Here is a 122,928-nt window from a genome sequence, read left to right on the forward strand (position 1 = left end):
GTCCCTTTCTCTCCAGATAAGCGACCACTGTAGAGTTGTCCGTAGCAATTCAAACTGCATTGGAATGCAGAATCTTCTAAAATGTCTGCAGAGAAAACAGAAGAGCCATCATCTTCTGCATGTTCCCCAGACCACTCCATCGACTGGCAATGGATGTCGAGGTAAGCCCCTAACACTTCCATGAACGCATCCGTGAACATGTGAACATGGGATCTGGCATGGACGACAACGAAACCCCCTGAAATACATTTGTAATTGCCTTTCAGAGTACACCACCGAGCAAACCCCATGAGTTGAGATAACACAGAATATTTAGATACCAACGAGGGGCCAGCCGATGAAGGTCACAGGAATATCTCTGGCCTTCTCGAATTTTTTCAAAGTTGGAATGACAATACCATGAACCGTGTGGAAACGGTTTCCCAAGAAGACAATGTTTTAAGAAGGGGAACCTCATACTCTTTAAGGAACTAAGCCAACTCTAAGCAAAAGTTTCATGACCAGACGGGTGTTCCGATCCAAAGATTCCCGAACTAGATGGATCATTAGGAATTCGTCGACATAGTTGTGAACATGTCTTCCCTAGAGTGCAGAAATCACACTACAACCAGCAGCAGTTGATGGGACACCAAGCTCCAAACCTCTTGCGGTCCAGAATTATTCTGGAATAGAAGCCGAGTGTGTAGTCCATAATAGGCGCCTACTAGACCGCGCCCTTTAAAAGCATGGTCCTTAGTTCCTCCCGGATGGAAACTGCCATCTCCGGATCCCCCGAAGGAGGGAACAAATACATACTTTGACACAAAGTGCGGATGCCGCAAGTATGGAATGCCAAACCGATCCTTCACTACAGAAAAGGCTCAAATGTTCTGGGTGATATCCTTCCATTGACTCTAGAAAGAAGGTGGACTGACGATCTCCTACAGGAAGATGAAAACGAGGAATATCGAGACCTTCACAGATGGAGAATTGTTGCCTTACTCAAACCCTAATTTACGAGAGGAGGACTTGAATCTGAGACTGGCTGAATTCTCAAGAACAGACCTTTCGTATGGAACGATCAAGGACGGAGAGACGAATCAGGAACTTTTCGTCTTGTCCCAATGATTTGTACTCTTCCTACCCTTCCCAATGTTACTATTGAAATAAGGCTTTGACTTCGGTCGCATATAACAGTGGGAGCAGAATTTCTAGCTTTCTTTTTTGGTGGTGCTGACCTCTGTGAGGTAATGGCCTTCAACGTCTGAATTCTCTTCAAAAAAGGCAGAAGGGACCACGTCTGACATTGACGAGTAATGACACCTTCAAAGAAGCCAATCCTCTCAATGTCCTGTTCAGGGCAGAAGTTTTCAAGTTTATATATGAATTTCTGGATGGAGAGACGCAACAGCCTCTCCATAGTGTGGTGCTCCTTGGAGCCGAACACTACCTGGGTTATTGACCAAGTTTCCAGAGTTCAACACTCAAGCTTAGCAGGCAAAGAGGACGGCAGTCTATCGTGTATTGCATAACCAGGGGCTTGAACCTTTGACCAAAACTGAGGTGCAACAGGGCTAACTTAAGCGTGCGAGATGAGGAAAAATTCTTCTTCATAACTCGAGTCAAGATATGAATGCCGTTGACCACTTTTCCTTGTTAGATAAACACCCGTCATATTGTCCAATGAAAATGTCCAGTTAAACATCTTATTACACGTGGGAATCATAATAAACGAACTCATTGGTCAGTAAAAGCACGTGAACTGAATATGGAATTTGACTGCGTTGGGTTAAAAGGAACTCGGGTCTAATTCCTAGATTCGTATGATCTTAAACGGAACTCGGGCATGGTTTTTCGACTCCGTTTCTACGCTATATTGAGTTTCTCTGTGATTATATGTTCCTAAAGGTTCCGAAGACGATTACTGTTAAATACTAGACACTGACACGTCAAAATAGGCCCCGCTCAAGATGCTTTGCGATTAGGAAAAGTAATATCTTGACAATGAAATGTACAATTGAAGCTCTGATTTCGAAATGATTGATGACAGTATATATTACAAGATATCTTAGAGGATTCTTGGCGCGTACCAAAGAATGATGTATGTCTGACGAAAGAGGAATATTTTCTCTGCTTTTTTAAACAATAAATATTAAAATCCAAGATGACTGCCTCTTGGCCATCTTGTTGATTTTGTTTGATTGAGTTGTATGGCCCATTTGGGGCTATCTTGTTGATAGATCGGTTCAAAAATGCCTTATACGCAACTAGGAACCTAGGGGAAACCAAAATCTGAAATTTCAGACAGATCCCTTTGGTGCTTAATAGAGATAAATATCTTCAACTACCAAAATCAAAGGTGTTTCTCTGTCGGCCATCATATTAACCATTTGGCCCAAAAATGTAATATGCAGAACAAGGGCACTAAGGTAACCTACATCTGCAATTTAAGACTTCTTGGTAACAAAAAAAGAACTAAAAAAGGACAGGCGGACGGACGGACGGACGGACGTACAGACGGACGGACAGATAGACCGACAATCTGATTACTATAAGGCACCCGTATTGCAATACGGGGCACTATTAAGCATCAGGATATTCATTAAAGTCTTTAAAGGCAATGTATAGGCCAACATCGGCTTAAACAGAACTAGGAACTGGTTCCTAGATCCGCATTATATTAAACAGAACAGAACAGGTCTCGTTGTCGACTTCGTGTAAAGAAATATACACTGAAATGATTTTTACTTTGATTACATGGTCCTGAAATTTCAAAGACAATTCCTGTAAAAAATATCTAAAAAAAGTCACATCTATGCAAGCGTCGGCTCTAAACTGACCTCGAGTCTGGTTCCTAGTTCCGATCAAGTAAACGGAACTCGAATATGGTTCCTAGTTCTGTTTGAGCTTAAACAGAACCCGGGTCTATTTCCTAGTTCCGTTTAAGTTAAACGGAACCAGGGTCTAGGTGTCAAACCCGTTGAAGAAATTCTGTGTTGTATTATTCATGGAAGCTTTAAGTTCGATTCCTGTATTACAATGGTAATTAAACATCTTATTATAGGTAGAAATTCTAATAAACGGAACCCGGCTGGTTGACCCGTATTTGTGTTAAACGGAACTCGGGTCTGGTTCCTAGTTCCGTTTAAGCAAAACGGAACTAGGGTCTAGGTGTCAGATCCGTTTAATAAAATCTGTGTTATAGAGATTAATTCTCTGTTGTATCATTCCTGAAAGCTCAGAGCTAGATTCCTTTATATCATTTGAATTTAATATCTTATACGATGCAGAAATCCTAATAAACGGAACTCGACTCATTGACCAGTATATTTGTGTTAAACGGAACTCAGGTCTGGTTTCTAGTTCCGTTTAAGTTAAACGGAACTAGGACCTGGTTCCATGTTCCGTTTAAGTTAAACGGAACTCGGGTCTGGTTCCTAGTTCCGTTTAAGCAAAACGGAACCAGGATGTAGGTGTCAGATCCGTTTAAGAAAATCTGTGTTATAGAGATAATTTATATAAGTTGTATCGTTCCTGAAAGCTCAGAGCTAGATTCCTGTATAACATATGTAATTTAATATCTTATAAGATGTAAGAATCCTAATAAACGGAACTCCGCTCGTTGGCCAGTATGTTTGTTAAACGGAACTCGGGTCTGGTTCCTAGTTCCGTATAAGCTTAAACGGAACTCGGGTCTGGTTCCTAGTTCCGTATAAGCTTAAACGGAACTCGGGTCTGGTTCCTAGTTCCGTTTAAGCTTATACGGAACTAGGAACCAGTATGTATGTTAAACGGGTGGCTTTTATTAACACTGTAAATTGTTTCGTTACCTCAAAATATTTGTTATTTTTTTGGATATAGATCTGTTGAATTATAATAAAATTAAACGGAACTGGAGTCTAGGTGTCAGATCCGTTTAAGGAAACTTGTGATAAGGAGATTAATTCTGTGCTGTAGTATTCATGGAAGCTCTAAGTTCCATTCCTGTATATAATAGGTAATTGAACATGCAGTTAGAGATAGGAATCCTAATAAACGGAACTCCGCTCGTTGGCCAGTATGTATGTTAAACGGAACTCGGGTCTGGTTCCTAGTTCCGTATAAGCTTAAACGGAACTCGGGTCTGGTTCCTAGTTCCGTTTAAGTTAAACGGAACTGGAGTCTAGGTGTCAGATCCGTTTAAGGAAACTTGTGTTAAGGAGATTAATTCTGTGCTGTAGTATTCATGGAAGCTCTAAGTTCGATTCCTGTATATAATAGGTAATTGAACATGCAGTTAGAGATAGGAATCCTAATAAACGGAACTCCGCTCGTTGGCCAGTATGTATGTTAAACGGAACTCGGGTCTGGTTCCTAGTTCCGTTTAAGTTAAACGGAACTCGGGTCTGGTTCCTAGTTCCGTTTATTAAACGGAACTAGGAACTAGGAACTCGCAACCAACTTCAGCCCTCCGATACAGATTACGGTAAAACTAGTCTGTGATGCTTACTTATTGCCAGGTAAAACACTTTTAATAGCAAATTCATTGTGCGCATAACGCTCCACTGACCGCCAGTTTGCACAAACTTTAGTTAAAGCATGGACACTTGTGTTCCCACCTTCGACTAGCAAGCGATACCTACATAGCCAAATAAGGGGTCCGAGTGTAATGTATTATCTTGCCTTGATATGTGAAGATGTTGTGTTCCTTGATACGCCCAGATATGTCAAATATTGAAACTTCTTCCCATACAAACAATCGATATAAACGTAAATTTGAAACCTCTCCGAATCCCCCTGACCACCCTCGGCATTCTGATAGAACCTGTCATGCACGGTCTTTCTCTAACCCACCGATGACCAATAGAAACGATGTAGGGAAAGGAAAAATAGTGGATGCTATTATTCAATCAGCACTCTCAGATCCTAATCTGATAGAGACAATAGCACCTGTATGGGCACAAGTATATGTACCTTACATGTAAGAAATATTAGAAACTATAATACAAACCACCATGGACGAGATCGTCAAGCCCTTGAAAGATAAATTAGATTCCCAAGACAAGGTCATCGTAAAACGTATATCATGCAATAACTCACTCACAAAAAAATGTGTAGCCCTTGAGAATGACGTAAAGAAACTCAACAATGATTGAACCAAGGTCACCACCCTTTTAAAGGACAAGATCGAGGAACTCGAACAATATGACCGACGAAACAGTTTGCGATTCCATAATGTCCCACTTACCGCTGAAGAAAAGAAATTCTCAGATATCAAAAGTATTGAAATATACACGTCAAAACTTGGTGTTAACGTTGGAATAGATGATATATATCGCTCCAATATTATTGGAAGGGAAAATAGGAATGGAAAGTACCAGATAATATGTCGCTTCAGAAGCTGGAATGTGAAAAATGAAGTCTTCAAATATAAGCACAGACTGAAAAACGATAGAGATAAAGTTTACTTAACAGAAGATCTAAGTCGATTGTACAGCTACTGGGTAAAGCGAAACGGAAAAAAGAAATCGATTCCTTCTGGACAACTGATGGGAGAGTATTCGCTAAGTTATCCCAATCTAGTGACAAAATACTCATTTAAAACATCCCCCAGCTACTCCAGTTAGTCCCAGCACATGGAACTCAGGAGGTATAGAAACGTGTCTAGGAACTAAATGATCACATTTCAAAAATAAAAACTCGATAGTGTGAAGTATTACAATTCCATGCATGTACTAAATTGTATTATACCTACATCCTTACTTAGTGTTAGCTAAATCATTGTGTCAATTAACATGATTACATATGTGCTTAGTGTTTGGTATCATACTGATACCTTAATGGGTATGCTACACATATCCCATACCCCAACGGTACCCTAATTATTAGCTGGTATCATAACATACCTAACTAACTAGTGTCTGGTATCATAACATACCTAGCTAGTGTCTGGTATCATAACATACCTAACTAACTAGTTTCTGGTATCATAACATACCTAGCTAGTGTCTGGTATCATAACATACCTAGCTAGTGTCTGGTATCATAACATACCTAGCTAGTGTCTGGTATCATAACATACCTAACTAACTAGTGTCTGGTATCATAACATACCTAACTAGTGTCTGGTATCATAACATACCTAATTAGTGTCTGGTATCATAACATACCTAATTAGTGTCTGGTATCATAACATACCTAGCTAGTGTCTGGTATCATAACATACCTAACTAGTGTCTGGTATCATAACATACCTAACTAGTGTCTGGTATCATAACATACCTAGCTAGTGTCTGGTATCATAACATACCTAACTAGTGTCTGGTATCATAACATACCTAGTTAGTGTCTTGTATCATAACATACCGAACTAGTGTCTGGTATCATAACATGCCCAGGTAGTGTCTGGTATCATAACATACCTAACTAGTGTCTGGTATCATAATATACCTAGCTAGTGTCTGGTATCATAACATACCTTATTAGTGTCTGGGATCATAACATACCTAGCTAGTGTCTGGTATCATAACATACCTAACTAGTGTCTGGTATCATAACATACCTAACTAGTGTCTGGTATCATAACATACCTAGCTAGTGTCTGGTATCATAACATACTTAGCTAGTGTCTGGTATCATAACATACCTAACTAGTGTCTGGTATCATAACATACCTAGCTAGTGTCTGGTATCATAACATACTTAGCTAGTGTCTGGTATCATATCATACTTAGCTAGTGTCTGGTATCATAACATACCTAGCTAGTGTCTGGTATCATAACATACCTAGCTAGTGTCTGGTATCATAACATACCTAGCTAGTGTCTGGTATCATAACATACCTAGCTAGTGTCTGGTATCATAACATACCTAATTAGTGTCTGGTATCATAACATACCTAACTAGTGTCTGGTATCATAACATACCTAGCTAGTGTCTGGTATCATAACATACCTAATTAGTGTCTGGTATCATAACATACCTAACTAGTGTCTGGTATCATAACATACCCTAACTAGTGTCTGGTATCATAACATACCTAACTAGTGTCTGGTATCATAACATACCTAATTAGTGTCTGGTATCATAACATACCTAACTAGTGTCTGGTATCATAACATACCTAACTAGTGTCTGGTATCATAACATACCTAACTAGTGTCTGGTATCATAACATACCTAGCTAGTGTCTGGTATCATAACATACCTAGCTAGTGTCTGGTATCATAACATACTTAGCTAGCGTCTGGTATCATAACATACCTATCTAGTGTCTGGTATCATAACATACCTAATTAGTGTCTGGTATCATAACATACCTAGCTAGTGTCTGGTATCATAACATACCTAATTAGTGTCTGGTATCATAACATACCTAGCTAGTGTCTGGTATCATAACATACCTAGCTAGTGTCTGGTATCATAACATACCTAACTAGTGTCTGGTATCATAACATACCTAACTAGTGTCTGGTATCATAACATACCTAGCTAGTGTCTGGTATCATAACAAACCTAATTAGTGTCTGGTTTCACAACATACCAAACTAATGTATGGTATCATACATGTAACATACCTAACTAATTTCTGGTATCTTAATTGCATACTTTATTAGTTTGTGGTACCTGCATACCTGATAATTGGCTGGTATCATAACATACCTAAGTAGTGACTGGTATCATAAATGTATACCTAATTAATGACTGGTATAATAATTATATACCTAATTAGGCAATGTTATTATAATTAAATAAATATTAGTGTCTGGTCATTCGTAATCGTATATTCGAACATGTAGTTTTAAAAAACAATTGTTTCGCCACCATCTAACTTCTAATTAACTGTATGTTTGCTTGTGATCATTGGTACTCTGAAAATAAGATTTTCCCCCTTTTGAATATCTTATCTATACAATTTATGAACATCTTCTGTTCTTAATCTTTACTATAACTCTTCCCTTTCCTTTCATGACCCATTTCTTTCTTCTAAAGTATGAGTGCCCTGATTATAATATATAAATATGTATGCTAAATTCAGCCGGTTGCCGCTCCATCTGTAGCGTGTTTTTGATGATCATGGGTAATGATTTAGTACAATATCGGGCGGCAATCGGTTACTTCTACCAACGTACTCATTTTTATTGATATTACAAAAAAAAACATTTACTAATGAAATTGACAGATATTTATTGTGACTGCAGATCTAAAGCAATGTTCATGTTTAAAAAAAACTTTAATATCCGTAGTTTTAGAAATAAAATGTCCCAGTTAGAAAATTTAACTTCTGATAATGATGTTATCTGCGTCACTGAGACTCACCTAGATAATTTTGTAGCTGACACTGATTTACTCCTTGGTGGTTATGAATTACACGGTAAGGATAGGGGAAGTGCGGGAGGTGGGTTAGCTGTGCAATTACTTGATAATTCACTCATATATAAATATCAGTCAGGTTTTCAACCTGGACATTCTTCATCTCACCAACTTATTTTGAAATCTACTATTCCCTATGTAAAACTATTGGAAAAATCAACATGTTTAGTTTTCTGCGATATTTCGAAAGCATTCGATCGTGTGTGGCACAAGGGACTGAATGTTAAACTAGCAAATTATGGTATTGGCGGAAAATTGCTAAATTGGTTTAAAAAAAACCACCAGTAATCGGAAACAGGAAGTTTTTTGTAGAAAATTGTAAATCTTCAAATCTACAAATTCTGGAGTCCTCCAAGGCTCAGTATTAGGCCCGTTCCTTTTTATATTGTATATTAATGATATTTCTGACAACCTCGAAAGTCTGGCTAAATTATTTGCTGATGATACTTTTTTGCTATGCTTTGGGCCATCAATTTTAGTAATAGAAACTAAAATTAACGACGACCTTATGAAAATTCCAAATTGAGCAAATAAATGGTTAGTAACTTTTAACCCCCAAAAGACGGAAGCTTTATTTATTTCTAATACGGAACATGATCACCTAATCGATATCAAATTCAATAATGTAAGTGTAGATTTTGTAGGTAACCATAAGCACTAAGGAGTAACTTTGGAATCCAATTGTAAATGGAATATCCACATTGATAATATATGTAAACAGGTATCAAAACGGGTAGGAACTTAAATATAACTTTAATAAACAAATTTTAATAAAAAATGTACAAGTCATATATTCAGCCACTGTTTGAATACTGTTGTGAGGTTTGGAATGGGTGCTCTCTTAGTGACGCAGAAAAACTAGAAAATCTTTAGCTTGAATCTGCTAGAATAGTTACTGGTCTATCGCGCGTCTTATGCTAGCAGAAATACACTTTATTTCGAAAGCGGTCTAAAATCACTTACTTCCCGTCTTACTGCCTGAATTATGGATAAAACATGTGAACTAGCCTTTGGATGTTCACTGGATCCGGGAATGGTTATTTTTTTAATTATTGGGGAGGGGGTTGGAGGTCATCTCGCTTCTTCTGCTAAAAACCATAAATCTATCTTTTTATAATGCGCATATGTTTAGACAAGAGTCAGTTCAATTCAGAATAACTGTTTCAATGTGTGTTGACGGAATATTTGGAGTTTTAACTTTATTGATTTTGTTTTTCAATTTTTTTCTTCTGCATTTTCTTTTCGGTGTGTGTGTGGGGGGGGGGGTCCCTCTCTTTTTCCCACCTCATTCATGCGATATATCTTTTTATAGTACACATGTGTTTACACAAGGGTAAGTGCAATTCGAAATGGCTGTTACAAGGTGATTTGTCCATTGAGTTCTCTACTTGTGATAAACATTAAGACATTTATCGATTTTTTAGGGGAAAAAAAAGCTGAAATTTCATTGTTTTCCCGTCATTTCACAGAAATGAGAAGACGTAACATCATTATTATGATTTAATCGTATTCAGCATGTTTCAACCATATCAAGAAATGTGTTTTTTTGCCTCTGAATGTTGTCTGGTTCTCTATCTATGAGCATATATACGAATGTGTCATTTTTGCCATTTTTTGATAATTTTTTATGGGTGTGGGGGAGGGGGTCCCTCTCTTTTTCCCACCTCACTCATGCGATCTATCTTTTTGTATTACACGTATGTTTACACAAGGGTAAGTGCAATTCAAAATGGCTGTTACAAGGTGATTTGTCCATTGAGTTCTCTACTTGTGATAAACATTATGACATTTATCGATTTTTTAGGGAAAAAAAACTGAAAATTTCATTGTTTTCCCGTCATTTCACAGAAATGAGAAAACGTAACATTATTATTATGATTAAATCGTATTCAGCATTTTTCAATCATATAAAAAATGTGTTTATTTGCCTCTGAATGTTGTCTGGTTCTGTATGTATGCGCATATATGCGAATGTGTTATTTTGGCCATATTTGATACCTGAAATCCAAGATGGCCGCCATATGACCCCCATGGGACATTAGTTGTCAATGGCAACAATCATAAAATGAAACTAGACATCATACCGGTCCTAAAAAAACATGTTTCGAAAAACTGCCAGAGGGATACATGGGAACCTATTTCTCCTCCCCCAGTACTTACACTAGTTTATAACAATTTCTCTTTCAACTACCAGATGAAGCTGGAGTATCCAAAGAAAACCATAGACCTGTGGAAATTGAAGAAATTATCAAAACTTACAAATATTATGGACACCTACCTTGATGGTATAATCGATACAGTTACGGTGACTGGGTTACCCTATGCAGTTACTGTTGCTGGGTTACTCGATGCAATTACGGTGGCTGGGTTATTCGATGCAGTAACGGTGGCTGGGTTACTCAATGAAGTTACGGTGACTGCGTTACACGATGCAGTTACTGTTGCTGGGTTACTCGATGCAGTTAAAGTGGCTGGGTAACTCGATGCAGTTACTGTTGCTGGGTAACTCGATGCAGTTACGGTGGCTGGGTTACTCGATGCAGTTACGGTGGCTGGGTTACTCGGTGCAGTTACGGTGGCTGGGTTACTCGATGAAGATATGGTGGCTGGGTCACTCGATGCAATTACGGTGGCTGGGTTACTCGATGCAGTTATTGTGGCTGGGTCACTCGATGCGGTTATGGTAATTGGATTACTTGAGGCAGTTACGGTGGATGAAAAATCAAAGAGGAGAAAAAATTATAACCATATGATCCAAAATTGCTGACAAACTTAAAACAAATTTCTTATATTTTACGAGCCAGTATGCTCTTAGAAACAGCAAATGATCCCCCTGTTCTGTGCCAGACAAAAAATCGGTACAACCGTAAGCATATTATACAGACTACGTACATGGGACTTTGTACCAAAGGAACAGGATGGTTCATATACACACAAGCATTTTGTTCCAAATGACCACGTACACATGTCACCGAGCAATGTCATCGGGAACAATGGACGGTGTTGCATTGGTCCGATCCCCCACCATCTGCCTGTCTAGCTTGGACAACCCTACCAGGAACATCAGCGTCAGCGTCCATTCCAGCTAGCATAACCATCGGGATCACTGAGATACGTACCCCCCCCCCCCCCGTCCCCCCAACCATGGAGAAGTAGCAGCAATGAGGGGCATGACAATAACCAGAAAAATTACGATCTATCTAAAATAGAGCCTAATGAATTACTGTATGTAATGAGATTACATTATTTTAATGTGTTGTTTACTTTGTCTGATTTGATTGTTACATAGGATTGGTAGCAGCTGCTATGACAGAGAGATGAAATATTAGTCTAACCTCATAAGTATATAAATTTAACATGGTTGTCTTGGAAGTCCTGGTACAGGCTGTCCACTTCATATGGTTGGTCGTCCTCATCATACAGAATCTCATATTCAGCATCTAGTTTAGGACTACGCACGCCTGGGACACAGGGACCCGACAATATACAAAGCAATATTAATACTTTTTATTTGGGAGCCCACTACACCAGAATCTCCAATTATAGTAGAACCCGTATAGTTTACACGGAGTGATGAAAACATGTCCATAGAAATGTATGACAATAGTTGCAGTGAGGCTGACTCAAACAATTGTAACGAAGGTGTTGACTTACCTGTATTTACAGAATCAGCTTCCATTGTAAATAATCCTATAGAACATGTTGTAATCACACACACTATAACTCCAAATAGCATCACAGACAGCGGAGTACAAATTTCCCCACACATAGAGCCTGTGATCAAGGTAACAGACCGTCCACAGATCTGTCATGCTAGCCGCCAATTCAAGACACACATGGCCTTGGAACTCTGCTTACTGTGACCCGAATAAGATATTCGGAAACCACACGTACTTGTTCAAGTGAGGATTAGAGGAGATTATCGAAAACGGGACTCTATGATGACATACACAATATTAGTCACGAATAATTTTAGAATAAAGGTGTATCATTTTCTGGGTTAGCTGACAGTGGAGATAGCCAGAGATTTACCAACACACCTAAAAAACATGCAAAAAAACTTTACCACCTTAGCATAGGTCCACTTCTAGTACTCATAGACATGCAAGTTAAAGTTCAGATTTCCCTCAGTATGGGTATAGACATCATGCGGATAGACAGTTAAGTTCAAACCCCCCACTGTTGCATGATGGTTAGGGTACATGTAATCCGTCCTTCAGAAATATTGACCATAGATCTACAAATGTAAAAAGTCAGGGTGTTAAGGAACCTTGTACAAATAACTCTTCCACAGGTAATAATGCCTTATGGGCAGGCTATTCTCATTATGGTAATGGGACTCTTATCAAGGGGAGGTAAATTATCATGATACCAGAGATCCACCTCAAGTAAAAGCCAGGCAATACAATCATAGACCTCCACCACCAAGGGAAGTAAATCAATATGATGAGGGAGATGAATCAGTTTGACCCTATACTACCATTCACCCCAAGGGGGACAACTCAGGGTGACTTTCCACAATTCCCTAGGGAAATAAATCAACCAAAGTCAGTTCATGGAAATAAAGAGAAAGAGCCACAAACATTTGATGGCTTAGGTGCACATTTGGATGATTTCCTGATTCATTTTGAATAAGTCTCTGCTTGGAATGGATGGGATAGTTATGAGCGAACACAGCAACTAGCTATGTGTCTCAGGGGTCCAGCCCTTAAGGTCCTCTCAGAATTAACTGCCTCCCAGCGCAGCAATTTCAGTGAGTTAAGGGACATTTGAAACATAGATATTCAACCCGGGTAGGGAATATGTACACAAGTGTGAATTCAGAGGTCATAGGAGATATGGGAATGAAACATTAGTTCAACATGGAGAAGTCCTTATGTCCTTAGCTAAGCTAGCTTTCCCAAATGTTAGTGTCAAAGAGAGGGAACAACAGGCTATTGAGCAGTTTATAGATGGACTAAATAGTTTTGAAACCAGGAAATATGTACAGTTTAGCCACTCAAACACTTTATAAACTTTAAAGCTTTAAGTCGGGGGATTGAATTTGAATCCTTCAGTGCTAAGCAGGTGGGCTTCTGTAGGAAACCTCAGAGTTGGGAGTTAGAAATTGAACCTGACTTACAAGTTCATGTTGTAGCTGAGCAGGCTCAGACACAAAGTGCATCAGGTGATCAAGGGGATGAGTACTGAACAAACTAGAAAGTTTAAATGAAAAAAATCTCTTAGAAGTCCTCAGGCAGGTTTCAATTTAGGGGACGTAGACCATTAGCAGAATTGACGTGTTTTGTGTGTGGGGAATTAGGCCATCTATCTTTTGACTGTAAATCAAGGGCAGATATTCCTTAGAACCAGAACCAGGGAAACCAGAAAGGGCTTGGTGTGGGCCCAGAAGTTCAGCCCAGGCGGAGGACAGTGTAAATGAAATGAAGGAGAAAGGCCCAATTATAATGCATATAATGGTACAACCTAGTCTGTATATCAATACAAATGTTGGGGCAGGAACACTAACTGTTTGTTAGATTCAGGGTCATCTGTCACCATAATTTCAGAAGGGGCATGTCAGAGTTTGGTAGAAAAACTACCATTGCGAAGGTGCAACATGGTATTTACTATAGGACAACGCAATTTTGAGCAGGAAACTGTTGTAGCCGGAAGTGATGGTCATGAAAGTATCATAGGGATAGATTTTCCTACCCAGCATAATGGTGAGCTAAATCTTCGACAAAAAACACTAAAGTTGGGTGGCCATAAAGTAGAGGTAGTATCAAGAGTTCATACCCAGTGTACGCGAATTAGATGTAGTGAGACAATGACAATACCTTAGAACTCTGGAATGCATTTTCAGGATATCTATGGGGAGATCTCGAAGGTAAAACAGGGATTGTTGAACCCCTATAAGTTGTAACAAATGAAGACTTATTTCTGTCTAAAGCATTGATTACTCCTACAAATAGTGGTTCTGTGACACTCTCAGTACTGAATTTAACATCCCTACCTATCAAAATTTTAGAGAGTACTTTTGTAGGGAGTGCGGGATCAATAGGCAATATCATAGGGGTAGAGAAGGATAAAGTAGAGACCGGTACATTGCTCTCACCCCATTTAGAAGATATCCGAGCCCGGACGTCAGATAAGCTGTCTTCAGAGGAAAAGGGTGAGACGTTGCTTAGAGAATATAAAGACATTTTTGCAGGTCCAGGTGACAACTTAGGACAGACTAAGGTAGCAAAGCATTGCATAGATACTGGTGACTCTAGACCAATAAAACTCCCCCTAGAAGGTTTTCCCCTACCCAGAAAGAGGTTATAGAGGTAGATTAAACAAAATGCTAGATAATGATATCATAGAGCCTAGTACTAGTCCTTTGGCTGCTCCAGTAGTGCTAGTGAAGAAGAAAGATGGCACAATTAGATATAGACTAGGATATAGGATATAGACTATCGCAGACTCAACACTATCACTAAAAGGAATGCCTACCCCCTACCCTTAATAGAGGATGCTCTCGATACACTGAATGGGGCCAAATGGTTTAGCACATTAGACTTAGCTAGCGGTTATTGGCAATGTAGTATGGGTGAGTCAGATAAACCTAAAACAGCATTTGCACCCCACAAGGGTTTGTATCAGTTTAGAGTGATGGCGTTTGGGCTATTTAATGCCCCTGCGACATTTTCTCAAATGATGCAATAAGTGCTGAGTGGGCTTCAATGGATCAAATGTCTGTGCTATCTTCATGACGTTATTGTCTTTGGTGAATCGTTCCATGCTGCATTGACAAATCTAAGGGAGGTGTTTGACTGTTTAAGGGACGAAGGGCTCTTGCTAAAACCTACAAAATGTTCTCTATTTCAAAATAGTGTCGACTGTTTCGGCCATGTGGTGTCAGAAGCTGGCGTAAGCTGCAACCCTGAAAAAGTCAAAGCTATAGCAGAATGACCGCAGCCCACCAATGTTTCCGAGTTTCGAAGCTTCCTATGTCTAGCTGGTTACTACCGCCTCTTTATCCCTGACTTCTCTACAGTTATATCCCCTTTGACTGCATTAACAAATAAAACTAAGAAATTTCAGTGGGACAGTTTATGTGATCAGGCTTTTACACACTTAAAAAATTGTTGACTACTGCACCTGTACTCGCTAACCCCAATAACATCTTAGATACAGATGCTAGCAACACAGGGTTGGAGCGGTGTTATCACAGTTACAGGATGGTGAAGAGACTGTGATTGCCTATGCCAGTAAAACACTGAATCATGCGCAAAGGAACTACTGTACCACACATAAAGAGTTGTTGGCTGTTGTTACATTCTTAAAACACTTTAAACACTTTCTGCTGAGTGAAGTTGACATGTATGACTGTAAAATTAAGCATAGACCAGAGAATCAGCATCAGAACTTTGATAGTTTGTCAAGAAAACCGTCCAGGCCTTGTAAAAGGGATGGGTGCCACGATTGTTCAGACATCAAAACTAAATGCGAAGATGGAATCGGGGTCCAGCAGCTTCATGAAGATGGCGCTCTGAAGTAAACATCCTGGGCGACGGAAAGGGTCAGGAGATAGAAAGTAAATGGTTAGAAACTTGGGGCCCAGAACAGATTAAACAGTGGCAAGATGAGGACAGTTACAAAAGTCAGGTTAAGAATCTTAAGGCTTACCAAGCATTTCCACCTTGTAGGAGCGCTAGCGCGTTCTTACCCTTATAGTGTATTGTCAGCTTTGGGACTGACAAGTCGTACATAAAGGGGTTTTGTATGTAACTGATACCAGTGTAACCCAACAGGAAATTCATAGAATAGTAGCTCGAGAGGAGATAGAAAGGGAGATATTAGTACACTTGTATGACTCAAAACATCTGGCCATCTAGGGCATGATAGAACTACAAAGGTAGTCAGGAAAAGATTCCATTGGCCTGGTTTCACAGAGGATGTAAGAAGGTGGTGTAGAACCTGTATCTAATATGTAAGGCACAAATCTGGTCCTGGGTTAGGGCGGTCCCCGTTAAACTCTACAATAGAACAGGTGTCACAACCTTTAGATAGGTTAGCAGACGACATACTGGGAGGCTGCATGGAACTGAAAACGAAAACTTGAACATCATTGTGATCAGTAACTACTTCTTATGATTTATAAAAAAATACAACTTATATTCACTATTCACATCATATTTAAAATGGATATTTCTTCTCCAAGAAAGAAATAGTTATGGCATCACACCGTTCATTCTTCTTGTGAAAACAAATAAAACTTTGTGGTTCTGTCAGTCATGTTAAAAATGGCAAAATTTATTCTTATATATCATTCTCAATGTCCTCAATCTGATTAAAATACAAATCCTTATTATCACTACGTTGGATAAGAGGATCTGAGAACATCCCTTTAGGGGTCACGTCAAGATGACCTTTTGAAATGGCCAATCAAATTGGCACTGCCAGAACCTTGACTGGGGACGAAATAGTTTGAAAAAGCTGTCCAAATTATTTTCGTGTATGTAGTCATCTCGCCGGAAGTGCACAACAAAGCTAAATGTATATGTATGTTTAAGTATACTGGCGAAAAGACGTTTTCAATTGATGTTCAAGGTGTAGAAACTGCATTTGCTCTGAAATACACGTGGTATAAGGTATAAAGATCATCTGCACGTGACCCCTTATGGGATATTGTCAGATCCTCCATTGAACGGAGTAGTTATAAGGATATGTGTTTTTATCAGATTGCAATGTCCTCTATTTGTATCTGAAAAACAATATAAATTTTGAAAAAAAATAATTAACTATATACTAATACTATTTTGGAAAAATAAAAAATGTTTGTTGCTATGTTTGCATTAATTTGGATGCAAAGTTTTACTTTTTCTAGATTTCTAAAGTTTCAACACTAACCTATTATTTTTTTCAAATATTTGTTCGTCTAGGTCTCTTTTATCATATGAAAAAATGGAGCAGATGTATTTACAACAATTTGGATAAATTTTAGTTTAAAATAATATATTTAAATCATGCGATACATAATCAATCATATCCGGATGAAAATAAGAAACAAATGGCAACACATGCATTTTCATTTACAATTTTTTGCTCAAACTTTGTCAATGACATAGTCATGAATTAATTTGAATAAGAAGGAAATTAACCTGATACTTATGTTTTGTGTATTTTAATAATTGTTGTTCATAATTGAATTTTTAATGGAAAATTGATGAAAAAAATTTAAATAAAAAGGCATTTTCAAGAAGCTATAGAGAAAAAAACCAACAAAAAATGTATTTACAAGAAAATTTTGACCTCTCAGCAGATTACATCCTTAAGATATATATAATTTGTCACCAAGGGTTTTCGTATGGATGCAATTATCCATATATTTATTCTATAACGTAACCCTTTGTACATCTTTTACCAAATATAATATTTTTGTTCTGTCTTTAGTTTGGATATAACCAACACCGTAACTCGTATCGGCACCTATACAAGTTTGTTTGTATTGAATATGTGCCCCAGACAAGGCGCCCTATGTCAAACACAGGTGAAATATGTTTTATACTAAAGATATATTACTGCTATAATATATACGTAATATTCTGATAGTGTATGAACTCTGCATTATTTTTTATGTATGTAAATCTATAAACAACTTGATATATCAGCCTGTTCGTTAAGATATTCATATAATTGTTTCTATATAATATGTACGTACCTATCATATATAACGTAATAAGTAATGTCAGTAATGTCTGTCAAATGTTATCATTTAATTAGTCATATTATGTATAAATACTTCATTCTCTAACTTAAGCTAGTGTTTTCATACTGTTGCAGTATGCGCGAGATATCTGTGAAAACCTTTAACTTGTTTCTGATTATGACGTTCTATTAGGAATTAATAACTTGCAAGGTTAATCAGTGTTCTTGTGTTAACCAAACCCCTGCAACATAAACATATTTATTTCGCCGATAGGTCGACTTTCTACCTACCTAAGTCGTCTTAACTATCTCGCTATGTTATTGCAAATACATACCATCACATCTTTATATGTTTGACATATCATTTTTAACTTGAAAACATTTTGAGAGAGTATGTATGTTATACGTGAATCAGGAGAAAAATGGCGAACTTGTGATAAGCTTTCTTACGCGATAACTCAAAACAATTCAAAATTATTTACGGAAAACAATGAAAGGATTAAATCGGACCGGCATTGTATCGTGTATTTTCAAATATGTGACATGCTCTGAATGTCCACTTTTATGATAGGCTTATATATTATTGCCCCGAGAAGGTCGATATATAGCATATCAACTCTATACCACCCTATAGAGATTTAAAATAACGCAACAACCAAGTTGATATGGCGATTTTGAACTCCACTACCCCCAGAAGTGCGTTCATTAGGATGATGTTCAATGGCCATCGTTTTCTACTAAGAAACACATTAAATATTCCTTTTCAAATTATAACAGGCAAAATAACCTTAAATATAATATAAAAATAATGACCGTTCGTACGTTCTATATGGTGTAAACCGCACGATAGAATTCTAACTAATGAACAGAGTGGACGTTCTCGGTCCGACATATACATCACAACATTGACCTCAACAAATCTTAATAAGTAATTAATATTATATACTTATGATTTAAAGGTGATATGATTAAAATATGAAGTTACATATAACAATAATTCTAATCATAATTATTTCATATCATATGAATCTAAAACGTAAAAGGCATTTGTAAAAATGTCATCTCTATTAGTAGATGAGTCTAAACTAAACACAGTATTCAAGAAATGAGAGTTGTTTCATACATAACAACTTTTTTTCAAAGTACCTGGATATGTATCATATTAACGCAAAATGAAAATTATAATACTTAATAATTAACTTTTATAATTCAAAGTGCGTTGAACTTGCACCATATTTAACGCACTTTGAAATAATTTTTCAAGGTGCGTTAATTTTTCAAAGTAGGTCTGACAATGGCGGCCATTAAGGCGCCAAAACAATTTATCTTTCTAACGGATGGGATTCATATCAACTGTATGTCCAATCTCGTAACAGTTTCTTATTTTTTCAATTGCGATCATTCAAATTCAAAACTATACACGTGTATCTTTCGAATTTCCCGCTTGCGCTAGTGTTGACGTCACTAAGTTCAATAAAGGGTACAGCCATAGAATCAGCTCCAGAATATAGATCAACACAAAACGTATTGAAACAAGCAAATAAATAAAAACTTTGGAATGCCATTTTGCTGTAAATATCTGTAGCAAGTTGTCAGTTGCAACTTTTGTCAAAAAATTACGTTTCTGAGATAAACAGATTTTTTATATGGGGATTTCAAGAAATGACCAATTTGGCGATTATTTTTAAAATGTGTCCTTTTTTCGCTTTGAGTATAGTCTTTTTACTTGAATCATCATTGCGCCAGCATTTTCAGTTGTATCGAGCTAATTTTTGCTGTAAATCTTTATTAGGTCATGCTAATTAAAATATTAAGCATTTATGTTTGAATTGATGTACTTTAGTCAATTTATTTTTACATCTAAGGATGTACCGAACAGTTATCAAATGCGCCTTTCGCTCGAACCTCCTCGGGTCAATAAGTTCGTTCGAAACTGCACATGAAAATACTTTTTTGAATATGAGTATGACGCATAGCGATATATATGCTATTCGCCTAACAATAGCTTATCTTTTAAGATTAAAACCAGGATAGAATAGTCGATCAACGGCGTATTTGTCGAGATTGTACTTAGTTTGGTTTGCCGACAGCATGATAACGGATGAGCGTTTGCACGTTAGGTGTAGCTTCGAAAATGTCAGATCTTTGATTCGATCAGACAAATATAATATCAAGCTACATGTTCATGTATCTTTTGTGAAGCAACTTACAATGAACATCAATCATACAAACGGACTGGTCAATACATTCTGATATCGAATAAAATGAGAATTCAATCAAATGACTTTATTGTTAACATTTTCTGTAAGTCTCCGCTAAACTGTGAATATTAAACACATGTGAATTAATATACATGTATGTGTGTTAAGGAAGATTCGTAATTAAATCAAGATATTTCAGTTTTGCCGAGCAATACTATAGTTATAACCAGCTACAGATACAGATTTTGTTTTCATCTCTCCATCACTACTTTTCTTTCAATTTGTACAAGTATATTTCATAAATATTGCCGAATGCGTATGTATATTGTCTACATGTTTATGGATCATGTTAAGCAATTATGATCTTCAATAAGCAACAACACTGGAACACTCATTGTAACACATACAACTGTCTAATTATTGGGACAGAAAATCAAGAAAATTAAACAACACATAATATATTTGAAATTATGTCATTTAGTTGAAACTCAAATGGAAAATTTGGCTTTTTTTGGCCTCATTTATACGCATTCGAGTAACCATTTCAAAATCAATGTATTTTTAAGAGTGGAAACGACAGTAAGGTCATTGATAGCCATATAAACTTATATATTAAAGATACAAAGTATTGTTGTTTGTAATGTTCAACCAGTCATTTACCGTGCTTAGAAAATATGCGTGTAAAATTGTATTTCAAGGAAAAAAGAACGTAGTTTTTGGTTATTGAGAATACAAAATTTCAAAACTGCATTGTGAAATTCTAAACAAGAGGCCAATGGGCATTTAAGGTCATCTGATATTCAATAGAAATTAGTTATGTCATTTACTAGCCAGTTGATGTCTTTTGTTCATGAAATAGGAACATATATCTAATGGGTCTATAAACAAAGTTTCATTAAGCTTGGTGCATTTTACTATAACTCAAATTATCGTGTTCACAAGAATCAATAATTATTATCGCAATATATTATATTTTTCGAACTCGTACAAAATCTTTCCAACTGTTAGTCTACATACAAAGTTTAAATTTAGCTGGGTGCATATTTTCTCAATTAATCGTATTCACAAGGGCCAATCATTATCATTAGTATAAAGGGCAATAACTCCGTAAATTACTGTTGAATCAAGCTCATTCCGAGATATTTCCAATGTTTGTCTACATACAAAGTTTCATTAGCTCGTTCCATTTTACTCGAGTTATCGTGTTCATGGGTTTAATTATTATTATTAAAAAGGCAATAACTCTGTATGTTTCAATCGAATGAAGTTGATTTTCGAAGTTGTCTGATATCTTTCCAATGTTAGACTACATACAAAGTTTAATTAAGCTCGGTTTATATTTACTAAAGTTATCGTATTCACAAAGTCCAGTCATAATTATTAGCGCAAAGGGCAATAACTCCTTAAATTGCTGTCGAATCGTACTGTTTTCCAAACTCATATAATATCTTTAAAACGTCAGTCTACATATAAAGTTTCATTAAGCTCGGTTTAAATTTACCCAAGTTATCGCGATCAAGGGTCTAATAATGATTATTAGTGGAAAGGGCAATAACTCCATAAATAACTTTTGAATAATGCTGGTTTTCAAAATCGTCCCAGATCTTTCCAATGTTAGTCTACATACAAAGTCTCATTTGGCTCGGATTAAATTTACTCAAGTTATCGCGTTCACAAGGAAATGTTAACGGACGTCGCACGACGGACCACGCACGACGACGGACAAAAGATTATCGCAATAGGTCACCATGATCCATGATCAGGTGACTTACAAAAAAATTAGTTTATCAACCAATCATTCATTGGGTAAATTTTAAAGAAAATTTCACGAGGGGAAACCTTTAGGCCTATCTCTATCGAACAACTTTTTATGTAACTAATTGAGCACTTTTATTCTTTACTCAAAAATATTGAAAAATAAAAAAAAATACTTAAATGGGGAAAAAAACCCACACCAACCCCCATTTCTCTGCTTGATTTAGAAAGAGAAATGTTTTCCCTATTGATATACAAAATATTTACAAAAGTTTAATACCTGAACTTTTCCAATAAAGAGGTTAAAGCTGACAATGCAAGTTAAAAACATGCATTTGAAAAAAAAAAAAATTAATAACGAAATATTTTTTTCAAAAATTGTTTCTGAGACATCCCCTAGTTATGACAGTGTGGTATCTAAGGAAGTGGCAGCCATTTTTCTTTTGCTCTGCTTAGTAACCTTCACTGGCCAACCCCCTATATAAAGCACGGGACACTTGACACACGTGTGTCATTCTAAACATGTCTTGTCTCAGATACACATGCCCCGATATTGCAAATAACAATGTCAAATTGAAAATAAACATTGCACTAACCTGCCAATATTTCATTGAAGTAATAGATGAATGTGTTGTCAGCTATATCCCAACATATGTCCAATACGAGCTAATAAAACACTTCAATATACACGATGTTTTACACGTACATCGACACGTGTGTGTGATAGTTGTCGCTCGTTCGGGTCAGGTACGTAGTCACGTGTATACGGTCAGTTGAGTGCATCGGGTACGATGACATACGTGGAGATATGTGGACGGATTATTGTTTGGATTTCTATTCACTTGCGTTGAAATTTTATTTTGAGAAACATCTAAATGACAACTTAGAGGAGTTGACATGTTAAATGCTAAAAAAAGGTCCCATATAGTTTTACAGGTGAGGGTTTTGTTTACCTATTTGTAGGTGATATATACTGTGGAATGCTAGGTGTATAGGTACATGAATGAGCGCACGTGTGTCGATTCACGCGCTTTATATAGGGGTCGGCGAGTCGTCGGAATGTAAAACAAAAATGGCTGTCCTCAACCGGGGAATGTCTCATAAACGATTCTTGAACAACGAGTATACTTATTTTAAAAAAGATCATTTTAATAATTTTAACTTGCATTGTCAGCTTTAAATATGTTTACTACAAAAACATTTTGACTCCACAGAAGGGAACATCTTTAAGGTAAACAATTTAAATATTGCTTGAAGCTTAGAACGCATGTACTAGTGTTCCCTTTGATATGAATGACGCTGACAAGACTGAATTGCAGATCGGTAGACCGTGGCTAATTGCGGTTATGTAACAAACGTTAACACAAAAAACGTATTCACACAATGTACTCTTAACAACTCGCCACCGCTGCCCCTGATCAAGATATGTCAATATAAAAATTGAAAATATCAATTTTGGGGAGATAAACTTTCGCTAAAGTGCTTATATCGCTGCGAAAATCAATCACATGCGAACAGAATTTGTTTACAATAATCCATTGAATCGTATCGTTGATGTACATGTATATATGGGTTCTAACAACCCGGTCTGTTTCTAGGACGCACCCTTCCCATTTGAAATCCTAACCCCTTTAAATCAAGAAGAAGTACGCGAATTGACTTTGATTGATTACCAGCACTACCCGTGAACACCTTGATGACAATACAGGTTGTTTAATACATCCAGTGTATTCTATATGCAGTGTTCATGTACTGTCGGATACACTGGGACTTACAAAGTTTTCAAAATCTGAGGATGAAACACGAAAATGTTTTATCAGGCAATTGGTGATACTCATTTTATTTTAATTACTATGGCTGTACATATATCGAGGGGATAACTACCAAGGTAAGACATTTTTTTTTGTTTCTTGGTATATTTTGTTTTAACACGAAGTTTACAGATTGATAAAATGTTTTATCAACTTCTATTATCACAATTCTAAACGAAACAATCGTTTCCTATTATGTTGCCATAACCAGTTTTGATTTGTTTTGATTTTTAATGAAATTGCATGCCGTAAACCAGATTCAAGGGAATATTTATTTGTTGTACAGAAGACTAAAATACTTTTGATTATAATAATTACTACATTAAAGAATTAATATTTACATTTTTATAATAATCATGCACGTGGTTAAAACTGCGACAACTGCCAAATTAACCATCACAGGGCTATAATATATAACGGGTATAGAGGATTTTACATGAGTGGCTATGGGATATGTAATTTATCAAACGAGTTCAATAATTTGATATGCAACGAGCTTTTAGGCGAGTGGCATATCAAATTATTTAATGAGTGCAATACATTTTATATCACATAGTCAGGAATGTAAAATTATATTTATAACATAACTTTTATTAATAGAAATATAAATAAAACTTTAAATTTCGTCTCAACAGCAAACAGTAGAAATCAGGCTCGGACGTGACGTTTCCGTCTACTGAACACTCATTCGACGTCATGTATATATAATGACGTCAAAACTACACGTGACGTCATAATAGTTTTTTTTTTTGTAAAAAACAACCAACTAAATAATGTTACATAGACAACAGTGTAACAGAAGGAATATTAGTTAGCTATTGTGTTCTATAATTAAACAATCAATAAATTAATTGATTCTCATATACTAGGTAGAAAAAACATTGGATCCTTCAGCTCAAATTCAACCAGGGTAGCCATGTTGAAATTAGGTGCAATATGCACCGCAAAATAATGAAAGTAATGTTTATACCTATTGATTATCAAAATCGATATTTTGAACCTAAATCTCAATTTGATTTTTAATTTCATATCATAGTTACAGTATCTAGGAATAATAACCTGCACAAAAATATTTTTACTTTTGAAATTCACAATGAGCCAGCCAATCAGCGGCAGGGTTCAAATTCTATCCTGGGCTCAATCTTGTATATGCAGGGGCAATTCCGAAGATTTTTTTTCCATTTAGTTGGTTGTTCCTTGTTTACACGAAAACATCACACAAATAATCATAAAGCATACGATCTTCTCAAATGATTTATGAATGAAAATGTAAAATATTTATCAGGATGAAATATTTTCATATATTCGTGAAGGTAGTTTTATTGGGGCCTTTTTGAAATCACAAAAGGAAAAAGAGATCTTATTTTAAAGGGATAACTAGTTGTACTTTCGATATGCAATGTTTAACGAAAATGGGGCTGTGGGCAGTTTCTATGTGTTTTTTAAAAATAACTTGAACACCACCTTACCGAGAAATTTGAAAGCGAAAGAAGGCAACATTTTAAACGGTAAAGGTAATAACCAAAAGTATCGCATGAAGCACGGTGATAGCATTACATTGTAAATACAAATAAACAAGTTAAATATTGTACACGTTTTTCCTCTGTTATGCATGACGCAGACAAGGCCGTTGTAGTAAATTATTTATTATTGTCAGTCTTATTTTCCGCATCATAAATGTCAGGAAGGAATTCAATAAAACATGCATCGATTATGTTTCTAAAGGGAGTGTCAGATTGCTTTCGTATATTTAAACAATGGCCACACACAGGCATTATTGAAGATATATTCTTAAGTACTCTTAAGTCATCAAACTTGGCTGTTGGTGCCATATACAATATAAGCAACAAAAAATGGTGTTTTGAAAGCGCTTTTTTTAAAGGAAACGATAGTGAAATCACTAGATAAGTTTACAATATAATGTGAATATATACATGTACATATTTTAGCGTTTGTAATTTTTCGCCAAAATATAATTGAGCTTGGCATTGCGTTAACCCCTTCATTTCATGTTATGTTATGCTATAAAGTGGTCAAATTACTTCGGTCTACAAAAACATGCACGACTTCACATACTGCATACACGGTAGGCCGTTCATAAGTCCCCTGGTTATTAATATAGCATTAATCAAATAACAAATAGTTATAATCATATCTCCATCCAGTCGAGTAAAATATACTCTGTCTACAGGCATTTGAGTCTATAAATATTTTCATAAACAATTTCAGAAAATGTATGATAATTAACAAACGGTATAAAATGTGACAATATGAATACTCTCAATTAAGAGACAGATAATATTTATTTAATTTGGTATATGCAATATACAATATATACCATGAAATATAAATGCCAGTAGGTACCGTGAAACATCGGAAAGCAGCCAAATCTAAAGACCTTGGACACCATAACGTCCAAATGTCCATACTTCTGCTGAAAAAGAATGGAAGCTAGGTAGAAAATAACCTTACCGATATGTTTTTATCTATATATTATTCATTTGCTCAACACAGCCCTTTGAAACTTCTAATTGAAGAGTTTCTGTCTGAAGCCGCAATGTCAGTATAAGTGTAGTACAGTTGCATTAATTGGCTCTCGAAAATTAAGTGCCCAATCAACGCCAAGAAACCAAATGTGCTACACATACACTAGCACGGCGGCATCAAACACATTTTTTTTTAAAATCGGAAATTTCAAAGGGCTGAGTTGATCAAATGGATATTAAACTAAATGGAGATTAAAATGAAATTCAGACGTCTTTTTTATCTTAGTCTTATCCGGAACAGAGGCTGTTATTCGATTGCTGCTATTTACTTACTACAATGAAAGACATAATCATATTTCAATCGTTGAAATACTCATTTAATAATGACGTTATTATCGAATTATTAATTGTCATATCAGTATTGAAATTCCTTTAAATTTATATTCAGCATTATAAATAAGAAGAAGCAGATAGGATACAAATCTTGCCATTTTGCTGATGCAAAAATTTAGATTTAATAACTTGTTGTATTTATGTCCAGGGTTAAAATGCAGAGACAATTATATAACATACTAAAAACTCTAGAAAACAGTAATCATAAAAGTTGTCACACAAAAAATATACATAGATCTACCCACTCTCTAAGGTAACACTAATAAACATATTATATCTATATAGTAAATTGTATCCAAATAATGCGTACATTGTCGGATATATCTTACATAAACATATTTATTTCTTATAATGAATTAAATAATGCATAAAACCTTTTAACCACCTTTACTTTATGTTTTTTTAACTTAAGATCAGATATCAATTTAATGATATAGAGATCTTTTACACTGAATTTTTTCGTGTAAAGACCTTTCATTTTTGACACTCACAATGCAAAAAGCATTACATCATCACATGATATTTTATCATACGTCGACCCCTTGTTCAGTCCATTTCTCTGTAGCCTACTTAGTCAGGCTCTCTATGTGAACGAGTTACTACAAAAATCTTATTCTTATTCATTGTTATATCTGACACTGACAATGCCATGGTTTCGAATTGCAGCGAGATCAGTGAACCATGCCGAATAACCTAGCTTATATAACAGACGTAATACATATATCTAATATTGTTAGACATGACATTCTACTGACACGAGGAAACAAAACATTGAAAAATAAAACTATTTACAATTCCCTACCTCAATCGTTTTCACCATGCTATCATTATTAGAAATAAAATTGTAGTTAAACAAAAAAAATATGTAATTTTCGTAAAGAAGGTGTCAGTTTATAAATTTGAGATACCTGCTAAATACCCCCCAAAAATATGTGAACATAAAATAAGATATAAATTGAAAAACGGACTCCCTCTCCCAATCCAAACTTAATTATACGTTTGCAACTCAAACGTGATTCCCTCGATTACGTTCTGTTCTCTTGTTTGATGTGTTTTAAATGCATTGTGACACATAACATTACAATGCTTCAGTCAATGCACTGAATTTGTTTCTATGCAGGTACACCTAGGTAAATTTGATACTTTTAAACTGGGCTGGTGACGTAACCGAAATATTGTCGTACAGACTTAATTATACGTTTGCAACTCAAACGTGATTCCCTCGATTACGTTCTGTTCTCATGTTTGATGTGTTTTAAATGCATTGTGACACATAACATTACCATGCTTCAGTCAATGCACTGAATTTGTTTCTATGCAGGTACACCTAGGTAAACTTGATACTTTTAAACTGGACTGGTGACGTAACCGAAATATTGTCGTACAGAGGCTCTGGGTATGGGTTCATTTCAAACAACCTGTGTTTTACAAGGACATACCCGACGATCCGACGTTTAAAGCCAAAATTTTCTAGTGTATATAGCTTGACCATTGTATTAAAATTTGAGGATGAAAACACGAAAATGTTTTTTATTTGATTAGCAATAGACATTTTATCATTATTAATATTGCTCAACATATATTGAAGGAACAGCTATCAAGGTAAGACCAAAATTAATTTAATTATTTGTTGATGGAGAACAACCGGAGTACCGGAGAAAACCCACCAACCAGCAGTCAGTAACAGCCAACTGTCCCACATGGGATTCGAACTCGCGAGCCAGTTGTGGAGGGTTTGTGGTAATGTGTCGAGACATCTTTTTTAAAGGATACAAATAATTTTGTTTTTTGAGACATCTTAACCAGTCGCCACCGCGGCCCCAATTCAAAACAAATTGGTCGTTTTCTATTTTGTTGCAACAGCAACTTTTATTTGTTCCTTTGATATTTCTGTTTTGTTTTCAGATCTTAGAAAATAGTTGTTTTGATATTTTATTTGTCAAATGTTATTACAACGATTCAGAACAAATCAGTCGTTTCCTATTTTGTTGCCACAACTGTTCGAATTTTAATTTGTTGTTGTTTTTAGATTTTTAATATTTTATACCATGAACCATACACAACGGAACACAATAAATAGTTCATTGCCATGCAATTAATATGTCGTTCTTATGCGACGATATTTATAATGACCTCAATAAATCTTAATTAGTAATCAATATTATATACTTATGATTTTAAGGTGATATGATTAAAATATGAAGTTACATATAACAATAATTTTAATCAAATTTAGTTCATGTCATATGAATCTAAAGCGTAAAAGGCATTTGTAAAAAGTTCATCTATATTAGTAGATGTTTCTAAACTTAACACAGTATTCAAGTAATGAGAGTTGTTTCATACATAACAACTTTTTTCCAAAGTACCTGGATATGTATATTATTGACGCAAAATGAAAAATACAATACTTAATAATTAACTTTATAATTCAAAGTGCGTTGAACTTGCACCATATTTAACGCACTTTGAAATAATTTTTTTCAAGGTACGTTAATTTATTCAAAGTTGGTATGAAAATGGCGCCATGAAAATTTATCTTTCTAACGGATGGGATTCATATCAACTGTATGTCAATTCTCGTAACAGTTTATTATTTTTATTTCTATTGCGATCATTCAAATTCAAAACTATACACGTGTATCTTTCGAATTTCCCGCTTGCGCTAGTGTTGACGTCACTAAGTTCAATAAAGGGTACAGCCATAGAATCAGCTCCAGAATATAGATCAACACAAAACGTATTGAAACAAGCAAATAAATAAAAAGTCATTTTTTCTGTAAATATCTGTAGCAAGTTGTCTGCTGCAAATTTTGTCAAAAAATTACGTTTCTGAGATAAACAGATTTTTTATATGGGGATTTCAAGAATAATCAATTTGGCGACTATTTTTAAGATGTGTCCTTTTTTCGCTTTGAGTATACCCTTTTTACTTGAATCATCATTGCGCTAGCATTTTTAGTTGTATCGAGCTAATTTTTGCTGTAAATCTTTATTAGGTCATGCTAATTAAAATATTAAGCATTAATGTGTGAATTGATGTCATTTAGTCAATTTATTTTTACATATAATGATGTACCGAACAGTTATCAAATGCCCCTTTCGCTCGAACCTCCTCGGGTCAATAAGTTCGTTCGAAACTGCCCATGAAAATACTTTTTTGACTAAGAGTATGAAGTATAGCGATATATATGCTATTCGCCTAACAATAGCTTACCTTTTAAGATTACAATCAGGATATAATAGTCGATAAACGGCGTATTTGTCGCGATTGTACTTAGTTTGGTTTGCCGACAGCATGATAACGGGTGAGCGTTTGCACGGTAGGTGAAGCTTCGAAAATGTCAGATCTTTGATTTGATCAGACAAATATAATATTAAGCTACATGTGCATGTATCTTTTGTGAAGCAAATTACAATGTACATCACTCATACAAACGGACTGGTATATGTCAATACATTCTGATATCGAATAAAATGAGAATTCAATCAAATGACTTTATTGTTAACATTTTCTGTAAGTCTCCGCTAAACTGTGAATATTAAACACATGTGAATTAATATACATGTATGTGTTTTAAGGAAGATACGTAATTAAATCAAGATATTTCATTTTTGCCGAGCAATACTATAGTTATAACCAGCTACAGATACATATTTTTTTCATCTCTCCATCTCTCCATCAATACTTTTCGTTCAATTTGTACAAGTGTATTTCATGAATATTGCCGAAGGCGTATGTATATTGTCTTTATATTTATGAATCATGTTAAACGATTATGATCTTCACTAAGCAACAACACTGGAAACAGGACTTTGTTAATTTATACATGTTTGATAAGACATAACTACTGTATTTAATGTTAGATCTAGATGATATTTCCTGTTTAGAGTGTTAAAATCTTATTCAGTTGCTCAAATACTATCTTACTAAAGACCATACGTAAGCTAGTGTTCACAATAGTATTATATCTGTGATAGAGAAACTAGACAACTATATGTAGGCATGGACTATTACTCCCTTATTTAATCAGCTGAACGTAGATCGAGGATTCAGAAAAAAAATCTTAGACGTATACAGTATATACCGATGCTTACTTAAAACAGGTCAGCGGGTAGGGGTATAGTAAGGCTAATTTCTCAAAAACTCCGTTTTATATGCTTTCATCGGAACCCATACAACTGTCTAATTATTTGAACAAAAAATTCAAGAAAATTAAACGACACATAATATTTTTATTAATTATGTCATTAACTTGAAACTCAAATGGAAAGTTTGGTCTTTTTAGGCCTTATTTTTATACGCATTCGAGTAACCATTTCAAAATCAATGTACTTTTTAAGATTAAAAACGACAGTGAGGTCATTGATAGCCATATAAACTTACATATGCAATATACAAAATATTGTTATTTGAAATATTCCAGTCATTTACCATGCTTAGAAAATATGTGTGTAAAATTGTATTTCAAGGAAAAAAGAACGTAGTTTTGAGTTATTGAGAACACAAAATTTCAAAACTGCTCTGTGAAATTCTAAACAAGAGGCCAATGGACCTTAAAGGTCATCTGATATTCAGTAAAAGTTAGTGATGTCATTTACAAGCCGACTGATGTCTTTTGTTCATGAAATAGGAACATAGATCTAATGGGACTACAAACAAAGTTTCATTAAGATTGATGCATATTAATGTAACTCCCATTATCGTGTTCACAAGGTTCAATAATTATCATCAAAAGCGTAATTAATATCCGTAACTAATATCTGTTATTAAGTTAAGAGTGGAATCAAGCTGATTTTCGAACTCGTACAAAATCTTTCCAATTGTTTGTCTACATACAAAGTTCACAAGGGGCAATCATTATTATTAGTGAAAAGGGCAATAACTCCGTAAATTACTGTTGAATCAAGCTCATTTTTAAAAATTTTCCGAGATATTTCCAATGTTATTCTACATACAAAGTTTCATTCGCTCGGTTCATTTTACTCTTGTTCATGGGTTTAATTATTATTATAAAAAGGGAAATAACTCTGTATGTTTCATTCGAATCAAGCTGATTTCCCAAGTTGTCTTATATCTTTCCAATGTTAGTCTACAAACAAAGTTTTATTAAGCTCGGCTTATATTTACTAAAGTTATCGTATTCACAAAGTCCTATCATAATCATTAGTGCAAAGGGCAATATCTACGTAAATAGCTGTCGATTCACACTGATTTCAAAACTCATTTGAGATCTTTCCAACGTTAGTCTTAATATAAGTTACGCTCGCTTTATATTTTAACCAAGTTATAGCATTCAAGGGTCTAATAATAATTATAAATGCAAAGGTTAATAACTCCATAAAAACTCGGTTATCATGCTGATTTTCGAGCTCGTCCAAGACATTTCCAATGGTAGTCTACATATAAATTTTCATTAGGCTCGGGTTTAATTTACTCAATTTATCGCGTGCACAAGGAATTGACGACGGAAAAAGATAATCGCAATAGATCACCATGATCCATGGTCAGGTGGCTAATAAAAAAAATTAAAATAAAAAAAAAAGTTTATCAACCAATCTTTCATTGGATAAATTTTAATGAAAATTTCATGAGGGGAAACTTTTAGGCCTCAATACGGAGCCCGCGAAGGGAAATATATTTATTAATCCGTGCATACGGTTTGTGAATCCGTTCGCACGGTTTACCAATCCGTGCACACGGTTTGCCAATCCGTTCGCACGGATTACGAATCCGTTTGCACGGTTTGTGAATCCGTCCGCACGGTTTATTAATCCGTGCACACGGTTTGTCAATCCGTTCGCACGGTTTGTGAATCCGTTTGCACGGTTTACCAATCCGTGCACACGGTTTGTCAATCCGTTCGCACGGTTTGTGAATCCGTTTGCACGGTTTATCAATCCGTGCACATGGTTTGTGAATCTGTCCGCACGGTTTGTCAATCCGTCCGCACTGTTTACTAATCCGTGCACACGGTTTGTGAATCCGTGCACACGGTTTACTAATCCATGCACACGGTTTGCCAATCCGTCCGCACGGTTTACAAATCCGTCTATAATTAGACTAGATCTATGCATTAGGATTACTAACTTCACTGGACATGTGTTCAATTCAATTCTAAGGGTTAACTCGGCGCTAGTATTAAGGATTACACGGTCATATAAGGTAAGGACATGCTAATTAATGAACTCAGGGGTTAACATGACTGTTTTTATATCGACCGTGGATATAACGTCAATGATAGCAACCCATGGAGTATCGAGGATGATCGCCCCTCATTGAGCATCCTTTTCTTGCGCTGAACCATGCAAGTAAATTGAGGTTCTTGGAATTCTCAAAATCTTACATTTTCTCCCTTTAAATGTTTTTGCATATACAGCAATAATGACCATATAATAATGTAGAAAGCAATGTCATTTACAACGGCTAACTAACCAAAACCTAATCTGACGCCGACGCCAAGGTGATTCCACAAAACAAGGAATGTGTACCTAAATACTCTATGGTGTTTTACCAAAGTCTGTAAAACATTGCTGCACACAACGATGTGTATGGTACATGTATATATTAAAAAACATATATCTGTGCTTTTCTGTGCTAAGTCATATGTACCTGTATATAAAGAATAACACAGTGCTTGGGATTTTGAGCACAGGTATTCGTCACATCTCCTCTGTATTCGCCAATGTTATCCACTCCTACTTGAAAGTACTCGCACCTCATGTTTCGAAATTTGATACAACGCTCAGCCGAATTAGTTCAAAGAATATTATAAAAATAACCTTGAAGCTATTCCGAACTGTCTTTATATCAAACTTGATATCGTCTTTAGACGTCACAGTGTCAGATTGGTTTCCATTCGTCAGTAAGCCCAACACAGGGATCTGATAATTAGTTACAGTTTATAGAAATACAGGTTACATGAGTTGTTGTTGTTGAATACAGAATATATTCCACATGGTGAGTTACTTGTTGAAAGTTACGAGCTTGAACTCGTGTATGGAAAACATTGTATGACCTGTGTCTACCCAGGGGCGTAGGAAGCGGGGGGGGGGGGCAATTGCGCTACATGTCTTTTTGCCCCCCCCCCCCCCACACCCATTTTCGCCGAGTGAAATGTTCTAAAAATGCACATTTGAAAGAAAAAAGGGTCCTCATGCACATTTTTGTACTTAATTTTAGAAAATTTTCCGCTGCGCGGCGCGTTTCCTAAAACGTTCAAGCACGTAATGTTCAAACCTTTAAAAATGAAAAATTCAATACACACGAACTAGACTAAAAATGTCCATCAAGGGATTACACTATTCATAAAAATGCTTCTTAAAAGATTAATTTGTTTATACGTCTTCAATTCCTTATTACTTTGAGTTACACAACAATGTGCCGATGGTGTGAATCCGGTATGTTCAGAGCGAGCAGGGTTGCATAATTATATGACGAACTCACAATTATCATTTCTAAATGCAGGTAACTTTAAATCGAAAAAATTACCGTGTTAAGAACGCTTTGAAATAAGCAAAATACATTGTAAAACTCATCTCAGCCATTCCAAATCGTAATATTTTTTCTCGGGGGAGACGCCCCCCCCCCCCCCCCCCCCCCAAATCAACAAAATCGCTTCGCGCCTTCGTGCTCGCAATTCATCAAAATACATCGTAAAACTCATCTCAGTATTCTAAATCTTAATTTCTTAATTTTTTGTCCCGGGGGGGGGGGGGGGGGGGGGGGAGAGAGAACCCAGGACCCCTAAAACAACAAAATCTCACGCCTTCGGTACACACAAATTCATCAAATACATCATAAAACTCATCTCAGTCATTCTAAATCTTACTAATTAATTTGCAGATGCCTTTGAGCTCCAACGTTCGGACGAGGACAACTGTACAATTTTAAAATTTAAGAAACAAACAATATATCGTGTCTATTTAATACTAGATTATTATACATGTATTTCCCCACTATATGAAGACGGACCATGTTACAACTCATTTAGATATTACTAATGTAAGTATTTTCATATGTACAGATCAGCATCCATACACTGATTATACATGTAAAAAATGTGAAAAGGTAACCAAAAAAAATCGATTTATTGTGATAATCAATCAACTATCATTTGTAAAATAATGAGAAACACTTGTGTATCATTAGTCAGCGTATATACATGTTTTTTTTTTTTTTTTTTTTTTTTTTTTTTTTTTTTTTTTTATTTAAGTCAACAATAAATCCATGGAAAATTTTAAATAAATAAAATGTTCACCTTCATAACGCGGGTCGCCTTGTGCTTTCCGCCTCGTCCTAATCATCGTGCGTTAGTTGACTATCACTGCGTCAGACGACAAAACAGCTCAATGAATCTTTTCTTCACATGTAGTTTTAAAGAAACATATTTTTGGAATGGCAGTGTTTATTGGTCTTTGGTCCGATTAGTGACAGTCGCGCGATGTCTTTCACCTTTGAGTTCGAAACCTATGTGGAGTGGGGTAGTTGTCAGGATTTGGAAACATATCGATGGTTTTCTCCCAATACTCTGGCTTTATTTTTTCTCTCGATAAGACTCGTCCTTTTAAAGCCCTGTCTGATCTTATCCTTGATCACCAGACGAGCGTGACATTATTTTAAGGACAATTAATGATATGGTTCACTAATCAATGTCAGATTTTAGATAGAGCCATTTTAGCATCACATTGAAACACAGTCAACCGGTATTCTTCTTAAAAACTTTGGTATCGTTTTACCACCAGTATGTCGTCTCTCCGTTGAGTTACACAATAATATTTGACTACTTTTTCCCGTAATGGAAGCACATGTCTTTGTTTTTGAATTGCCGTCAACTGGAATATAAAGAAGAAATTGTCTATTAGATGAAGTAAATATACACATGCATTGTGTATATTTTTTAATATTACTCTTTACTCTGTGATCTAATTATTTAAAATGTTAACATCGACTTCTAAGCAAACTTATAACATGTCGTTTACTTCATACTTACAAATTGAAAATAATCAATAAAAAAACACATTAAACGTTTTGTAAGATACATGTTTATATGTCTCCATTTTATTATCCATTAATTAAAACTAGATTTCCTTACCTCATGTTGCCGCCGTGCCCTCTATAATCAATTGACTCTAAGGTAGTCGATGGTTCAATGTTCAATGTACACGTCTCTGTTTGATAATATATCAAATAGACAAACCGTGTGCACGGATTAGTAAACCGTGCGGACGGATTGACAAACCGTGCGAACGGATTGACAATCCGTGCGAACGGATTGGCAAACCGTGTGCACGGATTCACAAACCGTGTGCACGGATTAGTAAACCGTGTGTACAGATTGACAAACCGTGTGCACGGATTAGTAATCCGTGCGAACGGATTGACAAACCGTGTGCACGGATAGACAAACCGTCCGCACGGATTGGCAAACCGTGTGCACGGATTAGTAATCCGTGCGAACGGATTGACAAATCGTGTGCACGGATTGGTAAACCGTGTGCACGGATTCACAAACCGTGTGCACGGATTAGTAAACCGTGTGCACGGATTCACAAACCGTGTGCACGGATTAGTAAACCGTGTGCACGGATTCACAAACCGTCTGCACGGATTAGTAATCCGTGCGAACGGATTGACAAACCGTGTGCACGGATTAATAAATATATTTCCATGTCCCTTCGCGGGCTCCGTAGTTTTCCCTATTGATATACAAAATATTTACAAAAGTTTAATACCTGAAATTATCCAATAAAGAGGATAAATAATTTTAATACAATAAAATTTTGACTCCACAGAAGAGTACATTCCTAAGGTAACCAATTTAAATATTGTTTTAAGCTTATAACGCATGTACTAGTGTTCCCTTCGTTATGTATGAGGCTGACAAGGCCGAATTACAGATCGGTAGACCGTGGTTTATTACTCAGCTTGCGTTTATATTAGAACGTAACAAACGTAAACACAGAAAACGCATTTCCCCTTCCCATTTGAAATCCTAACCTTTAAACCAGGAAGAAGTACGCGAGTTGAATCTGATTGGTTACCAGCACTACTTGTGTACTCCTTGATGACAATACAGATTGTTTAAAGTACCTATGGTATTTTATATGCAGTATTCATGTACAGGCATGATTCATTCCATTCACAATATTGCCGCCAGGAATATCTGCGTCGTCGGATAAATTGGGACTTACAAAGTTTTCTAGTGTATATAGCCTGACCATTTCATCAAAATCTGAGGATGAAAACACGAAAATGTTTTATCAGGCAATTAGTGCTACTCATTTTATCATTATTACTATGGCTTTACATATATCGAGGGGATAACTACCAAGGTAAGACCAAATTTATTTTGTTTCTTTTTATATTTTTATTTTTAAACTTAGATAAAAGATTTATAAAATATTTTATCAACTTTTATTGTCACAATTCTAAACGAAACAATCGTTTCCTATTATGTTGCCACAACCAGTTTTGATTTGTTTTGATTTTTAATGAAATTGCATGCCGTGAACCAGATTCAAGGGAACTTATATTTGTTGTTCTGAAGACTAAAATACCTTTAATTATAATAATTACTACATTAAAGAATTAATATTTACATTTTTATAATAATCATGCACGTGGTTAAAACTGCGACAACTGCCAAATTAACCATCACAGGGCACAGGGCATGCACGTGGTTAAAATATGCCAAATAACCATCACAGGCATAATATATAACGGGTATAGAGGATTTTACATGAGTGGCTATGGAATATGCAATTTATCAAACGAGTTCAATAATTTGATATGCAACGAGCTTTTAGGCAGTTCAATAATTTGATATGCAACGAGCTTTTAGGCGAGTGCAGTAAATTTTATATCACATAGTCAGGGGTGTAAAATTATATTTATAACATAACTTTTATTAATTGAAATATAAATAAAATTTTAAATTTCGTCTCAACAGTAAAACAGTAGAAATCAGGCTCGGACGTGACGTTTCCGTCTACGTCAAAACTACACGTATAACAAACGGTATAAAATGTGACAATATGAATACTCTCAATTAAGAGACAGATACTATTTATTTAATTTGGTATATGCAATATACAATATATACCATGAAATATAAATGCCACTAGGTACCGTGAAACATCGGAAACCAAAGGTGCTAGACATATACATGACGTTATTATCTATCAGAATTATTGATTGCCATATCAGTATTGTATTTTCTTTGAATTTATATTCAGCATTATAAAAAAAAAAGAAGCAGATAGGATACAGATCTTGCCATTTTGCTGATGCAAAAATTTAGATTTGATAACTTGTTGTATTTATGTCCAGGGTTAAAATGCAGAGATAATTATATAACATACTAAAAACTCTGGAAAACAATATTGTAATCATAAAAGTTACCACACAAAAAATATACATAGATCTAGACTCATCACTCACTTTGTACCCCACTCTCTAAGGTAACACTAATAAACATATTATATCTATATAGTAAATTGTATCTATATAATGCGTACATTGTCGGATATATCTTACATAAACATATTTATTTCTTATAATGAATTAAATAATGCATAAAACCTTCTAACCACCTTTACCTTATGTTTTTTTAACTTTAGATCAGATATCAATTTAATGAAAAGGCAGTAGCTTATCCTTGTTTAGGTTAAGCTATTGCATCACAATGATATATCATGTAGTGTATGCATTTCTTTTACACTGAACTATTTCGTGTAAAGATCTAGACCTTTCATTTTTGACACTCACCATGCAAAAAGCATTACATCATCACGTGATATTTTATCATACGTCGACCCCTTGTTCAATCCATTTCTCTGTAGCCTACTTAGTCAGGCTCTATGTGAACGAGTTACTACAAAAATCGTATTCTTATTCATTGTTATATCTGACACTGACAATGCCATGGTTTCGAATTGCAACGAGATCACTGAACCATGCCGAATTACCTAACTTATATAACAGACGTAACACACATATCTTATATTGTTAGACATATACTGACACGAGGAAACAAAACATTGAAAAATAAAACTATTTACAATTCCCTACCTCAATCGTTTTCACCATGCTATCATTATTAGAAATAAAATTGTAGTTAAATAAAAACAATGTAATTTTCCATAAGAAGGTGTCAGTTTATAAATTTTAGATACGGACTACCCCTCATTCGTCGAATTAATCGCAAGGTCCCAACGTGTCGCTTATATAATTTCTCTAAGAAACCCCCGGATAGCTCGAACATCTATTCGTGAAATACCCCTCGAACAGATAAATATGTATATATCCCCGTTTCATCAAATACATAGTATTAAACCATGTATTCGTCGAACAGGTGTTCTGCCATTGAGAGATTTTCAAACATTGTTTATGCAAAACTTGTTTTTAAAAGTTCATATTACTATCAAAAACCACTTTCATAAAAATTCAAAATGCTGAAAATCACTGTAATCAAAATATCATTGACACGCATTGTTTGTCAAAATTTGAGTTTAGAGATTTTGACTGTCAATGATCGATCTTGACCAACCTCTGATGAGTTGAATATCCTGTATTCATCGTACTATTGATAAAGTATCCTGCTGTTCGATTTATAGGGGTTTTACTGTATAAAGAAATGCTTGCAGTATAAATAGAGTGCGCGATAGTGGTCATATATTATGTAGCCTTTCATCGAATATTAGATCTAGATATATCTGTTATCGACATCTATACTTCTATGAACATATTTAACGAACATGTGTAGAACATAAAAGCAACCAGTATGCACTGCTATTCCGGGGCCGTTATCTGTGATCTTGGTCACCTCAGCCTAAGCACATAGGCACGCTAAATATAAGTATTCATTGTGTAAAATAGTTTTTAAGAACGTCATGTCAACATTATCGCTAGATTTTACTGTTATTAAACACGCACACAGATTCATCCCTCTGAAATTACATTTAATGATTGTATGACTTCTTGAATTTGCCGTGTCAATTGTTATAAACATGTATTTGTGTGTGCATTATGCACACTGCTAGTTTTTTTCTGTAAAAATAAAATAGATTCATCCCTCTGAAATAATAAATACATTTAATGATTGTATGACTTCTTGGATTTGCCGTGCCAATTGTTATAAACGTGTATTTGTGTGTGTATTATGCACACTGCAAGTTTTTTCTGTAAAAATTAATAATATATCATGAAATATCGGTTAGCTTATAATAATAATAATAAACTTTATTTACTGAGGATTAGCATGCTCAGCCAATCTACCGCATGGTCCTCTTGTTAATAAAATATAAAATAATGGGTTAATTAAAAGTAGATGTATATGGATTATAATGAATATAAAGAATGTCTAATTTATGTCAATGACAATTATTTCTCGTTTCCATAGTAAAAAGGAAAGTGTGATAATATTTAGGAGAAAAACAACAATATACTGTGTATTTATACATTTTTCAACGTTGATAAATCTGTATTTCAGTCAAATTGCAAAGAATATGAATGTGTGAATACCTTACTCTTCTGACAGGTTAAGACCTACAGCTGTATCTCAATACTAAAATAGACTACAATAACATTTTTCTGTTGTTGGTAGTGTATACAATTATTTCATTAAGATGGTAAGCACTAGAAATCTCTTTATTTTTGCAAGATACATATTTTATGTTTTCACGAGTTGGAGTTAGAATTCAAATGTTCAACTTTGGAAACTTCCGGAACAATATACAATGCAAATCAGGTTTATATAGTCAATAAAAGAATGTAGAAATCGGATAACTTTTAGTATCGACCACATATTTAATTTATTTCACATTACCCTAGGTCCTGGGTGTACGTTGCACTATCGCTTACTAAACACTGTGAACACTGCTGCAGTTGTAATAAATATTTATAAAATTACACAGCCGTGCGTAAGAGAAACAGAATAAAAACATTATAAAGTATCAGTTTCAGCTCTAGATCTAATGTAACCCAGAAAAACGTTCAAGCATGGCACAGGTAAGTCACCACGTGTATAAAGGTATAATTGTCGTTGCAATTTAAATGGCGGAAATTTTTTTCGCTTCAAGGTAGGAAATGGTATGCTGTGTCACCAATAACGAAATCTTAATAAGACAAGGAGTGCACCGTACCCCGAAATGTCCATGTAACTGTAGCAAATGTTATTTGTGTTATAAATATCTCCTTTTCTTCAAACACTCAAACACAATATCAAAATAGTGCCTGATATCGTTAACTCAATCAAGCGTGGTTTTGTAAACAATCCAGTTTCTGCATATTTCCGATGTCGCATGTTTAACACTTTGTTATATTATCTTGCATATTGTGATTAATCACTGTATAATTTTGAATAACCTATATAACCCTGATAATACATAATATCTACGTTTTATCAAAATGATGTCGTTAACGCTTAAATTTGGAAATGATGTCGTCAACACTATTATCCAATTTCAATGTTTAGCGGCTAGCATATTATTTAAAAATAATATTACTTTTTCAATAGCCATGTTTGTACTCATGGGACAATAACGTATTTCTATATCAATTAACTTGCTATGGAGTATCTATATATTTGGCACCACAGAACCACGAAAAACAGACACTTACGCTGGATACAACTTCCTTTCCATTCAGTAAAGTTTCGTAAGGCATAATACATGTACATGTACAGTAATTATATGTCACGTGTAATCGTTTCTTTTTATCAAGAAGATAGTTTAAAATGGGTTTAACGTTTTAATTACTTTCCTGATTTATAAACAAAAGTCCAAAAAGGCAATTTAGGAAAAACACGTACACATTTACATATAATATATCGAAAAAAGTCGAAAAAAATGTCATGGAAATAACTAAACAGAACTGATTGAGTAAAAACAGTTCAGAATCGCAATGCAAAATGCGTCAATGCGACAAGACGAGGTCTGACCATGTATGTGACGCAGTTTCTTCCCCGAGTATCGTATCACTATCAATATGATAATAAACACACTTATATGTAACAAAGAACACATTTAACAAAGTTCAAAGTAACTTCGTATTTAAAGTTCTAATGAAGTAAAGGAAATTATTTATAAGAGCGTTAACTATCTTCTCGCAATAGTCCCAAGGAAAATGAACGAAAGTGCTACATAAACCTGTCAGGAACATACTGTCTAACAGACATATTTCTAAAAATAATTCCGCTTTTTACGTATATAAGCTCTTATGTTTTCATTTAAGGAATGATTTTTATTGTGTGTTGTTTACTGGTGTGTAAACTGCATTTTTGTACAGATATTTTAAATGTTGAAATATTAAAATGCAGTTAACACACCAGTAAACAACAAACAATAAAAAATATTTCTTATATTTAAATTTCGATTGACCATTTCATTCAAATCAAGTGTTTAAATAAAATAAAACTCTGTTTTTCCAATGTTATACGATCTTTGGAACAGCCAGTCAATTGATGGAATCCCAGAACAGCTGGCTTCAATTTGGCGGGAAATGTTTTCAAATTTAGAGAGTACACAAAATATAGTTCCACATTGACTTTATCTTTTTTCATCCCATTTACACAATATTTGTTAATTTTTTATTTGCTGACATATAATTTTAAGATTTACATAACATTCATACATGCAATCTATTGAAGATGTTTCATACAGAAACAAAAGGCCTAACCGGATGCGCATTCACACTACTTGCGGAAGTCAGTGTTCCGGTGTGTGTATTCTTGCGCGGCAACCACTGCGTTTACGCAAGTGTAAACGATTTCGCAGTTGGTAAGGTTATATAGCAAAGAGAAAATGTATATGTAAATATTCTAGTTTGCATTCTAATTTCCTCTGTATTTGTATTCATAAAAATGTGATTTCAATCACAATATATGTTATCACTTCATTTTTGAAACAAAATAAATCAGGGATAAACTGATAAAATAACTGTTCCCTGTGGATCGTTTTTCGCAATTAATATTTCACTCTTGTATTGTATTTTTCACAGTAAAATATAAGGTTTTATGGTGAAAATATAAGAAATATTTTCACCAGAGTGAAAATTTCACTTGATATTCTCACTCACAAATGGGAATGCAACATTTAAAGTGAAAATATGATTTGATTGTTGCCTCATTTAGTTTGCGAACAAAAATGACGTCATATTTTTGTGTAGAAATATGACCATATGCTCACAAAAATACGACGTAATAATTGAAAGGGGAAATAACTTGTAAAATAAAATTGCAGAATAACCTTTGAAAGAACTAGTCATGAAGGTCTTCGGTAAATGGAAGCGAGAAAACGAATGTACTGAAGGTAATATTCTTTGTTTCGTGGTGAATACCAGTAATATCTCATCTCGTGAGGTGGAAACTTGGATATTTTTCACTAGTTTTTCGTACTCGTGGAAAATATCCAAATTTCCAAATCACGAGATTAAATTTAACAGGTATTCAACAAAAATAAGGATATCCTCTATATACTCATCTCCCCTCAAAATAAATGTTGTTAAAGCACAAGCAAAATTTGCTTTGACTGTCAATGAATTATAGGAATATTATACTTGTATATTTTTTTTCCTTTGCTGATTGGTACATATTCATATTACATAATATGGTAAAGGTGGGTGTGTTTACAGGAACAAAGTGCGCGCGTTTTTTTTTATCGTTCGACAGCGATACCCGTAATTATATATGACACTACAAGTTTAAAACGCCCTGTGTATTTTTTACACATTAAATAGACAGACGTATGACCCTTAAAACCTCTAAAACCCGGACAAAGAACGTCCATTGATACCTTTAATGTTTGCACTACTCTTGGCACGCTATTTGACAACGCAGGTTGCTTAAAGTGCCCTTGTATTTTTTTAGGTAATATCCATGTACATGCATGATCCATTGTAGTCAAAATCTTGGCGCCAAGAGAATTGTGACGTCTTAAACACTGTGACGGACAAAGTTTCGTAGTATATAAAGCCTGATCATTGTGTTTAAATCATAGGATCAAAAACACGAAAATGTTTTATCAGGCGATTAGCGATAGTCACTATATAATTATTACTATGGATATACATATATGGAAGAGCTAACTGCCAATAAAAGACCAAAATATCTGTTGTATATGTGGGTTTTTTCATTTCCTTTATTTCTATTTTACAATTCGTTTCTTATTTTTTTGCGCTAATTACAAGCAGATCTACTAGCAAGTTTTGTTAATTCCTTTATCCTTGCAATTCGAAACAAGTTAGATATTCCCTTTTTGAGTTTGAATTTTTTAAATAAAATAATATTTGATTTTACCAACCAACTCAGGGGCGTTACAATAGATTTATTTAACATTGAAGAACTTGTGTTAGATATACAATGGACCATTCGTAAACAAAACAGGAGTCACTCGTATATGAAAGAAGTTAAAGAGTATACAGGTGTTTGGTTTGAAATAGAAATTTCCCTTTATAAAAATCTTATATAATTTTTTGGACACAGGAGTTTATAGCATAAACAAAAAAAGACGGGAAAAAAATTGGCCGTGAACCCGTTTTTGGACTATTGCCACTACAAGAATCAATTCTAAAGTTTTAAATTGAGTTGGATAATTTATTTTGTTGTTTAAGATTGTTTTTTAAGAAGAAATAGATTATTATTTGATTTACCAATTTTAAAAAAGAAAAGAGTTTGTTGTAAGAATTCTATAATTAATTCTGTATTGAAGCCATTGCAGTATTGAATTATTAGTAGGGTTGAAAGAAGAGATGTTTACCTAGTTCTTCATCAAAGTTGTAGGATAAGTTCCATATTCTTTGCGCGTTGTTTTCTTTTTGAGTAACCCACATTAATATTTTGTAAATATCTTAATTATTTGCTGTTTTTCTGGACAAGTTTCACATTTAGGGGTATGTTCGGTTATTTTTTTGAACATGAAAAGGTTGTGTATGTTTTTTTAAATATCTACTTTCATAATTTTGTAAATAAATTTCCACTACAATACTCTAGTTTCATAGTTTGCTATATATTCGTTATATATGTTGTTATGTGAGACTGCTGGGGGATTATTTTGAGTCTTTTTTTTTCTATATACTTTAACAATTTGTATATATCCCTTTTTAATCTGGTCTGGTTTCATCAGATATTTGTATGATAACTTATTTTTGACATATGTGTCGTTATGATTAGGAAAAGAAAGAAACAAATAATTTAATTGGGAAATTATCAAAGTTTTGCATAAAGTTGTTTTACCACCAATTGAAATGATTAAAATGATATACTAGACATTTTGACGAAATAGCGTTATCAGTTGATATACAATGAGTAGAAAATGTATTTGCTCTGAAGTACACGTGGTAAAAGGTCATCGAAACATGACTCCCTATGGGATGTTGTCAGTCCTCTATTGAACGGAGTGGTTATAAAAATCTAAATTTTAATCAGATTGTTCACATTATAAATCACTTTATTTGTTTTTTATTCATAAATAATAGAGATCACTTTTCCTTATTACGATTTCTGACAGATGGTCGTAGTCAGAGCTACGATTCCGTCCTATTGACTAAAATGTTGCAAAACATCCAGCGGTAAAATGTTAAAATTCACGAACAAGTATTTATTTAATAAATTCATCAATATCAAACATTTTAAACATAAATCTATTTTCTATTTACCAACCTACTTGTCTAAATTGTGTTTGTAAGCACGTTTGAATAACTCATATCTCTGACACGGCTCACTTAGCCGCAATGATGCGTCTCGTTAGAGAGTCTTGCGCTCCAAATATTGCAACTTTACCATATATGGAATGGCCTACACATTTTTAGGTCATCTGACCCGAAGGGTCAGGATGACCTATAGTCATCATGTTTCGTCCTTCGCCGTCCGCCGTGCGCCGTCCGCCGTGCGCCGTCCGCCATGCGCTGTGCGCCGTGCGTTAACTTTTCACATTTTGAACTTCTTCTCAAGTTCTACCATTGGGATTTGGCTGAAACTTGCATGAAATGATCCTTACATGGTCCCAGCAAAGTGTTGTTATTTTTCGGGTCGATCCGAAATCCAAGATGGCCGCCACAGCCGCCATCTTGAAAACACATTTTGAACTTCTTCTCAAGTTCTACCAGTGAGATTTGGCTGAAACTTACATGAAATGATCTTGACATGGTCCCGACAAAGTGTTGTTATTTTTCGGGTCGATCCGAAATCCAAGATGGCCGCCACAGCCGCCATCTTGAAAACACATTTTGAACTTCTTCTCAAGTTCTTACAATGAGATTTAGCTGAAACTTGCATGAAATGATCCGAAATCCAAGATGGCCGCCACAGCAGCCATCTTGAAAACACATTATGAACTTCTTCTCAAGTTCTACCGGTGCGACTTGGCTGAAACTTGCATGAAATGATCCTGACATGGTCCCGACAAAGTGTTGTTATTTTTCGGGTCGATCCGAAATCCAAGATGGCCGCCACAGCCGCCATCTTGAAAACACATTTTGAACTTCTTCTCAAGTTCTACCGGTGGGATTTGGCTGAAACTTACATGAAATGATCTTGACATGGTCCCGACAAAGTGTTGTTATTTTTCGGGTCGATCCAAAATCGAAGATGGCCGCCACAGCCGCCATCTTGAAAACACATTTTGAACCTTACATGGTATCGACAAAGTGGTGTTATTTTTCGGGTCGATCTGAAATCCAAGATTGAAATCTTGAAAACACATTTTGGACTTCTTCTCAAGTTCTACCAGAGCGACTTGGCTTAAACTTGCATGAAATGATCCTGACATGGTCCCGACAAAGTATTGTTAATTACATCTCTGGTTGATCCCAAATCAAAGATGACTACCATGACACTATATCTAATTAATTTCCTATATGTTAAGGCCCTTTGGCCTCTTGTTTGAAATAAAATTTGTTGGAAAAAAATGAAAATGATCCTGACATGATCATGACAAAGTGACACCATATATAATTAATTTTACTATTGTCAAGGTAGTCAGATGACCGTTAAGGCCATTTGGGCCTCTTGTTGTTAATATGACAGAAATAAAATGCAACCGAGTTTTTAACATGAATTTTAAAAGATCTTTTTTAGTAAATTCTAAATTATACTTAAATTTGTACAATTTCACAATGTTAATCCCTTAGTTTGTTTACTTTTTTCACTTCAACACGTTTTACCTGTTGAGTGTTTCATTTTGTCAGGATTTGCGGTAAATTAAACATGGCGGCGTATTTGAACACAGTTATAAGTATGTTGCCTTTGCTTTGGATTGTACCACTAGTAGTAAAGAAAAGATTAAACTCGACAGGTTTCTGATTACGATAGCAATTATAGTTGTGAAATTTATACAGTTACATATCGGTATAATCCGAAAAATGTTATATCATCCTCAAAGTGTCTGATGTGAATAACATCGGGGCTTGTAACACTATCAGCGATAGGGTGGAATTCATACTTTGCCGGGAACGGAGGTATAGTTATTTATTCTGAACTTTTCACTGCGGATCGTTTTCTCTTGAATATCACACTGTCATACTCCATCGCCTCTTCTTGTGGTAAAAATGCAAGTGAGATCGGAAGACAGAGACGATTCTGTTATTTACTCACGCATCATCGCCTGAACTAGTGAACCGCCTTACATCCTTTTGTTGACAAAAAGCAGGGCCACGAGACGCATTCATCTAAGAACAACTTCCATCAGGTGAATGTGACTGTAGCGGTCAGTGTCTTGCTACCTACCGATACAAGTGAATAGCATCATTCAAGGTATTTGTGACCGATACAGGTGAAAGCCATCATACATATCCAATGAGACGGGTATACACATGTTATTCGGTAGTGTCATTACTGACGCCTCAGGTGTAGTTGTATGAAAGCATCAACACCCTATCTTCCGCAGTGTGACTGGTGAACTAAGCACACCTGTATAGTGTCAAAGCCCCTTCGTGAAAACGTTCTAGGATGAGACTTCGGAAGTGTTATAAAATCAGCATCCTAGCTATAGTCTCACTGCCGTTCTGGATATATATTTATAGATACATTTATTGCCAAGGTAAGATGTGTGTTTATTGTTTCTACATGTATGTTTACATAATTATTATTTTTAATTCTTACTCACGAACCATCGTATCGTTGTGTCTGGTAAACATCGAGGTAGCACAGTTACTTTAGTGAGAATAATAATAAGGACTGAATTTTATCCCTCGATATACAGATTCAGCATTAGGGTACGCAAACTACTATACACTATACAGCCTGTGTCTAAAACAACACTACCTCACTTATTTGTTAACGTTTAAATTAATAGATTAAGGAACAAATTGTCTTATCTCAATTTCGTAAAATACGTTATTTAAATGTCGAATCGACTAGTAATTTGACGTTAATGAACATACAAATATGTGTAAGAAAATCTGTCAATCTTTTGTCTTTCTAAATATAGATACCGGAAGCTATAAATCGCTATAAAACGCAAGGCTGACAGAGTTATTCAGACTAGAAATAATCTACCTTAAGATGTTACGAATTGAGTAATAACAAATCAGTCAGTTTCCTTTTCTAACGCCGCGATGTACTTGGGATATTCGCAGCGATCCAGCTACCAGTAGCTGTTTAATTGATTAGCGAGATGCTAACGGTTTATGATTAAATCGATTTATGGTGATGGTTGCTAGGCATGTCGTTAGGGAAACGGATGCGACAGGGAACATCGATCACACACGCATGTGGTGATAAACAGATCAAAGTACAGGAAACCCGGAGTCAGTCCACTCTACGTTTTCTGCAATGACCGATGTCCGAAATATGTGGCATTGACATATCTATGTTTATATACAGTGTACACAAGAAGGACCGTGTTTGGGTTCCTTTCGGATAAATCCAAATGGATCTATAAGGTATTGGCAAATCCTTCCAGACAATGGTTACACAATTCATTGTAACCTTATCTCTGAAGTCTGAATTTAAGACAGGTTTTGAATCCAAAGGCTTCGCGAGATGAATGCGTAGACATGTGTTATGTTATTTTGTTTTTCTCAATTGACAATCACAGACTCTCACAGTTCAAATAAGTTCCTCGATGTTTTGTGTTTTTTGTAAAATTTATTATTTATATATGTCATAAAAAGGAATGAAACGCAATCACCTTAACCGAAACTGTTTTTAAAGTTAAAAATAGGAATGTAAAGTAGACTGATACTTTTTTTATAGAAACAAAATATAAGTTCACCTTTAATATTATAACTATCATCACTTTCTGAACAGTTTATATAAAGGGCACTTAAACAAATGCAATTCTGTACATATTGCGGAGTTCGTTAAAATATTTTTGACACGAACATGCCCCTAATAAGGTAAACACAATACTGTAAGAGGTATTTGAGTAGTTCTTGACAAAAATTACTTTACTTCATTGGCAAAGGCCATGATTCGGCATACAACACATCTGATCACAAACCCTAATGGCGGCATTAGAACATTTCACACACATTTTATTACAGTGGGCTGTCCTGGCATATCACAGTAAAACCAACTAATCTTGTTTTTTAAGAACTGGTTTATTTTCGATATATATGCAAATTTTGATGTACTCTAAATACACTAAATTGGCATTTTAAAACAAATTAAATGTTCATTTTCATAACTCGTTTCCCGCCGTCGACCTAACTAACGCGTCAGTTGACGCTCTCCGAGTCAGACGGCAAAAGTGGCCTCCATTGTTCACATAACTTTACACAGATCCATCCATTTTTGGGTTTTTATAACCTCAGCTTATGGCATTTTATTACGTTATTATTGATTTTTTTATTATTGAAGAAACCAATATCCAGTGACATCGATCGACTAGAGAAATGAAGCCGAAAATCAACAGAAAAAGGAGAGGGGTGTAACTGTAAAAGGAGCAGCTATTGAAGTGACACATATGGGTTCTGCATAAAACTAAAGCGGAACGTGATAGATTAAATTTATTTAAACTCAATTAAAATCAATTGTGTATATTTTCATAAATACTAGTAAATGAATATGTCGTAAATAGCATTTTACACTCGTGGCTACGTCATATGAAATTTTATCAAACCTGTTAAATAATTTGATATGCCAATGCTTAGCATTTCAAATTATTCAACTCGAAACCTGATTCATCCCATAGCTTCAAACTCCTAGGAAACCCTTTATCCCGTCGTCCTCGAAACCAAATGTATCCTGAAGTGACAATCGTTTCTGCCATTTTGTCACAATGGATTTCCTTTTCGGTAGAGACGATGAAAATTACTCTTGGTTATATAACACTAGTGACATATGCAAAATACTACACTGGAACGGTAACTGGCTGTTAGGCGTGTTAAAATGTACACGATAAATTATTACGTTAATGGCATGTAAGATAATTATTGAATCTCACTTGAAATTAACATCACTTTACAATATTATACGGCGGTAAATTATCAAGAACAATCATATAAAGCTTATGATAGTAGATGTGACAAAACACTGCAGGGATCATACATTTTACACATTTACTAGTTAATCATATACTTAAAGATGCTCCACCGTTGACAAATGGTATTTTTTTCTCGATCAAAAACAGAAGCAAATGATTTAGTATTTCTTCTGGTTCAAAAGTTACTTACTTTACAGCATTACCACCATTGAAAAGTTTGCGCTTCTTATTTTACTTCAAGATAAAAATATCAAAAATTGATTAATTGCAACCCGAAAGAAATCCTTGGCACTTTATCTTATATGGAAATGAAGTACTGCTTGTGTATGCACCGAAAATTACTCTACACTATTGTTTGTGTTAATTAGATATATATGGATTAGATTACTCACGAAATATTGATCAAATGATGAGTATCGTTTATGCTCTGTCGGAGGTGGTGCGTCTTTAATTTAAAAGATCGCATAACTATTCCTGCTCCAAATCAATCCGGGTTGATCAGTTGTCTCTGTATGCTTCGGCAACTGCCTAATAAAATAAAATAAATAATGCACAGTTCTTTGTTACGGTTTTATGGCATATCTCTCAAAGGGTTAGCATAACGGTTATACTATGTTAATAACAACAATACGTGCATTCACGATTTAATATGCACTAGTTAATAGTTTAACATTCGAATGAAACTTTCACTTTATGTCCTCTGTACACTTAACCTTAGCTTATCAAATCCAGAGAAATCCTCATTCGCGCTTTTTAAAACTTTTTAGACGTGCGTGTATATACAGATGAATTGATGCATTCCACAGCCTAGCGTCATTAGTTGAAATCAATAAGTTGTAAATATGCCTCACTCCTGGTTGATTTAATAAACCGCATTCAGTGTGTACTATAGCTGAAAAGATACCAATTTCTGTCTGGCTTTCCCGCTACTTCACGATCCCTTTATAAATGTATAAAGGTGTTGGAAACCTAGACGGGTACGATCGACACACGATTAAGTCTTGTCATAAATGAACGCAATCAACCATAGCTGAACACATGCCTGGATGTTAGTAGGGGGTATTATTCTAACTGTAGACATCGGATATTTTTATATTTATTACAGTATTCTATAAGTTAGATAAATTTATATTTGATATTGCCAAATTCACGGGAACACAGGATCGACATAACACATGCTTGGATATATAACAGTTTAAATGTATACAGAAATTAAGACAGAACAAATGGAAATAGCACATGTTGTTTTGGTTAGTTAATATATTGAATATAATTAAAATGAAAAGGCCATTACTGATATTATTTGTTAAGAACGCTCGCAACATGTATTTTATGCAATTTGAAATTTGGAACACCTGATTTAATGATAGTGGATGTTTTCATTAATTACATATTATGTTTACCTTTTATATATTTAGTTAATTTATGATAAATATAATAATACAAAACTGTTTTTCTATATCACCATGTTACAGGTATAGGCCACTATTATGACATATATACATAACATTTTTTTTTCAAAGGAAATTATCCTGTAAAAATAAAATTGAAACCTGAATCTTTGTCCTATTCTTGCTGTAAAGCTGAATATCTTTACATTGTGCATAATGTGAAGATATTCAGTACAATTTGCAGTAAGATTTGGACCAAAATGCGCAAACTTACTCAGTAATTTTATTGGACAGTATAATTTACTATGAAAAAAATAATTTGTTATTTTGTATAATCAATATAGTCAGAGAAATATATTATATCATCCATATTTTATAATAAGTTTGAACGCATATACCTATATATAATTATAAATTACGGGAGCATTAATATCTCTTCGGTATTCCCATATGTAACAATATGCTATATAAAATTATTCTCTTGTTTCGTATTTGTATTTTAAAATGTATGTATTACCTTGTATTATTTTTTGAGGAAATATATAGTAGATAAGGTATCGATGAAATAAATATGTATTCTATGCATATATCAAATTCTTGATCTTGATTATAGTTACAACGTATGAATAATAAAAAAAATATATCATGAAGTATTCTGTGACTCGGTTAAAGTTTCTGATGATGTTTTAGAAGATCTACATTCTAAAATGATATTTAAGGAAATTTCAATCAAAGTGCTGCTAATAAAATTTATGTACATGTATTTGTAAACAACATTTCAAAAATGATTAAAATATGTTCACGGCAAAAACAAGAGAATGAGACTTAAAGAAATATATTGAAAATAAAAAGAAAAATCTTATAGAAAATAATTTTGTCTATATAAGTTTTATTTTTTAATTTCATCTGGGTATGAAAGAAATTTTGTTTGCAAAATGTGTGAATCCGTGTAGCGGATTCCCACAAAAATTTGCAAACACAATTTATTTCATAACCCAATGGTTATAATTAATTTCCCAGGCTACTAAAAAAATACGTTTATACGTACGATTCCATTAATTTTTCCAACGGATTATTTTTTCCAATTTGATACACAACGACAATGTTTCTATTGTGACGTCACGATAATGTCGGGTGTTTACGCCATTCTCGGATTTTTTTCCAACGTGGAATGAAAAAAAATGAATAGACCAATCAGAAAGTCAGAAACAAAGAGCAATTAATTATAGAAAAATAAAAAATACGAAAAAGAAAATGAACAGCAAAAAAGTTCAAGCCATGTATATAGTTACATGTATTCTTAAAGGGACAATTCAGAGAACATTTGAAACTGTATCGGAAATAAAGTAGTTCTAATTGAAATTAGATAAGTTGGCTTTACTGTGATATGCCAAAAAGTACATGGTGCTGAAACGGGTGTGAAGTGTTCAAACTCGCTCGCTGTCCGCCATTACACAATGTGGACGTACATCATGTATGCCGAACCCTGCTCATGGAATACTACAACTTTTGTCCAGAACTACTCAAATCGCTCTTATAGTTGCGTGTTTACCTTGTAAGGTGCATGTTCCCGTCTAAAAACTTTTGTGACTTTAGCTGATTCGTATATGAAATTTCAGCGGTATCAATTAAAATACTTAACAATGACGCGGAATTTGTCAATAATTTATGTTACATGTTTCATAAGGAATGTAGAACAATACATTCATGATATATTTGTCTCGTGGTAATATAACATAATTAGCCTCACATAATTGCACTTTAAATATGGCCGTTCTTTATAATTATCATTGTCTTTTCCTATTTCTGTAGATGCATATTTTAACTTGTCCAGTCATGTATACAAAAACTGACTGAACTTCACTCTGTAACATGCAAACTCCTGATTAGTTACTGAATTCCTGTTGTTCACTCACAAATTTATTTAGTTAAAAAAACTTCCACTGACAAAGGTTCCCAATGGCGGACATATATGACATTTATATTGTCGGAAGGATTTCTAATTTCACACGTTGTAATCGATTGTAATACTCACTAGTATAAACCTATATTGCAAAATGATACTGCTTCACTGAGTATTGCACAGAGAATATCGTTATTTCCAATTAACAGGTATAAGTGTAATAACAATAATTAAATAATATTTCATTTCATAAGAGTGCATATTAATGGAATAAAAGGCTTCTATTTCATAGAGGTATTATAATATTACACTAAAACAAAACTGTTTATTGTTTCCTTTTAAGGATTGATTGTCAATTTCGTTGCCTGCATTGACTGATGAAGAAAGTTAATCTCGTGCAAATAAAGTGAACTGGGACGCAGTTCATGTAACATTTGCACGAGGCTAACTTTCTTCATCTGTCAATGCAAGCAACAAAATTGATAATCAATCCTTATATTTACGTTAACTGATTTTAAAATCAAACTCTATGTATTTTGCATATAGGGATTGGATTTCGCTTTTATGTTAACCATCCTTGTATGGAGCAATTCCTTTAAGAATATATTCTATGGGGCGCGTTAGCGCCCCATAGCGTCCCATATTGAATATATTCTTAGAGGAATTGCTCCATACAAGCATGGTTAACATAAAAGCGAAATCCAATCCCTATATTTACACTCCCATGATTTTTTTATTTATATTTTATGCAATGAATCGTCATTTGAATGTGACGTAATTATTCAACAAAAGTTGGTCAAAAGTGGGAGGAGCTTACTCAATTGAACAGCGAATGATGACCCTTCACGTAAGGTAGAATTATTCATCCGCGACGACAGAAAAAGTGCAATATTTTAGTGTAAAATAAACATGACAAACAAAGTTAATTTCAGAGATAATTTAATCATATTAGAACTTTAAATATATATTCAATTTTGCTTAAAGTTAATATATAGCGTAATAACATAAAGAATTTGTACACGGCCACATGTGTGAACTCGGTGACCGTTATTGTGCAGCGAGGCGAAGCTGACGCACGCTTACACACCTGAGTTTGCCGAAGTTGTCAAAACATCGATTTTCAAGTAGCTCACTGTGTTTGAGATGTCGTCTGACTTGACGATATTACATCCTTGGGAGCCATGTGATTATATAATCTACGCTTAGATCCATTGCCATCGATAGATGAAACAAATTCACTTGTGTTCGATGGATACAATGTATTTCTATTTGTGGTGACGCGTAACTGTCAATACGTGGATTACTAGCGGTGCATGTTTTATAATATACATGATTAAATTCTCAAAGAACAAAGACAAAAGGATATGTTTATAATTGACCACTATCAGAGGGTCTCACACCTGTCCACCCCAAAGACTCGGTCGTAGGAAGAACACAGACACAGAGGTAATGTTTACATTTGACATCCATCATTTTTAACAAAAATGAAAGCACGTTGCCCCGGTCGGGACATTTTTCCGTTTCTTTATACAATTGTTAATTTAAAAATTAATATGTTTGAATCATATATTAATATAAAACATGTATCTATTGTTTATATTTTTCCAAATTTCTATGAAAAACAACAATATACACGTAATGTTGCGTCAAAATGTAAACAAAGCCATGTGTTTCTTTAAAAAAAGTAGTCCTTTTACGTTGCATAGAACATTGTCATACGCAAGTTCAAAGTTCAATGTTACCATGCAGTTATGGTAAACAAAATCGGCTAGTATTAGCGTATAGTGACCAAGCCCAGCAAGTGTAAATATAGGATTATAATACAAATTTCTAACATTATACCAGTTATCGAACATGTATGTACATCTACGGAACAGCCGCCAGTCAGTTCTTCTCGTCACCAAGGCAACATAAAGTGTAGTTCCGAAAATAACTTTATTCTTTGTGTGTTGTTGCGACTAAAAACGGCGATTTTGAAATATATTTTTCATGTACAAGAATTAATGGCTTCAATTTTATCATAAAACTATTATTATACATATGCATGTAGCTTCAAATAAAAAAAAATGCTGCGCAGTACTAGCAGTGCAGTCAACGTGTAATCCAGTAGCTCGGTTTAGCAGTGGTCCGGTTTTGAAGGGGAAAAAAAACTATTGTCGAGAAATGATGAATAGTTGGTATCCTGCCATAATCAAACCGTTTAAAACTGAATTGCAATTGTTGTGGAATTAAACTGAATGTTGTATTTCCGTCTGTGTCTATGGTATGCGATGCAGTCAAATAACCATTTGCATGCTCAATAGAACATGTTAAAATGTTGGATTCAGTCGCAGATCATTGAAAGATTTCCGCGGTATTCTTGAAATGCGATAACTTCGCTGTCAACTGGAGTTTTGGGATTAAAACTCTGTATAAAGTAAGAAGAGAAACATAGATTTGAAATTTTGGCGGTTTCCAACTACCCTTCAATGCTGTGGGTTTTGACACTCACAGAAACGTTTCCTTAGGCTTTATGTCAAAAAAATAAGCCTGTTTAGTATTTGGGCGTACTTTCATGGAATCTATCGTTTCGAAACTTACATGTATGTCACCGTTTTACATATATAGTACACATTCTCGCAACTATTTACGTTCGATTACAACTACTTGCGACGTGGCGAACCTCACTGCGTTCGGTAGCCTATGTTCAGCGTTTTTATTTGGGGCTTGGGTCTAACTCAGCGTTTCATCAATATACATGTAAAATATCTATATAATGTTATATTACTGACAATTTCTCCGCAAATTGATAACACTGTTACTGTGAAGTGGTGCGTGGCGTGGCGAGCTGGATTTGTCGGTTGGAAAAGTTAATTGGCATCGCCGTGGAAATATAATTAGACATAACGGACAAGGAATACATGTTGTTTTCCAGGGGCCATTTTGACGGTAATATTCATCCGCCTACCTAAGCTTGTCGTTGCTATGTTACCTGACCCGACTTACAGTGATATGAATACAGACTCGTTTTTCTATCCAAAATAAGAGCAATATTAAAATATATAAGGGTTGAAAAGCGTTTTTATGGTGTTTACGGTAGTATGAATGCAATGTGGATACAATCATATTTAATGTAGCGCTACATTAAGTATGACTGTATCCACATTACATTCATATCACCGTACACACAATAAAAACGCTTTTCAGTCGTTATACATATTTTTCTCAGACATTGTTTCAGTAGCCATGCTAAATAAAAATATAATTATCACTACATTATAATAATACCACACGCGACGATACTGTGTTGTTATGGACAAAATCACTTAACGAGTGTTCAATTTTCATTATAAGTGGGCTAACATTTTCAAATGTTTTTTCTCTTTGGTAATCTATTGCAAACCATTAGGCTTGATGAACTAACTTGTTTAAGTTGTATATTCCTCCAAGATGAGATTTACTGTACAAAAGAAATTTCAAAATATGTTACAATGTTTGTATCTTATATTAATTTTTTCATCGGGTAGTTTGCTACAGGCAAACTCTAATAAAACTTCGTTCTAGAGAATCATTTTTTGCTGTTGTAAATTCTGCGCAGTCAGTTAAGAATATTTAGTATTCTTCCTGTGATTGTACATGTAGCTTATTCTTGAATTCTTCACAATCCATTTAAGTGTGCGACTATTTAATCAAATGTTTTTGAAGATCACAATCTTTTAAATTTTTAATAATTAGGGTAAAAATCTAGTTTTGTTGCCGTGGAATTATCAAGTTACTGGTATAAACTTGTTTTAAAAAAATATATGATACGAGTTTTTGGCGGCAAGGCGATAAGCGTATAGAGTTTATTTTTTCGTAATATTCCGAGCATTGGATCTGCAATGTCTGAAAGAGTGCGTTGCTGAAAAAAATTGAATTCTTTTTACAGTTTCATGTTTGAAAAATTGTGTTTTTGACTATCTTTATGAATTGGGTTGTTCCAAAATACACTAAGCAAAATTACCTTCTTACATAGCCCGGTAATTACCGTTGGGTTTGTAGTTTTACAGTGTTGACCAAACCTTGTTATTAGATTGAATGATTTCCGTCGTTTTTGACATCCATTTGTTATTACGTTATCGACCTTAATATCACTAGTTATCAGCATTCAAACATGTTTGTACGATATTTGTATAGTTACGCTTGCCTTATCCAATGTCCAAATGAAGTTTGGGATGGAATTTGATTTTACAAAAATTAGAATTGCGCTTATTTGCATTGTATTTGAACTTAAATGTTTTCGCACTTGTTTCAATTAAAGCTGACACAGGAAGTAGAAGTTACTTAAAATATCTGCCAACATGCTACGAATGATGACCAATATATAGGGGTCGCCTGCAAATAATTTAAAGTAAGAAAATATTTAAAAAAAACACGAATGCTAACTTGCATTAAATTTTAATTATTGTATTTTTCTTCATTTCAGAAGAAGCCATAACACTGCAGGATAAACATGAGCTCATTCAGAACCAACATTCAGGTAAATTTGTTCATCAATTAAAAACAAGTTGTCTTATCGTCGGAAACTGTATTTTCGTTTGCGCATACTCTCTGTTCGGGTGGTAAGATATTGGAAGTAAAGACACGATGTCCATGCAACATTCTGACTTTTGATAAATGACAAATTATTTCAAATATACTTAATTATATATATATAATTATATAATATATATAAGTATATTTCTTCATAGATATGGTTTAACATTGAATGTAGGACAGTAACATATGTTAGTACCGTTAGTGTTGTTACACATGTAAATAAATGATTTTTTTATAAAAAAATAACCAAAAATTCCGTCATTTCCACTGCACCACCTATATATATAGACCACAACATTAATAAAACATCTTTCTATGTGATCGAATGGACTATTTGCCCAAAATTTGACAGGCGTATCAAGGCCATAAATTATCCTTGTTTCCTTGTAACCTTTATTTTTGTTGTTTTAGAAATACATATTTTAATTTATTTTCAGATCTTAATAAATTTTACAGACGACCTACACTTACTATGGACCTAATAGGTGAGCGGTTGTTACAGACTTCTTTAGGACATCATTCACCAGTCAACCTCAACATGACAGAAAAAGCCCGCTACGTCAACCGTATGTGTCGACATATTAACTGGCAAAAAAGGACAGTAAAGAGCAGACACCCGGTCTTCTTTTTCTCTGAACAGGCGGGACTTCTTGCATGCAAAGCACCCAAAACCGGAAGTACACTCATTGGGGCTTTATTTAGAGCTATTAACATGTCTGGTGAGAAAAATGTCTCCAAAGTTTTTCAGTTAGGGAGGAATAAAATTCACAAAGGCTTGGACGAGATACGTGATCAACTGATCACTGAAGATATTATCGAATCCACATCACATGTTATGGTCACACGTGATCCTTATTCTCGACTATACTCGGCTTTTATCGATAAATATTTTCTTCTGGGACGACTAGGAAGAGATCTTGCCATACATCTGAAACGTGGATTCAAAGAAGGAAATGGAACGTATTGTGGCTATGACTACACCTTTCAGGATTTCTTGGATTATGTGATACATCTAGCTACGAACATGGTAGAAATGAACGAGCATATGGTTCCCGTTTCACAGCTCTGTGATGTGTGTAACGTACGATACGATCTTATCAGTAGTCAGGAAAAACTAACTAAAGACACCGACCAGATACTGAAACTAATCAAGACTGTTTCTATAGATAGATTAGAGGTTATCCGAAAGTCTATAAAATCCCAACAGTCCACGCTTCTCTCCCTTGTGTCCTCGTATATCTTTGATTACAACAATAACAAAAATGACTGTCCAGATAAAATGGCTTTTTCAGCGAAATTGTGGAAAACGTTTCAAGTGCAAGGAATTGTTCATTCTGAATTAGTTTTTCCTGAAAATGAATTTTCACAGTTTTCCTTTCACGAGCGGGAAGCTGCTAATATGACATCTGCTATACTTACACAAATAAAGTACAAACCACTATCAAGTCCCGAACGTGACTTACAGAGACGACGATATCTGGTCAAGGCATATAGTGGTATTACGTGGCCGACAATTGCTAAGTTACAAAACATATACCGATTAGATATCGCATTGTTTGGATATCCTAGTTACCCTCCAACCATCATATAACCCAGACAGGAAAATGATAGTGATATTTCAATATGAATTAAAGTCTTATAAGGCCAAACAAAAATATGTCTGTTTAGGGTTACCCGACCGACCCAAATTTTTTTATCCCCGACCCTTATTTTTTTTCCACTTTTCTACGAAAAAAATAAAAGTCACGATTTCGATCTCAGATTCCGATTCCGTCCATTATTTTTGAGTGAAAAACACTAAACAAAACCCCAATATCATGCCGACCTACCGAACCTATTTTTTTCAATGTTATAACCGTAAACAGACATGTTATTTTTTGGCCTAAGAGCGCAGCTATATATACATTACAGAACTGTTTCTTTAATTAGAGGGATATATGCCCTACACTACATTGTTGTCAGAGTCAAGTGTCTTCATGCTTAGTGCTAAGTCTTTGAGAGGGCAAATTATATTCTCCATTTATCATATGTATTACATAATCTAAATCCGCGCCAAACTACTAGTCATTCAAAACGTTATATAGATTTTGGACCCAGAATCAGTATTTCATGATTGTTCAAATGTGCCATTACAACATGTTCGTATTAGCACGAGTAAAGACAAAAACTTGAATAAAACATTGAAAGACAAAGGAAAGCCAGGTGTTTTTAAAGTTGAATTCCAGTGCTACATATGTAGAGTTCACTTACAACATAATTATTCTTATCTTATTGATATCAAGATATACATATATTGTATACGCTACTAATTTGACAGATTCTATTAATTGATGAATTTTCAGATACTCTTGACCAACAAGAATCTAAGTTATTTTGAAATATGCACAGTCATAGAGATGCTTACTAATATTTATGATAATCAGGTAAACAAGTTTTTACCGGGTACGCATCAACTAAAATATGTGAAGGTAAGTGGAATTCCGACTGCGGTGATCATTAGGTAAAAGTTCATCACGCAAGTGAAGCAATAGCTCAAGATCGAATGTGATATTGATTGCCCAATTGGAGTGCATAGGTTATTTTTTTGCATATGACGTTTTACAACTTTCAGTTTATCATGCGAATGCGTTTTACGCATGAAGGCTGTCTTGGCCTGGGCAAGACAAAGAAATTTTGCTCTCACCGGAAGTGCATATATCTCTGTCCGATGAAATAATACTAGAATCTTACATGGGCCTGTTAGGTGGACAGAGGTACCTCAGCCCATGTGAAAGATTTTGGCTTATTAACCCGAGGCTTGCCGAGGGTTTATGGCCATAATTTTTCACGAGGTTTGATATATCCCTGTTCACCTGACAGGCCCATGTTTGATAATTTTTTTCTCACATAGCTGGCCATGTAAGATAACTCTTTCATATGTAAATTATGTAGGATAGAACTATTCCAGCCTCGGATACAGAATTTGGGTCAGAAACCTCGGCAAGCCTCGGTTCTAACCCAAAATTCTGTACCCTCGGGTGGAATAGCTCTATCCTACATATGTACATATGACAGAGTCATATATTCTCTCATACTTTGACGAGAAATGGTGAAAATTGAGTTGATATGAACATTGTTGGCGTAAAAATGGTCGCCGCATGTATTGATGACGTCACTGTCTAGCGCGTGTGAGCTGCATTTTCCCTACCTCGGTAAAAGACAGAGTTATCTTTTCCCTAGCAACCGCTGTAAAGTAAGGAAGACAACTCAATCCTACACAGGGGAATGTAACACAGCTCACACGTGTTAGACAATACGTGAAGTCATTAATACAAGAGGCGTAACCGCAGCAGAAATTTCACATTTATATCTTTTTTTCACTAAGGGTTGAAATGTCAAAATCTTTCACTCGGGTTAATATATCTCTGTCCACTTTACAGTACCATGATATTTTCTTAATCTTTCCCTAGTTATCACGGGATGTCCCTGTAAAGTACGGGAGAAAACACTATTGACTTTATCGATAACATATACTTCGATGTTCTTCAGTCTTATTTCTATTAAAGGCGGAGAGATAATACACTGTGACTCAACAGTTTGAAAATATGTGGAGTCATTGTTTGGATCGTGTTTCTGACCAAGGCTCTTTATAGTGTCATTTATGAGTAGTTATCTACAAATACAGTAATTTCATATGACATGTCTCGCTTATACAAAAGATTTTTCTAATCTCATCATGTTGATAACGAGAATGAAAACATGTATATGAATGAGATTTTTACGGAGTGCCATCCAAACAAAGTACTTTTATTTCTATATATTTACATATGCCCCTGTATAGTCAACGGGAGGGGAGTTGCGTTCAAATTAGCGTAATCGCAATGACGTTTAAATACAAACGCAGTGCAGGTTCGGCTGCATGCTAACGCGCTACATTGGATATGTCTGTATCCAATTGCGTTCATACCACCTTTAACGCAATCAAAACACTGTTCAATCTCTATTTAATCGTACGTTTCTAAATGCAAATCAATTGCTTGCATTCATGCATATTTTAATAGTGATTTTAAATAGCATTACTTGTAGCTTTGTAATTAATGTATATGTACCTATTTGTTTTTTTTATATTTTTCTTGAAAATATTTCCTTATTTTAGAAAACAACATACCAATACAACGGTTGTTGGTTCCGTCCTTATTTTAGAGTATATTTTTTACTATATTTTACCTTCATTTCATAGACTTATGGCGATATACATTATAAACCAATGCAGATTCACTTCGAATTGCAATATTCGAACTTTTAAGATACATATAATACCAACCTTTCGACTCCTATGCATCCTTTTCTTATTAAAGTAATCTTCTAAATGTCTTATGTCTAAATGAATGGGGGTGCATGAGAATATCTGAATTTAAGCAACAGAGCAAGTAAGCTCTTATGCATGTTTGTGTGTTAATCAGAGGGTATGTACAAGTATGCATGTAGATGTTATGTTATGTATGAATGAAGCCATTATGTTCATTGTTCGTTCCCGTCTTTGTATTTAACATAGAAAATATTTAAAAATTAAAACTGAATATTTAATTATTATCTGCGTTTCGCAATTTATATCTAGGTGTCAACGATATTCGTGTCTTATTCTCACGGCAAAGAGAAAACGAGAACATGTTATATCGCATAAATAGTTCATATGTAACTTCACTTTGCAATTATAACTTATTCAGACTTAAATACAGATCACCTCCTCATTAGGTGACTTTGGCTTTGTCACTGTAAGTCCTTCCGGTGGACCTTAAGTTAATTTCATTATCATCATACGTTATTTCTATCTTTATATATTAGTTTACTTGGACCTCTACGTATAATTTTAATTTCAGTGTCTTTGTAAATGCGTTGTGTGATTTGTTATAGTTAATGTACATTATTGTGACATATGATGTTCTGAAATTAGCAGATGAGAAAAAAGTAAATGATATCAAATCTACAACTGCATAAAGACAGAAATAAATTTTAAAAAAAAGTATTAATTTGTTTTGTATGAAAATGAAACAAAATGGCAACCGTCAGTATGGGATGACACAAGCAATGAAAATGGAAACAAATTATACAAAACTTATAAACGTGTTACAATTGATTATATTAAATGAATGTAACTTAAACTTAATCTTATCCTATTGACCTTTTATCATTTTTGTCAATAAAATATTTGGAAATGGGAAAAACATTAACGAAATATCCTTTAGCTTCAGAATCAGCTATTTGCTTTTGGACATTGAAAAACATTCCCGAATAGTGATCCCTATCAATAACCGGTTATGTAAGCTGTGCAATAATTATGTAGAAAACGAATTTAAGTTTTAATGATGTTTTATTTTAAATAAAGATAATAGCATAATAAATGTTTTGGATATTATGAATAAATATGAACAATTCAGGTATGTAATGCCAGAACTAGATACGCAAACTCCTTAAGTAATACTAAAGTGATTTTACCCAAAGTCACTGTCGTATGTATATTAGATATCACAATATATTTTCTCATGTGGACACTATAGTTTACATATTTCAGTGGCTATGGGTAAAATGCTTTTTGATAAAACTCCTGGTACTCTGGAATAAATTACAAACTTGTATAAGTATATATAGATTGTGATAATTTATCATTTTTGAGACTAATAAGTTGTTTGCTATAGTGATATATGTGCATGTATGTATTTTTTATGTTCTTTTCTGCAATATAATGCGTTTGACAATTTCATTAACTAATTAGTTTGATTGATTGATTGATAAACGTGTTCCATGTCGTGAAACATAATCGTATTTTCAACTATCTCAAAGAGATCGGCATTTTTAACAAAATATGAACATTTTCTCATCTTATCAACTCAACATTTCTTCGTTTCATCACCATTGTGCATGAGTTTCCTAATGTGTTTTAGCCTAGATTATTTTATCCCACGCAACTTCTTTTTTTTATTAAATCAACATTTACAATTTGAGTTTTAGTTCTTACTTGTCTTTATATTATCCTGATTTTTTTGAAAGTCATTGATTACATGTATATCCGAATATTAATGCCTAACTTGTAGTTTGGCCCTTAATGACATTAGCTGTCGATTGGCCGTAAATTCTAACAAACAAACAAACAAACTTTATGTAAAATCAGCAAAATGTTGTTTCAATCGACTTTTTAATCTGATAACTGTTTATTAGTAAATCAACAATTTGATTTTTCGAAACATTAATTAATCTGATGACAAATGGGAAATTGTATGTTCTTACTTTTGCTTTAAGGGTTTTCAATATCAAACCATGCACATTTCGAATAAACCATCAAACAATGCACATTTCGAATAAACCATCAAACATTGCACATTTAGAATCAACTATCAAACAATACACATTTAGAATAAACCATCAAACAATGCACATTTAGAATAAACCATCAAGCAATGAATATTTAGAATATACCATCAAACGATGAACATTGAATATAAACCATCAAGCAATGAACATTTAGTAAACACCATCAAACAATGAACATTGAATATAAACCATCAAGCAATGAACATTTAGTAAACACCATCAAACGATGAACATTGAATATAAACCATCAAGCAATGAACATTTAGTAAACACCATCAAACGATGAACATTGAATATAAACCATCAAGCTATGGACATTTAGAATACATTATCAAACAATGCATATTCAGAATAAACCATCAAACAATGCACATTTAGGATAAACCATTAAACAATGTATATTTAGAACATTAAACCATTAAACAATGCACATTTAGAACAAACCATTAAACAATTAACATTTAGAATAAACCATCAAACAATGAACATTTAGAATAAGCCATCAAATAATGAACATTTAGAATAATCCATCAAACAATGCACATTTAGAATAATCCATCAAACAATGCACATTTAGATTAAACCATAAAGATATTCATTCCATTTTATATGGCGGATAAGTATATTTTACTCTTTAAAGGTGGTAGTGCTGATGTCCGATACCCTGATCCTGGATGAGGTCAAGGGAATATATTTTGATAAAAAAAAACATCATAAGTTGACGATAAAAAGAGAGAAGATCTTTATAATAGATTCCATTTGGGTGTTACGCTCACATCAATGAACATTGTGAAATATTCAGAATGGCGTTCCAGATGGCCACAAACCTGATAAAACTGTAAATTTTCTGCAAAAACGAAATAACAAAATTATCTTATCGCGCTCGGGAAAATAACGATGAATATATTCTTTTCGTTGCGCTGAATGAAAACACGAAGGTTATCGTCTTTTCGTACGGTCGTAATAACGATGACTATTGGGACAAAACACAATAAAAAGTGAGTTGCAATAATTCTCCTCGATAATTATTGATTGAATAATTTTCGTTAATTCCAATTTTATGTTTACCTTATTTCGATCTGGCGCTACGAAAAGACTATGTTTAGCAGTGCAAAATACGAAATAAGGAAATACAAATGTAGCAGCATATCAACATTCGTACGAGAACATCACATGCTTCATAAAATTAGATTACTATCGCCTTTCACACTAATGATAACACGTCGCCTGTGCTATGGGACAATGCTGTCAAAAGTAATCCTGATTCGAACCTTGCAACTATCATCTGAGCATTAATTTATTATCCCAAACTAACAATACAACTTCTGGAATTATGGCTATTTTAGTGGGGAGCACAAAATGTGAAACAGCTACCGAATGGTCTTACTTGTTTACGCCTGACAGCTGATTGGATAATAAAGCAGAACAAAACTAAACTACTGGACCAACATCGGACGACGGTAGACTGCACAGAAACATGCAAATATTTTTGTTGTGTTCATTGCTACCATACCATCAATCTACCAGTGCCAGTGGACTCACGGTAAAATTATTTCTTTCTTCAAGCATATAGATAAAATAAAAATACTCAACAATGAAATAATTCAGACCTCAGTTTCATGAGCCAAATTTTACTCTAAAATGGGCAATTATCTCAGCTTCACACTAGTAAATTGAAACCTATTAATATAACTCTCTTTTTTACAATATCAAAACACCAAAGTGAAGGAGTAGAGTCACGAAGGGATAAAATTGGCCCAGAGTAATTATAATTTGAAAATTTTAATTGTACTTTGTGAAGTCAATATTAAAAATAATACATGACATATTATATATTGAAATTAAGTACTACACTTTCATTATCAACAACGTTTAGTAAGTTTCCAGCAAGAAAAAAATCGATATTTCACATGCCTCTATCAGCCAATATTTTATGGCATAAATTATTGCTTAAGTTTGATAGAATAATTATAAAATTATTTTAGTCGAATCTTTCATTGCATAATTTTTTTTTTTTTTAATTTTTTATTTTCGAACATTTTACACAGTATATATAAATGGACACTAACACACAAACACTTGCATATGCACTCATTCACAATACCTGGTACTTATAAACATCAAATTGTACGTTATGAGACATCCATAAAAACATACATTTACCATTAATAGCAAACCATAACGCACATATACATGTATGCATGCTCTCACTCTCTCTCTCTCTCTCTCTCTCACACACACATACACACACACACACTCACATACATATAGACAGACAGACAGACAGACAGACAAGACGGACAGACAGACAGACAGACATACTAAAGAAGAAAGATAAGAAGGAAGAAGAAAGAAGAGTGAGGAGGTACCGTTACACATACACTATATTATAGTTTAAATATATTATATTAAATAAAAAAAATAAATAAATTGCTCTGAAGAATCGTGCTGATCGGCTATATAAACCGGTTAACCCTAACCAAAGATAAAAAGAATATTAAGGTAAGTTAGCAGTAGTAAAATACTAAGTGAAAGACTAGGGTAAAGGTATATACTTAAAGGTCCAATAAAGGTTTCCATTTCCTCCAGCCTATTTCAAATTGCCTTTTAATATGGTCACTTTGACTAAAAAACATATATTTTTGAACTAAAAAATTATCCTTAATTACATTAATAAGAGCATTGATATTTAAAGAGTTGCTAAGACATCTGGTTTTATAAATGTAATGTTTCATAATTATCAAAATTTCATTGTCAACAGAGCTACAATTTTGTAAAACTATTCCAAAAAGAAATGAATCTTTATTATATGCAAAAGGAATAAACAATAAATCTAATAAAGTTTCAAAATTTTGAAGCAGAGTTTGCACCTCTTTGCATTCCCATAGGCAATGTATAATTGTCTCCCTTTCTGTATTACATAAAGTACACATTGGACTAGGATTTATTCCTATCTTATGAAGGAAGGTATTAGTAACTAATATATGATGAATAATTCTGACTTGAAACCATATCAATTTGGAATTTTTTGTTACCTTAAATGGAAGAGTATATATTTTTAACCACATTTCTGTATCAAAGTTAAAGCTCAAATTCCATTTTCTAGTACCTGTTGGAGTTGTTGATGGAGTTATGATAAACCTATAGAAGTCTTTCACACCCTTTTTGCTTTTAAAGAAAATTTCTAATAATTGTGGTATAAAAGGGTATGAAAGTTTCTCTGGTTTTATTTCGAGATTTCTTAAATAGCGCTTTATTGACAATATTAGTCCATGGTATTGTAAAAAATTAGTATCTATTCCAAATTTTTGTATAAATTCGTCAAAAGAAAGAAGAGTAAAATTGTCAGAATTTTTCATCAAATCATTTAAAATTAAAATACCTGACCTAAACCAATTGGGGTAAAAAACAAATTTATTATCAATTTTAATATCATTGTTGTACCAGAGAGGTGTTTTGAGGATACACTCTTGTCTATTTAGCCTCATATCTTCAGAATAATTTAATTTATCCCATGCTTTAAAGACATCTTTCCAAAATTGATTACGACATCTGGATATACACAATTTTACATAATCTTTCCCACAATTATATATCTTATTTAAATCTAGAGTTGACTTGAGGATCAGATACCATTTGCCTGAAGACGAAAATAATCTTCTAACCCATCCTAACTTTAATGAATGGATGAAAGCATACAAGTCAATCATCTTAAGTCCACCATCTGCATAATTTTGAATCATAACATCTGATTTGATCTTATGGCATTTACCATTCCACAAAAAATCGAGTAATAAAGAATTTATTGTAGCTAAATATTTTTCTGGTGGGTTTGGTAGGGTTATAAATAGATAGTTAAGTTGCGAGATCAATAAAGATTTAATAACATTGATTTTCCCAATTGGAGTCAAGCTCCTCCTCTTCCAAACAGTAAGAAGTGACTTTAGTTTTACAATTTTTTTGTCAAAATTCATTTTTGGTATCTGATCTAAATCAACTGAAAATTCAACCCCCAAAAATGTAAATCTGTTTTCCCCCACTGTAAATTCAAATCTGGCCTATATGTTACATTACTGTATTTATAGCTCCCTAACCATATAACTTGTGTTTTACTAGTATTAATATTTAAACCTGAAATTTTTGCATAGTTATTCAACTCAGATATAGACTCATTAAGAGACCTCTCTGACCCATCTAGTATTAAACCAGTGTCATCTGCATATTGCACGTTCAAAATTGGTACATTATCTACATCAATGCCTTTAATATGATTATTATTTCTAATTCTTGCAGCTAGAACTTCTGCACATATAATAAAAATGTAGGGGGCTATTGGATCTCCTTGACGACAACCTCTTTCTATACTGATACGTTCCGATAAATTTCCCCCTTGATTAATTGAAGAATATACATTATTGTTAAATAATTTTAACCACTTTCTTATTTCTGGTCCAAAGTTAAAATAGTTAAAAACTTTATCAATAAATCTCCATGAAACGGAGTCAAATGCCTTTTCGAAATCTACTAACATCAACATACCTGGAATATTTAAATCTTCAACATATTGCATTACATCATACACTGTGCGGAATATTTTCACCTATATACCTACCAGATAAAAAGCCAGTCTGATCTTCATTGATAATTTTATCTAAAACTGTTTTGATTCTTTGTGAAATTACCCCTGAAGCAATTTTATATGTAATATTTAAGAGTGTAATTGGCCTCCAGTTTTTTATGAAGTGGCGTGGCTTATCTCCCTTGGGAATACACACAATAATTCCATGTCTTTGGGTAACTGAACATTGACCTACTAAAAAACCATGATTTAAAGAGCGCACAACAAAACTACCTAAATTCCTCCAAAAAACTTTAAAAAATTCTGAAGTGAAACCATCTGACCCTGGACTCTTATTATTTTTTCATACCTCTTAGAACTTTTCCTGCTTCCTCAAACGTTATCTTACCCTCTAAGCTATCTGACTCAGTATTATTTAATTTTGGAATAATTACAATTTTCTAAATGTACTTCTAAGTCAACGTTATCAGTCTCCCTAAACTTATAAAGATTTTCATAAAATAATCTTACTTCAGACAGGACTTCCTCTTGTTTAGTTATAATATCTCCATTATCTTTTTGTATTTTAGGTATGATCTTAGAAGTGAAATTTCTGTTTTCTAAATTTAAAAAATATGATGTTGGTTTCTCCCCCTCCTCAATCCATTTTGCCCTTGATCTAATTAGACTGCCCTTAACTTTTTTAACACGTACAGCTTCCAACTCCTTTCTTAATCTATCTAATTGTTCATGGTCAGGATCAGTTTTCCGCCTCTAATAATTCAATTGAAGTCTTAAGATTATCCTCAAGTAGACTAGCTTGTTTTTTCCTAAAAGATGAATATGATATAGATCTACCCCTTATTTCCATAAGTAATGTTTCCAGAAATAATTGATCATTTATTAAAAACTGTATATCACTGTTAGAAATATTTTCAATAGAATTAAAATTATACACAGGTAAACAGTACTGCAGCTTGACCTCCTCAATACAAGTTTTAATCATTTCCAGATATTCAGATTCAAATAATAAAGAGTTGTTAAATTTCCAAAGTCCCTTCCCTTTTTTAAATTCATTCAAAGTCAAAGATAATGTTGGACTAGAATGGTCAGATCTATAACCCGGTTCAATTCTAGACCTATTAACACTAGAAAGAAGAGTTTCGGATATTAAAAAGAAGTCCAGTCTTGCTTGTTTTATAGGATTTACTTTTCTCCAGGTATAGCGCCTAGTATCTGGATGGTGCTCCCTAAAAATGTCAATTAAACTATAATTTTGAATGATTTCCAAGACTTTATTTCTGGCTGCAGGATTATTCACATGTCTATAATTATTATCGTAGTCTATATTTGGTTCTACAACTAAGTTGAAATCTCCACATATAATAATATTATCATTCCCAAAGCCATTGACCGTGTCTATAACTAAGTCATAAAAGCTTGGTGTGTCCTGGTTTGGTCCATATAAGGAGATAAGTGTTGTTCTGGACCCATCAATAACTATATCAAGAGCAAGAAAATTACCACTCGAGTCCCTTTTTTCTTTATATACTTTAAATTCAAAGTTATTATTCAAAAGGATTGCCACGCCACGTGCATTAGATTTAAAAGAACTAAAATATGTGTGATACCCCATTCGTTTTTAATAATTTGTTCCTGTTCAGGAGAAAAATGAGTGTCCTGTAAACAATATATACTATATCGTTTATCTCTTAAATAAGAAAATACGTCTTTCCTTTTGACCCTGTCACCCAACCCCTGACAGTTCGCTGATAGCACCGTGATGTCATTGGTGTTCATGATATCATATGTGTAGCCAGATGACTTGGCACCTCCCAACACAAGAGAAAGTAGAACATAAAGAAAGAAAAAAGAGTAAAGGAGAAGAAGAAGGTAAAACATACAAACCATGGTTAGAGAATAGTGACTCACTATCCACTACACACCTGCTCACAACCAAAACACATCGGCCGTCGACTACACGTGTGCCAAACCGGAAATAACAGAGTGGAGATAAAACGAAATAATAGGAAGAAACCCGGAGCTCGGGAATCCGGAAAGAAAAAGTTAGCAACACACCAACACATATTTTAAACACATATTTTAAACAAGATTTTGTTTTGTTTGTTTTTGAAATTAATCAATTACATACTTCCACGATATAAAATTTCAACAATAAGTGGTAGACATCAAGGTTTGTCAACGTAAGAAAAGTAAATGTAAAAAAAAAAAAAAAAAAAACGCAAAAAATAACACAACCAAAACAAACAGAAAGAATAAGAATGTAATAGCAAAAAATATAACTACATCCACATAACACAAAAACACCAGAGAGCACTAACAAAAAACTCAGAAAACCCGCCTTAACTCTCCCCAGGTGCTCCGTTCTACTCCCGCCTCTGGTTACATAAAATGAGAAATAAGAAATTTTTTTCCCATTTCAATGCCTAAGGAACTCTAATATATTACGTTAACACTGTTTCATGAATACTGTAATGGTATAATTGTACCTATTTGATGATGTATCTGTTAACATGTACTGTTAAATAATGAACGCAAGGACCCAGGCAACGCTCACAGTTCAAATAATTGTTGGTTACAGAATATATAATTACATTTATATTGCTAGTGAACATGTAAAACCCGTAAACAAAAGACAACCATTGTAATTTAGAGACCTGAACGTGTATATATACATGAATTAAGTTGGACAACCACAAAGCGCTACCAGGGTCCAGCCAATGCTAATTGGAAACCAGCCCAAGTTGACCAAATAAAGCATGGCCTGTGTGAGCTGTTGTGTTATTGAATTATGTGCGCACAGTTAGTCCATATGAAGTAAACAAGTTTTAATCCACAACCCACAACTTTATTATAAATAAAGAAAAGTAAAATGAAGTCTTCACCGAGCAATTGTGCCCTGTATACGTCCCTCCTCTTCAACACGTGTAATATTGATACACAGATTAAACCATCTACAACATATGCAGAGCAAGGAATGGGTATTACAGAGCCAAACCCCCTGTGGTTTGGAATACTAATGTTTCTCTTGTACAAAGTCACTCGTCATTCATGGTGATGATGCGTTTGTCTACCTGCGCGCGCAGGCGCATATAAAACATACACTATTTAATCACAACCCACACTCTATGATAGCACGAAAAAATTCTGTTAAGTGATATTTTCACGTTTATTACAGAGTACATTGTTCAAAAAAAAAAAATTGTATATTACATTGTACTGTATTGTACACAGATCACCGGCGCTTGGCTCTGTACACATCTTTCCTCCCCATATGTGTAATGCTGTGACACAGTACCACACATATGCAAAGAGAAAAAGGTCCACAGAGCCAAGCCCCTGTGGTATTATATGAAAGTTCATTACATATGAATTATTACGTTCATTACATATAAAAATTCAGTTAAGTGATATTTCCACGTTTACTACAGAGTACATTGTACCAAAAAATATTGTATATGACACTGTACTGATATTGTACCAGTTGTATCACCTGGCGCTTTGGCTCTGTACTACATCTTTCGGCTCCCGTTAAAAAACATATGTGTAAATGACTGTGAACACAGTACCACACATTATAAGGATAAGAGAACAAAAGGCTACATAGAGCCAAACCCCTGTGGGTTTGTATATGAAAGTTCATTACATATATTAACATTATATTCATATTATAACTAAATTTTGCCAAAAACACGATTAAGATGATATGCCCTTATCACCTAGGCCTACATAAGATCATACAAAACTTGAGTTACAACAGGAGCCCCTCAACAAAAGCCCCCTCACTTTTCTCCGCACCACAAGAGCCCCAGCAAAAGGCGGAGATAAACTATACGATAAAATTCACAACTCAATTATTATTTTCACAATATAGGAGAAGTGTACATAGTATCACGTAGGACTATGCACATTCATGGAATAGACAAGAAGATTATAGAACATTTCATAGGATGTACAGGTTTCAGATCAACAGGAATATATAAGCCTAGTGTAAATTGAGACTAATTTGTACACCAAACCCCAATGAATTTCGTAAATGCACGTAGAAACAATTGCACAATATATATTGATAAATATTATACTTTCACTTGATATGGTGAAGTTTTAGCCACATCGAAAAACGATGTTTTCTCATAATACAGCCCATTTCCAACAGGATTTACGTGATGTACTCCTACAATATTTTCATATTTAATTTGGGAAGAGCTTATTAAATATCAAACTGATGTATATTGTTCAGCAACACCTTTTAAAATATTTCGCTAATGATGCTCTGCTGAAAGAGTATCATTAGCGAAATAATGAGTATTTCTGTTGAAACAGATATTTTCTGAAATTGATCTCATAAACTAATAATTGTGTTTTTATATCACGAGAGCATCACAATCGCATCGGCGACGTACGTAGTATCGAGGGCCGCTGGATACCGTGACGCACCATCATCTAAATGTAGTTTATACAGGTAGGTAGTATTAGCAAAGACGTGAAAATAAGACTTATCTACCTCTTTTAATTGATAATTTTATGAACACAACGACATACAAGACTTAAATTAGTTAGGCCTAACAAGCTAATTACAAGTTGACTTCTAACGTGACGCTATCCAAATTGTACTTGATAGAATGTTAAACATTTCCAAAACCTGTTGCCTTTGAAACTACATACATCTTCACTTTTTGAAGATAATTGTAAAACATTCCAGCGTGTGCTTAACATTCCACAAAAAGATGCCCTCAGTTTTAATTCCATGATCTGTATACTTATGATATAATGTCATGTTCCTAAATTTAGACTTTTTGTATTTTATTACAATTTTATTTGCAATCCGGAACTTTCCGGAATTTGCAGTCCTGATGTTAGTCTAGCCTAATTTTAGATTCGACTCAGGTTGTCAACATGCCGGGCCACGGCTAAATCAAAGGAAAATTTAGGTCCCCCACAGGGTAGGTTTATTCCCTGTCCATATATTGTTTATATGTATTTTTGTCTACCATATGATTGTAAACATTATTCAGTCATTGTGATTATTTCACGATGGTTTATTTGCCATTTTTAGTCATTTGATTATCGTTGATCATGTATCGTCTGCAGGAGCACATGTTCAGTGCTCATAAGTCATATTTTAGGACCCTGCGTGTCACTAGTATAGCATATGTTGATTAGAGGTATTATATAAGTATGTTTACTAGATAGGTATAATGTGAATAAGCCTTTTAGATAGATATAATTACTGTTTTGATCGAGGTATGATTTAGTCAATTCGTCCTCTTATAATTACATGTGTATACATGGGACGAAATGTCTTACTAGGCATTTTTTATTATAGATAACAATTTATTATAAATAATGTACTTAGAGACATTCTGTCTGAAGGTGAATGCATATATATTGTGTTCATATATAGAAATATTGTCAAATAGGAAATCCAGGTAATTTACACGTGTAATTTTGTTCTCATATTGTTCTCATATCTCATTATTCACACTTATTATCTCTAGTCAATTATGTGTATAGTTATCAAAGTATTGAGGGTTCTGAGATAGATTAAGTTTCAATTAGGCATGTGTAGTTATAAGGACACATTGTACATCTGTCTTATTTTTGTGCCTTTATTTTCATATGTTGTAGTATTTTACCTTCCTCCGGGAAGTTCTGTGCTTTGGATAACCACCTTCCTCCGGGGAGTTCTGTGAAATGAATACCTTCCTCCGGGGAGTTCTGTGAATCGAATACCTTCCTCCGGGGAGTTCAGTGAAAGGAATAACTACCTTCCTCCGGGAAGTTCAATGTAAACAGATGTACCTTCCTCTGGGGAGATTTGCGAAATAAACAAGTGAACCTACAGAAATCTGAGTCGTGTCATAAACACCACATATAATCTATAAATAGAGAGATTTGAACCATGCCCGGTCCAGCCCTATGTTTCAAAAGGTTGGAGTACCCAAAATGGAACACCTCCAAAATGTTGAGAGTTAATCGTGAATTTGTTGTGTGCCGATGCTCTAAATAATTTTTAAATGTGCATTTTTTGGAGAAGTGGCAAGTTTTGTGTAAAGGTACGAATTTACAGGTGTACGAAACAATATGACTTGTAAAAATGTCAGAAAAAAACCCTTATGAATATGTAGATTTAACATCGTTTTAATATGAACCAAAGATTATTCTCCGCATATCACTAGTACTGTAGGTGATACGCACCGTATGCATACATATTTCGGCGGAGACATGTTTATTGCTGAAAAACCAAGAATGGCGTTTATCAAACAGACGGAAGCATGCTTTTTTAATAACCTATTCTGATATATATATTGTATCCAAACACAACAAATGAAAAGTTCCCTATTCTTAAATTATTAGTTATTATTCTAGGAAAGCGTGTGATTATTCTATACTATGTCGGCCCCTGAACATTGATTTTGCTTCTTTATTTAGCTATCTTACCCTTTCTTTTTCGCATGCGGTTAAATCGTTACTTGTGTATACAGCAGGGATCTAATGATGGTCCATTAGTTTTTTTAATGTTTCTGAATACTGTTTACTCAAACGAGGACCGGTCGGCTTGTGGCTTGTGCCTCTTTGTGTCTTACCCAGAGGTTTGGGGTACATGTGGGAGCTTCCTAGCCCATGGTCTATAGAGTTTGCTCGTCCACAGTGCTTTGGCGTGGAGGTAGTAAGGTACGAAGTGTGAGCTGTAGGAGTTGCGCCCCTTTACACGGTGTTTGAGTAGCGTATGCAGTATTGGTACGTACTGTATAAGGAGGGTCTCAGATGCAACCCCAAACCTCCGAACTAATATTACATCAATATTTCAAATGAAGCAAAACAAATCAGGTATTAAGATGACAACAATAGAACAACAAATACATATCAGGACCTAATAATCCAATAAAGGCAGGGATTTGTACGCAGGAAATAAAAAAAAAATTAAAGATGCTCCACCGCTGACAAATGGTATTTTTCTCTATCCAAAACAGGAGCAGACAAATTAGTGTTTTTCTTCAGTTACAAAAATTATTTACATTACGCCATAACCACAATTGAAAAAACTGGGATGGAGTACTGATGGCGCATGCACCGGAAGTAAAATCAATTCTTTTATATTATTTCTTGTGTTAGTTAGACTATATATACACGATTAAACACTAATTACTGTTCAAACGCTGAGTATCGTTTATGCTCTATCGGCGATGGAGCATCTTTAAGCTCAAAAATGTTTTTTTTCAGCATGTTTTATTATCTTTGGCTTGAATCAGCAGAAATGTTTTTCAACAACAAACTATTATTCGTAATCACCTCATAGACCTCTCATCAATCATTAAAAACAACGAAAACAAAAATAGAGATGCTATAGAGAATTATTGTTATACAATCATTAGGTTTACAAAATACCACCAGGTGCGTATACAGGGCATTTCATTGTTATTTTTCGAAACCGCTGACACTACTGTTTCCTGGTGTAATACAATTTCCTTAAATTGAACATTGGCTATTGGCGATTTATAAGTAGATAAAATGACAATAAAGATGACAGAATATCTAGGTGGGACAAATCATAGTTTCCTAGCTTCAAACTTTCCTAAAATAATCTATTTCATTTTATGAATGTTTGTTCAACAGCAGAGTCTCAATAATAATTTATTAAAGCACAACACCCACTGAAAGCGTTACAAATATAACCTAAACAAAGCCTGCGTTTCCATTAATATCATTAACAGTTCCCAAAACGATTTCGTCTTTGAAAATGACCACATCCATTGCTTTTTTCCTATGTATAGCATAAACAAAATGTCAGATTGTTACGTATACTACAGTGCCAAATATTGTTTTCACTGGTTCTCAATGATAATCATTATTATTGTGCGTGCTTTCTCGCCTCACTGTTCTATCAATTGAAGTGACTCGGCATGTCTGGTATCTGGTACATTCAGTCCGAGTCAGAGTAATCGAGATATTAGTATCCAATTCGTCGAACGTCAGATTGCGTCTCCGATGTCGATGAGCTGATGTGACAGTACATTACCATTGTTGTTCTAGCTTGTCATCGTCCATGACCCATCTATAGCCAGAACTCAGATCAAGAACAACGGGTTAATGGATGTGGGAGCTGACTCAGATTCAAACATATCGTATATGCTGTTTCAGACTTTTTCGACATAACGGAAATTAAACCAGATCTACATGTAAATCTTGATAAGGAAAATCCCTTTGCATAATCAGCTGTGTGTAGATATATGTGAGTAATGTTTTGGTGACAACTCCTTCCGATTAGGCTTAGGATGTACTCCAGGCATGGTTGTTAGCCTATAGGGGCCGCAGAATCAAACCAAAAATAGATTTCTGGAAATACCCTTTTGAATTTCATAGAGACGTGAATGTTTCGGAGCATGCTGATTGGGTATTCAGGGCGCATCAATTTCAAATGTTTAATGTGTGGGTTGGACAATACATGTAAATGCAAAATATGTAAAGAAATTTTAGAATTCCGTCAAGCGTGTTTCTGATAGGGAGAGGTAATCAAAATTGGAATTTCATTAATACTTTGGTCAATTATTGGTGCGGAATTCAACATAAGATTTTTACCCCCCCCCCCCCCCCCACACACACACACACACACACACATAATATTAGCAAGATGTTAAATTTTAATTTCTTTTTATTCACGGGTAAACGAGAAGCCATTCTTAAAAATAGTGACAAGTGACCAGACTTGAAAACTCCGTTCAACCTGGACAGTGACAAACGTTAACATATCGTATATAGGTAAACATTTGGTTCTGCAGTCTCAATATTGGCCTGGTCCCCGGACGGACACCAGACATGGCCGGCCGGTGGCCAGGGTTCTCAGGCAGCATCAAAGAAGTGCCCGAAGAGTTTTACCTCAAAATTAAAATCTCTCCGATGTCCCGTAGATTTTCATTACCTGTTACATATTCTTCACACATCGTTAAAGTAATGTCCGATATCCGATCGGGTGTCGAGCGGCGAGCAATCACACCGTCCGACGTTTGGCGAAATCTGATACAACTATCGTTCGTTGTCCGTAAATACTCGGGCGACATTCGTATGATGTCCGGTGAAATAGACGGTTATCGCCCGGACACCGTTTGATAATCGGCCGATTAGCATTTAGATATTCGGTCAGTATTCACTGCTTCGTCGGTCCACAAAAAATGCGAATATCGCACGGCCTCCTTTTTATGTACACGATGTATGACACTTTTTCAATCGGTGTTTTCTGAAGTCGAAAAAAATGGCCAAAACCTGCGGTGTACACCCAATTACACTCTATCCCCGCAAGTCATTTATTTTTTATGTGTATTACTCTTAACCAACAACACGATTCGTGTATTCCGCGATCAATTTGTAGTCGCGAAAAGAAATCGTCTCGATGACATGACGTTTATATATAATTACAATATAGATTTAAAACTGAAAAGTATTAAATCAAATATAATAAAAAAAGTTGTTTGGTCTGACACGCGAAATGACATTATTGCGAAACAGTACCTGACACAGTGGTAGTTATATCGTTAAATTTCAAAAACACTTCAACCGACGTATATTTTATGGTCAATAAACTGTAGCAACGGAAATAAAATCGATGGAAATTGTATACAACCAGAACACACTGATAATTTATTTATATTCTATAATGAGTTACTATCCTATAACATGAACAAAATGTAATTACATCCGTCTTATTGGCTTGATGATGATTACGTTAAATTCCTCAAATTGCACATATGTATCAAACATTTAAAACCGAATATCGGAATGGTTTTGTATTTATTTTAGGCATTGTGTTTACAGGAACTGAAATAGCATACCTTTGGTTATAGATACAACCCATATGGTTAATATGGAGACCTGCTAAGGTCAAATTAAAACCAAAACGGGGAAAGTATAGTCGTTTTAGTTTATCGTAATAACGGCTTACTGCAATACTAAGTAACGTCGTAGTACAAAATTGTATCTAATGATATCAAGTGGGATGCTAAGTCTGATAACGACGTTATTTAGCTGTTTTTACGAATTACTATGTCGTTATTACGAGATACTTGATTGTCATTACGAAATACTAAGTCCTAATAACCAGATAATATGTTGCCATTACGAAATACTTAGTCGTCATTTCGATATACTAAGTCGATATTACGAGATACTTAGTCGTTGTTATGAGATAATAAACTAACAATCCGAAATACTAAGTCGTTATTACCAGATAATATGATGTCATTACGACATACTTAGTCGTTATTACGAGATGCTCAGTCGTTATTACGAGATGCTCAGTCGTTATTACGAGATGCTCAGTCGTTATTACGAGATGCTCAGTCGTTATTACGAGATGCTCAGTCGTTGTTACAAGATGCTAAGTCGTTGTTACAAGATAATAAGTTGTCATTATGAAAAACTAGGTCGTTATTACGACATAAGAAGCTGTCATTACGAAAAACTAAGTCGTTATTACGAGATACTACATGTATATCCTTATTTCGAGCTACTAAAATGTCTTTACGAAATGATAAGTCGCTATTACGAGATACTTAGTCGTTATTTCGAGCTACTCAGTTGTCATTACGAAATACTTAGTCATTATTTCGAGATACTATGTCGTTATAACGAAATATTTATTCGTAATTACGAAATGATAAGTCGCTATTACGAGATACTTAGTCGTTATTTCGAGCTACTCAGTTGTCATTACGAAATACTTAGTCATTATTTCGAGATACTATGTCGTTATAACGAAATATTTATTCGTAATTACGAGATACTAAGTTATGATTACAAAATGCTTAATCGTTATTTGGAGCTTCGAAGTTGTCATCACGAAATACTAAGTCGTTATGACGAGATACTAAGTTGTCCCGAAATACTAAGTCGTTATGACGTGATACTAGGCTGTCATTACGAAATACGGAGCCGTTATTACGAAATCCCAAGTTGTCATTACGAAATACATGTAATAAGTCGTTATTACGAGATACTAGCCTTGTTTGTGAGGCTTGCAATATGATGACATCAAGATGAGAAAATATTTTTGGGGGTATTTCTGTCATTTTAAATTATTTTAATGCGCAATCATCGGGTAAACGCCGTTAGAATTATAAATGATTTCTACAAGACGAGCCATTCTGCTAATGGATTACTTCCTCGGAATGAACTAGAGGGCGCAACAAAAAGCTTAATAACAATAAAAAAAGACTTCGATGCAAGAGTAACTCCTTTGCTATAAGAGTAGTTTACACATCGAATAGTTTATCGTACAAAGTGGTTAACTCGAAAAGCATAAAGCATTCAAAACAAACCTGAACACTGAGTGAAAATTCTTTGAAATTTAAACCAGATTGCTACAGTGAGATCTAACTGCACAATCCAAACCTTATAAAGTGTACATGCGATTGAACTGTTGTGCCAGGTCAAGAGAACTTTATTTCACCTGGAAGTATATTATTTTTAATATTTGTTACATGGATTGAACATATCTTTATCAAGTGCTTGTACAATTTTTTTAGAAAAAAAAAACAAGTGCTAATGACGGAGAGTACAGTCATTTAAATATAGGATCGGAAGATATAAAATTGAGCGAAGGTAATTTTTTCGATTTTTTTTCAACAAAATTTTATTTCAAACAAACAAGTTGAAATAGGATCGAACAACAGGCAGTGCCTATGTAAGTTCTCTCCCTGGTAACAAAATGTATATATACAAATGACACGAAAGAGTATTTGAAAACATTTGAAAGTATATGTTTCATAAGTCATGACAATATATCATATATTATTAATGAGATTATAGATAGTAATTTTGTTTTTCAAAAAGTATGATAATAAAGAAATAAGAATGCAGCAGCCATGAGGAAATTACCTTCACCACCAGATACAGACCAGAAAGTCCATGTGGCTAACAAGCCGATGGTAATCCACCAATGGGATTCAGAAATTCTACCATGGCTGCTGTATTCATGTATATAATTTAAAAGATAAAATGTTGCAGAATATTGAGATAAAGTTTGGTCTAAATTTATAATTGTCATGACACATGCATTAATTTTAACAATTACCTAAACAGATATGTAGCTAAGATAAATGTATTAATCATATATTTTAAAAAGTATGACAATTTATATAATAATACGTAAAATTTATGACATCCGTCTTATTGGCTTGATGATGATTACGTTTAAATTCCTCAAATTGCACATATGTATCAAACATTTAAAACCGAATATCGGAATGGTTTTGTATTTATTTTAGGCATTGTGTTTCCAGGAACTGAAATAGCATACCTTTGGTAATAGATACAACCCATATGGTTAATATGGAGACCTGCTAAGGTCAAATTAAAACCAAAACGGGGAAAGTATAGTCGTTTTAGTTTATCGTAATAACGGCTTACTGCAATACTAAGTAACGTCGTAGTACAAAATTGTATCTAATGATATCAAGTGGGATGCTAAGTCTGATAACGACGTTATTTAGCTGTTTTTACGAATTACTATGTCGTTATTACGAGATACTTGATTGTCATTACGAAATACTAAGTCCTAATAACCAGATAATATGTTGCCATTACGAAATACTTAGTCGTCATTTCGATATACTAAGTCGATATTACGAGATACTTAGTCGTTATTATGAGATAATAAACTAACAATCCGAAATACTAAGTCGTTATTACCAGATAATATGATGTCATTACGACATACTTAGTGGTTATTACGATATGCTCAGTCGTTATTACGAGATGCTCAGTCGTTATTACGAGATGCTCAGTCGTTGTTACAAGATACTAAGTCGTTGTTACAAGATAATATGATGTTGTTACAAGATAATAAGTTGTCATTATGAAAAACTAGGTCGTTATTACGACATAAGAAGCTGTCATTACGAAAAACTAAGTCGTTATTACGAGATACTACATGTATATCCTTATTTCGAGCTACTAAAATGTCTTTACGAAATGATAAGTCGCTATTACGAGATACTTAGTCGTTATTTCGAGCTTCTCAGTTGTCATTACGAAATACTTAGTCATATCATATGATTTCGAGATACTATGTCGTTATAACGAGATACTATGTCGTTATAACGAAATATTTATTCGTAATTACGAGATACTAAGTTATGATTACAAAATGCTTAATCGTTATTTGGAGCTTCGAAGTTGTCATCACGAAATACTAAGTCGTTATGACGAGATACTAAGTTGTCCCGAAATACTAAGTCGTTATGACGTGATACTAGGCTGTCATTACGAAATACGGAGCCGTTATTACGAAATCCCAAGTTGTCATTACGAAATACATGTAATAAGTCGTTATTACGAGATACTAGCCTTGTTTGTGAGGCTTGCAATATGATGACATCAAGATGAGAAAATATTTTTGGGGGTATTTCTGTCATTTTAAATTATTTTAATGCGCAATCATCGGGTAAACGCCGTTAGAATTATAAATGATTTCTACAAGACGAGCCATTCTGCTAATGGATTACTTCCTCGGAATGAACTAGAGGGCGCAACAAAAAGCTTAATAACAATAAAAAAAGACTTCGATGCAAGAGTAACTCCTTTGCTATAAGAGTAGTTAACACATCGAATAGTTTATCGTACAAAGTGGTTAACTCGAAAAGCATAAAGCATTCAAAACAAACCTGAACACTGAGTGAAAAAAAACATTCTTTGAAATTTAAACCAGATTGCTACAGTGAGATCTAACTGCACAATCCAAACCTTATAAAGTGTACATGCGATTGAACTGTTGTGCCAGGTCAAGAGAACTTTATTTCACCTGGAAGTATATTATTTTTAATATTTGTTACATGGATTGAACATATCTTTATCAAGTGCTTGTACAATATTTTTTAGAAAAAAAACAAGTGCTAATGACGGAGAGCACAGTCATTTAAATATAGGATCGGAAGATATAAAATTGAGCGAAGGTAATTTTTTCGATTTTTTTTTCAACAAAATTTTATTTCAAACAAACAAGTTGAAATAGGATCGAACAACAGGCAGTGCCTATGTAAGTTCTCTCCCTGGTAACAAAATGTATATAAAAAAATGACACGAAAGAGTATTTGAAAACATTTGAAAGTATATGTTTCATAAGTCATGACAATATATCATATATTATTAATGAGATTATAGATAGTAATTTTGTTTTTCAAAAAGTATGATAATAAAGAAATAAGAATGCAGCAGCCATGAGGAAATTACCTTCAACCACCAGATACAGACCAGAAAGTCCATGTGGCTAACAAGCCGATGGTAATCCACCAATGGGATTCAGAAATTCTACCATGGCTGCTGTATTCATGTATATAATTTAAAAAGATAAAATGTTGCAGAATATTGAGATAAAGTTTGGTCTAAATTTATACTTGTCATGACACATGCATTAATTTTAACAATTACCTAAACAGATATGTAGTTAAGATAAATGTATCAATCATATATTTTAAATAGTATGACAATTTATATAATAATACGTAAAATTTACAACTAATAAATGATAAATGATAAATGCCAATCGGAACAGATGCTATTATAGAAGTGTTATTCAGAACACTAATTTTATTAATTAAGGTATGATATCTTTAACCATGATTAGTTAATCAATTCTTCAAAGTTATTGATGAATCATATAATTAGAAGTTATTATGATGGTGGTTATATGGTATGAAATCTATTAGTCGCCCTTACAAAATCTATTGTACACTGAAAGATATTCAAGTTTGTTTCATTATTACAATCATTACAGCCAGACAAAAGTATTTGAAGGTCAAGATGGTTGATGAGTAAAATTTATTAACTTATTTTGGAGAGTTCTGCGCTGTTCATTGTAATTACTACAGGAGAAGAAGTAATGTTCAGTGGTTTCATATGCATTACCACACTCGCACAATGGTGATTCTGCTAAGTGATCATTATAAAGATCAAAGTTTAAATTACTACAGCAGTTCCGTTATTGACATATAAGAATATTATCTTTCATTTTGCCTGAATTTAAAAAAGTTTTGTACTTCGAATTATCTGTTGGTGTGATATCACTAATATTCTGGTTTAGAAGTTTCTTAAATTGGTTGATAGAGGTGATATTGGTTAAATCAAATCTAAGTGCAAGTTCATTATATTCTTTCAGAGTTTTTGGAATAAAACTATTAGCATAAATGGTAGATCTACTAAAAGGAATTGCAAATAATCTTTCATTTCTTAATAAATATGGGTTTTCATTATTAAAGTATTGTTCAATAATTCGTTTAGATAGGAGGGAGCAGTTCCTGATAAAGTTTTATAAAGAAGGACAAGTCTATGTTTTTTGCGCCTTGTGGCAAGTGTATCCCAGCCAAGTTCTGAGTAAAATTTATAATGAGATGTTCCCTTACGCAGTCCAGTGATAATTCGGGCAGCCCCTATTTGAATAGATTCAAGAAGTAATGCTTCCTGTTGTGTATAATTATCAAACAAGATATTACCATATTCTAATATTGGTCTAATATATGAAACATATATATTAGTTAAAGATTTTCGACTCAATTTATATTTAACAGTTTTTAAAAGGTTTATACGATTACAAGCTTTTTTGTAAATGTAGTGAATATGGTGGTGCCATTTACCATCCTCAGAAAGAAATAAGCCTAGATGTAGATGTTTGTGGTTTTTGACATTTTTGATAACCTCATTTTGGAATAAGACATCTGGACATATAATATTTCTTTTGCGACTGAAAGTAAGCGATTCTGTTTTATCTGGGTTGAATTTAATATCCCATTTTTAGACCATTTATCTATGTTTTCAAGGTCCTCAGATAAACTATTTGCTGTATCTAAAGGAGAAATGTCTGTGACCTTAAAAAGAGAGGTATCATCTGCAAATAGTCTTTTATCATTTGTTATACAATCAGTTATGTCATTTATATAGATTAGAAAAAGAAAAGGACCGAGAACTGAGCCCTGGGGGACACCCGCACTTACCTGACATTATGAAGAGGAGAAACCTTCAGTTATGACTCTGTGGTGACGATTATCTAGATAACTTTTAAACGAATTTAAGACATTACCTTTAACACCATACATTTCAAGCTTATAAAGTAAGCCGGGATGCCAAACCCGATCAAAGGCTTTGCTAATATCACAAAAAAGTAGATTAGTTTCTAGCCCTTCATCTAATTTTTTTATAACTGTGTCATACATTGAGAGTAATTGATAAATAGTTGAGTCTCCTCGAATAAATCCTGATTGGAATTTTGATAACATTTCATGTTCAACAAGATGATTGTATAAATGTTTGAAGATAATCTTTTCTAATATTTTACTAAGACAAGATGTGATTGAAATTGGTCGGTAATTTGAAATGTCATTATCACTACCTTTGCCTTTATAAATAGCATGTATATTAGAAAGTTTCCAAGACGAAGGAACAAAGCTAGTTGATAATGTTTTGTTGAATAAAATAGTTAATGGTGTAACAATTGATGATAAAAGAAGTTTCAGGACCTTAGGTATTATGCCATCAGAGCCAGCAGGTTTATTTCCATTTATTATAATTAATTGATCTCTGACTTCCTGTTCCTGAATTAAAATATTATCAAGTATGTTAGGAGATTCAGGGACAGCAGGCAAAGGATCAATATTATCAGAAGAAGTTGATATTGATGTAAAATAGTCAACAAGACCTTCGGCTTTATCTATAGGATCGGAAGATATAAAATTGAGCGAAGGTAATTTTTTCGATTACTCGATGTAATCTACATTACAGACGTCAAAAGTAAAGGTGGTCAAGAAGCCAATGGCTTACCTATTGACCGAAGATCAGGTAAATCAGGTAAATGTGTCAATGGCATTCATCGCACGTACCTGATTCCGCCACATGTATTAATAACATCACTTAGTATTAGCACGTAAATAAGCAAACAACGTTACCTTAGTTAGATTAGCTGTGCCGAGACAACCACGGGGTACCCTTGTGAGTATGCGAGAGTGTAATCATCTATCCCCTTAAGGACCAGACAGGGAACTATCAAACGTCGAGTTAAGATTCTTTATATGTTAAATACGAGGCTTGCTGTGTGTTAACGGTTTAAAAATCTACCCAATACAATATGATTGTGGATAGAAATGGTTCAGATGTATTTGTGCTGCTTGGCTTGATGTCATATTCTTGTTCAGCAGCTAGAGTACACATAAGGAATATCGAGTTTTGTTAGATAGAAAGCATGGCGTTGTCTTAGGAACCGTCACTTGCTTTCGGATTACCCAATAGGATCGGTGCTGGGACTGATAATCTCTACTCTTGATCTAAGAGTCAGATTTATAATACGGCTTACAACACTGATATGGAAATGACACTCAAATTGTGATTAAACAGAGAATTAAGGTGAGTGATCTGACTGGTATGATCGAGTGTCTTTCTGGTATCGGTGATCGCAAAACATTGAATATGGTGAGGCTGAATCGGGAGAGGACAGAACCCTACGGGTTGTCGATATCACTGCCAATGTTAAGAGATATTCCTGTCCAAGGTAAGAGAATATGGGAGACAGATGTGTCGATATCACTGCCAATGTTAAGGAATATTCCTGTCCAAGGTAAGAGTTTTGAGGCAGATGTGGATACCACTGCCAATGTTAAGAGATAATCCTGTCCAGCTTAAGAGAGTATGGGAGACAGATGCGTCGATATCACTGCCAATGTTAAGAGATATTCCTGTCCAAGGTAAGAGAGTATTGGGTACAGATGTGGATACCACTGCCAATATTAAGAGATATTCCTGTCCAAGGTAAGAGAGTATGGGGGACAGATGTGGATACCACTGCCAATGTTTAGGAATATTCCTGTCCAGGGTAAGAGAGTATGGGAGACAGATGTGTCGATATCACTGCCAATTTTAAGAGATATTCCTGTCCAAGGTAAAAGAGTATTGGGGACAGATGTGGATACCACTGCCAATGTTAAGAGATATTCCTGTCCAGGGTAAGAGAGTATGGGATACAGATTTGTAAATCACTGCCAATGTTAAGGAATATTCCAGTCCAGGGTAAGAGAGAATGGGAGATAGCTGTGTCGATATCACTGCCAATGTTAAGAGATATTCCTGTTCAAGGTAAGAAAATATGGAAGACAGATGTGGATATCACTGCTAATGTTAAGAGATATTCCTGTCCAAGGTAAGAGTTGTGGGGACAGATGTGGATATCACTGCTAATGTTGAGAGATAATCCTGTCCAAGGTAAGAGATAATGGGGTTAGGTATGACCACTATGTTTGCTGACAACGCAGGTAAATGGTAAAATGATTCCGTTTTAGTGAAGACCAACTGCTAAAAAAATTGTCCTGTTGTTGCGCTCGGTTAAAACAGTCTGATTTTGAGATTTCCACCTTTCCGGATATTACCTTCGATTAATGAGACATATCCAGAGGAGTATTATGCAAACGAAAATTAGGAATATTTTTGTTAGTGTTTAGTTCTGATTGCTATCGATGGTACAAGAATTTGAATAATGTCGTTTTCTTACGATCAATGACACAAATACATGTACATGCATTAATAATAAGTTAATATATTTGTAAATGAAACTTATAAAAAATTAACGAGTTTATTTAGTATTACACACTCAAAAGCAATTAGTCAACTTCCAAATGATTACAATTAATCTTACTAACGATTATGTGTTCAATTTCAGAACTTTTCAGAACCAAGGAAATTAACACTACATCATCACCACACAATTAATTATTAACACCGTATGTCAGTAATGATTCAGTACACAATTGTGCATGGCAAAAAATGTATGTAGAACAGTCAGCCACAATATGCAACGCCTACTGAAGTATTTTAAATAAATATTCCGAAAAAGTATGGTGTTACACGTGACTGTAAGCTTATGAAAAATTATAGGTTATATTCGATGCTGATCTATTTTATCATATACAGATGTAGATCAATGAAATATCATCCAATGGAAGCAATTTGTTATTCGCTGTTCATTACAACAGGAAACAGTGTAAAGTTTCCATGGTTCCCCTCACATCATATATCATTGATATGTTTCGGCAGCATTTCATGAAAGCAATATTGGGTAAATATACTCATCATTGCGCCCGGACAGGCTTTACGTCTCGGTCACGTGGTAAATGTGACGTCATCAATATTCTGAACCAATAAAACACCTTCATTGGCTGTTTAGCTAACCTTGTTCGAATGCTTCAATGTAGTAGGTTATTAATCTTCCAGTCAGCTTAATATCGTGGATTACCAATTGATACCGATTTGAAAGGTTTTAGGTATATTGAGTGATAGGGCATTGCAAGCGACAGGTTGGTCGACGACTTGACGAGGAAGACGGCGACGTAAGTAATGCTTATTTGCTGTTGATAAAATACTATATAACACCAACTGTAAAATAAGGCAAGACTCTTACTGAATATTATTCATTTTGTGACTAATAGAATCTTACATAGTTTGCCAAGTGGATAGGGATACCTCAACCCGAGTGAAAGATTTTAACTAATTGATTCTACGCTTACCGAGGGTTGGTTGGCAAAATCTTTCACGAGGGTTGAGGTATCCCTGTCTACTTGACTGGCCCACAATTTATTCTTTTTCTCCCATACTTATGGGGAAATGGTGACAATTCATTCGACATGAGTGTATTTGTGCATAAAAAATGGTCGTCGCATATATTGATGACGTCACAGCGCATGTGGATTGTCTTTTCCCTACCCGGTATAGGACTAATATAATCTTACATGGGCCTATCAGGTGGACAGGGATATCTCAACCCGAGTAAAAGATTTTGGTTGGTCAACCCGAGGCTCGCCGAGGGTAGATAGTCAAAATATTTCAAGAAGGTTGAGATATCCCTATTTACCTGACAGACCCATGTAAGATTCATTTCCTCTCATACTTGAACGAAACATTATTTACAAAACGCCGCCATCATAATAACGTCGCAGTGCGTCAAAATCAATGACGCCGTCGACAATAGACACCGCATGTAATAATGACGTTACGTCATTGTCTAGCGCGTGTGGGCTGTCTTTTCCCTACCCGAGTAAAAGACAGAGTTATCTTTTCCATAGCAACCGCGGGATAACTCTGTCAACTATGGGAAAACAATATACTGGCTGGTCCAGGGCAATACACCCATGTCGCCTGAAGCTGTACTGCATGGCTACCCATGCAATAAAACCTTGTGACGTCACAACGTCAAAAATATTACTATTTTTTTTTAAAATTAAGCTGGATTTACTTTATAAAAATTATGTATGGAAATTCGACTTGGAATCGGGTTTTTTCGATTTTATTTTAAAATGGCGGAAATTAATAGAAGTAAAATTGCGAGAAACCGTCGAGGTATGAGAGAAAAATGCTCTTTCATACGTGGATTTAAAGGATAGGAATATTCTACCCTCGGGATCACAAAATATTATAAAACTCTCGGCTATTTTTGTGACCCTCGGGTAGAATATCCTTATCCTTTATATCCACGTATGAAAAAATCTTTTTCCAAGCAACCGCGGGATAACCATGTCAATTTGGGAGAAATTGATTTCTTTTATTTTCCAGCAATTTAAATAACCATTTAAACCATTATATTGTATCTTAATGTTATTTATACTGCATATGCATTAAACATGTGTGTAGATATATAATGATAACTTATGATGTCATAGCAGTCATTCCTGGTCTGTTCGCTGTTATTATAATGTGACTATGTGTGGTGTGCTTAACTAGTGTGTTTTGATAGTACTGTAAAGATTTCCACCACTGCAAAGAGACACAACACTGATACACCACAGTCCCCCAAAACGTACAGACATCCACACACCACAACTCATTCCACACATGGGAGGTCGTCCTCAAAAGAAACTGGGTGTTACTTAACCTCAAACATAATAAATTGATTTTATTAAGTTAAAAGTAAACTAGATGTGATCTCGATCCAAACTCGGGATTTCAAGCCAGGTTATGATATGAGTAATGTTATAGAAGAAACGGCCACTATAATACCTTTTCCTTCTCCTTTCTCTTCTCACTTGATAAAGAACCCACCTGATGTTTCAAAAGAATTTTGTGTTATTCAACATATTTTCACCGTGCCCTTCAACAGTAAGGTAATACATTAAAAACGTATCGTAATAAAATGTCTATGTGGTAATCAGTCTTTGGGGTTAAGGTATTTTACAAAAATTGTACTGTTGTAGCATATGTGACCTGTGTGATCTTTGATATAATTTTAAGGTGAACAAACAGGAATTTGCATTTGCAGGCACACATATATGTCATAAGTCACAAAGTTTTTTTCTGGAAAGTAAATTTGTTTTTATCATTTTACCTAACTGAGACTTGGAATGAAAGTCAAGGTCAATAAAGGTCAATATTCTGTAGACATATGACCATGCTATGTCTATACAAAAATTCAAACATGTATGATAAGTACTAAATACGCTGAAACATTTAACATTTTTGGATGAAAAACGACAATAGCGGCTTTTGAAGGGCTATATATCTCCGCCATTTTTGGTGCAATGATCTTGAAATTGTTAATTAAATGTGCGTGAGAGCATGCTTTTTTATATGCGGTCTTCAAAAACATTTCTATATAGATAAGTTCGTTTTTTATCTTTGTTTGTCATCCTTTGACCCCCTAGCAAACTCTTGAAAATGACATAATCTCTGATAACATAGTGAGAGAAACAAAACGTGTAATACCGCGATCTACCTAAATAACAAACGTACACGCAGTACAACGTACAGTTATGAACTAATAAGCGTTTAAAGTTCGTTCGAAAACAAAATAGTTGTTAACGTCTGTGAACTTAACCTTGAACGTTTTCGTACAAAATCGAACGTACGTTTCAAGCACTCGTGTACGTACACGAGGTGTCCAAAGTTGAGTGGTAGCTTACTTCGTTTGAGCTAGAGTGTTAACAAGGCTAGTGGAAATAATAAGACTAAGAAAAAAAATTTACAATAACAATATCAATTTCCATCCGTAATGGAAAACCCTGATAACAAATATTTAGATGGAGCGAAAAGTAAATTGACCCCGATTTGACCGATCGCCAGGCAGATTGTAGCCATGCCTCGTGCTCGTATACGCAGGTGTTTTCATTAAATGGTGGACCAAACATCGGAGCATATACGATACAAAATGCAAAGTCACCTTCGGTTTGATTTAAGGTTGACCATCTGTCAGTTTTATGTCTGTTTTTCATTAAAATTGCAATTTATTAAAAAATAATTAATCATTATAACGTTTCGTTTGTGCGTTTATTTTTTTTTTACATTTTCGGAGTGAAATATAAGCTTCTTTGGTGAACATAAAAGCGAAATACTTTACTCAATAAATTTGGATATTTTCACTCGCTTTTAACCAATTAAAATGCAGCATTGACAATGAAAATATCACTTTGATTTTTAACTCATTAGTTTAAGTGCAAAAATGACGTCATATGTTTGTGTAGAAATATGACGGTATGCTCACAAAAAACGTGATAATCGAAAGGGCAAAAAATCTGTAATAAACAATAGTGGAATAACCTTTGGCGGATTGAATTGAGAAAAATAGTAAAATGCTCTTTGTTGATGAATACCAGTGATATTTCACCTCGTGTATCAAAGTTACCACCTCACCAGATGAAATAAAACTGGTATTCATCAAGAAACAATGAATATTCTCCATATATTTTGTCAATTCTGTAAACTTTTATACTTTTATTCAGATATTGCTTTCGCTTGTTCTTTGCATTGTCAAAACAGTGAACTCCGTTGAAATTACATAATAATATTACAAATAGCCATCGTTGAATCACAATAGCTCAAAATCAAGTATACCAATACATGATTTCTTTTCGGTATTTTGGTATGAACCTCCATTTCCAAAAATCTATATACCGTTATTACCGCGGGTTATACGATTTTTGTTACATCTGAAGATGCCCAATGGTGGCATACGTGGACACTATTACCACATTTGAAAAAAATATGCGGCCTATATGTTTGGCCTAATTCAAAACAAAAGATGTGATGTTGGTAACTCTTCATGTCTTCGAATAAACCTTTTATCCCTTCAAAATGGAATCATTATTACAGCATATAGACTTACATTATATTATTACTACATACTACATAATTATGTACTGTACTTTCACGGAATACATGCATGAATAACCCGCTGGAGATCTACTGGTTCGGGTATTCTAGAATTTACTTCACAAAATCATAGAAAATACCTTATTTTGCTTTCCGCGGGCTATACCCCGGTGCAGGTAATACGCAGGAAATTATAGAAAGAAAACATTTTGTCCTACTGTATGGTTGTTTAATTTCGCGAGTGTAAAATTTCACGACTTACTGTTTGGAACTTTTTCGCGGGTTTTTTTTTTCACGAATTATCCAAAAAGCCTTTGAAAACATCGTTCTTACGACAGGCTGTAATACCAAAACCACAGTTTTGTTAATTTTCGCGAGAAAATAAATATCGCAAATTCTGCGAATTAAAAACCTCCACGAATATTAGCAATTAAACAGTGCAATGGTCCTTGTCATTGGCTGGTTAGTTTATTATGCAACAAATATTGATACCTAAGCATTAAATTAACTTTCGTTTACAAATGTTCTGTGTTCGTATTTGATAAATTGCCCTTTAGTATTCACATAATGTGGCAAAACGTTATTTATTTGCACACGTTACAATGTACCCCTAAATTTTCAGACATGCTCCAATAGCAAACCGTTGGTAATGATACGTAGCAAAGATTAATAATTTACAGCTATAATAACGATTATATCATCACGAGATGCAAACAAGTCGAGTGTCAATTGATGCCATATATCCAGCATATTATGTTACATAATTTATGAATTTATCGAACAGAAGCTGCACCTTTCTGATACCCTAGATCAATATGTTTTCGTGTGCGACAAACAATGCATGTTTCGAGGATTAATGTAATTAACAAAACAAATTTCCGCAGATATGTTTCATCAAAAACTTTTAAACTTTGAATCGTGAAACATAATGTATCCGTTTATGAAACCTTTTTTTCATTTCGTCCGATTGGACATAGGGTATAGTACATGACAACGGCTGTAGTATGTCCAAGAATATGTAAATAAATTAAACATATTGTTCGCCAGTAAACCTAATTAAGTCCTACTGGCGCGTAAGAAAATGAATAATAATTGCAATATTGAACTACACAAACCTTATTTTAAGAAAATAAATGTAACCCTTTCTCCTTCGAGCCGTGCAACACACATCATTTATGAACTCACGTTTTTCGAGGATTTGTCCCCTTAGTAGCAACCGTGTTGTTATAGAAGTAGTTCCCTAGTTTCCAAATGAATGCATTCGTATCACATCCGACGTAAGCTATATAGCTAGTGTACGACAATAACACCCGAAGGACAAAGGAGAACGTGGGATTTATTCGCCACAGGAGACCGTTGGTTAATTTGTTAAGCTAATTTCAAAAAAATAAAATGTTTCATACCAAATCAGACTTTTTGATTGACCATATTAATTCTGGTGTTTTTTTTCCATATCACTATGAAAATGAAAAATACGAGAATGATGCGATTCATTTACGATGATATACCAGTAAAATTACACTATTGACACAATCATACAAGTAAATCATAGTTTAAACTGTCGAAGTCACCAGATATCTGGCGTATTAAGAGATGTAATATCACATGTACTATTCATTGTTACCAGAAGTCGCTAACCTTTAGCTTAGTTTGTTCCTTTTTTTCCTTTATACATTGGCCTAGAGTATTGACTACATTTGTATAGCTTTATATTCGCAGTAAACACCATTTTATATGTGGATATGAAGGATAGAGATATTATCTCCTTGTCTTACACTATTTTGTGAATCAGAGGAAAGAATACCCCCCATCTTTTTTTATCCATGTATGAAAGAATATATTTATCTCTTATACCTCGACGTGTTTATAACATTTTTACAAGTATGATGTCTGGTCATTTTAAATAAATTTTGAAGGAAACAGTGAATGCAAGTCACTTCTCCGTACATGAAAATTATGTGATGATTTTAATACCAAGCCGTTGTTTCTGTTCTCTTAAGGTAAAACCAGCCAGGTTTCTAAGGAAGTAAACGCAGTGACGTTACATGCATATTAAAAATTTCCTAATAGTATCTAGTGCGATTAAACGGATCAAACGTTTGTATGCATCATGACTATCCATTGATCTCACTAATGACGCGTCATTTGTCGAGCAGCTTTGAAGATGCTCTGCCGCTGACTAATGGTGGTTTTCTCTATCAACAACAGGAGCCGACGAATTAGTGTTTTTACTTCAACTTCATTTTCTAAAATTACTGACTTTACACCATTACCATCGTTGAGATGTTTGAGCTTCTTATTTCACTTAAAGATTAAAATATTAAAAATAATTAATTTCCTCTCGAAAAATATCCACGGCAGTTTGTCCTATATGGAATGAAGTACTGATTACGCATATGCCGATCGCAAAATAAGTATTGTAAGTGTATTTTTGTGTTGATCAAACACATGTATACATGATTAAACATTTGTTATTGTTCAAATGGTGGGTATCGTTTATGCTCTGTCGAGGGTCGACCACCTCAAAATGTTGCTCCTAAAGCATGGTCTGCTACTGTTTACATTGAAATACACTATGAGTGTTTTATTGAAATCATTATATTTAACGTTTACAAGGCATGTTATCATAGCCATGATGCAGTATAATGTGACAGGTGCTTGTTTGGTGTCTTTGGTAACATGCTTCAGTGAGATAGCACTAGAAAAAGAGTCCCACTGTTAACAGGGGACAACACTAATATACCACCCAAAACACAGAGTCACACAATGTAACGCAAGAGTTACATTATATTGAGATTAAAAACATAAATAGACCGCAGTTTCCAGATACATACACACATTCAAATACGGCAATGCATTTCACACATGAGTTGTCCCTAAATGACCATGGCTTTTAACATCACATTCATCTAATAAACCATTCAACACTGACCCTTGCGTTCGTTGTGTTGTTTTAAATGTTGTGGAGATTAATAGCGGTAGTGTGTTATGTAATAGTACTATTAGTATGTAATAGTACTATTAGTATGTAATAGTACTATTAGTATGTAATAGTACTATTAGTATGTAATAGTTGAACACTTTTAGTAGTGCTATCTCACGGGAGTATTACATCAAATATATAAAACAGCACATCGTACACGGTCGCAATTTACAGATGAGTTTGATGATGTTCATAACAAGACTACAGACATTTTTAAAATATTAAAATTACGATCAAATCTGTCTGACCAAAAACTAAATCATATTTTTACAGATCTTGACCATGTCCAGCCTGCGTATAATGGAATTTATTCTGGCCACGACAGCTGTCCTGTCTCTTGTCATCGTAACGGAAACGCACGTCGCAGGTTTGTATACAAATGTTTTAAAACTTAACTGGTTATCATGATTTAACATCATTGTTTAACGAATTGATGATTATCACGCCTTTACAACCGTGTAGGTACTGCTTAAATGGTTAACCATTGTGGCATTGTGGCAGAGGTTATGCTTTTACTTATACCGTAACCGTTAATTTTTGGCGGGAATGATATTTTTGCAATTTCACGGCAAATTGCTATAATCGCAAAATCAAATGATTCGAGAAATATTGAGAAATGGTTTACTCATTGATACTCTAAAAACCAGATCGCGATGTTTTTTACCTAAAAACGCTGAACTTTTTACCCGCGTAAATATACGGTTATACAAATGTGTCAAATTAATTAATTTTTGTTTATAACTCATTCCGTTTCTTCAACTGTTTAAACAATTGACACAAACTTTGCTTTTAGTTTGTGTATGTAGCATCAACAAACATTCTTCCATTCAATACCAACACACCTTTTGGTGGTTCTTAAATAAATATACATTATCAGGGATCTGCTTCTCTTGATCATATATTACATATTAGTTTAGTCCTTAAAGGCTCATTACCTTTCCGAAACGGCTTTTAATTTTTCCAATGTGAATAACATGAAATTGATAAGTTTTTAGAGTATGAAAAATTAATAAGATTATAAGCGTACCCGTACTTCAAGAATCATCACCTTCTGAAAAATTTTAATTAAAATACATAAAATGTTAATTTCACAAAGCGGGTCGTATTCCATTTCGGAGGGCTGAAGTTGGTTGCGAGTTCCTAGTTCCTAGTTCCGTTTAATAAACGGAACTAGGAACCAGACCCGAGTTCCGTTTAACTTAAACGGAACTAGGAACCAGACCCGAGTTCCGTTTAAGCTTATACGTAACTAGGAACCAGACCCGAGTTCCGTTTAACAAAACTACTGGCCAACGAGCGGAGTTCCATTTATTAGGATTCCTACCTATAATTGCATGTTCAATTACATATTATATACATGAATCGAACTTAAAGCTTTCATGAATAATACAGCACGGAATTAATCTCCTTAACACAAATTTCCTTAAACGGATCTGACACCTAGACTCCAGTTCCGTTAACGTTAAACGGAACTGGAGTCTAGGTGTCAGATCCGTTTAAGGAAATTTGTGTTAAGGAGATTAATTCTGCTGTATTATGCCGGATGTGAAATTATTAGACGGATACATGTATCGCCTCCGCCCTTCATAGATAAAAGTAAAGTATATCGTAGAGTTTGACGCATATCTTTAACTGTTTAAAGCCTTTGGTTGCGGTGGATCTATTGCAGGTTTTGAGGCAAAGGATCAGAGATATTACTTATATACAAATTTTATTTATTTCATTTATCTATTCATTGGCAATTCCAAAAGGCCCAGGGACCGCCTTCTTAAATAATTGATAACAAATCAATAAATTAAAAATAAAAAACATTCAACAAACAGTATTGCTTGGAAACACCAATATTCAAGCTAAGGGAGAAGGTTCTCGTGCGTGTTTTGACTTAATTTGTAGTCATTTGTTGCACACTCATGACAGAGGGTCAAACCTCGGACAGAAATGTCCCCACATGATTGGCAGAGAGCCGTCACGTGGTGACCCAATAACCGGGTGTTAGTAAATTTTATTAAGATGCAATATGGCGGCTCTCGTCCTGTTTCAAAATTTAAACACATTCTCTTAAATTAGATATACCATTTTATTACTGTAAAACTGTATAGTACTTGGGTTTTAAAGTCATCTGACCCGAAGGGTCAAGATGACTTATTGTCATCGTGCACCGTCCGTCGTCGTGCGCCGTACGCCGTGCGTCGTGCACCGTGCGTAAACTTTTCGTTTAAATCGCAACTAGTCAAAAAGTTCTTAACGGATTTTAACCAAATTTGGCCACAAACATTCTTAGGGGAAGGGAAACAGATTTTGTATAAATGGTGACTGACTCCTTTGGGGCCTGAGGGACGGGGCCCAATAGAGGAAATTTTGGTAATTCTTTAAAACGCTACTTGTCAAAAAGTTTTCAAATGATTTTAAACACATATGGCCATAAACATCCTTAGGGGAAGGGGAACAGATTTTGAATAAATTATGTCTCTGACCCCCTGGGGTCTGAGGGGCGGGGCCCAAAAGGGGAAATAGAGGAAAAGTCCTTCAGAACACTACTAGCCATAAGGTTCTTATTAGATTTTGACAAAATTTGGCCAGAAATATTCTTAGAGGAAGAGTAACAGATAGGGGAAATAGAGGACAATTCCTTCAAAACGTTACTAGTCATAAGGTTCTTATTTGATTTTATCAAATTTGGCCAGAAACTTTCTTAGGGGAAGAAGAACAGATTTTGTATAAATGGTGACTCTGATCCCCCTGGGGCCTGCGGGGCGGGGCCCAATAGGGGGAATACAGGAAAATTCCTTCAAAACTCTACTTGTTATAAAGCTCTCATTTGATTTTGACCAAATTTGGAAAGAAACATCCTTAGGGGAAAGGGAACGGATTTTGTATAAATGGTGACTCTGACTTCTCTGGGGCAGGAGGGGCGGGGCCCAATAGGGAAAATTTTCGTAATTCTTTAAAACGCTATAGTAGTCATAAAGTATCGAAAGAATTTCAACCAGATTTGGTCTAATATATCTTAATGGGAAGGGGAACAAATTTTGTATAAATAATTACTCTGATCCTCCAGCGGCAGGAGGGACGGGGCCCAAGAGGGGAAATAGAGGAAAAATCCTTCAAAACTCCACTTATTGGATTTTGAAAAAAAATCGATGAGAAACATCTTTGATGGAATGTAAAAACATTTTGTATAAATGTTGCTCTGACCCCCTCCCTCTTGTTATAATTTGTGGAGATGATTTTCAGATGACCATTAAGGCCCATAGGCCTCTTGTTTTTGTTTAAAATGAACTTAAACCGTTTTTATACAAATCACATGAAATGTATTCTTAATACCAATTGCATCCCCGACGCCAGTTGGAAAGTTGATGACGCGACGAAAGTCAAACGTAACAATTCAAACGTTTTCTAGACTATGATTATAAACAAATTTATGGGTTCCTACCTACAGATCACACTCACCTCACACAACATACACGCAACACACTGCATACATGGGAGGCCGTCCTTACATGACCATAGCTGTTAATAGGACGTTAATAAATCAAACAAACAAACAAACAAACCTACATATCAATCCTCACTCTACAATCAATTTATCGGCATAATTTTTAAGTTATTACCTCAGCGAGAATGCAGAGATGATCAAGTAGTTAGCGCTTTAAATGTTGGATGGATTCTTGTCACTTTTGTTTGTGATGCTTTCAATATCGCCACGCTGGTGTTGTATTGAGGTAGGCCTGCTGTGCACTAGGAACGCCGAAATTTATGTTGATTTACAAATTATTCAGGATTATTCTGCAGGTTCTTTATACAATATATTCGCAGATTCCGAAAGGAAATACACAAATAAATGTGTAGGCCAAGGCCGATTATATTTAAAGTATGATTCAAGTTTGATTTCAGATTTTTGACAACACAAATAGGAAAACAAAGACCTAATGATACAAATCAATGGTTCTCGATGCGATAAATTCGTTATATACACCCTTGTCCCCTGTAAATCTTACTAACCATCTGTGCCTTTATAGTGGGTCGGTAAATGACTATATAACTAATATTGGAAGATGTAAATTGGTACGAGTAGCAAATATGATGTTGAATAATTCGTTTTAAATCAGTATCTTTGCTCGGTATGAGGTTGTGTGTAAAGTCTATTGGAATAACTAAATCGGTAGAGTCGATCGTCATGTAAATCAACTTATAATTTACTTTTCCAATTTCTGCTGTGATGAATTCTAGGATATCAGGAGCGATCATTTAACGTTAATTACGCAACAATCGGTATGTAAATCGTCGTTACCACCGGATTTGGTTGTTTTTTGTGTTTGACATTCATACATACACTAACATATCTCAATAAATACATTTTACTGGCATATAATTTACCGTAAAACCTAGCACTGGCATGGCAGAGTGGCGGGCAATTGTTTTATTACTGGTAAGTTTCGTTGTTGGGATCACTCATCAATCAATCAATACAATAACACAGATATCATTTAAATGTAAATACATACATAAGGCTTGGAGTCATGTGTGTGCGTGTTGTGCATGACAGACTAATTATCTCTGGTAAAAAATGGCGTGCCAATGAAGTGGACCAGACCTATTACACAACATACATATACTAATATTTAATGAAACACACAGGGAAAGGAAACGCATGTTTAATTTTTTGTTTTTGTCATTTTAAATCGATAGTTCATTGTTTTGGTTTTGCTGTTGTTACTGAATACATATTGGTTATTTCTGGTTTCTAATCACAAACACCCATCGCCAATAGAGTGCGAAAACGGGAATATTTCCATACCGACTGAAATCACCATAGCTTCAATGCTAACACTGATTATAGCGAAATAACCAAGATCGAGATAAGGGCCTGCTAATCTCTGCTCAGTGTTTTTAGAAAGGAAGATAAGCACAATGCCAACAGACAATCCCCTTCATCCATCACTTGTATAAACTATGAAAATCTAGAACACATTATTCAAAATACAATTATGACTCATCAACACAAAATAATATTTGATACAAAACTCAATCATCTTATTCAGGCCAATCAAATTATAAAACTTTTAACAAAAAACTTTGCGATAGTAATACATGAATAAAATTTGCTGAAGCATTAAACAAGTTTCATATTCACATCTTCTCTATAAACAAAACTCAGATGGCTTTGACAAAGAACATGAAAATGATATCGTATTTTCTTGGTAACCTAATTCGAACTGTTGTTTTAATTGGTATCATATTTAATACTGTTCCTGTGACATCTAGTGTTCTTATTAACAGTATTTGGCCCTATTCTCCTTTAATTGATATATAAAACATGTAAATGACATTTGTGAATGCAGTAAATACAGTACTCTAGGCAAATTTGACGATGACTCCGTTGCCATTGTAAGAAATTGCGGTTTCACATCGGTCGATATTTAGATATTAGCAGATTTCGGTGAAAATTATACATAGGTTTTGAGGGATAATGAATGCAGAAGTACGACTGTAGGTGCATCAATAGTCGCCGATTGCAATTCAAAACTAGCCATTTTCTATGATTTTATGAAATACATTCCAGATAACCCTCACTAGCATATTGCCCCCGGGTTATTTGTCGATATAAACCTTGATAATACAAGTGTAGCGTGCACTACCAATGGCTTATAGTGAAAGGGAATACAGATACATTTACAGATATGTAACTTTAATACTAACATGGTATTTGGTTGCAAATATATTTCCAATGCAAGAAAACTAGTAAATCAAAATCGGCATTTGAAGCGGTTACCATCAGCTTTCCACATCCTTGTGATGTTAATGATGTAGCGTACAATGTTAAAACTCACATTTTTTTCAACTTTGGTATGTAGTTTCTATAGATAGCAATGGGGACAACCTACGTCACCGGAAGGGATATCGGGCACACAAAAACAATGAAAAAACGCCCGCTTCAAGATGAAAATCGGCTGAAATTATGACATACAAGCAATGCATCTTCTAAACCTATCGTGCGTCAAAGACAGTGTATTGTTAGAGATTCTATGAAGCTATTAAATATGGTCAAACTAGCTCAGATAATGCAAACACCTCGACACAATATTTTTCGACAGCAGGGATATCGGTCACATTTTATTCACTAAAACGTTAAAAGTTGTAAATAAATAAATTTTGCTGCCACAAAACTGTCCCGTTTACTAATATGTAATATATGACTGTTGAAGAAGAAAATATTTCATTCATTATATCTGCTTGTGGAGAAACATAGACGGTTCTTAATTAGAAATTATGAAAGTGATATCGGTCACACTTAGAACTGTAGGGGTAACGGTCACATCCAAAGTTGCGAAAACTGAATATTACAGCATTGTACATGTAATCGTTATTTACGCATTCATGCAACTCCAATGGATACCCCGTCAAAATACTTTTATTGAATTTATCTTTTAAACCCACTATCAGCAAATGGTTGGCGAGCTATAAAAATAGCCTTCCCCCATTGCTCGTCATCCGTCCGTCTTTTATTTCTGTTATTTCTCTGAAAGTACTGGAGGGGTTTCATATGTAGATCCAGTTTTGTATAATATATTTCGGAATCAATCCGAAATCGATTTATTTCGATACCGTTACATGTATTTGCCAGAGAGTATTAAGGATAATTTTCAAATTTCATGTTTAGAAAGTCATCTTTCTTGATTCTAATAGATGGACTTGTTGCTGTGGTTCAAATTCAACATGTGAGCTTAATACTTAATGAACCTTTCTGGAATTTTATAAGTTCAACATGTATCTCTCTCTTTACTCTTGTTGTGTATAATGCACCAATTGGAAAACGCGGTAGTCGACAACTTGAAGTTCGTTACCATGTAGACATACAATTATCAAATATCTTGTTCGATATAGACATTTTGATAATCATTTTTAACATAGGAATGTATTTATTAATGCTCATTTTTTTAGACAGACAAGATTACAAAATAATGAATATTTGGCTATCTTGAAATTATTTGACTACCACGGTGCTTTATAGCATTCATATACATATATTTACTTTTTCACTGAAACCCTAATATGTATACTTACCAAGCGCATTTGACATTCAGGGGTGCATGATCTGCTATCCGCTTATTTTCAATTGATGTCATAATTTTTGTGCCATCGATCACAGAAAATGGCTGTTTCGTCCTTGACGATATTGATTTTTTTCTTTATAGATACAAATATCTTCGGATGTTATCATATAAGTGTTATCAAATGAAAATATATTCATTAAATTGCATTCAGTTGACAATTAGGGGAGTATGAATGCCAACTGGACATCTGTTAATTCAACATGAAGCGCTGAAGATATTGGACCAACATGTTAAATTGACCGATTTGTAAATCCAATGATAAACGTCACGATATCTCTTGGCCCTCTTGCATGTTATCAATTGATTTGCTTTTATATTTTTTTTGCATATGATCATTTGTGCTATTATTGTTAAGTTATATTTTAAGTACCTTTTCAATCGTTATCTGTGGAGAAATTATTAGTGAATTGACATGTAGAACCGTACTAACGCTATCAGCTAAAAACCCTCAGTGATCCTGTGTATCATGTATTCACGTATTTCTGTAGCTTATAGATCAGTGTGCTGAATGTACCTGAATGATTAGTTAGGGGAAACAACGCTGCAATATTTCAGCAATCTTTACGAAGCGACAAACCATTTCAAAATCTTTGGATGTGACCGTTACCCTGTGAACGACATCCTTTTTAAAAACAACAAACCACCAACTAGGTTATACAGCTATGTCACTTTTGTAGCGGATAAAATGAACGATAGCTACTACTTGAAATATAAGGTATTTTATATCAGTAAATAACAATAAAGTTAAAAAAAATACACTTGACATATTTTCGGTGAATATAATGTGACCAATAGCCACGCTTTGGAAAAAAAGACGGACGGATGATGAGCAATAGACGAAAAGCGATTTCAATAGCTCGTTAACCATTTGCTGATAGGGGGTTAAAAAGTCGTCTTTCAAGATCAGATAAATTCAATAAAAGTATTTTGGCGTCTTATCCACAGTTTTCATAACTTTGGATGTGACCGTTACCCCTAAAGTTCTAAGTGTGACCGATATCACTTTCATAATTTCTAATTAAGCACCGTATATAATTCTCCACTAGCAGATATAATGAATGAAATATTTTCTTCCAACCGTCATATATTACATATTAGTAAACGGGACAGTTTTGTGGCAGCAAAATTTATTTATTTGCAATTTATAACGTTTTAGTGAATAAAATGTGACCGATATCCCTGCTGTCGGAAAATATTGTGTCGAGGTGTTTACATGATATGAGCTAGTTTGACGATATCTAATGATTTCACAGAGTCTCTAACAATACACTGTCTTTGACGCACGATAGGTTTAGAAGATGCGTTGCTTTTATGTCATAATTTCAGCCGATTTTCATCTTGAAGCGGGCGTTTTTTCATTGTTTTTGTGTGCCCGATATTTTTCAACTTTGGTATGTAGTTTCTATAGATAGCCCGGGGAAGGAACCCTCTCGTTTAATAAATCGTATAGCCTGCGGGCAAATACGCACATACTCATGGTAGTACTTTTTTCAGAGTTGTTTCTTTACACGTTTATGATTTTCACACTGAACAGACGTAGCTAATGCATTTTTGTTAAAATGCCCATGTTTCTCAAAGTGACGCTTTAAAGACCAAAATAAAAACATTTAATTAAAGGCCTTAATTAAAGGTCATTTACAAACTTAATAACACTAGAATTCAATACAATACATAGTGTTGTGGTGGTCATCTTTTATTTCGGATCGGCCCAAAAATAGCATCACTTGGTTGAAACAATGTTAGGATTTTGTTGCATTTTTAGCTTTGAAAGATGTAAAACAGCACTGTGCATTCTTTGGCACCATATTTCTTTCTTCATTTTATATGTTCATTCCGAAATCAACAGACCTTAGATGATCCACTTACAGAATAGATAACAAATTAATACATTCAGCATGAATATACAATATTACAGATAAGTACTGGGTAAAAGAGAAAGAAAAGTAAACATTCAGTTACAAACTAAAGTAAGATTGTCTGTAAACGCGTTTGAAATAGTGCAATGGATAAATAAAACATATCACAGTCAGACACTCTTATTTAAGGGTTAAAACTATTAAAATTAGATTACATTCGGTTTAAGATTATGTTCTTTCTCGCATTAACTCTACGACGCTGGCAATAAAACTGATTTGAACGATTTAAACGTAACTTACAACTAGGGACTAAAACACAATCGGTTGACTCGGTAAGACTGTAGACAAAATTATGAATAAAGACGAAATGTCTAAACATGTCTGAAATATGATCGATTTTGCCCATACTGCTGTATCGGATGTACTCAATATATCCGTGTCCACAAGATATAAAACAATATCCTTTGCTCGAACTCCATGGCAGTCTCATGGGTCTGTCGATTGATGCAAGCTGAAAAGCATCATTTGAGGTTGAAATCTTAAAAGAAGTAAAAATTATCAGAAAATCGCTCCCGATACTACGCTTGTTGATAACAATTTTCTGACCTTTTAAAATGCAAACTGAATGTCTTTTAGCTTGCATTGATTTAATCTGCACTATTTGAGTGAGGTTTCCAATTTACTTTTTCTTTACTTTCCACCTTGAGATAAGCAATTTTTGATTCTGATATCTGAATGATACTGATTGAAATATAAGTCCTTAGTCTTTCTCCGCTTCACACCATTCGTTAGTTGAGTACATACATAAAATGTATGAGAGGACACATAAGCTCCGGATATCCAAGTGGCATTTCTGAATTTCAAAAATGTTCAATTTTGCTTCGAGTATATATATATGCTAGAGCATTTTGCAATTTGGATTATTCTTTTTTTCCTTTTTTAATATTTGGCTGTTATCAAGTAAACTTAGTAGAAAAATACAGATTTTTAACGCCGGGGCTGTAACTCGTCAACTTAACACAAACATTTCTATATTATAGTCTAGTTTCTCTATAGATCATGTTGAAATATCTGTCCAACAAATGCAGTTTACACACCAGTAAACAATAAAAATTAAAAATCATTCCTAATATATACATTTCAACCAACTATTTTTTTTTAATTTAATGTTCCGATAAAATGAAATGTTTTTAAACGTTATACGACTGATGTAACAGCCGTTCAATTGATAGAATCTCCCGGAATATCTGGCTCTAATTTGGTGGGAAATGTTGTCAAGTTCAGTAAGTACACAAAATATAGTTCCACAATAACAATATCTTTGTTCATTCTATTGATGCAATATTTCTCAAAAAATATTTTCTGAAATATAACTTAACATTCATTGCATTCAAATTGCTTAATTGAAGAATTGAAAATACAGAAACAATATAGATCAAATCTGATGCGCATTTACACTATGTACTTGCGGAAGCCAGTATTACGGTGTATGCATTCATGCTCGACAACCGACTGCGTTCTCAAACAAGTGTAAACGATTTCCCAGTTGGTAAGGTTATATAGCAAAGAACATACGGAAATGTAAATATTAAATGACGGACTTATTTTATTGTCAGAAGATGACGTAAACTTGGTATTATGACTTAAATGAGTGTTAACAAAACTTCCTAAATGTATGTTGAACTTTGATCTAGCAACAGTATTAATTAGACAATGAAAACACACACGTTGAGGTCTTTGTTCACATAATCAAACTTTGATGGATAACCGTCTACAAGGACGCTGTTGCAAGGAAATCACAAGTGCTACATGTCTGCCTTTTTCAATGGCAACAGAGAGAGAACCACTATTAAAAATAAACATAATTAGCATTTATAATATTAATTTACATATATGACGAGATCACATGTTCGAAATAAGATTTAAAAGTACTATAGTTTATTGTTATACCAATAGAATTTCTATCAGTCAATCCATTCGTCTTTGTCTTGGGTGATGTTGTTTTTTACTTTCCTCTATAACATCTTATTTCATTTCAGAATATGTTATTGATGATAATCAAGATAATCGGAATTGGGCAACAGGCAACATGACTATACACATCCTCACCTTATATGTTGACAATACATACAAATTAATATATATATATATAAACATAAATAAAGTCAATTGCTAAGTTATCTAAAGTTGATGATATCCTAAAACATTAAGATAGACATTGATAAATATCATATACAAAAAGTCTCCCAGTTTATATCATTACAAATAGGGAAAAAATATATTCAACGAAATTCATAACTTCCATTCAGTATTTCATGAGGAAATACGAGGCAATGACAAATTGTTACTGTAAACCAGTTTTCTTTCGCTACTAATTTCTGTTTCTCGAATTTAAAATTGAATGGGAATACATTTGTGTTTAATTGTGCAATAATTATAAAATGTGGTTAATAAACAAAATTGTCGATTTAAGGGATCTGAAACATTTTACCATGAAAAAAAAACCCTTGATGATAAGATTGCAGTTTGGGCGGCACTGAACTCCTTGTTATTATGAGGAATCATTAGGTCAATATTTATTTGAGGATAATGACGGCAATAATGCCTCTGTTAATTCAGAACGCTATCTGAGGTCCAAATTTCTGCCTGCTTTGAAACGCAAAGTGAGAAATATCAATTCGGTATGGTTCAAACAGAATGGTGCAACACCACATACAGCATTCTGTGTCATTGACGGTATATTTCTTACAAGACCCAGTTTGCATGGCCACGTCATTCCACAGACCTTAGTCGTTTGGGCTTCTTTCTGAGGGGCTACCTGGAGAATAGGGTGAATTCACCTAGGTGAACAAATACTAATGAATTCAAAATAGCAATCAAGAGAGAAATCAACAACATTTCGAGAGACATGCTCGCTGCAGTTCTTGCAAACTTCAAGTCCAGAGTTGCAACTAAGATGAAACAGAAATGACGTCATCTAGAGCACATTTTTTTCAAATGTTACGTTCCATGAACACCGTTGCTATGGCAATAATAAACATTGCTGAAATGTATATTTGCACTAATTTAAAAAACAAGTACTGGCATTGTAATGTCTAATTTTAAAATGATGTATTGCAAATGAAAATAATATATAACTTTAAAAATGTAACACAATGTATAGCACACCTCGTATCTATTCACGGAAACAAACTTTCGCGAGTTCGATTTGATCGCAAAATTAGCGAAAATAAATCGCACGCGAAAGGAAGTTGATTTACAGTAATCTTTTTGTGATGCTATTTACAACTTAAGAATCTCGATATTTTTAAAACAATTAATTATTTCCAATAGAATTTACATTGTGCAGATAAATATTTCGGTCAACGTCCTTATTTATTTTTTTAGATTTCGGAGTGTGTTTCAACAAGTTCTACAGTGAGTCGAAGTCCTGGTTTGACGCCAAAGCAATATGCGAGGAAGGAAATATGACCCTAGCTCACTTTGACCATGCGTCAAATTACTCCTACGTCCATAATCTGATGAAGTCTGCACTCACGGAGATGTTTCACAGTCCTCCAAAGTTGGTTCGATTACACTCGAGATAAAGGAAACAAGAGGCCTAATGGGCCTTAACAGATATCTAACTCTTAAAGATGCTCCATCGCCGACAGAGCATAAATGATATTCATCATTTGAACAATAAATGGTGTTTAATCGTGTTTATATACATTTATGTCTAATTAAAACAAAAAAATGATATAAAATACTTTGTTTTGCTTTTGGTGCAAGCGCAATCAGTACTTCATTCCATATAGGATACAGTGCCTGGGAATTTTTTCGGGATGCAATTAATCATTTTTTATATTTCAAACTTGAATTAAAATTAGAAGCTAAAACTTTTCAATGGTGGTAATGGTGTAAAGTAAGTAGCTTTTGTAACTGAAGAAAAATACTAAATCGTCTGCTGCTGTTTTTGATAGTGCAAAAATACCATTTGTCAGCGTTGGAGCATCTTTTATACAGCATATATGAGAATTACACAGTAATATATAGCATATTTGACACATGTGACATTGAATGAAGGTCTGACCTCCATGGGTCCAGAGGGGCGGGACTCAATTTGGGATATAGAGGTAATTACATGTACTTCATTTTGCCTCTATAAGCCAGGTGAATGGCATTCTTGAAGGATAAATAAAGTAAATTCTTTGGAATCTAATTTCTTTTTAAAAATATAGTATGTTGCGATATATGCTCTCCGGGCCTCTTGGGTTTTTTTAGTTCTGTGTGGGTAGGAGCATATCGTACGGGCGGAGGAACACCTAATTGGCAGGACGACTGTCTCAGTGTTAATGGACAACTACTAGGAGATAATACAGATAATTCTAACGAAGCGTGTTTCTACTTGGATGATGCCAACTCGTTGAAAACAGATTCTTGTACCAAAGAGCTGCCGTTTCTGTGTCAAACATCAGGTAAACATATGCTACAAGACAACTGTCGGTCGGTTTGGTTTGTATGATTAATATATGCCATATCTTGTGAAAAGTGTAATATTTGTGTCTGTAGTAACTCTTTAAATTAACGCAACTATCCTAGTCAAGAAAATACTAAAGGTATCTTTGAAGAAATCATTCCTCACTATAGAAACATCACCATATAATATTAAATGTTTTATTAAATGAAGATTTCCCGGAAGTCGTAGACATACTTTAAAACAATTCGCTGATTCGTTATCGGTTTTAGATATGAGCGACCTTTGTCAACCTCTAGGGTATGCCAGATTGTGGTAAACAATTACTTGACGTCATTATTCCATGCGATGTAGCCGTGCCGTACATATCGATGACGTCCTCAATATTTACTTGCAGGCGATGGAACCGTGTTCACGTCGTTGTGAAATTCAAGGCTATTAACTCGCAACTTTTTGTGAATTGTAGAAAAACTATTGATTTCCTACCAATTAAGTTGATACAACGAAATCCCAACCCTAGGGGGAATTCATGAATATCCAGCCATCAGCAAGCCTCTTGTTGGACGTTCATAAATTACCCATTGGGATGTGATATCGTTGTCGAGTCCTCTAGGAAGAGAAAGATTATATTTCGTTTCAAAGTATTATGACACCGATGACTAATGAAAAGACTCTTTAATTCATCTTTGTTTTTTGTTGATGTTCTCATTTTTAGACACCAAAGATTGTTTCACCACACATTCAACATTTCTTGATGCATCAAGAATGAATGATGCATATACCAAGGAATATGCAAGTGATTGTATTCTTGATTGCATGACAATATCTGGATGTGTTGGCTTCAGATACGACCCTCCTTTGTGTTCGCCCATTACGTTTACGACTGGGATGACTTACGCTAAGGGAGCTACAAAATACATGATAGGTAAGACAAATCATGAATTGGAGTATCAGTAGTTGATGTTTAACAAATACTATCGATTTCACTTCTGATATCACTGTTACGTCTGTGATGTACCATCATGTTTACTGACTCAACCACAAAAATACATTTAGATTGAATGAGCTATGTTGCTGTCATTCTGAATACCATATAGCAGGTTATTTTCACGGGAGGATATTTTTGGCTATTTCATGGAACATTGCTATACAGTGGACCTCCGATAATCCGGACGCCGATAATCCGGAAAACTAAAATTCCGAGTGTCAAAATGTCAGAGAACGGTATTTGGTAACGTTATTTATACTCACTGGCCCTATTATTCGGATTTCAAATGTAAACATTTGATCCACGAAACATCAAGAAATTGTAGAATCATATATACCCTTAAAGTCATATCACAAAATTTAAAACCGCTAAAATCGCAAAAATTATACCCGCAAAAATTGCCGGCTACCTTGCACCGATTCACTGACAATTGCCATAACAACAAGACATCACAGAATCGTGGTTGTGGGAGAAATTAGACCGGGCTCTGTCCGTCTACCTGTTCGAATGGGTTGATTCGCACCGTTCCATTTATTCCAACAAACGGCCCTATTTATGTCAGACAAGTGCCCTAGTTGGTTGTGCACATTTCCTATTCCGAATTTGCATATTACAGAGTTATCCGAACTTACGAGTAGGTATTAATTGTGACATCATGTGTTTGCGAGCATAACGTCATACGTTTCTGAGAAAACAAAGTGAATTGCGCTCACAAAATAATGACGTAACAATCAATATCTTCCCGCAAGGGAGCTAACTCTGTATTATTCAAATACGTAATTTGGGACCTTCGAGTTTTGTTTTTATTTCGTTAATATGGGAATAGTGTAAAATAGCCTTTATCCCATAACTATGCTTGTTTCACAATGGAAAAACCATGTGATAAATTCCATAGCAGTTGGTTATCGTTTATGTTTACACACTCCAGTGAGTAAACACATACGGCGCCTCTGATTGGTCAATTCCAAGATCTCTTGATTCCGATTAGCTCTCAACTTCGGACTACTTTTCATAGCGCATTTTCTTTTAAATATCATTTTATTTACTGTTTAACAGGAAGTTGCATATTCAAAGTATAAAACAATAGAATATTGGCTCTCTATTTAGGCACTATATTTTATGGCGAAAAGATATCACTACACAATGCATGGCGGGATGTTTCCCTGAAAGAAGACGAGAAAAAGTAAAAATAGAGAGCTAAAGTTTTGTGATAAATAAGTTCCCCAACACGTGACTGCTGTTTATCTAAATCTCGTTTGTTAATTTTCATTTTTTTAAAAGACACTCGCTAAAGCTCGTGTCTTTTCGAAATTTGAAAATTAACTATTATGGTATCAAGTCAATTAATTCACATTGTTCTACGTGCCTCAAGACCCATTTATTTTAGGCTTATTACTCTTTAACGACAATTATGAAGTTGAAACTAAACAAAAATGTATACAGGTATGAAAAATCCATGTTCAGTCTAATTTTAGAGAAAATATAATAGCATAATCGCAGCAAATGAGGAATGAAAATTTCACTAATCATATGATTAATTGAACTACCTTATGAAAAGCAGGACCTAGATAACATACATAACTTACACTTGTACCTTGTTATTGTTACTAGATCTACTGAGAACGTCTGTACCCCCTGACATTAGTGCCATCAGAAGCGACTTCCAAGACATATGTTCGTCTTCGAGTACATCAAGTCAGGAGGTACCGAATATATCACCAACTAGCAGTCTTACATCATCCATTATGACGAGTGAGCTCCCTCAATCGACGGCAAGCGTCTCACTGACCATGACAGCCAGTGAGGGGGGATCGACCTTTGACCCAAGCTTAACGTCCGAGTCAACACCGCATCTCCCAGATCCAATCATGTCTGTTGATTTGGCAGCTACGTCACTTCCGTCCGGTTGGTAAAATTTTAAAGTATTGTACAAGTTATATAATTGAATAAAATAGCCATATTTGTACTAGTTGCATATACTCCCTATGCTAGAATTGCAGTGTGATCGATAGAATTGCAGTGTGCTCGAAAAACACTTGGCTAGACCGAGAACATTAGTCCGTGATACTCTAACAATAGAGGTACCTGGTCCTCGAGGATTGACCCGATCCAAGACCACTATACACTTTTAAGTCTTCACCCCGAAGACTCAATACACAATTCAGGTTCGCATATCCCATGTCAAGCACACTACCAGTGTTTGGAACAGTGTTTGGACCGTTTTATAATTATTTTGATAAAACGGATATCAAACAATGCAGAATAAAAATGCATGTAATTGAACTGGTTCTAAAGAGCTTTATGAAATAAAATATTACAGTAAATTTATTCATATTATTCCGTTCTTATGTCGATACTTATCCGATAGTATGCACGACTGCAAGTCAATTCTCAATACAAGAAGATTTCTTCAACGTTAATCCTGTTGTTTGTATTTTTAAAATAGACTCTGTCTAGTTTGGGAAAACCATTTAAATTGTACCGAGGACATAGTAATTCTGTTGACGTTGTGAAGTTACAACATGAGTGTTTAGCCCGAGACTAGCCAGTATTACATCGGTAGGTATGAAAAAAATGCTATCATATCTGGAATGGCTAGCAATTTAACCACAACCCACCCAAGTATCCCGTTTCATTCGTTCAATGCCGCACAATTCACACTGCATAATTGCCTATCCGTCTTCTCTCAGTCCAATACAATTAGCATTTCTCTATGATTTCAGAGACAGAATCTCTGTCGGTATCCTGCTCTAACTGCGCATGCTACAAAAGCACTTCCGTGAATCAAGAGGAGTTGGAAAGGAGTATCCGGGAGTTGAAAAAAGAACTGAGTATTGATCCGAAGGAACTATCTTCCTTCAAGCGTAAACTGATAAGTGCCCCTGACGACCGACAGTCCGCGGCCAACATCGGGTATGGTGGAGCGCTGATTTTGTGTGTGATACCTGCGATTGTCATTTTTTTGGATATCGGCAGACTCACCCGGGAATTCAAACAATTCATTTTACGCCTCAGGAATTCTCAGCGCGTTGTTGCGGACGTTGTCCCACTCGGCCGTACCTGAATGTCCTGACAAAAAACTTCTCGACCAATGCGTATTTGAATGGTTATAATAGAAACATCTCGAGACGAGTTTCATAATCAGCCATTCTCTATGATTTTGTAAAAAAAATTCCAGATATAAGATCTGTACTTGGAGATTGCCAGGGGGTGATATGTCGATGTATTCCTTGAAAGTACATGACGTAAGTTCTCAGATTTGTTCTTCATTATAACATATTTGTAGAAATGCCTATGTTGTTCATCAAAACATATTTGTAGAAATGTCTGGTAATATTAGGATATGTTGTTCATCATAACATATTTTAGAAAAGTCTGGTAATATTAGGATATGTTGTTCATCATAACATATTTTTAGAAATGTCTGGTAATATTAGGATATGTTGTTCATCATAGCTTATTTTTAGAAATGTCTGGTAATGTTAGGATATGTTGTTTACCATAACATATTTTAGAAATGTCTGGTAATATTAGGATATGTTGTTCATCATACCATATTTTTAGAAATGTCTGGTAATATAAGGATATATTATTTATCATAACATATTTTAGAAAAGTCTGGTAATATTAGGACATGTTGTTCATCATAACATATTTGTAGAAATGTCTGGTAATGTTAGGATATGTTGTTCATCATAGCATATTTGTAGAAATGTCTGGTAATGTTAGGATATGTTGTTCATCATAGCTTATTTTTAGAAATGTCTGGTAATGTTAGGATATGTTGTTTACCATAACATATTTTAGAAATGTCTGGTAATATTAGGATATGTTGTTCATCATAACATATTTTTAGAAATGTCTGGTAATATTAGGATATGTTGTTCATCATAACATATTTTAGAAAAGTCTGGTAATATTAGGATATGTTGTTTCATCATAACATATTTGTAGAAATGTCTGGTAATATTAGGATATGTTGTTCATCATAAGCATATTTTAGAAATGTCTGGTAATGTTAGGATATGTTGTTCATCATAGCACATATTTTTAAAAATGTCTGGTAATAATAGGATATGTTGTTCATCATAACATATTTTAGAAATGTCTGGTAATATTGATAAAACGGATATCAAACAATGCAGAATAAAAATGAATGTAATAGGACTGATTCTAAAGAGCTTTATGAAATAAAATATTACAGTAAATTTATTCATATTATTCCGTTCTTATGTCGATACTTATCCGATAGTATGCACGACTGCAAGTCAATTCTCCATACAAGAAGATTTCTTCAACGTTAATCATGTTGTTTGTATTTTTAAAATAGACTCTGTCTAGTTTGGGAAAACCATTTAGATTGTACCGAGGACATAGTAATTCTGTTGACGTTGTGAAGTTACAACATGAGTGTTTAGCCCGAGACTAGCCAGTATTACATCGGTAGGTATGAAAAAAATGCTATCATATCTGGAATGGCTAGCAATTTAACCACAACCCACCCAAGTATCCCGTTTCATTCGTTCAATGCCGCACAATTCACACTGCATAATTGCCTATCCGTCTTCTCTCAGTCCAATACAATTAGCATTTCTCTATGATTTCAGAGACAGAATCTCTGTCGGTATCCTGCTCTAACTGCGCATGCTACAAAAGCACTTCCGTGAATCAAGAGGAGTTGGAAAGGAGTATCCGGGAGTTGAAAAAAGAACTGAGTATTGATCCGAAGGAACTATCTTCCTTCAAGCGTAAACTGATAAGTGCCCCTGACGACCGACAGTCCGCGGCCAACATCGGGTATGGTGGAGCGCTGATTTTGTGTGTGATACCTGCGATTGTCATTTTTTTGGATATCGGCAGACTCACCCGGGAATTCAAACAATTCATTTTACGCCTCAGGAATTCTCAGCGCGTTGTTGCGGACGTTGTCCCACTCGGCCGTACCTGAATGTCCTGACAAAAAACTTCTCGACCAATGCGTATTTGAATGGTTATAATAGAAACATCTCGAGACGAGTTTCATAATCAGCCATTCTCTATGATTTTGTAAAAAAAATTCCAGATATAAGATCTGTACTTGGAGATTGCCAGGGGATGATATGTCGATGTATTCCTTGAAAGTACATGACGTAAGTTCTCAGATTTGTTCTTCATTATAACATATTTGTAGAAATGCCTATGTTGTTCATCAAAACATATTTGTAGAAATGTCTGGTAATATTAGGATATGTTGTTCATCATAACATATTTTAGAAATGTCTGGTAATATTAGGATATGTTGTTCATCATAACATATTTTTAGAAATGTCTGGTAATATTAGGATATGTTGTTCATCATAGCATATTTTTAGAAATGTCTGGTAATGTTAGGATATGTTGTTTATCATAACATATTTTAGAAATGTCTGGTAATATTAGGATATGTTGTTCATCATAACATATTTTTAGAAATGTCTGGTAATATTAGGATATATTATTTATCATAAAATATTTTAGAAAAGTCTGGTAATATTAGGATATGTTGTTCATCATAACATATTTGTAGAAATGTCTGGTAATGTTAGGATATGTTGTTCATCATAGCATATTTGTAGAAATGTCTGGTAATGTTAGGATATGTTGTTCATCATAGCATATTTTTAAAAATGTCTGGTAATATTAGGATATGTTGTTCATCATAACATATTTTTAGAAATGTCTGGTAATATTAGGATATGTTGTTCATCATAACATATTTTTAGAAAAATCTGGTAATATTAGGATATGTTGTTTATCATAACATATTTTAGAAATGTCTGGTAATATTAGGATATGTTGTTCATCATAACATATTTTAGAAAAGTCTGGTAATAATAGGATATGTTGTTCATCATAACATATTTGTAGAGAAATGTCTGGTAATAATGGGATATGTTGTTCATCATCACATATTTGTAGAAATGCCTTGTAATATTAGGATGTGTTACTTGTTACCTGTCCTCGAAATCGTTTTGAGTTTATAGGCTGACTCCTCTCTGACCCATCTCATGTGAAGGATAGTTTCCTGATATTCAGCCTGCTGTACTCCTTGATGAGTTTATTTTAGGTAATATCTAGTTCTTGTTTGACCGTTAAAGCTGACACATTGGTCAATATCATCTATTATTCTGAAGATTTCAATCATAACCATCCTTGCTCTTCTATATTGAAGTGTTGGTAGAAAAACTCGATATGTCTTTTAGTATATAGGATTTGTCTTTTTGACTTCACTAGTTTAGTTGCTCTTCGTTGGACATTTTCTATGGCCAGTGTCTATTTTTAAAGATAACAGACCATACCAGGGAGGCATATTCAAAATTTGACCGAAGTAGTGATTTGCACAAGTGTGAAAAAGTAGTTTTGTCCATATACTTAAATGTTCATCTTATTAATCCCAGTACTTTATTTGCTTTTTAACAGTCATCTGAATGTGAGTCGAAAATTTCTGCTTATTATCTATGATGACTCACAGGTATTTTTCTTTCTTTACTTCTACATTTGGGACATACGTATTCTCATTTTCTATTGAGTATTCCCTACTTGGATTCTATCCTAGTTTAGAAATTTACATTTGTCAAAATTGAACCAGAAATGCCAGGTGTAAGACCATATTACCAGGTTATCAATGTCTTTCTGGAAACAATCTTTTTCTCGTATTGTGTTGACATTTCAATATAACGTTGTGTCGCCCGCGAAGATTTTTACTGCATTATGTACAACTTCTGGTAAGTCATTGATGTATCTTAGAAATAATATGGGTACTAAAACGCTCCCTTGGGGGATTCCACTTGTGATACCTGTTCAATTAGATTGGATAGAAAATCTTGTATCCACAGTGGTATGTTTCCTTTAATTTGGTAGCTTTTTATTTTAGACAGTTGTCTTTCTGTGGTACTGTGTCAAACGCTTTTTGAAAATCGATGTAAACAATGTCGTCATCTTTTTTGTGCTTCGGTCCAATTATCGATTACGTCGATAAACTGTGTTACAAATGAATGGCCTTTTCTGAATCCGTGTTGGTGTTTACTGAAGAGATTGTTTGGCTCCATGTGATTCATTAGATGATTTCTGATATTTTTCTCTAATACTTTACATATTACAGACGTCAGGCTTATAGGACGGTAGTTCTTTGGTGACTTTGTATCCTTTTTCGTGGATAGCTGTGACATTTGCTGTCTTCCATACGGTTGGGACTTTGTGTTCACCAATGGATTGTTTGAAGATCCGTGATAGGGGCTCTTGAGCTTTGGTTTCAGCTGTAGGAGTATTTGTTTCACCTCAGCTTTATCTATTTGGATTGTATGGAATAGTTGGTATATAACTTTGGTCTTCTATGGCTTATACATTCTTGAAAAAGATGTTTATTTTTCTGCCTTTACTTTTTGTTTTGTCAAGAATCTGAAATCAAACTTGAATCATGGTGGCGAAGGATACAAACAATCGACGCTTTTAAAACGATTCAGAAGTGTCATGGGCCTACATATTTATTTAGGTAGTTCTTTCCAGATTCTACAAGTATACTGTCTAAGGAACATTTACTAAATAATTTATTATCAACAATAATTTCGACATTCCTTGTGCACAGTAACTTAACTGATTGGCCTACCTCAATACGACACACGATTGACTGTATATTGAAAGCATCACAATCAAAAATGATACAAACATCCATCCAACATTTAAAGCGCGATCTCCTTGATCATCTCTGCATTCTCTCTGATATAATCACTTTAAAGTTATGCCGATAAATTGATTGTAAAGTGGGGAATGATATTTAGGTCCTAGGAACCCATCCATTTTTTTGTAATCACAGTCGAGAAAACGCTTGAATCGTTATGTTTGACTTTCACCGTATCATCAACTTTCAGACTGACGTAAGGGAAGCAACTCGCATTTAAAAATGCATCTGATTTAATTCGAAGTATTAAAACGATTTAAGTTAATTTAACACAAAACAAAAACAAGTCATATATAGTTTTGCGGTAATGAAATTGTATATTTAGTTGAAGAGAATGGGTTTAAATTTTGAAGCGAAAGCGATAGCCGCCATATTGCACCATAATAAAAATTACTGACCCCCTATAAGTCACCACGTGGCAGCTCTCCACCAATCATTTATGGACATTTCTGTCCGAGGTGCGATAAAATGTCATAGCTTCATTGATCCAACAGCGCTGCAAGTTCTTCTTTTTTACTATTTAGGCTGTCTGCGTTGGTGTATATGTTCCGCTTCTTTGATAGTGGTAAAGTTAAAAGAATTTGTATTTATAGTAGAGTTAAATTGCTAAATTTCTCATCAATATACCGGGTCCGTTAATAGATTCGTCACCAGATACTATGGTAATGATGTGGAGATCTGTGTAAGAGACATGGCACTTCCTATTCTCATTCCTGGCCATTCCCGTGGACATGTTATCGATGATAGTTGTGTTGTTGAAATCATCACAGTATATTGGGTTGGGTCATCGTTTTCGTCTTGACTGTCCGTTGAATCTATTTGCACACTGGCCGAGACGTTAGCTGAGTTAGGTTGTTTATCGGTAAGAGCTGGTGAAGGATTTTTAGTTTTGCTCTCTTTTTTTTTTTTTTTTGGTTCTTTTCACGTTGTGCTGGAGTTAGGTATTTAACTACGACAGCCTTTTATAGCTCCTTTGGGTCTTTTTGCTTGATGTTTCTAGCTTTTTCTATAACTTGCTTCCGTTTAAGTTAACTAGCCAAAGTTACCTTTAGTGGTCTAGTTTTATTCTCGGTCTTATTTCCCAGCCTTATAGCACTCTTTTTACTTCTACGTATTTGACCCCAATCGAGGCACATATGACCTTGAATAATATTAATAATATTATGCCTTCTTCTTTTTTACTTTCACTTGTGGTGTTGGAGAATGCAGGGAGATAAATTAGATTTAGCTTTCTTGATCCTCGATTTCTCTGACTTCCCCTCGTACCTCTTCCGCTACTTTGTCTTTAACGCTTTGAGTGATTTCCTCCATCACGTTGTGTCTCATTTTGTTGACCTTTTGAGTCGGAGGTCGTTTGTCATGAGTAACGAGATTAATGCAAAGATGACAAAGCCGATCCACAACGTCGCATTTTCAAGCTTCCGCCTTCCAGTTGACCTTTTTTTGCAAATGACAAACGATAAGAAAGAAATTTAGTTAAAGTAAGATTTGATTGACTTATTACAGTAAACCTTAGTTGATTCTATATCAAGAAACAACACATTAAATATTTTACATGAAAATATTATGGAGGACTATTTTTTGTATTGATATGAAACTGGCGTGATGTTTGAAATCAGCTGATCGATGCGCGGGAATCGTTGTATTCATATTGTATTCATGGTGTTTTCATAGGCAAATGTTTGTTTTCGTCAATTGCTTGATCCATATAGTGATGAAACACTCAGGATGTAAATATATGGTTTTATCATTATATGATTTGATTATATCAGTATATGGTATCATTTTGTCAACTTGACCAATATATCGTTTGCTTCTACTATTATTTTATTTTCATTTGTCATGGTATTGATTTTTATCATTATATCCATCGATTTCGTCATTATTTGATTGGCTGACATCATTTTTCGTCTATTATTGTTTTATTTGTTGTTATCTTTATACATTGTTCATTTATCGTTGCATTATTTGATTTCATCTTTATATCATTTGATCTTATCAATATCATTTTATCAACTTGATTTGATGTTACCAATATATCATCTACTAGTATCATTTTCCGTTATCAATACATATATATAAATATCAACCGATTTGGTCGATATTGATTACCCTAGCAATTATTGCAACTACGCATTGCCCAACCGTCGCTGACGAATGGTATTTGTTCTTTATGAAAAAAACAGGAGCAGACGAATTGGTCTTATTCTTCAGTTACAAAAGTTACATACTGTACACCATTACTTCCATTGAAAAGTTTGAGCTTTTTATGTAAATTCAATATATAAATATTAAAAACTATTAATTGCGTCCCGAAAAATTTCCACCGCACTATGTCCTGTATAGAATGCAGTACTGATCGCGCATGCACTAAAGACAAAATTAATGATTTTATATGTATTTTTTAGTTTAATAGACAGATATATATACGATTAAACATCATTTCTTGTTTATATGAATGGTATCAATTATGCTCTGTCGGCGGTGGAACATCTTAAATTAACAAATTATTTTGTGTATGACAGTGAAAATACTCTCAATCGATAAACAGATTATTACAAACAGATAATGTATCCTTAATTTGGTATATGAAGCAACATATAGCATGAAAGTTGGTTAAAAAGCCATCTTAACGGTACATTGTATATAAGTTAATGTCTAAACATCACCTATTTGTACAAAGTTGTAATTGGATTTATTGAAATCATTATTTTGCTGTGTCCTGTGATCTCTTGAAATGCCACTCGAATCTGTTACTGTAAAGCAACTTATTTTAACGGGTACTAAATTTCTCGTTCTCGTGCTTTATGGCTTTTTGAAAGCCGATTTAATTTACTTAACCAGTTTTTGAAACATTTTTTCCGTTGATTTAATATCGCGATCTTCACCTCTATATATTAACTTTACCTGTTTTAGACAAATTTTCCTGTCGGTTTAACATCGCGATATTTACCTCTATATATTTACTTACAACAGATGTACCAGTTTTTGAAACATTTTAGCGGTTTATTTTCGCGATTTTGTTTTGGCTGCGAAATAAATCCTCACGAAAAATACTTTGTTTACAGTATATTAATGTTTAACAGACACCATTCATATATCGAGTAAAAGTCTAGACCTTAACAGATACCATTCCTATGTCGAGTAAAAGTCTAGACCTTTACAGACACCATTCAGATGTCAAGTCTAGACCTTAACAGACACCATTCGTATGTCAACGTAAAAGTCTAGACCTTAACAGACACCATTCAATTGCATTCATATGTCAAGTAAAATGTAGACCTTAACAGACACCATTCATATGTCATAGTAGACGTATATACCTTAACAGACACCATTCATATGTCATTGTCGATAGAACAATCGGAAAAGAACGGATTTTATCAAAGAAATGTTTTCAATGTTTTCTTTTATGATTTTAGCAGTGAAAATATGAGTATCCTTCACCTTTTAAACAACCGAGCCAAGGTCAACATCAGATGATCTGATGAGTTTTTGTCACGTTTTAACATACTTATTTGTCACGTTTTAACATACTTATTTGTCACGTTTTAACATACTTATTTGTCACGTTTTAACATACTTATTTGTCACGTTTTAACATACTTATTTGTCACGTTTTAACATACTTATTTGTCACGAAATTAACAAAAAGGTAGGGAAATTATCATCATACCTATCGTACGACTATTTTTTGTGAACATATGTACTACTTTTGAATAGCTGTGTTTATCACACGCAGATCAAAACATATTTTGAATTATTTTTTCTTTTAGAATATTATATTTTACAAACTATATGTTGTCAATTTTTAAATAATGTTATATATATTGTCCATTTAGAACATAATATTTTACAAACTATATGTTGTTAGTTTTTTAATAATGTTATATGTATTGTCCATTAGGAACATAATATTTTACAAACTATGTTGTTGATTTTTAAACAATGTGATATCATTACACAAGTGTTCTTACCATCCGTGAACGCTATGGCTATGTGTGTCCGACGTCATTCATAAACAAAGAACAACTTCATTGGATTAACCAGTCATTGAAGTAAATATATTGGGTAGGCTGTACAGTTTAGTTCATCTTTGTTTTTACATCGGTTGTAAATCATCTTCTATTAAGAATTGTAAGTAACCAGACGGGTAAGATTATACAGAATTAAGTCCAATTCCTGACTGGATTGTACTGTTAATACGAAAGTGAAGCGATGATGAATTATTTGATGCTTCGATAAAACAACAGACAATTGCCTTAAATCGGAAGTGATGTAATCTAATATAATCATCAAGTCATATTCTCACACAATAAAAGATGGAAAGTTGAGGGACACTTCAATAAAAATCAGACGATACAACAGTATATTTACTATGTTTGAAAATTACATTTTCCCGCAAACCAGGAGAACGATTTAGGTACTCGGATTTTTTTTTATTATATTATTATCTTTCTGTTTTATATTTTATCATACAGTACAATCTGCTATAAAGGACATTTCTATAATATAAAGGGCACCTGTCTATAAAGGACAAAATCCTCAACCATATTTGGTGACATTTACAATACACATGTTTAAAAAAAACACCTGTCCAAAAAGGAATGATTCAACCACCCCATTTGGTGTAATTTACAACTTTAATTGACCTCTGTATACAGGACACCTGTCTAGAAAGGACATACTCATTATCCCTATTTAATGAAATTTACAATACAATTAACCTGTGTATAAAGAACACCTGTATAAAAAGACATGTTTGTTACGTTCCTATCGTTGCCCCTTACACACAGGTTTGACTGCATAACACATAATAACTTTTATTGGATATAACTATAAGAATGATATATTGTAAATATTTTGTTGTCTCTTGTTGCTTATGTCCTCATTGATTTGTTTTGTGTGTGTGTTATTGTGTGTTTGTTTGTTTGTTTTTATTATTTTATTTAATTTTTTTTCACTTTTTTGTTGTTTTTACTTCGTTTTTTTTTTTTTTTTTTTTTTTTTGTAACTGTCTTTTTGTATAATTGAGTGTTGCTTTTGTATGTCTTGTGATATATTTTTGAAAATGAGTAAAAAATGTTTTAAAACAAAATATTTTGTGTGATTTAAATGCATATTTTGTAAATTGCTTGAAATGAGAAATGTGCAGGAATATTTAGCACATATTGACGAAACATTCTCTTCGCCTTTTCTTCCAAATTGGTATCCAAGCATTTGAGCAAGAATATGTTGCATAAACGGCAAAGCAACAATGTTCTACAAAATTTTATTTTGATTTTTCAAATACATTGCAATTATTAATACCTACACCTAGTATATGTCAATTTGTCATATTCGACATTTGGATTCGGATGTAATTTTAACAAATATATTTTGATTATATAAAACTAAAAATTATTCTGAATACATTTCGTACATATTTTGCCCCAATTACGATTTAAGATACTTATAAAAATGGATTTTTTTAATGTTATTTTATTACTTATTACTGAATAAATTTGTTTATTATGAAAATTGTTCTGTTTCATTAAACCTGCTGTAACCTAAGATTTTTCCTCGACTGCTGTAACGTTCTTCTATGAAGTCTAAAACATTCATCCCTGGAGACACATTTGAACGCTTCCAATTCAATGGTTGGAACAGTTCATTATAGATTTGCAGGTGTGAATGGGTTAAAAATGTCATGGGATCGGTAACTTGTGTAATATTATAAGACTCTTTCATATGTGGATATGAAGGATAGGGATATTCTACCCGAGTGTCACAAAATGTAGTAAAACCCGAGGCTTGCCGAGGGTTTTGCAACATTTTGTGATCCCGAGGGTAGAATATCCCTATCCTTCATATCCACTTATGAAAGAGTATTTTTCT

At 34.3% G+C, this 122,928-nt stretch overlaps 3 protein-coding genes across 5 annotated transcripts; 2 read left to right on the forward strand and 1 right to left on the reverse strand.

Moving 5' to 3' along the window:
* Positions 1 to 10,650: 10,650 nt before the first annotated feature.
* Positions 10,651 to 12,010, reverse strand: LOC138308664 (uncharacterized). The gene is made up of 3 exons (XM_069249700.1): positions 11,986 to 12,010; positions 11,714 to 11,792; positions 10,651 to 11,026 (listed from the first exon to the last, which is right to left on the reverse strand). Exons 1-3 carry the CDS (start codon positions 12,008 to 12,010, stop codon positions 10,651 to 10,653), a joined length of 480 nt encoding a protein of 159 aa, XP_069105801.1.
* Positions 12,011 to 23,625: 11,615 nt separating this feature from the next.
* On the forward strand, positions 23,626 to 63,932 carry LOC138308883 (carbohydrate sulfotransferase 8-like). 3 transcript variants are annotated; one of them, XM_069249920.1, is made up of 3 exons: positions 23,626 to 23,850; positions 57,815 to 57,868; positions 58,365 to 63,931. In XM_069249920.1, exon 3 carries the CDS (start codon positions 58,400 to 58,402, stop codon positions 59,516 to 59,518), a length of 1,119 nt encoding a protein of 372 aa, XP_069106021.1. In that variant the 5' UTR covers positions 23,626 to 23,850; positions 57,815 to 57,868; positions 58,365 to 58,399; the 3' UTR covers positions 59,519 to 63,931. The 3 variants fall into 3 exon arrangements, with proteins under 3 accessions (XP_069106021.1, XP_069106019.1, XP_069106020.1); XM_069249918.1 differs by lacking the exon at positions 23,626 to 23,850 and adding an exon at positions 36,742 to 36,987; XM_069249919.1 differs by lacking the exon at positions 23,626 to 23,850 and adding an exon at positions 46,758 to 47,688 and having other exon boundaries at positions 58,365 to 63,932.
* A 24,133-nt stretch (positions 63,933 to 88,065) lies between these two features.
* On the forward strand, positions 88,066 to 112,971 carry LOC138309162 (uncharacterized). The gene is made up of 7 exons (XM_069250319.1): positions 88,066 to 88,209; positions 95,214 to 95,307; positions 107,299 to 107,473; positions 108,175 to 108,368; positions 109,083 to 109,292; positions 110,967 to 111,260; positions 112,079 to 112,971. Exons 2-7 carry the CDS (start codon positions 95,223 to 95,225, stop codon positions 112,417 to 112,419), a joined length of 1,299 nt encoding a protein of 432 aa, XP_069106420.1. The 5' UTR covers positions 88,066 to 88,209; positions 95,214 to 95,222; the 3' UTR covers positions 112,420 to 112,971.
* The last annotated feature ends 9,957 nt before the right edge of the window (positions 112,972 to 122,928 follow it).

This window comes from Argopecten irradians, chromosome 15 (assembly GCF_041381155.1).
Source record: "Argopecten irradians isolate NY chromosome 15, Ai_NY, whole genome shotgun sequence".
In the NCBI taxonomy this organism is placed as follows: Eukaryota; Metazoa; Mollusca; class Bivalvia; order Pectinida; family Pectinidae; genus Argopecten; species Argopecten irradians.

Coding starts and splice junctions, on each gene's coding strand:
- LOC138308664 (XM_069249700.1), bottom strand. CDS start 12,010: ATGGAAGCTGATTCTGTAAATACAG. Junction 11,793..11,985: donor AGCTGATTCTGTAAATACAG/GTAAGTCAACAC, acceptor CCTGTGTCCCAG/GCGTGCGTAGTCCTAAACTA. Junction 11,027..11,713: donor CCATATGAAGTGGACAGCCT/GTACCAGGACTT, acceptor AACTGCCTCAAG/TAATCCAATTACCATAACCG.
- LOC138308883 (XM_069249918.1), top strand. CDS start 36,894: ATGAAAACACGAAAATGTTTTATCAGGCAATTAGTGCTACTCATTTTA. Junction 36,988..57,814: donor TCGAGGGGATAACTACCAAG/GTAAGACCAAAT, acceptor TCTTCATTTCAG/AAGAAGCCATAACACTGCAG. Junction 57,869..58,364: donor CATTCAGAACCAACATTCAG/GTAAATTTGTTC, acceptor ATTTATTTTCAG/ATCTTAATAAATTTTACAGA.
- LOC138309162 (XM_069250319.1), top strand. CDS start 95,223: ATGTCCAGCCTGCGTATAATGGAATTTATTCTGGCCACGACAGCTGTC. Junction 107,474..108,174: donor ATGTTTCACAGTCCTCCAAA/GTTGGTTCGATT, acceptor GGGTTTTTTTAG/TTCTGTGTGGGTAGGAGCAT. Junction 109,293..110,966: donor AGCTACAAAATACATGATAG/GTAAGACAAATC, acceptor TATTGTTACTAG/ATCTACTGAGAACGTCTGTA.